Source organism: Oryx dammah, unplaced genomic scaffold (assembly GCF_014754425.2).
Source record: "Oryx dammah isolate SB20612 unplaced genomic scaffold, SCBI_Odam_1.1 HiC_scaffold_29, whole genome shotgun sequence".
In the NCBI taxonomy this organism is placed as follows: domain Eukaryota; kingdom Metazoa; phylum Chordata; class Mammalia; order Artiodactyla; family Bovidae; genus Oryx; species Oryx dammah.
Genome location: NW_024070213.1, coordinates 12652427 through 12757376, shown reverse-complemented (window position 1 = coordinate 12757376; position 104950 = coordinate 12652427). Strand labels below are relative to the sequence as shown.

The window sequence follows — 104950 nt, the reverse complement described above, 5'->3', positions numbered from 1 at the left end:
CTGTCTCCCCCTCCCCCTCTCTGTCTCCCCCTCCCCACTCTGTCTCCCCACCATCTCTCTGTCTCCCCTTCCCTCTCTGTCTTTATTCCATTTCACTTCCCAAATAGAAGGATATGTGACTGAGGCCACGAGAGGCACAGAATCAAGCAAGCGAGCGCCAAGCAATCTTCGTGGGGTCATTCCCTCCCATCCCCGACTAGGAACAACTTGAACCCCTGGGTGGCTGAGCCCCCCAGCAAGGGCAGAGGGTCCCAGGAAGGGAGGGGCCCGGGTCTCTCTGACACAGACCTTGCCCGTGGACTTGACACCCTTCCAGATGCAGAAGTAGCAGACGACCCAGGCGAGCAGGAGGCACAGAGCCAGCTCCCAGCGCAGGGCCCCCAGGTGCTGGATGCCCTCTGAGATCTTCAAGACCCGCCGCCTAGGGAGAGAGGGGTGAGCTGCCGGCCTCAGCTCCCTGGGCAGCAGAGCTGGGCCTCTCTCTCTGATCTGCAAAAGGCCCACTGGCTCTTTACTCTGAACCGTGAGGCTCACCTTTGTCCAGAGATGGGGATAGACAGACAGGGAGGCAAAGACAAACTGTCCCCGGGTAAGTTTATTCTGCCAGGCCGAGTGCAACTGAACCCAGAGAAGAGGATGCAAACATAGTCTCTCAGCTGGACTGTGAAGATGCTTTGATGTTAGGAATCACATCTTAGGTGAATGTCAGTATCTGGGGGGAGGAGCAGTAGAGGTAACTGACAAGGAGCTGGGGAGGAGGGTGGACACTTATGGGGGTGGCCCCGGGGGAAGAGAGGCGGGCCGGGCCTGAGAACAGTCCGGCATTAACCACAGATATGGGCAAAAAGGAAGAGCCACTTGGATGGTGGGGCCACCAAAGGAGGAAGCAGCAGTTCATTCCTTGCCGTCTGTGGAGTCACCACTGTTTGAACTCACCCCCGTGCCCTGGACAAACCATCCACACTGGATGAAGGGAGAAACGGCCTCACTTACTCCCAGAACTCAATGACGGGAGAGGTGGCATTCTCAGCCGTTGTGTTCAGAGAGCCATTGGTCCTCTGGAACTCCACGCAGCGCTCTGTGGGCGGCCAGGGGTCAGGGGAGCAAGAGAAAGATCACTGGCCAGTGTCACCAGAGAGTAGGGGGAACTTTAGGAGATTGGGAAGGAAGGCGTCTGGGCTGAAGTTATCTAAACAAAACAGTCTCACAATGAGACACGAAAGACATAATAACCTCATCAAACCCATGGCACCCTTTCCCACTTCTCCATGGCAGATGGGGTGGGGGGTGGGATGGGGGGGTGGGTGGCTGCTGCACATTCTAATTAAAGCAAGACCAGGCAGCATCAGCAAAGATGCTTTGCACACTGCTTCAAACAGACAAGTATTTCTGGGCCGCCGTCCTGGATGGGCTCACGACCTTTGAGGAAGTCAGGACACCATCCAGGAAAGTGGTGCAGTCAGGCTAAGAGCAGGGGTACAGGTCAGGAGGCTCTGGCTTGAACCCCACTCTCCACCCATCCCCACTCCCCGCCCCCGCAACCCCAGGTTATTTACCGAGAGGCTCTCTAAGCCTCAGTCCTTTCGGCTCTAAATGTACATGAGAAGAGCCGTGTGCAAGGCTGATAAGGGGATTAAGTGAAAATGAGACTCCAGGGAGCTCCATAAATAGTGGCTCTCAATTACCCCTCTATGCCTTCAGACTTTTCACAAAGTGTTCACACCCTTCTTTGCGTTTTATCAGGACAACAATCCTGCGAAATACTAAGATAGCATTTTCCCCACCATGCATGAGAAAGCGAATCTTCTCAGAGATGACTTGTCATCACCCATCTGTGAGGAAGTGAGGGCTGGGGTCCTGCTCAGCAAAGTGTGTTAAGTTCCACCTGCAGAGGATCTGGGAACTGAGGACTGCCCTGGGGGTCCAGTGGTTAAGAATCCCCCTTCCAGTGCAGGGGACTCCCCTGGGTGGGGAACTGGTCCCTAGTCAGGCTTCCCTGGTAACTCAGCTGCTAAAGAATCCACCTGCAATGCAGGAGATCCTGGTTTGATTCCTGGGTCAGGAAGATTCCCTGGAAAGGGATAGGCTACCCACTCCAGTATTCTTAGGGTTTCCTGGTGGCTCAGCTGGTAAAGAATCTGCCTGCAATGCAGGAGACCTGGATTCCATCCCTGGGTTGGGAAGATTCCCCTGGAGGAGGGCATGGCAACCTACTCCAGTATACTTGCCTAGAGAATCCCCATGGAAAGAGGAGACTGACAGGCTATACAGTCCATGGCGTCGCAAAGAGTTGGACATGACTGAGCGACTAAGCACATACAGCACAGGGAACTAAGATCCCACACGCCTAGGAGCAACTAAGCCTGTGGGCCACAACTAGAGAGCCCATGAGCAGCAGCAAAGACCCAACAGCCAAATATTAAAAAAAAAAAAAAAAAGGTGGGGGGGAGGGGAAGGGGAAATAAAGAGAGGAGAAGAAAAAACACAATAAAGAAAACATCCGAACAGAACAGATTTTTTAAAACTTGATTCATTCCACAAATATATTTTGAGAGCTCAGGATATAGCACACAGCACTAAGCGCAAACCAAACCAACAAAGAGAAAAAGCCGGGTGAATGCTAGGGCCTAGGGCCGGGACAGGCACTAGCAGACACATTGAGCAGAACCTAGTGGATCAATGACCCTCAGGGAGGGACATCCAGGATTGAAAGTAGTGGCACGGAGGTGGTGGCAGAGAGGAACAAAGGAAGGAAGGCCTGGAGAGACAGCACACAGTTTGGGGGCGAAGGGGGGCCTTGTGGCTGCTGGGTCAGAGAGTAACCAAGGACGTTCATCACCCCAGGCGGTTCTTCTAGACAGCACTACTCTAGGTAACTTTTAATTTTATCTTTAATTTAATGTTTACTTTCTATTCATTAGACTCAGGAGTTCTACGGCCTTATGGGCTCCTGTCTTAAAATGGAACCACAGGAGAGTTGCTATTATAAATGATAGAGATACTGTATAAAATGGCGTATCCCCTGGTTCAGTCCAGATGAACCGGGAGTTGAAAAGGCCTAAAATAACATCAGAAAGAAGACATGAGAAACAAATAAATGAAATAATATATACATATATATTATATATAATATATACATATATTGTATACAATATATACGTATATACAATATATGTATTGTATACAATATATACACATATCAAACTAACCATGCCTTAGATCACATAAAGGGCTAAACTGCACAAAATGAAGTCAGTTCTGTCTTCATAATACATGCATTTGTAATGTGTTTGATGGAACCCATGAATTTTTTACAAAGTCTGTAGGGCTTTTCTGGTGGCTCAGTGGATTGTGGGTTTGATCCCTGAGTCGGGATGATTCTGCATGCTGAAGAACAACTAGGCCTGTGTGTCACGACTACAGAGCCTGTGCTCCAGAGCCCGGAAGCCGAAACTACTGAGCCCAGGTGCTGCAGCTACCGAACCCTGTGTGCCTAGAGCCCGTGCTCCCCAGCAAGAGAAGCCACCGCAATGAGAAACCCAGGCACCGGAATTAGAGAGTAGCCACCGCTTACCACAACAAGAGAAAAGCGCTTGCAGCAGCAAAGACCCAGCACAAGCAAACAATAAGTAAGTAAAATTGCTTTTAAAAAAAAGGCCTGTGACATTTTCCCTGTGATGCTGGTGGATTCTCGCTCTTATCTTCGGTGTAAGACCTCCGTGATGTCCTTGGAAGATTTCTAGAGCATCCCAAGTACGGGGTCAGGTCCCAGGTCCCAGGGTAGAAGAACGATCCCTCTCCCCAGTCACCGCGGCCAAGCAGGAGGGGGTGACCTCACCCGTGTTCCAGTCGTGGCGGCAGCTCCCCCAGGGCAGGTCGACGGTAAAGCTGCTGAAGAGGTAGAAGAGGGCCCAGGCCAGGACTATGATGTAGTAGACATTGAGGAGGGTGGCGATCATCTGGGAGGCGTAGCCGATGCCTGGAGGGGGCGGGGAGGGCAGACGGGGCTGGGGCACCGGGCAGGTGTCTCACTCTCCTGCCCACCCCTGCTCGGGAGGGGGTTTGTGCTCCACTGGGAGTGTCCTGAGACGTGGGATTGGGGACCCGGGCTTCCTGCTCTCCTCCCCAGCCCTGCTGCCCTGCCCTGCTTCCCATGAACTCGCATCAGTCTCAGTGCTGAAACTTCACTGGTTCCAATCCCAAGTTATTTTACACACGTGTAAGGCTAACTCCGAGATTCCAACAGCTTATGTTCCCTGGAATTCATCTGATCTATTTCTGAAATATAAAAACATGTGCTAAGAGCAGGACGAGACAGTTCATGGAGGAGCAAGTGCACGTAGTGAAAGAACGTCCTCAAAATGCCCTCATGCTCCCTCATCCTAGGTGTGCAAACTGAAACAAGGAGGGGGTAACATTCTGCATCCGTAACACACCAAACATTTCTACAGATGCTGTCATTCGGTGAGTTCCAAACTTGTCCACATATTAGGAGAATTACCTGGAGATATTTTTTAAATTCCAAAGCCCAGTCTAGATGCCAGACCAATTTAATCACAACCTCTGGGGGTGGGGTACAGGCCTCAGGATGTTTTGAAGGTCCTGGGGTATTTCCAATGTTCCGACAAGTTTGGGAACTAGGGTCATAACTCAGAGCTGTTAAAGATATGGGAGAAAGTCCTTACTCAAGTTCAGTGACTCTGCGTCAGTATAACACTTTCATAAGCCAGATCAAGAGACATCAACTTGGTTGTCCATTTGATCCTATGATTCTGAACTTGGGAATTTATCCCAAAGAAATAATTTCAAAAAGAGGGGGGCTATTTCTACCAAGATACATGATAGCAGGGTATAACAATTTTATAAGTGATCAAAAATAAGCATAAATTTTGATATATGCATCTGATGAAAGTTTATGCAACTCAATGATTGCTGTGTAGAAAATGGAAAATAACACTAACTAAAACAGAAACACAAATAAGTAGGAAAAAATTCTTAAAAATAAAAACAAAAAAAGAAAAACGAAGAAAAAAACTGTATATTTCAAACTAATAGACACATAAATTTTAATATAGAGAAAGAAATAAATAGTGAAATAAATCTCTCCAAACTACAAACAACCCAAATGTTCTTCAATGGCTGAATGGTTAAATAAATCATAGTACCTTCATCCATGCCATGGAATACAGCTCAGTAATAAAAAGGAATGAACCACTGATACCAGGAGCTTCCCAGGTGGCACTAGTGGTAAAGAACCTGCCTGCCAATACAGAAGAGCTAAGAGACTCGGGTTTGATCCCTGGGTTGGGAAGAGCCCTTGGAGGAGGGCACGGCAACCCACTCCAGTATTCTTGCCTGGAGAATCCCATGGACAGAGGAGCCTGGAGGGGCTAGTCCATGGGGTCACAGAGTCGGAAACAACTGAAGTGACTTAGCGCGCGCGCACACACACACACACACACACACACACACACACACACATACACTTGATACCAGAGCAATCTGGGTTTATCTCCAGGGCATGATGCTGAGTGAAACGGTGGATCTCAAAAGTCACACACTGCATGACTCCATTTATATAGCGTTCCCCAACGACAGAATCACAGAGATAGAGAACAGATTGATTAGGTTAGGGATGAGGGCAGGGAGGGGGTAAAAGTGACTGTAAAGGGGCAGTGGAGTGGAGGTCTTTGTAGTCATGGAACAGTGGTGGTGGTCGCACACATCCACACAAGTGATACAATTATACACAATTACACAAACATACCCTCACACAAGCGAGTGCATGGAAACGGGTGAAACCTGAACAAAGTCTGTGGATGGTACCAATGCCCATTTCCAGGTTTTGACATTGTTCCATAGCTATATAAAATTTTTACAATGAAGAAAAACTGGCTGATGGGTACACGTGACACTCCTGGGCTACTTTTGCAACTTTCTGTGAACATATAATTATTTCAAAATGGAAATTTAAAGAAAATCCTAAAGAGAGAAGAATATTAAAATATAACACCCTAAGTAACTGCTGTGTCAAGATAGTAAAATTATTTATTTATTTATTTTGGCGGTGCCTTGAGGCTTGTGGGATCTTAGTTCCCCAACCAGGGACTGAACCCAGGCCCCCAGCAGTGTAAGTGTGGAGTCTACTTAATCACTGGACCACCAAGAAAGTCCAAAGATAGTAGAATTATTAATGGATTTTTTTTCTCATTAAAATTCTTTTTAGAGACTTCCTTGACTGTCCAGTGGTTAGGACTCTGTACTCTCACTGCCAAGGGCCTGGGCTCAATCCCCAGCTGGGGAACTAAAATGCCACAAGCTGCATGGCACAGCCAAAAACAAAATCCCCAAACTAAAAGCAAATTAAAAAACAAACAAAATCTCTTTTTAAATGCTTTCCATTGATTAAATATGTTTTTAAAAGCACAAAATTATTTGTATGTATTGCAAAATACATACAGGTACAGCTAAAATAGCTTTGCATTCTACTTATTAGCTAAAGCCTTTGTGCCACCTTCAACCCCATCTTCTCCTCCATCCTCTGCTGGGCTGAGTGACTAGTTCTGTCTTGGGCACACAAGTGGAGTTGTTCAGTTACTCAGTTGTGTCTGACTGTGACCCCATGAACAGCAGTACGCAAGGCTTCCCTGTCCTTCACTCTCTCCCTGAGCTTGCTCAAACTCATGCCCACTGAGTCACAAGTGTAAGGTTTAACATAAAGACCCAGGGGCTTATCTCCATTAGCACTGCTGCTGAACCCCCTAGTTCTTCCAAATGCAGTTTATAACCTGGTGCAGAGACTCTGGTGTCAGGCACGAGCGACTCACCCTCAAAGATGGGGCAGATTTTCCTCCAGGCTGTGATGCCCCCCTGACTGGTGTACTGGCCCAGCGCCGTCTCCAGGAGGAAGACAGGAATGCCGCAGGTAAAGAGGAAGATGAGGTAGGGGATGAAGAAGGCACCTGCAGGCGGGAGACAGGCTGTGTGTTCCTTGGCAGTGGCCTTCTTGTGGTCCAAGTCCAGCTCCTCCCACCTCCACTGCTCCTAAGGCGGGGGTCGGGGGGTGCTGTGAAGAACTGGGAACACTGGTCTAGATGTCTGGAACCAGGCAGAGGTCAAGTGTCACCAGGTTACTTAGGACTGGCCAGTCCCTTTCTTCACTCTGAAATTTCCGTCTATACTTACCAAGGTGTACTTCCCATCAACTTCAGTTATCGCCTAAAAAACACATAACCTGTGGCCATAGAAGGAGCTCCTGGAATCCCAGAAACCACGAGCATTCACAGAGCCCACAGTCCAGCATGTGTCGAAGAAATGATTGCTCTCGATGCCAGAGAGGGATTTTTAGCAGACTGCAGTCAGATTTCCTTTTAGTAATCCTTTCTGTTTTCACAGTCATTGGCTTAGACAAGTCTACTGACTCCAGAAACGCTGGCATTCTCTCCACCCTAGACCTCTATCTGCTGGCATCAGGGCAAGGAGTTCACAGGACAGAGTCCCAGGGAGCAGAGATGTGCACAGAGAGGGACTTCCCTGGTGGTCCAGCGGTCAAGAATCAGCCTGCCAGTGCAGGGGACTCAGGTTCAATCCCTCATCAGGGAACTATTATCTCTCATGCCTTGGGGGCATCTAAGCACACCACGACTAGAGGGCCTGAGCACTACAGTGAAGACCCAGCACAGACAAAAAAGAAAAAAAAAATGTGCATAGGGAGACCCAAATATCTGCAGAGGGTCCCCTACTAGCTTGCAGCTGAGTACTGGTCAGTACATATGTGTGAGGAAATCACCCAGGGAAGGGAAACTATCTCTCAAAAGGATTGAATCCAGTGGTGCTTATGCAGGGGACATTCCAAACGTTTAAGAAGAAATAATTCCAGTTCTATAGAAACTCTTCCAGAGAATGTAAAAGGAATTCTTTCCAACTGATTCTACAAAGCTAGCATTACCCTGATAAGAAAAGCAGGCAAAGACAAGAAAAGAAAACTATAGGTCAAACTTTGATGAACACAGATGCAAAATTCTAAAAAATTTTTAGCAAATCAGATCCAACAACATGTATTAATAAAAAGGATAATATGTTACATAGTGGGGTTTATCTCAGGAATACAAAATTAACATTCAAAAAATCAATCTGTGTATCATATTAATAAATTTAAAGACAAAAAACCATATAATCACTTCAACAAATCCAAGAAAGGCATTTGACAAAATCTAACAGCTATTTGTGATTTAAAAAAAAAAAAAAAACTCTCAGCAAATGATGAATAGAAGGAAACCCTCAATCTGAAAATAAGGCATTTACAAAACATCTGCAGATAATATCTACAAATAATGGTGAAACATTGCTTAACTTCTGAGATCAAGAACAAGACAAGGGTGTCTAGTCTTACTATTTCTTACCATTCCTATTAAATACTGTTTCCATCAGTATTGATTCTAGTCAAGGCAATAAGGCAAAAAAAAAAAAAAAAGGATGACAGCCTGTCTAGAATGCCCTCTGGGGTCTGAAGCAAATTCACAGAAGCAGAGTATAGACTGGTGATTACCAGGGTCTGAGGAAGGGGAAACAGGGAGGTATTGGGCAAAGGGTACAAAGTTTCTGTTACCTACAATGAATATGCCCTAGAGCTCTATTGTGACCACAGTGCCTGTAGTGAACAATATCTAATTGCTTTCTTAAAACTGTGCTGAGAAGGAGGAGGGGCTGCACCAGCTAACAGGACACACAAACTTCTGGAACACCTACCACCAGCAGCAGGAGAAGCTTCCTATATCTGCTTGATGGAACTACTCAGCTGGATTCCTGGACTTCTGCAAAGGCTCTCTCATCCACGGGTCTGAGTGTTCTCTGGGGGGCCATGCTGAAGGGCAGGAGCCAGGTAACAAGGCATTGCAGGTTCTGCTGCCAGGGATGAGCCTATATACCTATTCTTGCTCTGAGGAGATTGCTTCAACTTCTGTACACATCAGAATAGGTTAGACCTATGCTGTAGTACCTATTATTCTGCCAAATCTCAGTGGTTAGACAAAGCAAAGGTGTATTTCTTGAGTTGCTGGGAGTGGCTGAAGCAGTGAGGAAACTGAGGCACAGAGAAGTCAAGGAATTGGCTTGAGCTCATCTGAGTGACTTCTGACTTGAGCTTGCAGTGTGCTTTGAGAGATGCCCTACCAGATCACCTCACACTTTCGTCCCTTGGTACCACCCATTAGCAACCGTAGTGAAAGATCAAGCCCTGAGCCTTTGGAGTGGGAGCACTGACTCCAAGACCCAACCAGAGAACTAACCCTAGGGAGTATCAAATAGTGAAAACTCACACAAAGGAAGCCACTTGAACACAAGACCTGGCATCATCCAACCATCAGTAGCACCCTGTGCAGGATGCCTCATCTAAACAACAGACAAAACAAAACTACAGGTGTAATCATCAGCAGACAGGATTACCACCTCACCCAGCCTTGCCCATCAGAGGAAAAACAAACAAACAAAAGCTCAACACAAATCTCACCCTATAGGAAGCTAACACAAACCACTGGACCAACCTTAGGAGGGCAGAAACCAAAAGGAAGAGAGAATTCAACCTTGAAGCCTGGGAAAAGGAGACCTTAAGCACAATAAGTTAAAAAAAAATAATGAAAAGGCAGAGAAACACTACACAAATGAAGGAACAAACTAGAAACACAGAACTCCAAATAAATGGAGAGGAAATGGGCAAACTACCTGAAAAGAATTCAGAATAATGACAGCAAAGATGATCAAAAACCTTGAAAACAAAATGGAGAAAATGCAAGAATCAATCAACAAAGACCTAGAAGAATTAAAGAATAAACATACAAACAACACGATTACTGAAATTAAAAATACTCTGGAAGGAATCAATAGCAGAATATCTGAAGCAGAAGAAGGACTCTGAGCTGGAAGATAAAACGGTGGCAATAACTTCTGAAGAGCAGAATAAAGTCAAAAGGATGAAAAGAACTGAGGATAGTCTCAGACACCTCTGGGACAACATCAAACACACCAACATTCAAATTATAGGGGTCTCAGAAGAAGAAGAAGAGAAAAAGAAAGGATATGAGAAAATTTTTGAAGAGATTATAGTTGAAAGTTTTCCCAACATGGAAAAGGAAATAGTCAATGAAGTCCAAGAGGCACAAGGAGTCCCATACAGGATAAACCCAAGGAGAAACACACCAAGGCACATACTAATCAAACTAACAAAGATTAAACACAAAGAAAGAATATTAAAAGCAGCAAGGGAGAGGCAACAAGTGACATACAAGGGAAACTCCAAATGCTTAACAACTGATCTTTCAGCAGAAACTCTGCAGGCCAGAAGGGAATGGCAGGATATATTTAAAGTACTGAAAGGGAAAAATCTATAACCAAGATTACTGTACCTGGCAAGGATCTCATTCAAAACTGATGGAGAAATAGAAAGCTTTTCAGACAAGCAACAATTAAGAGGATTCAGTACCATCAAACCAGCTTTACAACAAATACTGAAAGAACTTATATAGTCAAGAAATACAACAGAAGAAAAAAGATCTACAAAATCAACCCCAAACAATTAAGAAAATGGCAATAGGAACATATATATCAATAATTACTTTAAATGTAAATGGATTAATGCTCCAACCAAAAGACACAGACTGGCTGAATGGATAAAAAAAAAAAAAAAGGCCCATATATATGCTGTCTACAAGAAACCCACTTCAGACCTAAAGACACATATAGACTGAAAGTAAGAGGATGGAAAAATATATTCCATGCAAATGAGAAGCAAAAGAAAGCTGGAGTAGCAATCCTCATATCAGACAAAATAGACCTTAAAATAAAGAAGATTACAAGAGATAAGGAAGGACACTACATAATGATCCAGGGATCAATCCAAGAGGAAGACATAACAATTGTAAATACCTATGCACCCAGCATAGGAGCACCTCAATACATAAGACAAACACTAACAGACATAAAAGGAGAAATTGACAGTAACACAATAATAGTAGGAGACTGACACCCCACTCATACCAAAGGACAGATCGTCAAAACAGAAAATTAATAAGGAAACACAAGTCTTAAATGATACATCAGATGAAATGGATCTCATTGATATCTTCAGGACATTCCATCCAAATGCAGAAGAATACACCTCCTTCTCAAGTGCACGTGGAACATTCTCCAGGATAGACCACATCTTGGGTCACAAATCAAACCTCAGTAAATTTAAGAAAATTGAAATCATATCAAGCATCTTCTCTGACCACAACACCATGAGACTAGATATCAATTAGAAGAAAAAACTGTAAGAAACACAAACACATGGAGATCAATCAACACGTTTCTAAATAACCAACAGGTTACTGAAGAAATCAAAAGGGAAATCAAAACATTTCTAGAAACAAATGACAATGAAAACACGACAACTCAAAACCTATGGGATGCAACAAAAGCAGTTCTAAGAGGAAAGATTATAGCAATACAATCCTATCTCAAGAAACAAGAAAAACATCAAATAGACAACCTAACTTTACACCTAAAACAACTGGAAAAAGAAGAACAAAAACCCCCCAAAATTAGTAGAAGGAAAGAAATCATAAAGATCCGAGCAGAAATAATTGAAAAATAAATGAAAGAAACAATAGTAAAAATTAATAAAACTAAAATCTGGTTCTTTGAGAAGATAAACAAAATTGACAAACCTCTAGCCAGACTCATCAAGAAAAAAGGAAGAATCAAATCAACAACATTAGAAATGAAAAAGAAGGGGTTACAACAGACAGTACAGAAATACAGAGTAATATTAGAGACTATCGTGAACAACTATATGGCAGTAAAATCAGTAACCTGGGAGAAATGGACAGATTCTTAGAAAAGTTCAGTCTTCCAAGACTGAACCGGGAAGAAATAGAAATTATGAACAACACAATTACAAACACTAAAATTGAAGCTGTGATCAAAAATCTCCCCCCAAAATCAAAAGCCCAGGGTCAAATGGCTTCACGGGAGAATTCTATCAAACATTTAGAGAAAAGCTAATGCCCATCCTTCTAAAACTCTTTCAAAAAATTGCAGAGGAAGGAACACTTCCAAACTCATTCTATGAGTCCACCATCACCCTGATACCAAAACCAGACAGACAAAAAAAGAAAACTATAGGCTAATATCACTGATGAACATAGATGCAAAATCTACAACAAAATTTTAGCAAACAGAATTCAGCAACACATCAAAAAGCTCATACCCCATGACCAAGTTGGGTTTATTCCAGGGATGCAAGGATTCTTCAGTATACACAAATCAATCAATGTGATATACCATATTAACAAATTGAAAGATAAAAACCATATGATAATCTCAATAGATGCAGAAAAAGCCATTGACAAAATTCAGCACCCATTTATGATTAAAACTTTTCCAAAAAAAATGGGCACAGAAGGGACCTACCTCAACATAGTAATGGCTGTATATGATAAGCCTACAGCGAACATTGTTCTCAATGGTGAAAAACTAAAAGCATCTCCCCTAAGATGAGGAACAAGACAAGGGTGTCCACTTTCACCACTGTTATTCAACATAGTTCTGGAAGTCCTAGCTACACCCATCAGAGAAGAAAAAGAAATAAAAGGAATCCAGATTGGAAAAGAAGTAAAGCTTTCACTGTTTGCAGATGACATGATACTGTACATAGAAAACCCTAAAGATAGTATCAAAAAATTAGAGCTAATCAGTGAATTTAGCAAAACTGTAGGATACAAAATCAATACACAGAAATCACTTGCATTTCTATATGCTAACAATGAAAAATCAGAGAGAGAAATTAAGGAATCAATCCCATTCACCATTGCAACAAAAAGAATTAAATGTCTAAGAATAAACCTACCTAAGGAGACACAAGAACTGTACACAGAAAATTATAAGACACTGGTGAAAGAAATCAAAGCCGAAATAAGCAGATGGAGAGAGAGTCCATGTTCCTGGGTAGGATAGTCCATGTTCCTTAAATATTGTGAAAATGACTACACTGCCAAATGCAATCTACAGATTCAATGCGATCCCTATCAAATTACCAATGGCATTTTTCACAGAACTAGAATAAAAAATTTCACAGTTCATATGGAAACACGAAAGACCCTGAAGAGCCAAAGCAGTCTTGAAAAAGAAGAATGGAAGTGGAGTAATAAACTTTCCTCTCTTCAGATTATACTACAAAGCTACAGTCATCAACACAGTACAGTACTGGCACAAAAACAGAAATATAGACCAATGGAACAAGATAGAAAACCCAGAAATAAACCCATGCACCTACGGGTACCTTATTTTTGACAAAGGAAGCAAGAATATACAGTGGGGCAAAGACAGCCTCTTCAATAAATGGTGCTGGGAAAACTGGACAGCTACATGTAAAAGAATGAAATTTGAACACTTTCTAACACCATACACAAAGCTAAACTCAAAATGGATTAAAGACCTAAATGTAAGACCAGAAACTATAAAACTCTTAGAGGAAAACATAGGCAGAACACTCGATGACATAAATCAAAGCAAGACCCTCTATGACCCACCTCCTAGAGTAACGGAAATAAAAACAAAAGTAAACAAGTGGGATCTGATTAAACTTAAAAGCTTTTGCACAGCAAAGGAAACTATAAGCAAGGTGAAAAGACAGCCCTCAGAATGGGAGAAAATAATAACAAATGAAACAACTGACAAAGGATTAATTTCCAAAATATACAAGCAGCTCATACAACTCAATGCCAGAAAAACGAACCCAATCAAAAAATGGTCATTATAAATTTAAATAATGAGGTAATGCTACACACCAATTAAAATTTAAAAAGACAGAGCAGGAATTTCCCTGGTGGTTCAGTGGTTAAGACTCCATGCTCCCAATGTAAGGACTGCAGTTCCATCTCTGATCAGGAAACTAAGATCCCACAAGCCTCACATGTGCGTGGAGAAGCCAAAAAAAGTAAAAGAAAAAAAAGACTAAGTATTGGTGAAGATGTGGAAAAGCTGACACCCGCATACACCGTTGGCAGGAATGTAAAATGGCACAACTGTTTTGGAAAAGCGTTTGGCAATTTCTTAAAAAGTAAAGGTGCATTACCATATAATCCTGTCATTCCACACTTAAGTGTTTACTCAAGGGAGGTGAAAGCATATGTTTATACAAAGACTTGTATACAAATGTTCTTAGCAGATTCATCTGTAATACCTAAAACCTGGAAAGAACCCAAATGTCCATAAACAGGAGAAGAGATAAATGGCAGTCCACCCATCTAATGGAATGGTGGTCTAGTCACTAATTTGTGTCCAACTCTTGCGACCCCATGGACTGTAGCCTGCCAGGCTCCTCTGTCCGTGGGATTCTCGAGGCAAGAATATGGAATGGGTAGCCATTCCCTTCTCCAGGGAATCTTCCTGACCCAGGAACTGAACCCAGATCTCCTGCATTGCAGGTGGATTCTTTACTGACTGAGCTACAATACTATCCAGCAATAACAAGAAAGGAACTACTGAGACATGAAAAAGATGGAAGAATCTCAAAGTAATTATGCTAAGTCAAAGAAGCCAAGTCATGATTCCATTTATAGACAAGTCTAAGAAATGCAAACTAGCATACAGGGACAGCATGGATAAAGAAAATGCTATACGTATAGTGGGGTATTATTCAGCCATAAGACAGAGGGAAATTCCATGCTTTGCTACCATGGATGGACCTTGAGTTATCATGCTAAGTGACATAAGTTATACAGAGAAAGTAAAGTAAATATATTGTGTGTTCTCACTTATATGTGGGATCTCAAAATAGATTCATCAAGGCAGAGAGTAGAATGGTGGTTGCCAGAGGCTGGGGGTGGGAGACATGGGGAGATACTCAAAGGGTACACAGTTCATTATAAGATGAACATTTCCTGGGGCTAGAACTGTACAGTGTGGGGACTACAGTGAATGATACTGTTTCATATACTAGAAAGTTCTTAAGAGCGTAGATCTTAAAAGCTATCACCACCAAGAAAAGGTAATGATATGAACGAGTGGAACTGTTAACTAACCCTATTGTGGTAATGATTTTGCAATATATACTTGTATCAAATCATAATGTTGTATGCCTTAAACTTACATATATTATGTATCAGAAATAAATCAGTAAAGCTGGAAATAGTTACATCTTTGAAAAACAGAGACCTCCCTGGTGGTCCACTGATTAAGACTTCACTTTCTAAAGCAGGAGATGCAGGTTCAATTCCTAATTAGAGAGTTAAGATTCCACATGCCTCTCAGCCCCCAAAAAACCAAAACATAAAAAAAATAAAACAGAAGCAATGTTGTAACAAATTCAATAAAGACTTTAAGAATGGTCTACATCAAAAATCTTTAAAAAACAAAATAGGTTTGTGGTTGCATTGAGATGGGGTTGCAGAAGTTGGGGGTGGGAGAAAGGGTCAGGAAGCAATTTGAGGGAGTGATGGATATATTCACAATCTTTTTTTTTTTATTTTAGTTTATATTTTGGCCATGCCATGCAGCATGTGGGATCTTAGTTCCCCAGCCAAGGATGAAACTTGTGCTCCCTGCAGTGGAAGCTTGGAGTCCTAACCACTGGATCACCTGCAAGTCCCCGTTAATTATCTTGATAGTGGTGACGGTCTCAAGGGTGTGTACCTATGGCAAAACTTATGTAGCTGTACACTTCAAATGTGTGCCATTTATTGTAAGCCAATTATACCATACTAAAATTGCTAAAACAAAAGTTGGTGGTGAGGAATCAACTCCTCCAGTTCTCTGCCTTCCAAGTCTCTTGGCGTGTAGTCCACGCGCATGATTCAAGCACTGAGGGAGACGCTTGGTGACTATAAGGGCAAAGAAAAATCATAAACAACTCAGGCAAGTAAGTACACAAATCAGTCCAAGGCTCACTGGGCAGGACGAGGGAATTAGGAAAGAGAGAATCCAGTAGCTGAAATGAACTGTCACTACTGAGAGTTAGAAACATCAAATAAAGAGAGCCAAGAGAGAGTGGGGGGCCAGGAGAGGAGTCGCCAAGCCCCTCCTCCCATCTCTATGCCACCTGCTCTTTCCCAATAAACCAAGCCAACGTTTAACTGCACCGGGCCTGGTGGTCGGTCTGTTCCCCTCCTCCTCTGCCTCCTTGAGCACCTGGGCAGCTGGCCGTAAGGGACAAAGTCCACACCCACCAGGCAGAGTCACTGGCCCCAAACTGGGGAGGGAGTTAGAGAAGGGATGGAGCCCAAGAGGGACCCGTGTGCCCACCACGGAGTCCTGGAGACACTGCCTGTTTCCTCACCCGAGCCGTAACCACCACCCCTGCAAGACATATCCAGTCCTGGAGAAGGAGAATGGAGTCATGGTTACCTGCTCCCCCAAAGCCCCCACTCAGTCTCCTCCCTCAATTTCCAAATGTCCTGGCATCATCCCCCATGGGATGCCAGAGACCACACACCCATCCTGGAAAAGCACCATTCTGCTAGACATCCGTCTCAGTAAGAGCGCATTCTGTGGCCTCACCTGTCATGTTCCAGGTGACAATTTTTTAAAAAATTTATTTATTTACTTGGCAACTCGGTCTTAGTTGCAGCTTGTGGGATCTATTTCCCTGACCAGGAATCAAACTCAGGCCCCCTGCACTGGGAGCTCAGAGTCTTAGCTCCTGAACCACCAGGGAAGTCCCTCCAGGTGACATTTTTTTTTTTAAGACAAACTGTTAAATGTTCCACATGAGTAACACAGCGGTGAGGATTCATGAATTATCACACGCTGTAATCAGCACTACTGAACCAATACTTGGCACTGAGTCACTAACTAAAAATGGTAACCAGTCGTCACATACTAATAACATAACCATGACTCTTGCATGAAGAAATGCGCTCCTTGTCTCTCTTTGCTCCTTAGTATCTACGGACATCCTCAGGGCACAATGGGACTGTCTAACACCCGTGGCAAAGGCGTCCTATGCGCTCTCTCTCCCTGATGTCTAGAGCTGGGGTTTGCTTGGCTGTGCCATCACCCCACAGCCATCCCTCTGAGATCCTGGTTTCTGAGTGGCCCAGCGGTGGCACATTCTGCTGTGGTCTCACTCGGGGTCTCCAGCCCCGGGCATCCTGGGTGTTGGGAAACTCAGAATGCTGGTAGCCCAGGGTCCAGGGAGCAGGAGAGGTTCCAGCTGAAGGCCCGGGTTCTGCAGCAACCAGGATCTGGGTATCCAGGTAGAGTCAGCAGTTATGTGAGAAAGAAGGACAGCAAAGAGACCTCAAGATTCTTAGCCTCGGAACTGGTCTGCTTCCGGCCTGAAGCCTCTGCCATCAGTTCTTAGCACCATAGACACAGAGATCGTGTTCAAGTGTAAGACTGGCCGCTCTGCTCAAACTCCTGCCCTGACTCCCCAGCCCTGGAGTGAAAGCCGAACCTCACAGTGGTTGACAAGCCCTGCATGACCCACCCCCTACAGTGACTCCCCTCCTTTGACTCCCCAGACACACCAGCAGCCGCCTTCTCTGAGGCCATTAAAACCTTTTGTTTCCTCTGCCCCAGGATGCACTCCCCACCTCCAATATGCCCAAGACTGGGTCTCACCCCTGACCCCAGAAGCTGTCACGCAAGTGTTCTCAGTGTGGCCGCCCCACCCTGCTCCAGTGATGCTCGGTGACTTCTGGTACGCTATGTCGTTTTCTTGTTTCCTAAGTTTACTGTCTGTCTTGCCCCACCCACACCCAGAATGAAAGCCCCACAAAAACAGGGAGGCGGTCTGTTCTGTTTTCGTTTTATCACCACAACTCAGAGTGGTTCCTAGCAGGTGGTGCGTTCTCAGTGTGTAACCACCGTTGGGAGACTTACATTGGTTGGCCTGATTCTCGAAAGTCATAGGGGCCAGGGGGTGGGGGCAAGTGCTCAGGGTGGACTGGCCACAATGCCTGGGCAAGGAGCGCACTTACCTAGAAGGCACCCCTTCTTTCCCCGTCTTCTGTTGGATGCTGATTTTATATATATATATATTTTTTAAGTTCTTGTGTCTTTTTTTTTTGGATGTGGACCATTTTTTAAGTGTTTATTGCATTTGTTACAATATTGCTTCTGTTTTGTGTTTTGGTTTCTTGACCATGAGGCATGTGGGATCTTGGCTCCCCAACCAGGGACTGAATCCACATCCTCTGCATTGAAAGCCCAAGTCCCAACCACCGGACTCGGTTTCTTCACACCGCTTTCTCAGCGTCTCTGGTTTTTAGCTACCGTGTTTCACTGTCGACATGTCCTCCATCATATTCTTAGCTCAGCCTTTCCCCTGCTCTGGGACTCACTTCTACTCTGATCTACCAAACCTCCAAGCTGGAAGGAACCAAAGACAGCACTTGCATTTTTAGTTTGGAACTGATGCTATGCTTTGGGGACGTCTTCCTCACTGAGCTCCCCAACCAGCAAACACTAGCAACGATAAGGTCCTCCCTTCCAAGCACAAAAGCGGCTATTTGCAGCTGTGAAGTTGGAGAAAGCACCCAGCAGAGGCAGGCTGATAGCACACGTGACCTTGAGGGGTTCACACCGCGACCCCAGCATCCTCAGAACCTGCTCAGAACCATTCTCGAATCCCCTGGGAGTCCCAGCCCTGATCTGAGGGCCACGAGTTTAAATAAAAACACTGAACTGGGAGGAGGGGATGAAACCTACCTAGGAGGCATCTGTCCTCCCCCTCCCCGCCCCTATCTCACGTGGGCAGTGAAGGGCCCTGTCACAAGGAGGTGTCTGGTCCCTTCCAGACCAAGGTGACGAGAAAAAGTGTGGGGTCTATGCTCTGAGGGGCCAAGGAGGGGTGAAGAGCACAGAAAGGGTGAGTCTGGGAACACCAGAAACCAGAAGAGCTGGCCTGTAGGTCCCCATCACGCCGGTAGAGGTGCCACCCGTGTGTCCACCCGCTGGCCCTGCGTGACTCAGGGCCTTCAGAGCAAAGCTGGGCATCAGCCTCCAGCCCCAGAGCCCCTCAGCGCACTTCCTCCAGCTGCCGTTGTCCATCAAGGAAAGAGAAGAGGAAGCCTGAGGCCTGGTGCCCCACTGGAGAAGAAGGGGTGGGAGGAAGGGCGATGGTGTCGGAATTTTGCAGATGGTCCCAGGACCCCAAAACAGCTCCTGGGGACCAGCGTGCTGGAGGAAGGGCCCTGCCCAGGGAGGAGGCAGCCACGTCCTACTTCCACGCCCCGGCTCCTTCCGTGAAGAATCAGGGGCTGTGGTCATGATCCCGGCCTGCATTTCCTTTTCTGAGACACAGCCACACACCCTCAGGCCACACAGACCTAAACAGGCCCCTGAAGCAGAGCTCAGGCGCAAACCTACTGGGGGACACCTCCCGTAGACAGGGTGACCCTGTGCTCCTGCCCTGGTCCCCTCTCCCCCTTCCTCAGCGCAGGGGTCCCCGCAGACCCCAGAATCCCTCCCCCACCTCTTCGTACCAGTCCTGCTAATTCCCAGGCCGACCTCTCGGTCCCATTCCAGAGCGGCTTGCAGAAAGCAGCTCACCTCCTAATCTTGCCGTGTGAGGAGCTAAGCTGGTCACCGGGTCCAGACACAGAGCCCCCAGGCCTGGCCTAGCTCCCCACCCCCTCTCCTCCCCAGACTAGCCGAATCTGACCACCCTAGGGCCCAAGGGTCTGAACAAGCTGTCGGAGGGTCCAGGGCTAGGTGGGGACCTCCTGCCTTCCCTAGAGATGCCGGCCGACCTAGCAAAGTCCTGCAGCTTCAGACTGCCTGCCAGAGAGTCTGGGGGAAGGAGAACACACCGGCCCACTCCCACCTGCTCTGGGAAAAATACAAATTAACCTCCGGTCCCCGGGCCAGTGCCCAGCTGCCACCATCCTGAGAGTATGAATGGGCTCAGGGCCTCTCTATATTCTCCTCCCTCCTGACCTCCCACCCCCACTCTGTGCTGTGGGCTTTCTCTCCCCAAAACCACTTTGACTGGGTTTACGCACGGGGAGGCTCCCACGCCCCCACCAAGGGTGAGTGTTGCATTAGGGTGCTCTAAAGTCCTCGTGGTCCATAACGTCCTACCCCTTCAGTCTTTCCCCGTGATCTGTCTTAGCATTTCCCTTCCTCCAGCCCAGACTGCAGCCCCAACCCGCCCCCAGAACCAGACCTGGGAGCCCAGTCCCGCTACGCTTTACCCACCGACGAGGAGACCTTCCAAACCCACTGCTCTTCCCAGAGGCCTTCAGCACCTGGGAAATCCCTCAGGGGCTCCCCAGAGACCTGGCAAGGGGGGGTTGCCTAAAAGAGAGTCCATGGTGGGAAAGTGACCCTCATTGCTAAGGGGGCAGTGGGATCACTGCAGGGCCTGAGAGGCAGGAAGGATCCAGAAAGGAACTGGAGTCCATGCTCCTCCACCCATACAAACATTTCAGTGGGAAAATAATAAAAGAAGAGTCACTGGGATCAAAGGTGATACGTGGTGCGGGCAGGGTGGGGCGGGGCGGGGGACAGGCATCTCGAGGTTGCAGAGACTCGAGGCCACGGGACAGCTGGGTGCCAACATCGCCCTCAGCACAGCCATGGATTCTGAGGCCCTTTGCCCACAACCTCCAGTCCTGACAACCACCTTGAGGGGCAGGAAGAACCGTCTCTGTTCTCAGTGCCCACCTGAGGTCCGAGGGCTTGCTCCAGGTCACAAGGAGTGAGTAGCAGAGCCAGAACCCAAACCCCCATCCATCTGGTCCCAGCCCACACCTGAGTTTCTCTGCTGCCACCATGGGCACCCAGGATGTCACCCCCATCTAAGAGCTTCTCCTGCAGGGTCCTGAGCGACTTCTAAGGGTTTTTCCAACTCCAGCATCCTCTGCATCTATGGAGCTCCCAAGAGTGCACTAGGTGCAGGAGATGGAGACAGCCTTGCGGGCGGGCGGGAAGGGTGCGGTGCCTCTCACCTCCCCGGTATTTGTAACAGAGGCAGGAAACCTCCATCCACTGCCCAGGCAGGAGGCGCCAGACGGGCACAGCTCTCCCCCACCACGCCCACCTCAAGTGAACTCACCTCCCCCGTTTTTGTAGCAGAGGTAGGGGAACCTCCAGACGTTACCCAACCCGATGATCTCCCCTGCCACGGACAGCAGGAACTCCATCTTGTTGCTCCACTGCCCTCGCTGCAGGGCACCATCCTCCGCCGCCTTTTCCACACCTGGGCACACTGGTTTGGTCTCTCCATTACTGGTGGTGCCCGAGACCCTGCTATCCATTCCCCCTGGAAGACAAGCAGGGCACTGTGCTACTGCTGGGGGCCGGGGGTGGGGGGCGGTGCCTAGAAAGAAAGCTTTCCCTTTCCCTTCCAGCAAATTCCCAAAGGAAAAGTGCCGGGGAGGAGAGTGACTCCTGCTGCTGTCTGCAGACCCGCACCCCCCCTTTGGCATGTCTGGTTGGTAAAGGCTGAGCGTATGTGTTCTCTTCCTGCTTCAGGAAGAAGGCACTGACTCTGAGGCACAGACATTGCACCCCTAGAAGGTGCTTCGGGTGGAGGCTTGTGGACATGGGGAGCCCACCTGCCCCGGGCTGTCTGAGTTCTCTCTGCCACTCTCCAACCAGCCTCATCTGCATAAGCATGTACCTCAGTCTCTCTATTCCGTATTCAAGGACAGTTGAAGGGATGGCATTTGTATGTATCCTTAAGCCACCGATTCTCCTTTGGGGAATTTACCCTATGGAGATAACTGTGACTCTGTGTAAACATTCAGCACTGAAGATGTTCATGCTTAAAACAATGAAAAATTAGAAAGCACATAAATGTTCAAATATGGTAACTGGGTTAATAAATTATGGCTCAGACAATGGACTACTATATAATCATTAAAAACTGTGCTGCAGAAGAAAGAAACAAAGAGGTGTTCACAAAATGTGAAGTGCAAACAGTTGTTACAAAATAGACCATGTGCCATGATGATGCTGGGAAAAATACCTTATAAAGTATTTGCATGCATGAAAATTAGGATATTCACCAAGATGTTTCTCTCTCAGCAGATGGGTTTTAGAGATATTTTCCTTACCTGTATTTTCTACATTTTCATCAAAAACATGTTTTATTTTATAAGAGGAATGTGAAAGTCAGATTTCTTAGATCCTTGCAAGAAGATGAGAAAGGTTGAGTAGAACCAGGGACCCTGAGTAAGATGAGCTGACCTTCCCAGGTCAGCCCTGCATCTCTCTCTGAGAGCAACATAAGAGGAAGACGACCCATGGGCTCCTTTTCTTTTCTGGTGATGCCAGCGCAGGACTCCGTTACCGCAGAGACGACAACATAAGATGAACGCAGAGCTACAGGCTATACCCTGCGTGCCCCTACTCTAGACTCGCACTGGGTTGAGGGTGAGATTGGACGTGGTCATGTTCAGAGAACAACTACTGTAGACCAGGCGCTTTACATGCCTTTATGTCATTCAGTCCACTTGGCCCCAGGATGTGATGGAGTTCCCTCTGCTTTGTAAGCAGGGAGCTGCCCATCAGAGAGGTTGGATGACATGTGTGCAGCCACGTAGCACAGCCAGGACCTGACCCCACAACGTCCTGCTCATTTAGCTACCTCCCTTGCTTACACTGGCTGGTGGGTTTAGCAGCGAGTCTAATGTAAGTATCTCATTGTATACAGCGGTCCCTTCTCTGCAGAAGTGGACACATGTGCTTCTTTCTACGCAACGCCCCCCTAGAAAAGTTCCTGGGAACAGAACTTTCTCACAAGAGCCCCATCTGGTCACAGAGCCTCCTGAAGCTCTGTCTCCCCAGTGGGGCTGCCCCGGGGGATCCAGAAAACCAGAGGGAGGTCAGGAATGTGCTGCTTATTTGATAAATGAGGGAACGGGCTCCAGAGACTGTGGGTTAAGAAGGAGAAACCCAAGTTGTTGGTCCCTAGAAGCTTCCCCAGTCCTTCTGAGATGGTCGCCTCTTATCTTGTGCAGGTTCTGGGCCCAATGGGAGTCTTCCAATGATTAAACACTACCCCCCTCACTTCTCTATCCCCCGCAGACCCCAGGAGAACAGAAGCCTACCCTAGGTCTCTTAGCCACGTTGATTAGCAGAGGCAGCATCGTGCGATTGAAGGGCAAGTCTGGATTCAAACCATAGCTCTGCGTCAGAGACCACCCAACTCCCAGGAAATGAATTCATCACGCTGAGCCTCTGTTTGCTTGTCTATAAAATGTCTCTTCACTTCATCTCCAGATTCCAGCTTTACTCTCCAAATGTAACTACTAACAACCGTGCAGTGAATATTTCTTCAGACTTTTCTATATGCAGATGTGTGTGTGTGTGTGTGTGTTGTGTGCGTGTGTATGTATTTGGGAAGTTTTTCTAACTGTCCAAAGTTTTATAATCTACACATCTTTATTCTAAATCACTGCCCATTCCAAGTCCTAAGCTGTGAAAGTGTAAGATAAATATGTGTTTAAGTTAATCTACACTTGACCAAAGAAACACCTACTCTTGATGGATTTATATAGGGGCATGACAGGATACGCTTAGCCATGAGGATTAAATGAAGAGATGTATATATACATATGTCTATTTCATATACATATATGTATATATATTTCATATATGTGTATATATATTCATACATATGTACACATATATATGTATACACACACACATATATATATGAAAGCACTTCATAGTATAACAGGCACTTGAATTTTTATTTTCTTTCAATCTTGTTTTATATTCTTTCAACTTTCAATCTTGTCTCAGAGCAGAGAGCCTTCATTTTCTTAGAAGTAAACCCAGATGTCTTCCCCTTTCATCTGGGGTCCTCTTTCTCCAAGTTACTTTGGTCCTTGAATCATCAGCCATCAAAGTTTCAGAAAGTCAAGAAAATAGCTAGTCTTTGTGTATCACACATAAATGTCATATTTTCTAGGAGAGGATCCCAAAACTGTAAGTCTTATGGATCCTACCCACCTGAAGTCTGACACCCAGAGAAAAAAAGAAAACAGCACCAACCTTAGTGTAGTTGCTGCCAGAGGTCCGGTCAGAGGGGAGAAGAATTATCTGGGGGAAGGGGAGGTGATGGCTATTTAAAGTGTGGTTCCCACTCCTCTGGCACTTGTAATTCTAAACTTGGCCCAGCCCACATTCCGCCCTTGTCCCCTCCCCTCAGCTCAAAGGCTCACCCTCGCTCACCCTTGAGTGCGAGCTGGTAGGCAGGACTCTCCCCCGGGTGACCTCAGGTCTCTGGAGAGGGATCCCGCCTTCTCTCTCTCTCTCATTCTGATTCAAGGGCTGCCATAAATCCACCAAGAGTAGGTGTTTCGTTGGTCAGGTGCTGTGTAGATTAACTTAAACGCATATTTATCTTACCATTTCACAATTTAGGACTTAGAATGGACAGTGATTTAGAATAAAGATGTGTAGATTATAGAACTTTGGACAGTTAGAAATACTTCCCAAACACACACATACACACTTATCTGCATACAGAAAAGTCTGAAGAAATATTTTCTGCATAGTTGTTAGTAGTTACATCTGGAGAGTAGGGTTGGGGTCAGGAGATATGAAGAGGCACTTTTCACTTCTGTTTTTTAAGCTTTAGTATTGCTTGAATTTCTAAACAATGTGCTAGAATTGATTTCTTTAAATAATTGTCTACACCATCACAGAAAAGGACGTGCCAAGGTTCACAGCAAAGCAAAGCCCTACCCAGCTCATGGTGCAGGAGCGGACTGATGGGGAGGAGACAGCAGAGGGTGGAGTCGGGAGCCCCAGCCCCACCGGGGACCAGGGAGACAAGCTGAGTGTGCCTGGGGCTGCTCCGGCTCCCGGCTCCGAGGCCAAGGTAGTCCAGGGTCTGGGTCCCCCTTCTGACCCTACCCAGGCTGCTGTGGGGAGCAAGATGTCCAAACTCTAAAAGTCCTGTTTTCTCATCTAGATAAAGAGGAGCATCCAGTGGATCTGGAGGTAGTTATACCAAGTGAAGTAAGTCAGACAGAAAGACAGACACAATAGGATATCACTTATCTGCAGAATCTGAAAGATGGTACAAATGAACTCATCTAAGGTAAAGAATCTGCCTGCAATGCAAGAGACACAGGAGATGCAGGTTTGATTCCTGGGTGGGGAAGATCCCCTGGAGAAGGAAATGGCAACCCACTCCAGGATTCTTGCCTGGGAAATCCCACGGACAGAAGAGTCTGGTGGGCTGTAGTCCCAAGGGGTGCAAAGAATGGGACACGAGTGAGCATGAGACAGACAGAAGACAGACAGGGACACCCCCAGATGTGGAATGCCTGAGACTCTGCACTCCCAGCGCAGGGGGCCCGAGTATGACCTTTGGTCAGGGAAGTAGATCCCACAGGCCGCAACTAAAGATCCCACACACCGCAACTAATATCCAGTGCAGCTGAATAAATAAATAAATATATTTTTTACAAAGACCAAAATAATCCCACAAATGGACTTATCTACAAAACAGAAACAAGCTCACAGACACAGAAAATAAACTTAAGTTACCAAAAGGGAAAGGGGAGGGGGAGGGATAAACTAAGAGACTGGGATTAGCAGATACCCACGGCTACATGTAAAGTAGATAACAAGATCCTACAGCACAGGGAATTCTATTCAGTACATTGTAATATCCTATAATGAAAAAGAATCTGAAAAAGAATATATATATATATATATATATATACCTATGTATAACTGAATCACTTTGCTGTACACTTTAAACACTGTAAATCAACTATACTTCAATAAAAATACATTTTTTTTAAAAGAGGAGAATATTCCTTACCTTGCAAGGTTGTGGGAGGTTCTAGGAGATCTGAGTACATGTAAAGGGCCTATAACACACAGCCAGCCCTTATTTACCCTTAAGGAAGTGTTCAAGGTCAGCAGGGACATGCCCTAGTGGGTGAGGCTGAAAGACCCCTGAGCAAAGTTGACTCCTGCTGGACAGAAGGGATAAATCAGGGGGTGTGAGGGATGCAAGGGGTGGGATTGTACAGCCATGCCGGAAACAAGCGTAAATCAGAGATGATGAGGTAGTGCCTATTCCTCTCATCCCCCACCCACCTCGAGGCCTTGGAAGCACATCACAAAAACTCCAGTGAGCCTCTCAGAGATGACTATTCTTATGTTTCTCCTGCCTCTTTCCTCTCCCCGCCTATCTGTCCATCTGACTGTGTAAGCAGTAGCCACAAGGTCCTCCCAGGGAGGCCGCAAGCTCATGCAAAAAGACCTGTCTTCATGAATTCCCATCCAGTAAGTCCCCTAACAAATGACCAAGCCTCCAGAACAGAGTCTATGAAACAAAGCAAACTCTGGAGGAGTACCCTGGAGGCCTGGGTCTCCATCAAACTGACTCTGGTCTTTTTAAACACCAACATGCTGTGAGCTAGTTTCCCCCAAATTTTTTGGTCTCTCCTTGGAATGAAAGAAGAGAAAATCAGTTTTAAAAGGAGCATGATTTGTTTCAGAAAGAACATTTCTGAGCAGCATCGGTTTCAACATTGGAATGGGTTGGCAAAGGAAGAGATGGGTTCTTCTCCTCTGTGAATTAATGGGCATAGTCATGTTTAACTGCAGGGGGGAGGGAACTTTTTGATTCCTGTTGAACTTTTTGATCTCTTTTCAAAGATCAAACTGAAAGGTAAGAAAGGAGCAAGCAGAATCAACGAAAAAAAATCACGGTTTGCTAAAACTGGAACAATTTGAGCAAGAAAATGAAAAACGATGGTACTGGATTATAACCCAAAGAATAAAATATAATCATGATTTCATACTAACAGAAATAAATAATCCACTAAACAAACAAATGGGGAAGGAAGGCCAGCTTTTCCAGACAGTGGAATTCCAATGATTAAATCCAGAAGGAAAGAGAGAAATAGAAAATCAGCTTTAGACAGTGAGATAATTTTTGTAGACAAGTGAAAGTTGCTCAGTCATGTCTGACTCTTTGTGACCCCATGGACTATATGGTCCATGAACAGGCCAGAATACTGGAGTGGGTAGCCTTTCCCTTCTCCAGGGGATCTTCCCAACCCAGGGATTGAACCCAGGTGTCCCAAATTGCAGGCAGATTCTTTACCAGCTGAGCCACATGGGACATCCAAGAATACTGGAGTGGGTAGCCTATCCCTTCTCCAGGAGATCTTCCCAACCCAGGAATCGAACTGGGGTCTTCTGCATTGCAGGCAGATTCTTTACCAATTGAGCTATCAGGGAAGTTTGTAGACAAGATCCCCCAGTAAATTAGTGGGAGCTACCAAGGTAACAAGACAACAATATTCACATCCTGGACTGCGTGAGACAGTTACTAAGGACACAACAGTTCTGTGGTTTTCTTGCCAAAACTGTTCTTCACTCATAAAAAAATGTAAGACAAATCCAAAGTGAGGGACATTGGGCCAAATAAGTGGCCACTCACTCTTCAAGAGTGTCCTGGATAGGGGATTAAGGGGAGATAATGATTCAGTGCAGGGTGGGTGATGGGTGGGGTCCTGGATGGGGTGAGGACAAAAGAGGGACGTTGATGTAAAAAGGCTTTGAGTTTAGTTCAATCATGTTCTACCAACGGTAACTTCCTGAGAAACGACACCATGGTTATGTGATTTGTGAACATGAGGGGAAGCCGGGTGATGGGTATATGGAGACTCTGTATTATTTTTGCAACATTTCTATGAGTCTGAAATTAATTTAAAATAAAACTTTTAAAAAAGATTATGATTTGCTCTCTCCCCCATCCTGGTTTCTCCAAACAAGAGAAAAATAGACAGGGCCCCTTCAGACATGCTATGTCATCACTGGCCAGCCAGCACCCACCAGGAGCACATGTGTGGTTCACTGGTCATGGTGGGAGGGAGATCACCCCCAACAATTGTCTGTGAGGGGCTATGGGGGCCCCTTGGTGTGTGTCCAGCATTATGATATTCATGGGAACAGAGAACACAAAGGTTTTTCCCCTTAAGGAGACACAAACTCCCATATCGGAAGCAGTTAGAGAACAACACAGGCAGGACTACGGGCTGAATCAAATCACAGAAGGTCAACCGAGAGGGAGGGCAGCTGAGAGCTGTGTGGAGGCGGTGGGGTGGGAGTGAGGTCTTGAGGGGCCAGGCGGGCAGGGGGCACAGAAAGGAAGGCCCGTGAGACCGCAGCAAGCAAGATGTCTTTAGGAGACGTGGACAAAGAGTTTTACTAGAGAGAGAACTGGGGTAGGTAGGGCCAGATCATCAGCTGCAATGTGAGAAATAGTGAAAGTGTTAGTCGCTCTGTCGTGTCTGACTCTTTGCGGCCCCATGGCCTGTAGCCCGCCAGGCTCCTCTGTCCATGGGATTCTCCAGGCAAGAATACCGGAGTGGGTAGCCATTGCCTTCTCCAGGGGATCTTTCCGACCAATTCAGGGATGGAACTCGGGTCTCCTGCATTGCAGGCAGATTCTTGACCATCTGAGCCACCAGGGAAGCTCCAATGTAAGGATCCCCAGGCATGTCGCAGCTCTGGGGGCTTTCAGGGCAAAGGGAAAGTGTCAGACGTGCAGTGCTTTTCGTGGAGGGCCTGCCGACAGGAGGACACCTAACGCAGGAGCAGAGTGTCCTCCCCTGGAAAGCGACGCCAGCGCTGACTGCCGCGGAATCCCCTGTTGAGCCATATCATTACAGAGGGGCTGTCGCTGTTTGTTCAGTCGCTCAGTCATGTCTGACTCTTTGCGACCTCCTGGACTGCAGCCCTACAGGCTTCTCTGTCCATGGGATTTCCCCGGCAAGAATCCTGGAGTGGGTGGCCATGCCCTCCCCCAGAGCTTACTGGCTACCTATGTTCAATACATCTTATATATAGCATACATATAAACTTACAGTCTGGGCCCAGACTAAGGAACTCCAACCTTGAAACCTGACTCTAACTCAGGCTCTGTCCTAAACACCCACAGAGCTGAGGGTCTGTTATCTGCTGCCATCATTTCCAGGGAAGAAGGTCAGATCACATGGCATCACTGACTGGATGGACACAAAATCGAGCAAGCTCTGGGAGATGGTGCTAGACAGGGAAGCCTGGTGTGCTGCACTCCATAGGGTCGTAAAGAGTCAGACATGACTTAGGGACCGAAAAAGAACAACAAACGGGTCCTCTCCTAAATCGTACAACCCTTAGCCCTTAAGGAGATTTACCTTCACCCTTAGTGTGTGTCCTCAGCCATGGGCTGGCCACGGAAACCACCCAGGAAATGTTAAAAAGTCACCAAGGCCCAACTCCCAACCCGAAGATTCAGCTGAATTGTCCTGGGGTATCTTGGACACTGAGGGTTTTTAGAGTTCCCCCTGAGTAACTCTCCTGGGCAGCCAAAGTCAGAAACCTCTGCAGCCTAAACCCTCAGGCTGCTGTTACCTTATTGCTTGTTCTGTCCTCGGGGAGGAGGTGTTACAGCTGGTCTTACATTTGAAACTCTATCTGAAAGCCATGCTCAGCTCTTTCCTCTCCAAGAGCAATAAGCACAAACCCTTTCATCTTTCCTCGGCATCCTCACTTCTGACCCCACCCACTGTTTCCTTTCTGGACGCCCTCCAGGCATGCAACAGCCCCGTCAGGCCAGAGCATCCGGAATGACCTCTTGACTCCCCCAACTCCGAGCCCTGCTGACCAGCTAGGTTGTGTTTGCTCCAGCCGTGGCTCTGAGCTGCTGACTCAGCTCTCGGTTTCCATCGATGAAGATTTTAACAGTTGAGGAGTTCTATGTTCGCGCCTGAAGACTAGCAGGCAGGAGCCTGAAGAAGTGACTGTTGGAACAGGGCATTGAGGCCTGCAAGGCGATGAGTGTGGAGGAAAAGGCAGAAAGGAAGGGCATAAATGGAAAATGAGGGACTTCCTAGGTGGTCCAGAGGCTAAGACTCTGAGCATGCAATGCAAGGTGCCCAGGTTCAATCCCTGGACAGGGAACTAGATCCCACATGCTTCAACTAAAGATTCCGCACACTGCAACTAAGACCTGGTGTGGCCAAATAAATACATATTTTTTAAAATGATAAAAAATAAAAAGAAAATGAGGCAAGAGCACATTTTGGTGTGATAAAAACAACGGATACCCTGAGAGACAGAATAGCAACATTCAGCCCTCAATCTGATGACCTTGGCCATCTATTCCATCTCTCTGGCCACCGTTTCTCATATGTGAAATAAGAGGATAAGACTGGGTCATCTCTTGGTTTCCTTCAGCTCTGACTCTTCCACAGCTGATCTCGATAGAGAAAAGAGATTGCCTGCTCCTTCTCCATCTACCTGACCTACCCAGAGTCTGTCTCCCAGCAACACCAGCCGATCCAAGAGTAACCATCCTCCCAGTTCTGAGGGGCAGGGAGTAAAGTCCAGATCTAGCACCACTGGAATGAACTTAAGACAGTGCGCTGCCCTCTCCTGAACACAGAAGACTCTCAGAGTACTTGGGCCACTCAGCAGACACTTGGAATACTTGAATGAGTTAAAAATATTTTTCTCAGCCCCACAGAAAGCCATCCGTGTTGGCAGCAATGGCCCCATGCCGGGAAATTTAACATATTTCTTCATTAGTCCTAACTGACCACCAGGAAGACCAGCCTCACCCCTGATGTATAGGTAAGAAACCAAGCTTCCGAGAGGAGTCCCAAAGATGTCAAACCTACTAAGATATACAGTTAGGATCTGAGCTCATGCCTCCCCGAGACCTGAGCTTTATCCAGCAGAGGCACATACACCGTTAGTAAAAGTTAATGAAGCTAACAAAGCCGAAGTCTTACAGCCCCTCCCTTCCGATGAAGTCGCTCAGTCGTGTCCGACTCTTTGTGACCCCGTGGACTGTAGCCCGCCAGACTCCTCTGTCCATGGGATTCTTCAGACAAGAATACTGGAGTGAGCTGCGGTTTCCTTCTCCAGGGGATCTTCCCGACCCAGGGATCGGACCCGCATCTCCTGCATTGGCAGGTGGGTTCTTTACCACCAGCACCACCAGGGAAGCCCCGTTTCAGTCTGAGGGCATTTTAAAGCTGTGCTGGCTTCTGCTCTGTGAATGATGCTGGTGCTTTAAGGAAACAACAGGATGTGGCTTTCCCTTGTGCCACTTGAACGCGGATTGCTCACTACTCATTCATGGTACTCATTTTTCTTTGTACCCGTGGGGTTCTTCCCGCATGACGGGTTTCCTTCCTGTCTCCCTGGGGCAGGCTGGCTGGAGGGGGTTTCAGCCTGTAGGAGCTCCACTCTGGTTCTCACAGCCAGCCTTCATTCTGCCCGAGATCCCGGCTGAGGACCCAGCCCTGTTCCTCCGGTCTTCGGGTTCACAGTCTGCTCTCTGGACCAGAGCCTGTGGATGCTGGGGATTGGACCTCAGCTGCTTTTATAACCTTGAAAGCAGTGTCTGTTGAGCCCATTGAAAGGAATGACTTGAAAAGAGAGGCTAAATAGAGAGCACATTTTATACCTCAGTGTCTGTAAGATGGGTCCAGAATTTTTCACGTTTCTGTCCAGCTTCTCTAACCCCATCAAAATATCCTAACACTACTTCTTATCTACTGTTCCTTCCTTCATATAGACCTTAGTTACCAGATCGCTCTCCTTCTTTAGAATGAAATCAATTTTCCCTCTTTCCTCCCCTCTCTGCAAACCTGAGAGAGTGCAGAGACAACTCTGGAAAAATACAGCTTAGCAAAGAAATACCTTGGAAACTGGGAATTTTGTGTAGACTCAGACCATCATGTTTCCCCTCCTACCCCCACCCCCGCCCACTCACCATTCCCCACAGCCTTGACACCTCTTGCACAACTGCAGCAATCTCACAAAGTGGAAAAATCTTTGCTTAGTAAACACTTATTTATTATACAATGGTAGCTTAATTCGTAATATTAGAATGAAAAAGATGGAACTTGGCTATTGACACATAATATTTCCCAGATACAATTTTCATGCAAAGATTAGCTATCTTTGAGGAATGGTTTAGATACCATCTATTAGGAGCAGAAGCATTGAAAAGCTGATGTTAGGAGGCCTGGAAATCTTAGGACCATGTAACTCTAAAACATGAGTTAGGAGACCTATCTATATAGAGATATCTAGTTTCTATCTATTTATCTAGATATCTATGTATATATTTTTGGCCACCTGATGCAAAGAGCTGACTCATTGGAAAACGCCCTAATGCTGGGAAAGGTTGAGAGCAAAGAGAGAAGGAGGGTGACATAGGATGCAATGGTTAGACAGTATTACCGACTCAATGGGCATGAATCTGAGCAAACTCCAGGAGATAGTGAAGGACAGGGGAGCCTGGCATGCTGCAGTCCATGGGGTTGCAAAGAGTCGGACACAACTTAGCAACTGAACAACAAAAATGTAGTTAGATAGTACATAGATAGATAGAGTAGGTGAATAGCCATAGAGCCTAGTGCAGGGGGATATTAAACATTTTCCAAGAAAGAAAAGCAACACAACATGCAGCTAGCCCTGATCCACTGAGGGGTGAACCCACCATGGGTAAGTGGATGTACAGGAAGGAACTGCCTTTCAGTATCAGAGACCTTACCACCTTAGAAAGGAATTATTATTTATTCATTTACAAATGTGGGATGAGATGCTTTAAAACTCTGAATTCTGCTTCCAGTCTCCTTTCTGACCTTATCCTTTCTCATATCAAGAAATCAATTTACTAAGCTGTCAACTTACCATTCCTAGAAACTAAATAGAAACTCTCAGGATGAAAGGGAAAGATGAAAGGAGAGTAATTTCCAAGATGAGAGAATCCTCTCATTTCCGTATCTCTGAATGGAGCTCGGGAATGGGAAGTAATAGGAATTTTTGCTGACAGTCTCCAGAAGCATGAGGCTACAGAAGTGAAAAAGAAAGATATACAGAGAGGAAACAAATTTGCAAAGACTCTTCATTACGTGTACTGTGAATCTTATGAATTACGAAATACTAGGAGGTGAGATTTCTTCATCCAGAATTGTGATTTAAAGATCAAAAGAATGCTCTGCCTAGACATTAAAAAGGATACGAACCATTTGGAGCGTGTTCAGCAGAGAACTACCAGGAGGGTCAAGGAACTCAGAACAGTAGAAATAGACTTGAAGAGATTTGGAGATTTCTGTTTCTCTAAGACGCAGGAAACTTTTGTTCTACTGAATGCCAGAGGGTAGTTATAATTATCTCAAATTGAGGAGGTCTAAGAAACATTTAGTCCAAGGGGAAAAGGTTACTGCTTTTCTTTTCATGTCATGAATATTCGAGAAGCAAAGCCACTATCCTCTTTCCAAATCTGACGTGAATAGAGTGAGTTCGTCAAGCTTCCCTTCTCGGGCACTATCATGTGAATTCGATCAGGATTTGACTCACAGGGACTATGAGGGGGACAGACAGAGCCTGGCGACCCCTGCCTCCTGGGGATCACGGCCTCTGTGACCTCCCTCTTTTGCTGCCTTTCAGGAAACAAGTGGCCCCGTTGGGAAGCGTGTGAGCCCAGGAGCTGAGGATGCAGCCAACAGGAGGACACTTAGCCCTCAGTCTGACAGCCCACACGAATTAAACACAACCGCCTAGTCTACTTGGAAGTGATCCTTCTCCAGCCAGCCTCTAACGGCATCTTGATGACAGTCAGTGAGATCCCCAAGCAGAGGACCAAGCAGAGCCTGGCCCTGACTCTCCCCACGGAAACTGTCAGATCATAGAGGTGCTGCTTTACACTGCGAAGTTTGTCATAATATTGCTACTGAGCAATAGAGCGCCAATGCAGTGGGTGCGTTACATGTACACACACACACACATATATGGCAGTAGAGGTTTGAGATAACCACATTTACACACATGAAGACACGCAGGGTAGATGCTTCAGTGCTTTCAGGAGTGAATGTGGGCTCTGTAAGACACATTTCTTGGCGAAATGTGGCCAAGAGAGGAATAATCTAAAGAAACTGGGCATTCCTCCTACCAATTACTTCAAGAAGAAACAAGAATTTAGTATAGAGAATAAAGCTATAAAAGCACAAAGCAAAATCATGGAGGTATTTTTATTATCTTGTTGAGGAGAGTCATTCCAGGCATGTCAGGAAAATCAGGAATTATAAAATTAAAGAGGTTACATTTATGGCATGAGATTTAATAATGTCTATAAAGAAAAATATAAATAAGGTTAAAAGACCAATGATAAGTGGTCAAAATTTTGCAATGCAAGACAAAGAAATAATATCCTCGATATACATGACTCTTACAAAATCACTAAGATTTCACTGAATGCAAAACTACATAGCCATTAACAATACAAATCTACATTTATTGTCATATATAAATGTTGATATTAAGTAAAAGAAGCAAATCAAAAAGCGCTATGTGGAGTATGACCTCATTTATGTGAAGGAGCACATATCCAGAGATAGCATACCTAAATAGATACAGAGAGCTGTCTGAAAGTAAATTTACTGAAGTCTATTTTGGTTTTTTTTTTGGATAAAATCTTAATGTGGTCATTTGGGCATTGAAGATGATTTTTATTTCTTCCTTCTAGTAGTTCTTAAGACAAACTGGCATGTATTATTTAAAAAAACAAAGATGTTTTTCTCCCCCAATTTTTGTAAATATTAGCCTGTTTATGAAGAAAAATCTGTATTTGGCAGAGAATTAGACAGCAAAACATAGGTGAAGAAACACCAGCGTGAAAGATTCTCAGAGGAAAATACATTTGTCTATGGGATGGACATCAACGCTCTGCCATCACTTCCGGAGACACCATCTCAGGGAGGAAGCTCTGAGAGGGGTTCTACCGCTGTTAATTCATGAACTACAAGGGGGAAAGCAGACTAGAGATATTTTTAAGTAGCCTGGGGAGAGAATGGAGGCAACTTTGAATTTGATACTACAAGGCATGTGCTTAGTCGTTCAGTTGTGTCCTGCTCTTTGTGACCCCATGGTCTGTAGCCCACCAGGCTCCTCTCTCCATGGGGATTCTGCAGGCAAGAATACTGGAGTGGGTTGCCATGACCTCTTTCAGAGGATCTTTTCAACCCAGGGATCGAAACCAGATCTCTCACACTGCAGGCGGATACTTTACCATATGAGCTACCAGGGAAGCCCGCTACAAGGTATAAAGGGAAAAAAAGAGGATGGTCCATCAATTTTCATTATCAAGTTAATGATATCAGTGATGGTTATGTGTGCTGGTGTGGGCACATTTTCACAACTGTGGAATTATGTAAAATATCCTTATTATACACAGTTCTAAAAATCACTGGTTCCTTTTCATGTGTTTAGAACTGTGATATTCAACCCTGGCTGCATTATTAAAAATTTCCTGGAAGCTTTTTTTTTTTTAATCCTAATGCTTGGGTCTAGAAAAGGCAAATCTGAACAAACCTGGTTTTCCCGACTGGGAGATCAAGTCCATGTCTCCTAAACTGGCAGGTGGATTCTTTACCCACTGAGCCACCCGGAAAGCCCCTACCCTGGGATACTCTGATCCAACTAGTCTGGAGTGAGCTCTCTAGATGATTCGAATGTGTCACCATGGCTGAGAAACACCAATTCAATTAGATGGAGCCACTTCACAGAATTGCTCTCAGGTTCTTTGAGATGGAGAGTATATTTGGGCCACCCTTGGTTTCCACTGTCCATCTCTAGCTCTACAATAGAACCTTGGCACAGTCACCGTGAACTCCACCTTGTTGGGGTGACTATACACTCGGTTCCACTTTTAGAATGGTAGGTTGAAAGCTAATTCATGCTTATTCATGAATTAGCTTATTCATGCTCTGAATACAGGCACTAAAGATGGGTGTGAAGTACGTTGGAGTTTGTTCAATTATACCCAGTGAGTTTGAATTTGAAGGCAAAGTCACAGCACATGGGAAAGAATTAATACTACATCAGAAGATGGAGGGTGAAGGTCGGGAAGTAGAAATGATGGCAGTCCTTAACTGTTGAAGGGCTACCAAGCAAAGGCAGTGGAACCAGCTTCATACCCTCAAAAGAGTCAGGATTGCTGTAGAAGGTCATAGGAGATGGATCTCAGTTCTCTGTAGGGAAGGTCTTTACAATAATCCCACTCCAGGCATTGCGTTCATCCTGGACATACAGAGACCCTGATGATGAAACAGTCTAACGGTTCTCCACCGCCAGCAGACATCCAAACCACTGGAGGCTCGTCCAAACGCAGGTCGTCGGCCCTGCTCCGAGTTTCTGACTCCGAAGGTCCAAGATGAGGTCCAAGGATCTGCCTTTCTAACAAAGTCCCAGGTAATACTGATGCTGGGGATCCGGGAACCACACTTTGAGAAGCTGTTATGTCTAAATGTCACCAGAGCTCTGTGAAAGGACATCGGAGTCAGATCAGGAGGAGAGGAGTGACCCAAAAGACTTCTCAGCAGAGATTCAGGGTGTGCTAGACGTTGAAGAAAGAGGAGGTGTGAAGGAGAAAGGGTTGATGAGGACAGGGCCGCCCAGACACAGGGGACAATATTGAGGGTGACTGTCCAGCTTCCCAGATGACGCTAGTGGTAAAGAAGCCGCCTGCTAATGCAGGAAATGCAAGAGACATGAGTTTGATCCCTGGGCCTGGAAGATCCCCTGGAGAAGGGCATGGCAACCCACTCCAGCACTCTTGCCTGGGAAATCCCATGGACAGAGGAGCCTGGCAGGCTACAGTCCTTGGGGTCACAAAGAAGTCGGACATGGCTAAAGCGACTGAGCACACACACACATCCAGGGAGGAACAGAGGCATGAAACTGCATCCGCTCAAGTTATTTATCGGACATTTACTCTACACAGGATGCCATTCTTGGTGCCAGAGAACAAAGTCCTTGCCCTGGCAGAATTTATGAACGATCATGTTGCATGCTACAAAGCCCCACGAGGGAGCAGCACAAAGGGGGGCTCTGAAGAGGCAGCACCTACGCTTGCATCTCAGAAATGAGAGCTGGGATAGCAAGGCAGAGACAGGAGCCCAACATGTTGAAGGAGACGAACGTCCAAGTGTGGGAAGCACAGGGACTGAGGGTGCATGGAGGCAGACACATTTAATAAACGCCGGCAGGTTCCTTAGGACAGTGAGGTCAACGTATCGGCTCTTTACAGACAGTTTGAAAACTGAAAAGTGTTCGTTGCTCAGTCATGTCCAACTCTTGTGGCTCCGTGGACTGTAGCCCGCCAGGCTCCTCTGTCCATGGGGATTCTCCAGGCAAGAATACTGGAGTGGGTTGCCATTCCCTTCTCCAGGGGATCTTCCCAACCCGGGGGTCGAACCAGGGTCTCCTGCCTTGCGAGCAGATTCTTTACCATCTGAGCCACAAGGCAAGTGGTTATTCTGGTAGAAATTTGGAAGATGAACTAGAGATCAGCCTAATGACCAGCATGGGAATCCAAGTAGAGTGGTGAGAGCTTCAAGTGATGCTGCCCGAGGGGAACAGAGGAGATGGAGACGAGTCTGAAGGGTTCAGTGACTGTCTCATCAGACACGGAAGCAAGCGGTCAGCAAGGATTTAGGATGGCACACAGAATTCTGGCTGTTCTTTTGGGAAGGGAATAGAGAAGCCGGCTTGGTGATGAGAAGGTGGTAAGTTCAGGTTTTGGAGTGATTAAAACAAACACAAGTGAAATCTTCCCAGTTTGATTAAAGAGTAAAACAAGCCTGGGCAGGTGAGACTGATATTGAAACAACTGAATTAAGCATTAGTCGGTGGGGGGCGGGGGGAGAAACGAGGGCATCCAAGGAGATACAGAAAGAGCCTCTGATGACACTGTCGGAGGGGTAAACAGAGAAGACTGATAGGGAGCAGCTGCAGAGAAAAACCAGTAGGAAAAAGCAGTGGCCAAGAAGCTGACGGAGGACTTGTTAAAAGGGAACGCACAGGTGTTCAGTGTCGGGTATGGAGTGACGTGTCCACTGCACTTGGCGACACAGTCACTAACGACTTCAGTGAGCATCCTCAGTGGAATGTGGAGAGTAAGGTCCAGATTGCAATCGACGGAGGAGGTATTTGAAAATGAAACAGAGGAAACAGATGGGGCTTGGCTGCAAAGGAAGGATGAAGAGAGCGGGGGAGGGAGGCAGGTTCAAGGGAGACCTCTGAGTTCACGTGCTGGAGGAGGAGGGGGTAACTGATGGAGTGAGGTCTCTAGGGAGGAAGGTGGGACGGTTCTCACCGACTGGCCCGTTTGCCTACACAGTCTTGTTGCCTGAGGACAGACACCTGTCCCAAGACAGATGCTGCTGGATGGACAAGTGACGGGAGCTGAGAGCTCTCTCATTGGCATTGGCTGTTATAGGATGGCCTCTGCCATGGGGAGAGAGGGGGTGGGGTGTGGACTGGGTGAGAGACCAACGGCTGCAGTGTCTTAAAGAGCAGAAAGGGCTGCTGCCCTGCTGTGTCAGCTCGTAGGGCGACTGATCAACAGCATGTGCTCAGCAGTATTCAGCAGAGATGACATCAGCTGGCCGAACTAAGCCAGGATGAAGCCCTGGAGGGCCAGAGAGATGGAGAAAAAACAGACCATAAAGCTTAATGCCAGGTAGAAAGGATGGCATGGTTCGGCCAGCAGACTGGATACTGCCAGGGCCTGGGTGGCCTGCTGCCTCAGCAGAGAGCTGCCCAGTAAGGAGAGGGCTGGGCCCATGCTTTGGGGAGGGAGGTGGATTTCTCACTAAGGCCAGGTACCCTTTCAGGGGGCTTCCAGGTGGCTCTGGAAGTAAAGAACCTACCTGCCAACACAGGAGACGTGGGTTTGACCCCTGGGTCGGGAAGATGCCCTGGAGAAGGAATGGCAACCCACTCCAGTATTCTTGCCTGGAAAGTCCCATGGACAGAGCCTGGTGGGCTACAGTCCATGGGGTCACGAAGAGTTGCACACGACTCAGTACAGCACAGGTACCAACTCAGGAGGGAGGGGTTAGGGTTAGGTCTGTTTAAATGTGTTTGATGCTCTCATCTTTCCGATTGGCACAGCGGGATATTGGCCTTAGGGAATAATTAGAAGTGGGTGACGATCTCTGCAAACTTTAGACCCAAATGAAGTGAAAACTGGCTGTGCTCTAATATGGATGTAGGGATCAAGACTTACATTCTCTAAACACAGGATATTCTCCCTCCTTAGGAATAGATATTTCTATACCTGAATAGATATTGCTATCAATCAGTGCGAAGTTAGACATGTCCAAAATTCCTTTAAGTTTTTGTAAAAAAAAAAAAAAAATCCTTAAAAATCGATTTGTCTTACCTCCCTCAAGGGGTGAGGTAACTCCATCTTTGTATCCACATGAACCCATACATAGCAGGAAATGTATTCAGAAAAGCCAAGTAACTAAGAGAAGGCAGCCCAAAGTGCTAACACTCAGATTAGTGCATTCCTCAATCTGACATTCTCTTATGTAATGCTAAAGCCCTCATCTGGGCTTTTGAAGTTTTTGCTTGTTGGTTTTGGTTGTGGGGGGCAGGAGAGTGGAAGAGGGTTTTTGTTTAAACTACAGAAGACTCTGAGTCCATCCCTATGTTCCTGGCAACTCACCAGAGTTCCTTACTACAAGCTGGAACCACCAACACATCTTTCAGGCTTCCTGTGGTGCCTTTCTTATTAACCCCCTTTGCATTAACAACATCATACATCCTGGCTCCAGGGATGATGTGAGAGAAAATCCTCACCTAGTAAAGAATTTTCATGGGACTTTGTTGGATGGAAATAGGAAATCTTTCTCCCTACTAAAAGCCCAGAGTAAAAACACACTTTAAAAAGCAAACAGGCAAGAAATCCTGAAAATCACTTAGTCACAGAATGCAGTCCTTGCGTGGGTTCTCTTGTGCCCTTGGGTCCCTGTATCACGTGAGACTTCCCAGTTAAAGATTAAGTACCCTGTGAAGAGGTTCCGGGTCTTCAGCACACTGGTATCAACCACAATGCCAACGCCCCACGAACTGAACCGGGAGGACTCCACACCTCTTTTTAAATGTCAGACTTACAAAGATTCATGTGTCTCTTGTCTTTCTTGGCAAAATTCTTTTCCAAGTTGATAGAACTAGACTTGCCTTCTTGCCACTAATTCTACTCCCCAACACATAGTCACACACTTTAAGGCCAATTTCACTGCAAGCAGAGCCTTTTTCATTGATCAGCCCCTTGCACCTACATGACCTGGTAACCTTGGCAAAGAGAAATCAAGCACTATTCTCTGAAGTAACTTAGCAGTTTGAACTAGTTTTAAGTACAAGGAGGCCAAAGGGAAAAGGACCTATTTCTTCATTATCCTTGCTATGACTGGCTGGCTGCAAAGGGGTACCCGGCTCGAGAATCAGTGGTGGGGAAATGTCTGCTGGTCATCACTGGAAACAAAGTTGAAATCGGCAGGAGTCACTTCTATTTCACACTTTCTGAAGACAACTATCAGGCTAATCACACCACTGGTGAAGTTATTTGAGGCCAGTTCTTTATTTTAGAGACAGCAAATGCACAGGTTAAATAAAAGTGGCTCTCAGGTCATCAATACAATAACCACAATTTAGCTTGGCTTGGTTACCCTTGAGAGTTGCCACCAATGTGAATGACAGAGCAGGGGGCCTGAGTTCACACACAAAGCTTTTATTTTTTTAGATGTAATGCAAATAACCATATGTCATTTTTTTTTTCAGAAAACAAAAATAAATGCAAAACATGCTCAAAAAACAAGAAATCAAGTTGTACTTTTCATAAGGCACCACCAAAAACCCTGGTAAAATAGAGTCCATATTATATTTAAGTGTCTCACTAACGGGTAAATAAATATGTAAGGGGATAGTCAATAGGTCTTGAGGTTTACAAAAGACATTCCTGTCTGGACATCTTGGAGTATTGCAAGAATAAGACTGAGCAGGGTGTGGCTATGAACACCTGTCACATCCTTTTCCAGTGCACGTCGTTCGGTCGTTGCATAGTGGTGACTGGATACAGTCTAGGCCGAGAGAAGACGCCAACCCCAGATACATTAATATCCATTCTTTCCTTCTCCTGCGGTAAATGCTAACTGCCATGGCACACCCATATCCAAAGTAAAGATAAGCTTTGATAATTTGAAAAAAAAAAGGGGGGGGGGATTTCAAAAGGAAAAAAGCAAACCAAATGCCTGTTTTTAAAAATTTATATTACTGCAAAAGTAACTTTTTACACACATATGAAAAGCTAGTTCATATATAAACCTTTACTGAACCCGGCTATGTGTGGGACTTCACCTTCGTTTTTCCACAATTTTCAAGTTCCATTTCAACTTTCCACTTTCTCTTTAGAGTGGCTCATCCACCCCTTGAAAGCAGGGCTTTCGCAGTTTTCCCTCTCACCCCCCCACGTAAAAGCACTGGCTGGTTCTCACATAAACGTACTACAGAATTGAGGTATCGACCAGTAGGGAGTTTCTCCTACAGCCACGGAATTGCATCAGAATTTAAAGATTAAGAGAAACAAACATATTTCTCAGACACACGTTGAAGATAAAGGTAAAGAAGAAAAGCACAGGTGAAACCGTTCTTGGCTCACGGGTCAGCCCTCCCTGGCGTTCTGATCATTAAAGTACATCACAGGCAACCACAGGTTTCAGGTTTGACATTTCAATTATCCTAAGGAAGACGTGCAGCAGCTGTCACTTCACAAAGCCCAGGTCTGAGTCAGAGAGAGCTGGGGACTGGCCGCCCGGTAAGGCCTCCATGGGGCTCTGCTGTGGTCACTACAGGCAGTGAGGCCAACACCACCCAAAGGGACCACGGGAGAGCTGTGGTCCCTTGTGCGAGGGGCCGAGGATCTACTCTTGGGCTACCGATTTTCACCTTCCCTTCTATAATCTTTGCCAAAATGCTTTATAGTGAACATAGTGAGAAATGCCTTTGAAAGAATTATTACAAGAAGAAAGTTAAAAGTATCAATGGGGAAGAATTGTGACTTAGAGGAGACAGGAAGGGTGAAGAAACATTTTAAATCAAATTTTAATTTGACATGCAGAATGGGTTTAAGCTGTAAATATGTATCTCCTCTAAGTGAAAAGTTTTATACTAGAGTATCAGCATTTCTTTAAACAGATGAATCTTAATCCATTAATTGCAAAATTACACATTTTATGTATTTTTCTTCTTTAAACTAATTTCACTCATCTGTTTTCAGCCTTGGTCTAAATGGTCAAAAGTCAGAGCAAACTCCTATGACTTTCAAATTAATACAGAAAATCCCACAGTATCAATTAAAGGATATATTTAGGTTTCAAAATGTCTGAAGATGAACAGGAAGCTATTCATGGTTAGGAGATTGCATTGCGACTTTCTCAGGTCAAACATGCAGGCAAATGCTGTACTGTGGACATAAATCATTTCCTAAACAGCCCTCTCTCCCCATCTCCCACTCTCCAAGAAGCAGAGCCCCTGAGCCATCTTTCTCAGCATCCTCATATGTTCCTCTGCTGACAGCTGAAGGGAAAAGAAGGTGTTTTATAAAGCATGTTCCAGGCAGCCATCACTGAAGACTGCAATCAATTTTTAACCCACAAGTGTCTGAAGGCTTTTACAGAGAAGACCAAAAGGCAAAAAAAAAAAAAAAAGATTGTGCTTTCTTCTATAATATAACCAGATGAAATTCTTAACCAAGTAATATCTTTATGTACATTACCAAAATGAAAACTTATGGAAATAGTTACCTTGTAATTTCCACTGAAATCTTAAATCATACATACACTTGAGATGAAACATTAAGATCCATGCACATCAACACAGATGAACTTCTTAACACTCAAGATTTTATGATACCAGGGGAAGAGGGACGAAAAGACTGGTAATAGGAACTACAGAGAAAGCATGTCCAGAAACTGAATTTTACAGGAAAGGGTTTTTTTTAGGAAGGTCTTTTGAGTTAAATCTCATACCCACTCAAACTGTGACTCGACAGTACATTTTGCTTCTAGTTACTAGAAGACATTTCTTTAAAAAGGGAGGACGAGAGTATTAGCTGTTCTCTGGGCCCATCTTGCTCCCCCCTTTAAAAGGAAAACTGATGGATTTATAAGCCAAACCACATATTTTCAACGCAAAATAAAGGGACACAGGATAGTGAAGATGAAACACCATTTTCAGCTTGTTTGGTGGGTCTTTTTTGTCCTTAAAGAAAAAAAAGAGTCCCCTTCTAATAAGAGCTTCCCTAACACCTCCACGAGGACAGAACACAACAGGAAGGAGGACGACACAGCACCGTCGTTTCAAACTTTCACAAACAGAACGGAACAGAACCAAACAGAACCACCACTGCAGATACAGCACGATCAGGGTCCCACACACAGGGACAAGCCCCAACACACAAAGGAAACAGAATTATCTATCTGGACAAAACAAGATGGACAATCTGGTCACGCGAGGCTGGAGAAGGAAGTGCTAACTCCATGTACTATAAGGAAAGCGTGGGACTCCTTTATAAAAAGCAAGAAGAGAAAGCAAGCCCCCAAATGGATTTCTGATGCTGAGACTCCGTCACAAGCTGCTGGTAATGGTAAATATATATATATATATTTATATATTCATATATGTATATTAAAAAAGGAAAAATAATCTATTTATAGAACAGTCAGTAGTCAGAGACATTTAGAAAAAAGTAAAAACAAGTCCTTTTTTTCTTTTTTTAAAAATGGATTACTAAAACAACTTCGTCACCAGAGGTACTCTATGCCCAACTCCTCGGAGGAAGCCATGGGGCTACGGGATAGTGCCCGTGGCCGGCCTCTGTCAACAACTGCCAGTCCTGGAACCAGACAGTGGGGCAGGGCTGCAAGGCAAAAAGCTGTTTTGCTGGTTTTGCTGGTGGCCATGCCTGAAGCCTGGTGGCACCTGGTACACTTGTCAATGAAGGTTTCCCCGAAAAGCATGCACCGCTAGCTCAGTGAAACATTCTGTCTCTGCTGCTGCAGAAGCCTGGATCCACGTACCTGCTCTTCTCTAAATGCAGACCCAAGGCAACAAGACTTCTCAAAGCCAAAAAAGGCTGCTTGCCTTTGGCAAGATTCTTCTTCCCAGAATCCAATCTAGTCAGATTTCTGAACTGGATGCTACTCTCCTCCCCTTAGGAAGATGGGGTGATCTGCCCCTCACTTGGGGTTTTCCTCTTGGTACACACAAGCACACGGAGCGGAGGTCTACAGGCCAGGCTCCCCTCCCACGGCCTCTAACAGGACTATGTTCGTCCTGGTCCTCTCCGAGCTGGACCTGCCAGGCATCAAACGCCAGGTCAGAGTGGAGGGAAGCTGGTCCTCTGACTCCTCCCACTGCCCTAACTAAGGAGATCCAAGCAGTCAGTACCTCCCAACAGTGCTGGCCGCGAACCTCTAACTAGTATCAACTGGCCCTAAAACACACCCTTACAAGCCCTGCGAGCACACCAACGCAATGATGCCAACCTGCCACCCTAGAGCTCCAGTGTCTGGCCTTAATGTGACAAAGGACCTCAGAGGAGACATGTACTGAAACCCCGGCTGCTGGACCAAGGCAGACACCCTTAGCACACGAGTGTAGACAGAGAACGCGGGTCCCACATCCATGCGCAGAGAAGTCGGCTGAGAGGACTTTCCCAGAAGGCCGTTCATCTTTGGAAGCAACATTCCGAGTGGACCTAAACCACTCTACTTGATGACTACGGTCTCAGTGTGGTCCGTTCCCCCCGTGTCCCAAACCAACCCAGCGTCTGCTAACTGGTCTCTTTAAGATCCTCCACTGGTAGTTTGTAGCTCATTATGAAGGAAGGGGGTGGCGCTGGCCCTGGGCTGTCTGGCCCCTGCTTCTTTGCACAGTTTGTACAGATGTAATCTTCACTTTCCGCCATTTCTGGAGAGACCCCCACACAAACTTGGTGAAACCACTCATCGCAGCCACCATCACACTGCACCCAGTCCACCTGTTGGAGACAAGATTGGGGATATTTAGGTTACACATGCAGGAAGCCTGGGATATAAGCAAACCAAAGAGCTGCCTTGGCTTAAATGATAGCAAATAACGGAGATGCCCAGAGATAGACAATGACTTCTTACGGAGTTATTTTTTAAAGAAAGAAGCTGGGAAGTTAATCCCCCCAAATTATTATTTTTTTTTCCCGTAATGTGTCCACAAAATAAGGCCTCTTAGGTACTCCATCACCTCATAAATACCTGGGGCTCCTTGCAAGGCAGAAACATGTTTGAGAAAATTTGACAAAAAAAGGAACTTCTAATAGAGCAGCCAAGTAGTTTTAGCTAATATTAACAACGTCTAGGCTCTAAGACAATGCAATTATCAATCAGGAAAGGCAGAATACAACAATGTGAAGGCAATCCTGTGTATTAGCTTTATTTCAAAGAGATAAGCCAAAGTACTAAGAGCATTAAATACCTTTTTAGAAAAGCAGTCACATAGGCCACTTTTAAAACTAATATTTTTTATTCTTCTCTTCTTCCGTTACAAATACAACTCCCTATAAAAAGTTAGCAAATATCAGAGGTCAAATCTTACAAATTAACCAATTAAAACAGTCAAAGACACAGGTCAATAGATCACTCTGGGGTTTAAAGTCTGAGTAACCGACAGGTCAGTGGCAGAGGCCTGGCAAGCTGTGACCCTTCAGAGAGGATGGTGACTATAGGAGGCCAGAAAGGGACTGTGGTTTGGTGGCGCTAAGCCTGGGGTAGACACTTAATGGTGAGGAGATCCTGGCTTTGTTATTTGGTAGTTAATTGGGGTGGTTTTTATGGCTATGCCATGGCACATTAGAACCTTTAAGATAGATAAAAGGGCTTCTTACTTTCCTCTATGCAAGATAAAAGTGGACCATCTCACTAACAATGTCAGAAGCCATGCACAACAATGAATTTTTCTAGAAACCAGAGCAAAGTGAGGAGAATGAAGGACCCACGAAATACTTCAGCACAGCTTGTGAGAAAGGACAGAAGGAAGGAGGAGTGGGCTAGGACATGAGTTTCAGGGAAAGTTGGCAGTTCTCAAAATCAGTGTCCATAGACTATAAAACTCATCAGAAGTGTGACAGTCATGTTAGTAGTTTCTGGGTTTTTAATAAAGGGTGGGAGAAATCATTTGTCAAAATTATCTTTTTGCTTTAGTTGTTCTTAAGAGTTCTCGCTCTCAAGGGGCCAATACTGTGAGCATAAAGATTACTGAATTCACTCCAAAGTCCAGAGTTCTGATGTATGAGCTGAGGCAAGTCATTCAATCTCCCTAAGGCTCCACGTCTCCCTCTGTAAAACGGAAACCAAGTCTTACTCACAGAATTATTTACAGCAAGGGGTCCTCAACCTCCAGGATCTAATGTCTGATGACTGGAGGTGGAGCTGCTGTAATAACAACAGAAATAAAGTGTACAATAAATGTAATGTGCTTGAATCACCCTGAAACTATCCACTGACTCCAGGCTATGGAAAAACTGCCTTCCATGAAATTGGTGCCTGGTGCCAAAAAGGCTGGGGACCACTAATTTAGGGGATCAAATGAAATAATGTTTTTGGCAAGGCACCTGGTCCCCAGGCTGGGACACTGGAGGCATTTCTAAAATTGTAGTCTCCCGGCTCCACTCATCCTTCTTCACACGAAACATTCTGCAAATAACTGCCTGCAGCATGGCTCATGCCAGAATCACCTACTGTGTGTAGCTGAGACCTAGCCCAAACCCACAGACTCAGAATCACCTTGGTGTTCAAACCGGAAGCCTGTATTGTGACCAGCTCCCAGATCATTCTCATATATTCTAAACTTGACCATCACTTTCACTGTGATACTGCTTTCTGCAGTTCAGAGTGACTTGTTTCCTCAAACGGATTTTGTTTTTGTTCTGTAATTGTTCGTGTGATATTTAGCTTCTGAAGTCTTAATTGGTCAAAGTGTTCCTACCGTGGCAAACTGCACTGAAGGTACAGAAAACGGAGATGACAACTCCGGTGCAACAGATAAAAAATAAAGATAGCACAAGCAGGTGAAGATTTATAACCTGACAGTGGGTGAACACAGAGTGAGTGTCTGGCTGTGTGACGCTGGCCAAGGGAACTGGGAGGACGAGCTATGGTCCTCTGGGCTGCTCAGACTGGAGGTGTCTAACCAGTCCAGTCCCCACAAGGTAAAAAAAGTTACAATTTATCATGATTTGCTGCCAAGGAAAGTTTCTTTTAAAATCAAATTCTGCACACGGCTCACTGGTTTCTGGTTTCCCAAAATCAAATCTGCTCTCTTTCAAATAAGGAAGACAGCATTTCCCCTTTTGAGAGTTTGGCCAGAGGTCCATTCCTATGCCCAGCTTCCCCATCATCCCAAAAAAGCATAGTAACTTTTCCTGAGACTTGATCCCAGCCCATACGTCAGACAACAATATGGCCTAATAATTAGCAGGGAAAAAACGGCCCTATGAGTATCTTTTGATCATGTTCCTTGACTAACAATCAAAATTATACTTTTGTCTGGAATGCTAACTGAATCCAGAGGATTCTGAACAGACTGTGGCAGCCTGAACACTCGAGAACAAAGAATCTGGTTAATTGCATAGTAAGTCCTAATAGTCATTTCCCCTTTCATTATTTCTAGGAAGCGTATTTGTCAAATCAAAAAAAGGAGTTCCTGAAAAACTTCACAGCTATGAGCTGTTCAAATATTAACCGATAAAGAGATTACCAGTTAAATGTGTGTTTAAAAGAGAAATATATTAAACAGGGAAAATTATGTTGGTTTCACATTTCTTGTTTTGCTAAACGGTTTCATATTTATGCTTAAGAAAAAATATTTTTCATGTTGTATTTTCTTCAATTCTTAGTGCATATTATTACACTGGGAAAAAAGAAAGCTGGTGATTTAGTGATACTCTTAGCTTAGTTACCCAACTGAACTCTTTGTATTTTTGGCATTCAATCTCTTTTGCACCAAACTTTCTTGCAAAAGCCAGATATGAAAATTAAAACAATTTACTTAATCAAGTACAACATATGCTTAGAATCCCCATGTATGTTTTTTGGTGCTCTCATCAATAAGTAACCAACCTTTTCAGTCTGCCTGAAATTAACTGGTTTCCCAAGACACAGGAATTTCGGTACTGAAAGTGACAGCTGGTCACCTTATCATAACATCACCATAGTTTGTGTGTGTGAGACTCACTCACTTAGGTAATCCAACCTTTGTTTATGCTAAAAGGAGATAAGAATGATAAAGGAACTGATAATGCAAATACTTTTGCCCATATGATTCTCCACAAAAATCTTTTAAAATTCAGAGTGGGAAACAAACAGTTGAAGTGAGAGATAGAAGTTTATAATCTCTCTTTATCTACTGTATTGGACATCTTAGGGAGATAGTAATGTTAAGAAAAAAGCCCCAGAAAGAAGGTAAAAAAGCTAAAGGGGGAAAAAGTCTATTTTCATAGTAAGATTAAATATTTATTTTAATGCAGAAAAATATTACTTATATACTACCCTGAAAAAACTTGCTCCTTCAAGTTAACTCTTGGTACCAGTAAGATTGAATGAAAGTGGCAGAGTTCAGGGAGAAAAAGAATCTGAACCTGAAAACTAATCTTTTGAAAATAGTTCATTATTTTTAAAAAAAATTAATTTCAACTTATAGTCAATTTGATAATGATGGAAGAGAGAGTTTGGGGCTTTTAAAACCTTTTACTTTATTCTGATAATATTTTTCTTTTTTCTTTCTAAAACATCTTTGAAATAGAGGCTAGATACATTTAAGTAATCCTTCAAAGTTTTCTCAATCTGCACATTTTTAGGTAAAAGTAACAGTAATTACTTGTTAGAAAAAAATGTACATTTACCTAAATATGAATGAACCCTAGAAGTTGTTTGTGTTTTTTTGCTACATAGTATTTAAAGAACAGACTTCTTTTAAAAACATTCTTTTCTTGGTATCCTTTTGTAGTGAAGATGTATATCATGTATTAATTTGTTTTCCTTAAAGAAACACTATACTTCAAATTGAGGAAGTTGTAAAATTATTTACAAAGTTTTTAAAGAAATACACAGGTAGTTAACATTGTGTCAGAACAAACTTGGAGGATTACAAAAACTGCAGAACAGTAGTGATGGGCAAAATGTTTACAATCTGAAATAATTCCCATTTGAAATTAAACACATTATAGAAATACATCATTTATAAGTTTCTTTTACATAGCTACTGACAGGGTGAGGCACACTTGCTCACCTGTGTGTTCAACAATCTTCTCTACTAATCTTCACAAATTTCTGTAGTAATCTGTACAAATCTTTGTATATTTTAAATAGACATTTTCTCGAAATATATGGCTAAATTTCCTTTTACTCCATCAAAATGGGGATGATAACTTTCCAGATTTTTTTTTTAATTTTGGCCACGCCACCCAGCTTGCAGGATCTTAGTTCTCCAGGGATGGAACCTGGGGCCCCTGCAGTGGAAATGTGGAGTCCTAACCACTGGACCACCAGGGAAATCCCTTTTCTAGATTTTCAAAAAATGCCTACGATGTTAAGAGCAAGTCTTAGGGCTTATATATTGATCACATTATTTTAAATAAGTAAAGCAGGACATGTTAATATATCAATTTTGCAGCAAAAGAGAGAAAACTCTCTGCAGTGTTATATGCTACAGAAAGAGAACAGAAACAATAGATGAACTGAACCGTGTTTTAAATGCTAAGCAGAGGAGAAGGGAGAGGGTATTAAGTGAGAAGGAGGGGGAAAAAAAGAGGAAGGTTATGACGGATATAAACACTGTAGAAAGGATGATGGTAAGCAAGCTAAAAAAAAAAAAAAAAACACACATCTTGCTGCCAATCCTACAACTGCTGAAAATTAGTTAAAGGAGAAAGAAAGGGGAGAAGGTTCTGCCAACACTAAGCTACTAATGTTTCAGGACCCAAAGAGAAACAGGTAACCTTTCATAGCCTCTTTAATAAAAAAATTCAGATGAGAATAAATTCAAATGAAAGATAAAAATAATACACAAACACATAATGTATCTACTAAGATGCTTTAAAAATGTTTACAACATAGAAAAATGCTTATTAAGTTAATAAAGAAAGATGCGAAAGCGGACAGTATGACATGATATGAAACAAAGCATACAGAAAAAGAACTGGAAGGAAGCACACTAAAATATTCCCAGTTGTTATTCTCGGAGAGCTGGACTACGGGGTATATATTTTACTACATACTCATTTTCCAAAAGTCAGAAAACCTTTAATAATTTAAACACGTCATGTAGTTCTGGACTGTTTTTGTACTTGCATCTCAATTACCGGAGGGGTAGGAATATTAGCGGAGCACCTGGTCTGGGAGCCAGGCTTCTCCTTGTGGTTTTGCCTCTAGCTCTATGACTTTGGTTACATCATTTATCCTCACTCAGTCCTGGTTACATCATTTGTAAAATGAAGAGGCTGGAGAAGGTGACCTCTTCAAGCTCTAACAGTATTTAGCCAAGGAGGGAATAGTGATGCAACTGTATTTATTCTGTTTATATATTCAAACTGAGGGGTTATTAAAATTCTAAAAGTCAAGTGGCATAAGGAGACAAAGGTAAAGCCATGAACTTACTAATAATCTTGATGGGAACATCAAAATAGATGCCTCCAGGCACTTAAAGAACTAGGATTTTTCATAAAGTCCATCCATTTTTCTCAGAAGTCTATAACATCAATATTGCCTTAAGAAAGATAATCATGTACTTACTAATATTTAAAGTTTAGGGCAAAAAAAAAGATAGTACCTTTAAGGGTCTTCATTATTTTCTGCAAGAGATTTTTGAAAATCATGTTCTATTTAGGAGCATATACATAGGCCTAAGTGTAGCTAAGACACAGACCAAAGGGAAGATTTAACCCAAGTTTTATGTCTTCACACAAATCTCCAGGCAACTTGCTTCCTGGGTCTTAGAACTCTGGCCTGGGACCTTTTAGGCCACTGTGGCTGACTGACAAGGTGCTCAGTCCTCTGAGGCACCCTATAGGGAGGGCACATGACTGCTCTGAGCTCTACTGTGGCCACACATGGGGTGTACTGCTCCTGGGTACCAACAGCTTCTCTCTGCTCATCTGGGATGTTTCGCTCTGTACACAAATTCTAAAACACATTCTTCTATTAAAATCTCATAACTGAAAAAGGTTCTAGAAACTATATTAAACATGTGATGGTGCAAGGCCAAATCCTGGGATCAAAACAGACCATCACTATGTCATAGCCTCGTGTGCCTGGCTGCTGCTCCGTGTCCCCGCACATACTCGCTGGGACGCAGAGAGACTCACCTTGTCCTTGCAGGGCCTCTGGCAGTTCTGTGCAGCACACACGGCGTTCTCATCATCCGACTCCTCCGCTCCAGACCAGTCGTACTTGGAGGGAATGTCCAGCACCTTCTTCTCTCTCTTCTTCTCGGTGCTCTCTTTCACAAGTTCAACTTTGGCTGCAGCGGCCTTCTCCTTCTTTTTCTTCCTCTCTTCTTCTCTCGCTAGCTTCTTGGCCAGTTTGTTCAGCTCCTTTGATTTTTCTGCACTTAATTTTAATTTTTTCTTTTTAGGCTTATCCATTTTCTTCAGCTCCTTGGACTTCTGCTTTCCTTCACCAAAAAGCTGCTCTACTTTTTCTAGCTTCCGTTTCCGTTTCTTCTCTGAAGAGTCCTTTCCTTTTATTTTTAATGGTTTCTCCTCCATGCTGTCATCCTTCAAAAATATAAAGAGAGAAACAATTTAAAAGCAAGACATTCAAAAACAGCTTTAGTCTCTTATATGAGGTATCATGAATATACAATTTCATAATGACAGGAAGAATATGAATTACCAAGGCTAGGGGGAAGGAAATGGGATTTATTATTTAACAGGTACTGAGTTTCTCTTTGGAGAAGGCAATGGCAACCCACTCCAGTACTCTTGCCTGGAAAATCCCATGGACGGAAGGAGCCTGGTAGGCTGCAGTCCATGGGGTCGCTAGGAGTCAGACACGACTGAGTGACTTCACTTTCACTTTTCACTTTTATGCACTAGAGAAGGAAATGGCAACCCATTCCAGTGTTCTTGCCTGGAGAATCCCAAGGATGGGGGAGCCTGGTGGGCTGCCATCTATGGGGTCGCACAGAGTCAGACATGACTGAAGTGACAGCAGCAGCAGCAGAGTTTCTCTTTGGAATAATTTAGAAGTTTTGGAAATGGACAGTGGTAACGGTTGTACAATATTATAAATGTGATTTTAAAACAACTGAATTATATATTTAATAAATTTTATATTGTATACATTATACAATAAATACTCTGATATTTTAAGAAGACAAATATAATATTCAAAGAAGGTAACAGTAAAAAATAATAGCAAGCCCTGAATAAAATATCTGACTTATTTTTAGCTTATTGGGGGCGGGGGGGAAAGGCCAAAAAATTGTCAGCATATTATTATACAGTCTGCAGCATCTGTCTGCAACTGAGACAAAAACATAGAAAGCTCAACATACTAAATGTATACTAAGTTACACAGTAACTCTTTTGGTCTGTATTTACCAGCATTAAAATTCTGAACAAGGGGTTAGGCAGAAAAAAGAAATACTAAAAATCATAAGCTTGATAATTACTTAAGAAATAACACTTTCTAAGATTCTGCAGGTAGAGGATGAGATGATTAGACAGCATCACTGACTCAAAGGACATGAATCTGAGCAAACTCCAGGAGACAAGGGAGGACAGAGGAGCCTGGTGTGCTGCAATCTATGAGTTCGCAAACAGTCGGACACGACTTAGTGACAGAGCATGGGAATCTGCAGAATCATAAAGAATACTGGGTCACAAGTGTCTCAAACCTATCATACCTTGAACAAGACATTTAACTTTTCAAAACTCTGTGTTTCCTTATATATAAAATCAAATAAGACAGTGGGTGTGAAGAAAAAGCTCTGCTAACTGGAAAACATTATCTAAATTAGGCACCTTCGATCTGACTTCCAAAGACAAACCTACAGTGTGCCAGCATACAACACTGTACCTTCCACTTCACAGAAACAGTCAAGGAAAAGAAAGATGATTCAGAACACAGGAATCAAATGCGAGTTAGAGCCTGGGTCCCTCCGCTTTTACTGCAAGTGTGACTTCAGGCGAGTTTCTGCATCTCTGACCCTTACCTTCTTCGTAGGGAGAAAGAGCTAAACACTTGCCTTGTCTGTCCTTTCCCCTCCTGCTCAGGACTATAGTATCACAGATAAAAAAAAATGGGTAAATTGTATAAAAATATATGAACTACGTAAAACCTCAATAAAGAAAACCATAAAGCAGAAATACTTTGGCTTGGTAAGACAGAAGGACAACCGGAGCACTATCCACCAGTCCTCCCCTCGAGGTGACCTGTGGAACCTCCAAGGAGCTGGGACACTCTAAGTGGTTTTAAACCATTGTGCAATAAGCTTCCAATCTGTACCTCCATGATGTGCAGGAATCTATCTTCAGAGGGTGGGTGTGTGGCTTGCAAAATCCGCCATATGTGCTGAGTCTCGTCCAGGGACACCTCCAGGAGGTCTCCCACCATCATGAGCTCCTCCAGCTGAGCTTTAGCTCCTGGCGACAACTCCAGCACTGGAGGCTCCAAGCTCCGGGGCACCAAAGGGCTCTTCCGAGGCTGTTTCCGTGGGGTGCTAGACCCTTTCCCCCAAAACAGAAGACAGAACAAAACATGAAAACTACTAAAAAAAGGAACGCTTTCAAAATAAATATTTAGAGGAATGGTCCCTCTTCCTCCAACACTTAATTTAGACGTTTGGATTCACTGTATCAGCATGAAAGTGAAATTTAAAAAAAAAAGCAGAACAAAAAAGTCCTAGAGTTCTAATGACACTCTAAAAAACTGGTTTAAGTGAAAACACAGGTTCCATATTGTTTATCTTGTGACTGGAGGGGAAAGGGAATGCTCTCTCCATTGCAGAAGATACCAAAAGATTAGACATATAACTGCCACATATATATAACCCATTATCTCCCTAATTAACAATAATAATATGCTGTTCCATAAAATCCTGAATTTTACTATGAAGATAGAGATATTCTCCATTTCCCAGAGGTGTGATCTAAAGCAGTATGACTGATTTTCACTGGGGACAAAGACTAGATAGTGAACACAACAGAAAAATTATTTACCAACAGATGAAGAACTAATAAAGCTTTTCAAAACCAGAATGAGTATTCTTCAAAAGTAGCAAGTTCCTCAACAACTAATTATAAACAAATAGAGGATAAATAACGACTGAACAGGGATTTGATAAAAGCGGGATCAGAAGGGGGGAGTCAACAATTCTACAGAAATTTTCTATCATTATGACCTAATGACAGAAAAATGCTATGAGAGACTGGATTTTCCAAAGTTGCATTTTTCCAGTTCTACTGCATTTCATAGTCAGGATTCATACTTGAGGAGAGACTGCCAGTGTGGTGTCAGACTTCTCTTCCCCACACTGCTCCCCGGTGTGGTAATACCTTGAGAGCAGCTCTTAGAAGCAGACGAGTATGCATGCTCTGCACAGAAGGAGGGTGCCGTCCACATGTGCGTGACCACTTCCTCAGACTTGATGGGGATCTCTTCATCACAGAAGAGGTTGGGCTCCAGGCTGCTGGAAGACTTCACGCTAGCTGTGTCCTGAAGAAGCAGCCAAGGGGGTGCTGAGAATTAGGAACACTTAACTTGTCCCATGACAATCTAAGCACAGGCTTTTAATACAACACAGTTGGGGGTGGGGAGTGGGGGTGGGAAACCTTAAATATCTGGTATTAAATAGGAAAGAAAATTTCCACTGGGGAAAAAACAATGATCACCAGTTTCAAGCCAAAAGTAAAGCTTGAGAGAAATCCACAGAGATAATAGATCTACAAGAAAGCTATGATATGAAGAATAACCTTTCTGCAGTCTACAACACATAAAGATTCCTGTAGCCATGAGTTAAGAAACTCTGACCATTTAAGAAAAAATAAAATGGACTTAGGAGGGGAATAAAGGTTCAGATGTGGTACCTTAAGGACACAGCTCATTCAATCTTCTCTAAAGGTTTTCAAATCCAGATGCTTACCAGTTGCTGCTTTTACTTATCAGCTAGCTGCCCTTACTTAAAAAGCCTGACTGACAGTGTTTAAGTTATAAATCCTGACAACTCCAAACAGGTCTCAGATGACTCTCCCCTGAAGTTAGGCTCCACAACCCACATATACAGCTTTAACGGTCATAGTGCAATCAGGAATACAGAAATCTCAGGTATTTTAACTAAGAGAATTTAATAAAGTGAACTGGCTAAACTGTACACTGAAGGCTTGAAAAAGCAAACAGAAACATCAAAGTAACACCAAGGTAACTACAAGAAAGAGCTGCCATCTCTAGGGCTTGAGGTAACAGAGACAAGGAGTGGGGTTACCACAGCCAGAAAGCTGGAGCCTGCAGAGCTGGCTATCTCTAACAGAACACAATGTGGCTGGCTTCTGGGTGAGAAGAAACAACTGGAACTGGAGCCAGCTGCCACTGCCAGGGGAAAAGACAGAACGAAAACAAGACTCCAAAACCAAACAAAACTGAAAACAGTAAACAAAGCAACAACAGAAAAACTGTAGTTCAATGACGGCAGGAATGGAGAATAAAACGGTAAGCATCGAGTCCTTTCTCACTACGCGGCCTTTTAATGTTCTCTAATGCCCTCTGCTGGCGGAGGGAGGCTGCAGGCAAAGGATAAACGTGCAAGGCATGGGTTGGCAAACCACAGCCTGTGGGCCAAACCCAGCTGCTGCCTGGTTCTTGTATGGAGTGTGAGCCAAGAACATTTTTAAATTTTTAAAGAGCTGTAAAAATAAACAAGAAGACATAACAGAGACCACATATGGCTTGCAAAGCCTAAAAATAATCTACTCTACATCATATATAATATGTGGTAGAGTACCACTATACATGTGGTACTTTACAGGGAAAGTTTACCAAACCCTGGGCTAGTCCCAGCCCCAGCACCACCAAGAAGAGTACACGGGGGAGCTTAGAAGACCAGAGACAACAGCTAAGGACTAATGCAACAGCTGACTGTAGGGTGCATAAGAGGAAGAGGTACTGTCATCAGAGACTATGCTTAATTAAAGAGGATACTTAAAAGGTTTCACAAAAAGACTCTGGAAGACAGTTACACTCACTGAGAATTTAGGAACAGCAGTTCACATAGGTCTTTTCTGTTCCAGAGAATCTAAGTCCTAAAAGGCCACAGGCAAGAGAGTACTTTAGTACTTGCCTACTGCCGTCCCCAGGTACTTCACCTCACTGACTGCAAGGGTCTTTTCTGACTTTGACTCCACTCATTTCATTGAAACTCAAGCAGTTAATTTTCTATTAAGCTTCGTAGAAATGAAACTGATCAGAAAATAATGGTTGAGAGATAGATAAAAATACATTTAAAAAATTACTTCCCTGGGACGACATATGAAATATAATACATAAAGATCAATTTAAATCCAACCATGTCAACAATTATATTAACTATAAAAGAAATAAACACCCCCAATTAAAAGACAGATTGTAATACTGCCTAAAAACCCAGAGTTAACCATATATTTTACAAATAGATACATATGCAGACTGACATACCAGAAGAACCCTACCACATGTGCTGTCTACAAAAGACGCCTTTTAAATATAAAGACACAGGAGGCTGGAGGTAAAACAACCGATAAACAGCAAGCTAAAGCAAATTATTCTTCCTAAGGGGAAAATTACCAGTCAGTCTCACTAATGGTAAATACATGAGGAGGAGGAATGGATTCTCAGTGAGCAATGTGTCTTATAACAGATCTGTCACTCCACCGTATCTGGCATCAGAAGGACTAAATTCTCAGACAAAATCTAATCTTCACCAAAGCTGAAGCCACTCAAGTATTAACAAGGGTAGAAAAGAAGAAAAATCAAAGAATCCAAGTGCTTAACTTGCCATTCTATAAATTAAGCAATTCCTGGAATTAAAAAAAAAAAACTTCCTAGGAGATAACAGCTACTTCTATTTTATACCCTCCTTTCTGATGTGTGATTCTACACATGTATGCATTTGGAAAATATAAACTGTACTATGGATGAACAGTCTAGTAAAGGTAAACAATATGGTTTAAAAGGAAATAATCATATGAACATCTGAAAAAAATGTTATCCCAGACACAATCATACAAACCTGTAACAGACTCTCAGACTTTGTTTCATTAAATGTATTATTTTCCTGACTAATGAGTTCTCAGAATTGCTGCTCAGAGTATTTTTTGTGGTGATCACATGGTATGACATGCAAAATGAAGTAATCAAGCAATACAATGCACAAACCATCTGCTTTAAACATTTAAATGCTATGTTAACTAAGATCAAATGACTGATTTTCATTTTCTTTCTAATTACCTACTCTTCTTCCTAAAGCAGCAGGGGTTCTTCATATAGTGAAGATATTAAAATTAAGCTATTTTAAGGATAAATTCACAGTCACAATCAGGGAAGATCATACAAAGTGAAAAATCACCAAGTCAACTGCAAGTAAGTTGGCAAGTAAGATTTTCATTACACAGTAAGTGCTTTCTCTATAGGAAAACACTCAAGAGCACTTGAAATTTTTTTAGTACAAAATTTTGGAGCACTGATTTTTTTAGTACAAAGATACCAATGTCAAGGTAAATCTGACCTTGAATTACCACAAGTCTTACCACCATTCTTCTACTCTCCTAAGTTGTCAATACACTGCTAACATTATAACATCCATAATCTTATTTTCTACCCTGCCAACACCCCCTTCTAAGAGAGTGCAAGCTAAGAGCCCATATATACTTTGCAAACAAAGGACTACTCCATACAACCATATCAAACCACATTTCTGATCCCTAGCCCTGGAATCATTTAATACTTGCGATGTTTTGTCTTCATAGGCTACTGATCTGCTTCCAAGCAAAGTCCATCATGTTAGACAATTCCAGAGTACTGGTTGATACCTAACGTGCTAGAAAGATAACCCAGGTACTGAAGGTCTCTAAGCCAAAACTGCAAACAGGCAATTTTAGTATTAGCTAACTAACCTATACGTGCTGTGGGCAGCATCCCTTTCCAGCTGCTTCTGGTCATTTTACCAGCTTCATACATAAACAGTCATTAACTTCACATAGCCATTAACTTCAAGGATAACAATGTGCTTCGAATCTCATTTTAAATGCGAATTCAAATTTCAACTTTTCCCAAGTCTTTAATTCATATGATTTTTTTAAAACTCCCTCATTAAAACATCCCCTGGATCCATTTTTATCTTGAGAAAAATATTTTCCAGCAGGTAATTTACAGGCATCTATGATGGACGGTTTACCTTTATATCCTGGGAGTTCTAATGCTGACGCTATTTGTACTCTTAGAATGAGCTTACGTATCTGATATACATGCTGAGAAGACAAAGGAAAAGAATGCACCCTAATTTTTTCACACACCAGACTATGAATTCCCTGGCTATAGGCATAGATGCTGAACATTATCTCCACAAAGAAGAATACAAAACACATCAACGGATTCACTGTGGGCTGGCAGGGTCTCTGTCCAGATCACGACATTACTCGACAAAAGATGAACGTCTTGGCCCTGACAAAAAACAACAATAAAAAGCGAAGAGGACCCAACACAGAACCCTGCCAAAACCTCCCCTTCACCCTAGTGTGCTGTCACTATCAAAACAATCATACTGAGGGCAAATCCTTTGTTATGTGACTATAACTCCACAAATTCAAGTCATGGGCCCAAGTATAACGCATCCCTGAATATGATGTTCTATCCAGCACCAACCAGATGAGAGATCAGAGAAAAAGACCCAAAGCACAGCTAGAACGGGATTCTTAAAACCTAACTATACAGACTTAAACAATCCAAAGGAAAGAACACTGAAATCAGCCATGAAACCTTTCAGCAACTTAAACACACAATTTTTCCAGCCCCTCTCTGGAAAATATATACAGGCTTTTTAAAAACATACCATCCTTTATTAAAAAATGTAGCTTTACCAATCTGTGTTTTTTTAGAGTACAGAAAAAATACCATCACCGTAAACTCAGGATAGATATGACTAGCTTTCTCTTCCACTTTCAGGCCTTGAACATCAGTGTTCAACAGCTTTTTAAACAAACCCAGTGATCAAGTGATCAAACCCCCCAGCCCATCCCTGTAATTACCTTCATATCATAGCCATAGGTCTCCCGAATATCTTCATCAGAATCTGTCTCTTCATCGTCATAGTCCGCCGTTTGTCGAGGGGAGGAAGACACACTGCTCGCCACCCGATTGAAAGCAGACTGCTGGAAACTAGGCAAGTGTCCCTAAACAACGAGCAACCGGAGATGAAGAGGCACCAAATACACAAGTGTTAATGCATGCCTGAGTCCATCAAATTGTAATGAAGCAACTTACTGTTACTTTCCTAATACTGGTAAGAGATTTGATTTACTGCTTACACACTGACAGATATTACCCCATGAAATAGGGAAAAAAAGAAAAAAGAAAATTCTCAACTTGCCTGCAAATCTGGGTTGGCTGCGGCTTTCTGGAGTTCTGCACTGATGATCTTTTCGGTTTTCTCCCGAGCTGCCTGCTCCACCATCCGCTGGCTCAACACGGACAGCTTGGCCAGGGCAGAAGACAGCTCGTCCGTGGCCAGGGCTTGCCGGGCCCTGTCCTGCCAGCTCATGGCACGTTCTGTCAAACACTGAAGGGCCTCCCCCTCAGGCAGCCGCACCGGCAACTTTTGAAGGGACACCAGGAGGGACAGAATCGTCTCCAGCCGCGGCCTTCGAGACCGCATGCAGAGAGGACAAAGGAATTTTACTTCCTTAGCCTGCCAGCTGGACCCCTTCTTCTGGGAACTCGATTTAGGAAGAGGAACACAGCTGTTGTGAAACCAGTCTTTGCAGAGCTCACATTGGAGCATAAACCCACTTGCTGTCTTACGGCAAATGCAAAACTTGACGTCCTCTATCCGGTCCACCATGCTCATCTTGGCAAGGTTGGCTGCCCTGAGGGAATGCATGGCTTCCAGCTCCTTCTGCTCCCGCTCTTTGAAAACCGCCACCTGGGTACGACAAACATTTAACTGAAGGGAGTCACTGCAAAATGTTCTCAAAATACCAAATCTTCAAGGGTAGGGACCATTTCCACATTGCAGACTCATGTTGACAAAGCACTGTCTTTTTTTGGCCACACCTTGTAGTATGTGGGATCTTAGTTCCTCAACAAGGGATTGAACCCACAGCACCTCCATTGGAAGCACAGTATCTTAACCACTGGACCACCAGGGAAGTCCCAAGCACTGTCCTTAAAAAAAAAAAAAAAGCTATCGTTTCCTAAAATTTGGGGCAGCCTGACAGTTTCTATGCAAATACTCATCTGTGAAATAAGCAAACTGCTGTCATATATGACAACGTCCAGCAGTCGAGTAGTTAATTTTTTCATAAGGGGCAGGAGAAAGATGGGTTCAAGCCACCCTGGTTATCAGGCCTGGCTCTTGTACTTAACAAGACTCCTGGATCCAGGTTTTCTGAATCTCAGTTTTCCAAAAAATGAGAATATTAGTAACTTCACTTTGCTGTTTTAAGGATTAAATAAGATAACATGCGACAGTGCCTAACTTGGCGCCTGGCACAAGATAAACATTTCATCGGTACTGACTCCCTACCTCCTTCTAATTCATTCTCTGGGGGAAGTTCAATACAAATCAATTTTATTTCTTTCTTGGAATTTCTAGCTTATGGAGAAGAGTAACAAAGGCTGATGACTAATTATAGTAAGGTTTTAGGTAACTCATTTCAAAAAAATATATAAAAACAAAACTTAATTATCATTAATATTATCAGGGCTTTTTCTTTTTAAACTCTGTTAGCTCTGAAACAATTTTGAGGCAATTTCCAGTGCTATTTGTCTGGCAAGACTGACTCACTAGGCAGGCTAACAAGAAATTATTTCCATCAGCCTCAAAACAGGATCATTTGCAGGCAGGAACGGCCATATGAAGTCACTTAGTGAATGTGTTTCCCCACTATTACATATTGCCCAAGCTCATTTTTATTTTCTACTTCCTCAGGCTCCTTGTAATCATAACATATCCCTCCTACTCTACAATAAAACCCATAATTTTAATTATCTACAAACACTTTTTTGCATACTCACTATATTACTGAATGCTACCGAGAGAGGCAAAGACTGCAAACAGCAGCTGCAGTCAGTCAGCTGGTACCATTCCTTTCAAGAGCACAACAGCATTAAGCACCATTAAACACTCTAAAATCCTAGCCTGGTAATCCCATTACTAAGAGTCAAGTGTAGGAAAACAACCTGAAAAAAGGAAAACGCTAAGTCCACTTTGCTATTATCCATAATACTGAATACCAAGTAACAACAAAAATGATCAGTATCAGAAATGTGTTCAGTAAATTATGGACAATTTGATGGACTACTGGACAACTATTAAAACAACAATAAAGAGGGATATGGAAAGGGCAATTTTAGGGTGAGAGAACAGTTTTTATCCACTTTGACTCCAAATATTAAAAAGGTGTGAAATATGTACAACCATGAAGTCAAAGATGTACTATACAAAAATAAAAAGTTAGGAACATAAAAAAGTGACTGCTTCACAGAATGCTGCATTCACCAAGCAAATTCAAGAAGCACTCTGGCTCTCACCACTGTGGCTGCATCTCTGGTTTCCTCCAGTCCCTCCTCCAGGTCACTCAGAGGCTCAAGGTCCAGATCCTTTTCTTTTTCTTTTTCTATCAGTTCTTTTACTTTTTTCCTTCTATTTTTTCCACTCCCATAAATACCAATGTCAGTCCGGGGACTAAGCACCTACAAAAATAAAACCAAACATTGAGCTCTGGTTTTAAAAAATCTCAAAATTGAAAATAAAAGTCACCATTTATTGACCACTCACATGTCCCAGACACATTCTTAGAAACTTCACATGCATTATTGAATTCAAACTTCCCAACAAGCCTCCGAAGTAGGTGATATTATCTCCACAAACAAGGGGAACAGCTTCAGAAAGGCAACAAGTTGCCCACAGACACAGCCTTAACACCAGGAATCCATCCTCAAACATGAAACAATCTTATTCCCAAGTCTATGCTCTTAACTGTGTTCAAACTGTTCAACGTGAAAAGGGTAATGAGCATTTACATTTGTGCTTCTCACTATTTACAACTACCAAGACATGGAAGAAACCTAAGTGTCCACTGACAAGAGGAATGGATCCAGATGGGGTGCGTATATACAATGCAATACTACTCAGCTGCAAAAAAAGAATGAAATATGCCATTTGCAGCAATATAGATGGACCAAGAAATGATTATACTAAGTGAAGTAAGTCAGAACAACAAATATCATATGATATCACTTACATGTGGAATCTAAAAAAAGAAATACATATGAACTTATTAATAAAACAGAAGCAGCTTCACAGACATAAAAAACAAACATGGTTACGAAAGGGAAAAGGTGGGGAGAGGGATAAATTAGAAGTTTGTGGTTAACAGATATACAATACCTAGATAAAAAATAGATAAACAAGGCCCTACTGTATAGCACAGGGAACTATATTCAATACCTTGTAATAACCTATAATGGAAAAGAATCTGAAAAAGAAAATATGTATGTATAACTGAACCGCTTTGCTGTACATGAGAAACTAATACAACACTGTAAATCAACTGTATTTCAAGGTAAAAAAAAAATTATTTTTTAATTTGTGCTTCTGAGAATAAGATCTTTTGGTGATAAGAGTCCACGATAACAACAGGGATAAGATGCAGGCTGACACAGTGTAAGGTGAACTGGAAGTAAGTCTGTTCAAGGTTCCAGATTACTAGCCAACATCTGATACCACCCAGTAGGAATGAACTTGTATAACCACGACCAGATAAACTGACAACCACCCTTACCTTAGGTAATGAGTCACCTACTTCTGGGGAGGGCACTGAAGGGCACGCACATGAAAACACACCACTCCTCACCTGTAGCAGCGTGTGGCTGGAATTCTTCTTGAGAAAGGTCCTCCCTGTCCGTTCTCTCCAGGCCCGAGCTGCTGCCACTTGAGACTCCACCTGGGGCAGCGCATCAAGACGCACGGGGATAGGGCGGCCTTTAGCAGATAAGCTCTCCAGCTGCTCCAAGTAAGCATAATTGCTGCCACTCTGGGAAAGAGAAGTACAGCCTTACATAATCTGTCATCTCTCATGGAGTCTGGCAATACACTATTAGTAGATCTTATAAAGAGTTTAGTGCTAACCTTTTCCATTAACTATTAGTCTTTAAACCTAATTGTATCTCTTAACAGTCTTCCAATGTCCTTTAAAAAATGTTTGTATAAATTCATGTTGTCAAAGGTTTTTTAAAATGAATTAACAAGGGACCCAGTAAGATGTAAAAACTAGTTCAAAGGACAATCTAAAAACAAACATACAAATGCAATTAGGAATGAGGAAAAGTAAAAGTGAAGTCGCTCAGTTGTGTCCAACTCTTCGTGACCCCACGGACTGCAGGCTACCAGGCTCCCCCATCCATGAGATTTTCCAGGCAAGAATACTGGAGTGGGTTACCATTTCCTTCTCCAGGGCATCTTCCCGACCCAGGGATCGAACCCAGGTCTCCCGCATTGTAGGCAGATACTTTACCATCTGAGCCACCATGAAAGTCAGGAATGTGGAAAGGAATTTGCTAATAGATGGAAACAGGCATTTAATATCATCCAGGTCAATGGAATCACCTTTTCTACAGTGTGGAGAATAATTTGTTCCTTAGAAATCTGTTTTCCTACAGACTAATTCAGTCACATTACTATCGTTTTTAAATAACTGACAGTTGTAATGAGCATGGTAGAAGAAAAGTCTAAGGCACACACTCAGAGAATCAAATAAACCCAGGTGGTTTGCTAAACAACATCCACTACTCCACTGAAAGGACATGGTAGTCTCTTCTGCCTGTTTCAAAGTCTTTCAAAATTTTTCCAACTACTATAGAGCAGTATCTTAGTTCTGACAACTTTCTCCATTTACAGACAAGAGCAGATATTCTACTAATTAACAATGTGTCAGTATTTCCACTTAATGAATATAATCAGTTTTTAAACTCAAGAGTGCTTTAAATTTACTGACATTAAATAATTAAGTCATTACAGGAAATGGGAAGAGTTAGTCAGTAATCCATCCCAGGGTCCTGGCAAGAACATCAGAGTATCAGGTTGGCAGCCCACAGATGACAATCCAGAGTGATCCCTCAGATGGTACGACTCTCCAAGCTGACATACAGAACACCTTCTGGCTAGGCCAGGACACAGCCTCCTCCAGCCTGTGTACCCTGAAGGACAGCAGAAAATGTCCACCATTTCAGAGCCCCCAAGTCCATCCTCCCACCAAAGGGAAGAAACAGTCCTCGGAAAACCACAGCAGCTACCTCTACTTGCCAGCTCAGTTCTTCAATCATAAACAGCCAACTAAAGATTATCAGTCATCTGATAATTGCCTGAAACTGGTCAAAGATGAAACACAGGGGAGTACTGATGAAAACAAGTAATTTTAAAGCACAGAACAGAACAGAGTAGCAACTAAGCAGGTCCCAGAAAAACTCAACTGAAAAGAAAGCAAAACAGAAGTCATTAGACCATGACACCTCCTCTTTCTAAGGGCAGCAGCTGTTTAGTGGGAGAGCTGGTTTCCTTTCTTTCAGTCCAATCCTACAACATACTCACCACTGTAAACGCTGCAGTGCATGGTCTCTGCAGACCATTCAGAAGGAACCTTATGTATTCAGGCATACTTTCATCTCCAGCACTTAGTTCACTGTTTTGAGTTACGTATGTGTAATACATGTCTTTTCAACTAGAATGTGCCACTTTGAGGTCCGGGGTTGTATCTTTACACCCTTCTCTCCCATTCCTACTCCCAAACATCCAGATGAGTCCCCAAGAGTATTGTGGGGTTCAGTAAATGTCAGTTTCATTTTCTTTTCCTGCTACTTGTTTCAAAAGTAATTAGAGGACAGTGGGTGGGGGCTAAATTAGGAGTTTGGGATTAACATATACCCACTCCTGTACTTTCCTGGTGGTGCAGTGGGTTAAGAATCTGGCTGCCAATGCAGGGGACGTGGGTTCAATCCCTGGTCTGGGAGGATTCCACATGCCTGTGCACCACAACTACTGAGTCCACACACCCTAGAGTCCTTGCTCTGCAACAAGAGAAGCCACTGCAATGAAAAGCCCAAGCACAGCAGAAAGAGCAGCCCCCGCTTGCTGCAACTAGAGAAAGCCCGTGCAAAGCAACAAAGACCCATGACAGCAAAAAATAAACAAATTTTTAAAAAGTACACACTATATACATAAAATAGGTAAATAAGGGCCTACTGTATAGCACAGGGAACTATACTCTATCTTGTAGCAATCTGTAATAGAAAAGAATCTGAAAAATATTATATATATATTAAAAAAACTGAACCACTTTGCTGTACACTTAAAATAAGCACAACACTGTAAATTAATTATACTTCTATTTTTAAAAAAGTAACTCATGTACATGGCAAGAGAGTCAAATACAGCAGGAAATAAACTCCCTACTGCTAAGCATTAATTAAATGGCTAATTCTGTCATCTCTCACAGCAAGAAGTCAATAGAAACAAGTAATGTTTAAATAGGTAATACATATTTAAAAATAAAAATCAGATGAAAGAACAAGTGAATTTCAAGTACACAATTATTTCAGTACAGAATTAAAGGCTTCAAGGATTCAAGTGTGAGATGGCATTCCCTGAACGGTAGACAACTCAAGAGGTTCTTTACCTGAATAGCTTCCACTTTAGTTGTCCATTCTCGGGCCTTCTGTAAGGCTTCTTTCAGGGACAACACATTGGGCAGAAAGGCTGGAATGCTCTTAGCTTCATTCACGATGCTTTCTAAACTCGCCACACTGTGCCGAGGCCTTGATAAACATAAAAGCAGGGAGGATGCATGAGGATAAGTCAAACTACTACCAACACTTAAATAACACAACATGTAAAAGAACTTTCATACATGTGACTTAATTCTCACCATAAGCCTATGAGAGAGGCAAACACCTATTACCTTCATTTCCATTTTACAGGTAAGTTTAACTCAAGATCAATTACTTCCTCAAAGTCATTTAATGCAGTAAATGGCACACATGAAGCACTGACTCAGAATCAGTGTCAGATCCCGTGCTCTTTCCCACACTAAACTACCTGTGTATCAGTTTCTATAGGATCTGAAACTGTCAGAGATGCATAAGAGACAGCAATGTAGGAAGCAGTGGTCTAGAAATCCACTGATGTTGACATTTAATTCAACTATAAGCACTAAACACCTTGCTACACAAAGATGACTGAAATACAGACCTTATCCTAAGAAATATACTTGTACTAAGAACAAATGATTGTGGGTTCATTACTAGGGAAATAGTGATTAATCTGACCTGGGAGAGCTGAGAAGGGTTCTGAACTAGGCCTTAAATAAGTGTGATTTGGTCGTGTAAAGGATGAAAGGAAAAACATCAGGAATTTAATGAACAAAGATGTGGAGAAAACCTGAAGATGTTAAAACCAAGTTTAAGATAAGGGATAGTGAGAACGGGAGGCGGGATGGGAGTAACAGCAAGAAGGAGGGGAATCTGGCAGATAAGAAAGATGCAGATTAAGAGGTCTTCAGGGCTGTGAATTAAGGTCTATGTGAGCAATGGGAAACTACTGAGAGTGGGAACAGTTTGAGCACCCATGATCCCTACTATATGCCAAGCACTGGGCCATGTCCTTGGGACGATTAATGCATAAGATGATCTAGTCCTTGCCTTCATAAAACCTTTTAATCTTGGGGGAGGTGATTATCAATAAAACGTTACAATACACCATAATTACAATAATAAAGGAAAAGAAAGATGCTGTCAGAATATACAGTAGGGGGGACTTGGTTGACTTGGCAGTAAGGAAGGCTTCCTAGAAGTGACTTCTAAGCTGGCTTCTCCTTTTTGAATAGGAACTAGTCAGGAACGCCAGGACCAGGCCAGCGGACGGGTGGTGGAGGTACACCAACGTAGGTGGACGGGGGGAAAGGTGTTCCCCAGGGTTGGTGTGTGTGGGGGGTCATTATGTCTGGAACACAGAACACAAGAAAAAGAATGGCAAGGGGTCATGGTAGGTATTTAAGCAAGGGCCTAGATTACAAAAACTCAGGTTGAGGAAGTCTCAACTTCACCCTAGGGGGATTGGGAAACAGTGATGGGCTTTAAGCAGCGAAGTCAAACTGTCACTTCTGCACTTTAGGAAAATACTAATTTCACTGTGAAGAATGGATGACAGAGGGTTGAGATTATAGACAGAACCTGGTGCTGTGTGCTAAGTCAGCTGTAACAACAGCCCAAAGAAAAAGAATCAAAGAGAAAAACACCAAAGAAACAGCATCAGCAGGATTCGGGAGCTGAGTCTGAGGGGAAGGAAATGGGAGGGCAAGGGCCAACACTAATTTCCAGAGTTCTGGCTTGTTCAAATGAGTTAAAGAGGGTTTAATTCAAAGAAAACAGGAACAAAGGACGAGAACACAGGAAGCAGTGGATGAAGGTTATTTTGAATACGGGGAGTCTGAGGCACTTACAGGACATCCTCTGGAATTACTTAACAAGCAGATGATAACTACAGGTAAAAAAACAAACTTGTGTTCTAGATGAGGATTTGGAGTTAGTCTGCACAAAGATGGTAAATGGAGACAAGAAGTGAGATGAAATTTCCAAGGAAGGGTACAAAGTGAGCAGAAAAGCGGCCTAGGTCAGAATTCTGGGGAAAGCACTCTAAAAGAGGCAGAGAGGCCAAAACCAGGAGGATGATTATCTGGAAAGGAGCAGTCAGCAGCCAACCAGTGCTTAGGATGCAGAATGTTAAGGGTGCATTTCAGAAGAGCTTTGACAGGAGCTGGAAAACTGACTCCCTCAGTCCTCTCTACCAACTTCATTTTCTTCATGACACTAATTTGCTGAAACTCTGGGAAGATCTCCTGGACAAGGAAATGGCAACCCACTCCAGTATGCTTGCCTGGAGAATCCCATGGGAAGAGAAGCCTGGCAGGCTACATACAGTCCATGGGATCGCAAAGAGTCGGACAGGAGTGAATGACTAACACTTTCACTTTTCATTCACTGTTGGCCAATTTTAGAACAGACTTTCCTATCAAATGAATCGAAAATAAGTGACTGGCAAAGTAATTAAGCACACGGAAACTTTGGAATGAAGTAGAAAATGCTTTAAATTTGAGCTGTATTATTTAACAACTATGTGATCTCTGTAAGCATCCCAATTTCCTCATCCTCACAAAGGAAATTATATTAATATTAATCTTTGGTGAAAAAATACTTTCATACAGAACATGGAAGTCAAACTGACAGACGCCTGACTTCAATCTCACAAGTCTATTGGGTGCCGATGCTAACGCCTCTCATTCTCCTGCCTAACTCTCATCTCTCTCTACTTCCCCGCGTGAATCCCCTGCTGGGGTAAAATAAACACCACTCAGCTTCTGTCACCTGGGCACACACTGACACATTCCTTAAGCTGATCTTAGGACATGTCTCTTACCTCCCCTCCCATTTCAATCCCACTCATTCTTCAAGGCTTGACTTCCATTCTCCTCTTTCTCTCAAGCGTCTCTTCTAATTCTCTAAGCTACACTGACCTTTCCCCCTCTGATTCTAGCATTTTTCTGTTCCTCTCAGTTAACAACATACTGTAGCAGAGCTTTGTATTTCTTAGCTCCTAACTAGAGTAGCAGTAACGGTGAGGCTGTAAACAAAACACTGCTTTGTAACACTTACTAAAGTACTTAACAAAGGACTCTGCACACAGTGTGCTCACAAGATTTGAAACTGTCCATATACAGACCCATTTGATAACCTAGTGAGCACTTGGGGAAGGCACAAGACATTCAGCTCAACAGACCTTTATGTTCCTCCCCACTCTCTACTTTCCAACCTACATCTTAAAGAGGGGACAGTCACCAATAGATGTGTTCACCTTGCCTGTAGGCAGACCTTGGCCTTCTCTTCCCATCGCTCAGAGACTGTGAGGAGCTCCTGAAGCTCGGCCATCGCTTTCTCCACAGCATGGTGGGGTGCCAAGCCGACCCCAGAGTCTATCAACTTTTTCATGACATCCAAGGTGACCTGCTGAGGGTCCGACAGCGTCAGTCTTACTTCATCCAACCAGCGAGCTTGCTGAAGCTCTTGCTTTAGTCGAGCTAACTCCGGGAGCTCCACATACAGACTGGAGCCCATATCGATCAACATCTGGAGTTTGGACGAGTCTGGGGTCTCGTCCATCATGGCCTCCTGAGCACGCTCATGAAACTCCTCCACGTCATCAAGCAAATTCTGAAAAGGTCAAAGGAATAAAGAACAAACTTAGAAGATACAAAATGAGTATGGAATACGTATGGTTCTGGCAAACTACCAAATTCTAGACTATTTAATAATCTCACTATCATAGCACCAAACAGACATATGATAAAGACATAAATATGCTTCTCTGTAATTACTTACACACCCCTTTTCAATATGATTAAGTCACTTTATTTTTTGGGGCTCCAAAATCACTGCAGATGGTACCTGCAGCCTTGAAACTGAAAAATGCTTACTCCTTGGAAGGAAAGTTATGACCAACAGAGAGTATATTAAACAGCAGAGACATTACTTTGCCAACAAAGGTCCGTTCAGTCAAGGCTACGGTTTTTCCAGTAGTCATGTATGGATGTGAGAGTTGGCCTATAAAAAAAGAATGGATGCTTTTGAACCGTGATGTTGGAGAAGACTCTTGAGAGTCCCTTGGACTGCAAGGAGATCCAACCAGTCCATCTTAAGGAAATCAGTCCTGAATATTCATTGGAAGCTCTGATGTTGAAGCAGAAACTCCAATACTTTGGCCACATGATGCGAAGAGCTGACTCATTTGAAAAGACCCTGATGCCAGGAAAGACTGAAGCCAGGAGGAGAAGGGGACGACAGAGGATGAGATGGTTGGACGGCATCACCAACTCAATGGACATGAGTTTGAGTAAACCCTGGGAGTTGGTGATGGAGAGGGAGGCCTGGCGTGCTGCTGTCCATGGGGTCGTAAAGAATCAGTCATGACTGAGCAACTGAACTGGTCACTCAAAAATATTTCATGACTGCTGAGTTAGGTACAGGGACTAGTCTAGGCACACCGCATTAAACAAAAAATACAACATCCTTGTCTTCAAGGAACACATATTTTAATGTAAGTGGCCAGACACTGAAGACGTGAATTTAATGCTTCAGTTAGTTTTCAGTGCTATGAAAGTAGAACAGGGCAATTCAATACAAAAGTCATCAGAGGTGATGAGGTGGCAGGGAGGAGCATATTACTTCACAACGATGATCACAATCAAAACTACAATGAGGTACAGGAGGAACACTAGTTCAGGAAGGGCAAATAATAACTGCAAAAGCTTTTAAAGAGGAATGAGCTTGTGTCTTGGTCCAAAGTGGATGATGGATAGCAAAGTGGATACAGAAGATAAGTGGTTAAGGAATAAGCAGAGGTCAGATTACACAGTGCCATGTAGATTAATTACAATCACTTCGCATTTTACTCTGATGGCTTTGAGGAACCACGAGAGGATCTTAACCATGGGGAAAGTAATATGACTTGATTTCTATTTTACATAATCACTCTGGTTACTGCATGAAAAATGAACTGTTGGGAACAAGAGGATAAGAAGAGAGACCAGTTAAGGAGCTGCTGCAGTAATCTAAGGGACAGAGTCCCACAGTTTAGGGCATAATTTAAGTGATGGAGATGATGACTAGCAGTCGACTCTGGAAGACATTTTAGAGGCAATATAACAGCACTAGTTTTGAAACTGAATGTGGTAAATAAGGCGAATAAGGCAATTAAGGATTTTGATTCATCTAATCTAAAATGCCGTTCAGCCCACCACAGGCAAATAGAGTGGCTACAACTGGATGGACGAGTCTGCAGCAAAGAAGAAAGGCGGTCAGAGCTGGGCATCAACTGGATACAGGTGATATTTAATGTCACCGAGAAGACATCAGGACCTCGAGAAGAAAGGGCCAAGACTCCCAATATACTCCAAACACAGAAGCCAAGCTGAGGAGAAAACGAACAGCCTCCCTAAAGAGGAAGGAACTGTGAATCGTGAGGTAAGCACAGTGTTGTGTCAGATGTTTAGAAAAGAAAATCTCTCAGGAAGGAAAGCATGATCAATAATCAGAACACTCCTACAGCACGGGGTTCAGACAATACAACTGACGTTGATTTCACTGTCAATAACCTTGACAGAAACCATTTTAGTTACCCAGCTCTGGCCAAATCACAAAAAGACACCACAACTTATCAAAAGTTAACTATGCAGATTAATGTATCTGAGAGACACTTCTGAGATTTTACATATTCATTAAGCCATGATGGCCCTGGTAATTTCAGAGCCCTGCATTTTCAAAAGTTCACAGGCTAATAATTCACTGATACATTGATTCCTTTAACTAATTTTTTCCATTCAATTACATCTACGTTAAATGGAGGTTCTGGCCTAAAAGTAACAGAGAAAAAAAAGTATTTCTAAACTAGCCTTAGTTCCAGAATTTTAAAGGAGGAATTAAAGACTAAGAATGAAACCAAGAGAGTTCTTACTACCTACTTAAAAACCTTAAACAGCAGCACTTATTTGAGAAAAGAAACATACACAACAAAAAAACGAATCAAGACACACTATTCTTTTTACCCCAAAAAAAACGCGATACTCCACCTTTACTTGTCGAGCTTGGCTGATGACGCACGGAAGACTGAAGAGCTGCTGGACAAAGGCCTTCAACTCTTCAACCGTCAGTTTGGTCCGCGTCCTCCCACCGTCTGGGCTCTGCCTGGTGTCATACAATGTTGAGACATAAGTAAGAAAATTCAGTCACTCCAGCATTAAGGGGGTTTCTAGTCTCTTCAGAATTCTAACCCAAGAAATCCCAAAATACAAGTGTCTGAGGGATTTCACTTTCAAATGAGATTCTTAGCTCTTCAGTTAATGGCTCAAAGATTCAACTCTCTAAATTACAGTTCTTCCAACCTTACAAGTATTAAACATTTCAAACATTTAATAAATTCCCACAGTAAAATGTTAAGTTCACTGATAAAACTAAATCCTCCATCTCAGGAAACTTAAGATGTAGAACAAAGGCCTTTAACCCAGCTTAGGAGATAATAAACCCTGTGAAACTGACTCCAGATTACGTCTGTACATATACTTTTCTAAGAAAAGGGTCTCTAAGCTTTGGCCAGATTCTCCAAGGTGGGGAGGCGGGGGTAAGAGACCCAGTGACAGGTGCGAAGTCCTGACTGATGATTGGTCTCTCATAAAACAAAAGATTAAAAAATGTACCAAGTAATTAAAAACCCAATGTGAACTGCTATAGAAAAAACTATTCAGACACAAAGAATGTGTTAGGATGAAACACTGCCACAGAAAATGAAACGTGAATTATGTGAAATCCAAGGCATATACTGCCATGCTCCCTAACAGCCTCCCCTGCACCCAGGTCACTCTCTGCTGCCACCTGCCTTCAGCCTGCAGTATCATCTATTTACAAACACTATTACACACCTACTGTGTGCCAGGCATGCTTCAAAGCACAGCAATGAGAAGGATGAAAATCCCACATTCTACTCTAGCATTATCTTCCAGTGGGGTAGGAAAAGGAGGAGGAGATAAGGCAGTAAGTAGATTCGTCTACCAGGAGAAAAACAAAGGAGGAAGGAAGAATAAAAAGGCTGCAGTTTTACAAGGTTGTCCGAGAAGGCCTCTCCAAGAATATGATGTCTAAAAAAGACTTGGAAGAAGCAAGGGAGTAAGCCAGCTGGGTATCCGGGAACATAGCCCCAAGGAGGGCCAAGAGCAAACACGCAGGCCCTAAGCAGAGGACACAGTGAGGGGGAAGGGCAGGGGGAGCAACGGGGAGGGGGAAGGGCAGGGGGAGCATGGGGAGGGGGAAGGGCAGGGGCAGCACAGTGATGATGACGAGCAGGGGAGGTAGTGCAGGCAGAGTAAGAGAAGCGCACAGCAGGAGACAAGGCTGGGGCATTACTTGCGGAGGGTAACACAGCCTCACAGACAATTAAGACTCTGTCATTACTCTGGTCAAAACAAAACAGAAAACCACTAGAGAAATTCTTCTCAGTCTTACCTGTGTTTCTGCTTCTTGCTCAGAAGCAGCTGAGCCACAGAGGCACACGTCTCAGCTTCTTTTACAGCATCCTTAAGTTTTCGAAAGAGATCATTCTCTGGGTATTTCCTATCCTCAGCATCCTCCAGCATTACTCGTAACTCAATCAAATCTGTAAAAACAAAGAGAGCCATATACTATCACCACAGAAAATAAAAAGCCAATCACCAACCAATTAGCAAAAACACTACAGCTGTTAAAATCCCGCCAATACAACTGAAGCTTATGCCGGGTGGCTTGTTCCTAATTCTGAGAATTTCTCAGTTCAGTTCAGTCACTCAGTCGTGTCTGACTCTTTGCGACTTCATGGACTGCAGCACACCAGGCCTCTCTGTCCATCACGAACTCCCGGAGTTTACTCAAACTCATGTCCATTGAGTTGGTGATGTCATCCAACCATCTCATCCTCTGTCATCCACTTCTTCTCCTGCCTTCAATCTTTCCCACCATCAGGGTCTTTTCAGATGAGTCAGCTCTTTGCATCACGTGGCCAAAGCACTGGAGTTTCAGCTTCAGCATTTGTCCTTCAAATGAATATTCAGGACTGATTTCCTTTAGGATGCACTAATTGGATCTCCTTGTAGTCCAAGGGACTCTCAAGAGTCTTCTCCAACACCACAGTTCAAAAGCATCAATTCTTTCTTTATAGTCCAACTCTCACATCCATACACGACTACTGGAAAAACCGTAGCCTTGACTAGACGACCTTTTTGGCAAGGTAATGTCTCTGCTTTTTAATATGCTGTCTAGGTTGGTCATAGCTTTTCTTCCAAGGAGCAAGCATCTTTTAATTTCATGGCGGCAGTCACCATCTGCAATTTGATTTTGGAGCCCAAAAGCATAAAGTCTGTCACTATTTCCCCATCTACTTGCCATGAAGTGATGGGACCAGATGCCATGATCTTAGTTTTCTGAACGATCTGATCTTAGTTTTCATGATCTTAGTTTTTAAGCCAACATTTTCACTCTCTTTTTACTTTCATCAAAAGGCTCTTTAGTTCTTTGCTTTTTGCCGTAAGTGTGGTGTCATCTGCCTATCTGCGGTTATTGATGTTTCTCCGAGCAATCCTGATTCTAGCTTGTGCTTCATCTAGTCCAGTGTTTCTCATGATGTACTCTGCATGTAAGTTAAATAAGCAGGGTGACAATATACAGCCTTGAAGTACTCTTTTCCCGATCTGGAACCAGTCTGTTGTTCCACGTCCAGTTTTAACTGTTGCTTCTTGACCTGTACACAGATTTCTCAGGAGGCAGGTCAGGTGGTCTGGTATTCCCAGCTCTAAGAATTTTCCACAGTTTGTTGTGATCCACACAGTAAAAGGCTTTGGCACAGTCAATGAAACTGAAGTAGATGTTTTTCCGGAACTCTTTTTTGATGACCCAATTGATGTTGGCATTTTGATCTCTGGTTCCTCTGCCTTTTCTAAATCCAGCTTGAACATCTGGAAGTTCTCAGTTCACATCCTGTTGAAGCCTGGCTTGGAGAAAATTGAGCATTACTTTACTAGTGTGTGAACTGAGCATTACTTTACTAGATGAGTGCAACTGTGCTGTAGTTTGGGCATTCTTTGGCATTGCCTTTCTTTGGGATTGGAATGAAAACTGACCTTTTCAAGACCTGTGGCCACTGCTGAGTTTTCCAAATGTGCTGGCATATTGAGTGCAGCACTTTCAACAGCATCATCTTTTAGGATTCGAAATAGCTCAACTGGAATTCCATCACCTCCACTAGCTTTGTTCGTAGTGATGCTTCCTAAGGCCCACTTCATTTCGCATTCCAGGATGTCTGGCTCTAGGTGAGTGACCACACCATTGTGATTATCTGGGTTGTGAAAATCTTTTTTGTATGGTTCTTCTGTGTATTTTTGCCACCTATTAATATCTTCTGCTTCTGTCAGGTCCATACCATTTGTGTCCTTTATTGCGCCCATCTTTGCATGAAATGTTCCCTTGGTAACTCTAATTTTCTTGAAAAAAGAATTGCTCAGTAAGCCATTAATGTGAGTCTACTTGTAACAATGGTTCCCCAGAATATATGATACATCTGCTGTTAGCAATCTGTCTCATTTTATATCAACTTTATCACTTAACGAAAGATTCTCAAACAGGAAATTAAGTCTATAGTCAACCAACCCATTGGTCTCAAATCTCTTATGAAGCCTAGGACTTTTCCTTAATGGAGGAAAAACACATGAAACAAAACAAGATCTCTTTCAAAGTGAAAACCATTTCAGTGTCCGCTTAAAAAAGGAAGAAACTTAACCTTTCTTGTGACTGAAGTTGGCAGATAATGCTTCTGTAACACGACTGACCCACGTGTCATAGGACTGTGCCCTGACCTTCACACCATAGAGCAGAGAAGGGAGGTCCTCAAGTGGGTAGCGATATCTAAAAAGAAGATCACATACAAAAATAAAAACTTTCAAAACCCAACAATAATTTGAAAATAAATTAACATTGAAACAGAATCACCTTAAGGGAAGTACAATGGCCAGGTACACATAAAGAGAAAAACCTAAGCAGCTCACAGAGTTTTAATTCAGAAAAAGACAAGGAATGTGTCACATCAACTTGATAAAGCAACTCATTTTATTCAGTAAGTTTAGGGCCAACTTTAATGGGCTGATCCTCAAGAAAGGAGGCGGATGGGTTAAGAGGTAACCAGAACAAACACAAGGAAGGGCATTACGAACAAGAGTATTAACAATTTTTAAAAAGACTGTAATGGAAGCCTTACAAGAAACGTCTGGATACCTAAGACATTTTTTCTGCATGGGGCAGGGGCACAGATCAGTCGGATGGTAGAGACACACGAGCCGTTCAGGATTACAGGAGCATGTGAGAGCAGAGAGGAAACAGGTGGTCCTGCAGGCTGAACACTGTCGCTCATCATCAGGCACAAGCTCAAACACCTCTTCCTCCGACATCAGGACACCCTGAAATACAACTGATGTCACCTGATCAAGTCTTTCCAGTCTTTCAAGCATCAGAGAACTTAAAGTTGTTAATTTTTTTACTACTCTGACGACATAAACACAGGACATACGATGGCACATCCTCAAAATATTTTCTAAAAACATTGCTAATTTTTTATGAACAAGACTAAACCTTAGTATCTAAGAATGCACATGTGACTGAAAAACTTCTTAAAATGCAGGAAATGCTTACTACAAAGAGGTTAAAAGTCATTTGTTGAAGGAAGGACAGGAAGCAGTAATTGGGAGGTACTTTGAAGATGGCCGATAAGGGTTTCCTTGGGCACAGTAAGCCAAGACTTTTTTATTTGCTAGTATTATTTTTCTAACATATTTTGCCCTAAAAACCTTTTTTAATATACAATTTTGAAAGATTATACCCTATAGTTATTGCAAAATACTGGCTAGCTGATAAAGTTCTATTTCTTGACCATATGGTGATGACAACAAAGGTTGCCACAGAATAATTCATGAAGTTCTATATGTTTTATGTGGTTTTGTTTTCTATTTAACGTAAGAAAAAGACAAATCAAAAAGTACTGTCCCCAGGGACAATATACCCTTGAACTAAAAATTTTAATAGTCTGAAAATAACAGATAGGTACAAACACATGCAAGGATAAAGAGATGTAAAATTACTTAAAACTATGAAAATCAAAGTATAATCTATTTCAACAAGGCATCAAGAATAAGCTAACCTTTTGCATATAAACAACAAAGCCCTATTATATACATCACAGAAAACCATATTCAATATCCTATGATAAACTATAATGGAAAAGAACATTAAAAATGTATATGTGACTGAATTACTCTGCTGTACAGCAGAAATTAAAACACTGTAAATCAACTTGACTTTAATTTAAAAAAATATTAAAACTGGAAAAAAGAAAGCTTATCAAATTCGGTATGCCACTTTAAGAAAGGGCACCTGAAGTGCATTTTACAAAGGCTTCCATTTGATAAATAAGGGGGTCCCCTTTACAGTTTCTACTTACCTGAGCATGGTGTTTACAAACAACTCCACTTTGAGAGCAATCTTCTTTTTTTTCTCCACTTAAACAAGGTAGTGATCTAATAGTTTATTCACTGGCAGACACAACCCAATTCTTTCAATATTTTCTTCTTATCTAGGTATCTCCTGGCTGAACTCTCCTATCTTTTCATTTTCTCATAGAAGCACTTCGTATTTTCTTTAAAAATTACTTTAATACAAAAATGGTTCCAAAATGCATTGCAGGTGTTTCTTATGTTAACAGCTGGCAAACAGGGAATGCTAATACATCATCTGACTACAGCACCTGGCTGCTTTAAGAAATTCTACACCTCTTCCCAAAGCATACTCCAAGGACCACTAACTCTAGAAGGTATTCCACAAAAAACCAAGGAAACTTAGGGGGAGATAAATGCTATGCATCATACCTCTTCCAACTGGAAATTAACAAATACCAGCACATTAAAGGATCAAGTAAGTTTTATAGTAAAGAATTCCACTAAGGGACCTCCATAGTGATCTAGTGGTTAAGAATCCGCCTACCAATACAGGAACACGGATTCAATCCCTGGTCCGGGAACTAAGATCCCACAAGGAATCGTGTATCATGGGAAATAAAGTGGGCTATACAGAGAAGGAGGGAGCATGGTACACAGCCAGTGAGGCTAGCTACATAGGGAGGGTTAGGGAAAATGGGCTAAGACAGGCTGAAAACATATATTTAGTTTCCATTTCAATATGATGTTTAGTTTATCTGAAGCATTCAAAATCCCAACACTGGGTTATTCAGTGCTTCTTATATTCATGATAAACTTAGATTGGAGGGAAAGACAGATTGATTAACTTGGACAATCTGCAATCACCAGAAACACAACTTTTGTTTAATTACAAAGCTGAGAGAACTTGATTTTTCTCACCTAAAGAAACACTATACCTAGGAAAATTTTAAAAATAAATATATACCTAAGAAATTCTACCTGACAGGATTGCATTTTTAAAAATCTGGAGATGCTGACATCAAGATTCCTAAAACTTCAACTTAAACCAAAATGGAAGAAACAAAGATATGAAATCTCCAAACTAGCCATTTCAGTGTTCAACTTCTAGAGGGACTGAAGATGAAAATGGATTCTTTCCACCACAGGTTCAATTTTTAGTGTTTTCCATGAGCAGTGTAATCAGCAAACTCACCATCTGCATCACAGATTCTCTTAACCGTGTCTCCTCCTCAGTCAGGAGCGTCAACTCCTTGCACACCATGGCAGCCAACCCCACGTCTAAGCATTCCGGATCTGCCGCCATCTTGAAGATGAGCTCCTCATGTGAGAAGACACAATGGCGCCTCAGCCGGCGGTAGTGACTCACACACTGACGTCCAATGGGCAACTGAAAACAAGACAAGTTTCTCAAATTAAAGTACTTGCTTATAACATATTCCAGAACAGAACCACTGCTTACCCCAGATCCTCTTTTTTTCTTATAAACAACACAGAACAAGAACGTCCATTTGAATGTAACAGGTAACTATAAATATTAAAACTTTATCGCCCAGCAAGAATTTCACAAAGGCCTTCCCAAAGAAAATCCCCCTAATTCATGATGCTGAGCTTCTAGCCTAAGTGGCTGATTTCCAATCATTACGCAGTTATGCACCTCAAGCATGAGTTTCTTGACACATAAATTAGGCAGAACTCTTTTATACCTGTCACATGGGACTGATCTTAGAGGAAAAGGAAAAAAATTACCAAGCTATAAAGATATAATTGGACATATTCAACATTGATGTTTCCAAAAAACAAAACAAAAAAACCAGATGCTACTACAAAGGAGGGAAAATGGAAGGGAAGGGAAGGAAAAAGCACTAGTTCACATGGACTATTTTTTTATAAGGACCAAAGCAAAGTCCTTATTTTTTATAAGGACTATTTAGATGTTAGCATCTAGAAATTATTTTTAAAACTACCAGCCTGGCCTAGAAAAAATCCAAAGTGCAATCATGAGATTATGTACTTTAATTTTCCTACACGAAATAAATTTCTAAATGATCACTTTTCATAAGCCAACAGATACACTGTCTAAGATAACTTCTAAAAAATCTAACACGCTTTAAATAAAACTGATACTAGCTACACTACACAAACTCTTTCTCTCTCTCCAATTTCTTTCCTTTACTCAAGTGGAAAAACTTGGATGGCTAAAGTTTTTGTTTGTATCTGAAAACCGTAACATCACAGAAAAAATAAAGTCAACCTCTAAGAACCTTTTGGAGCTCGCCTCCATTTTGAGGAAGCAGAGGGGAATCACAGGAATCAGAGTGCCAGAGCACAGTACTATCTCCGAATCCAACACTATTTCCCCACTCTTCCAAAGAAACAATCTTTCCCAAGAAAATACATGTTGAGCTTATGTAGCAAAAAAAAACCATGTTGAGCTTATGTTCGGCATTTATCTTGTCTACCAACAATATACAATTCTTTTTAAATTCTCAGGTATGTAAACATTTCTCAGCCTTAAAGCAAGAGTAAGAAGAAAAACAAAACCATAGGACTTGCAGTTTTTAATTATCACAAGTAAGGAAGCCACATAAAACAGAACTGATTGTGCACTGTAGCTTATAAAAATTTGCACCATCACTTTATTCCAGATATAAAGCTGCTTTTACTTTTCAATTATATCACACTCTTCTCCTAAGGAGTATCAAGGGCTTTCACATATATTACCTCACTTGTCTGAGGTCATTAAGTTTATCTTAGCATTTTTACATAGTAGGTAAAAAAGAATTTAGGACCAGAGAAATTAAAAGTTGCCCAAGATTAGACAGCAGTAATAATGAGCATGTTAGAGGTAGAATCATTTCCAACTCATCTCTGAATCACCTACATTTCCACACTGTATCTACCTGGCCAAGGAACAAGTAGATCATAAACACTTAATAAACGTAAGCTGAGTTTTCCAAAATATAGTGCAAGTCCAAGACAAAGTCTTAAGCTCTGTTTTGCCCTTGCTACTTTCTAATATGTAAGAAGTTTAGAATGACTAGGCCGAGTAGGATTGTTCATTATTCAATTTCATTCATTAGCCAAGGAAACAAATGACTAATTAGTCCTCCAGGCTCCTCTGTCCATGGGATTTTGCAGGCAAGAAAACTGGAGTGGGTAGCCATTTCCTTCTCCATGGCATCTTCCCAACCCAGGGATTGAACCTGGGTCTCCTCCACTGCAGGCAGATTCTTTACTAAGCCACCGGGGAAGCCCAATTATGAAGTTTAACAAACTAAGGTGCCCATAGAAAATGTAAGATCCAATATTACTAAAAAAAAAAAAAAAAAAAATCCCCAAAATGTCAGGAGAGGTGACAAACAACAGAATAATCTCATTAAAGGAAAAATAAAGTCAAATAGTGTATTACAAAGTTTACAGTTTTATGTCCCCAACAAGATGTAAAAGCTACTAATTACTTTTTTATATCTACTTCATTTACAAGCAAAATAGCAATCAATGGCAACATCATCTATACAAAAGTGTAGCCCATAAAGATCTCAGTATCATGGCTACCCTTTAAAATAATCTTTTTAAAAAGAATATAGAAAACATAAAATGCCAAGAAGAATAAAATCAACTAATTATCTATCAGAAGGAAAATAATAAAGGGATATTTTAAGATAAAAATCAGAACTAGCTATTTGATATGGTACAATTAATTCCCAAAGATCTGGTCACCTTTATAAAATCCAAAAAGTGCTCAGAGAAACCAGAGACTAGAGGAATTATGTTCACTCAGAGAAGATTCAGAAAACATCAACTGCTCATTTAAAATTCAAACAGAACAAGATAGTAACGAATGAAAAGAACTATAAAACCTTCCAAATAAAAACTACCTGGAACTTTCTAAATTGCAGCAGACATCCCAATCCCTACTGAATACTCATAAACCTCCCCTCCCAGCTAAGCAAACACAGCAATTACAATGCATCTCCAGGGGTGTTAGTAGACGTACAACAGCCACTTGCTATAGAACAGACCCAGTCAGCAGTGCAGAAGTTCACGGCCTCGGCGAAGTTGTAGCCTTGGTTAAACCCGGAGTGATAGGCCCGAGGGAACGTCACCACAAACTCGCCAGCACACTGATTGGTCCTGTACACCTAAACGCAAATCAGAAACAGGATACGAAAGCAGAAGAAAACAAAATGAAAACAACAGAAAAGGGAGACATTTCACCAGTTTCAGAAGAGCTTTTTAAACTTGACAACAATAAACTATTAAGCTACACATACCAAAAAATAACATCACGGTTGAAAAAGCTGTCAGTTTCACCTTCTTATAATATTATGTCACTGATAAATTAAAATAATTCATGACAAGAATTCACAGCCCAAGGAAATTTTCAAGGAGAAAACATTCCTCTCACTGAGCTACTACTAGTTTCCTAATTTGATGACATTTTTACAATTAAGTTTTCTTTTATTCCTTTTATTCCTATGGTGTACACAGTGGGAAAGGATGAATTTCACTGTTTTTGCATGATTTTTTGGGGGGAAACTAACTGATTAGCTCCTATGTCATACGGAGAGATCCTCAAATCAGTTTTCCTGAATCTCTTGGTTTTATGATAATAATATGTCTTTTGAAAAGTCCAAGATTCTCTACAAATTAACTCTTTAAAGACAAGGTAACATTATCATCACCCAATCTCCTTTCTCATTAAGGTTATGATAACTATTTGACTACATGCAGCAAACACTGAATTTATACTTTATCAAATATTAGTACAATTTAAAAGTAATAATCATTTTCAAAACTAAATTTAAAAGTAGAAAAGGTGTTCATTGTGTATTTGTACTTCATTATCTCATACAAAAAAAGGCTATAAAATCTTTATATGAAAGATGGAAATATGAGCTCCACAGAGATAAGGATCAGTTATTAGAACTACCACTTAAAGACACTGCTACTTTGATTAAATGGGGATAATAAAGAAAATAAGATGTTTACTAAAACCAAGATATACTGAAAACAAGGTTATTCTGACAGGCTGCTGTACATAAGGTATGATTCACATTTCATAACAACCCATTCTTAATGAAATAAATGTTGTTCCCTTCGGAGTATAAATTCTAATTTGGCTAGAAGAGGACACGATTTTATTCCCCATTATAAAACCAAGCATACATTATGATATACGTTAACTTTAAAATACTGAAGGGAGATGCAAAAAGACTCACCGGTACCCCATGCTCCATCAACACGTTGGGGTTCATGATGGTGACTAACTGATGCAGGAGGTCAGGCTGGGACTCAAACAGCTCAGGGGCCAGCTCCCTCATCACCTCCTCCAGCTGCTCTGCAGCATGAGACGGCACGCCATACCATGTCTTTGGCTCTCCCCTAGCAAAGAAGTAACTGTTTATCCAGGCAGAGCACGGTGCCCATGAGGCCAGGTCTCAGACTCAAATCCACTAAACTGTAATTAACTTTGTCTTGCTCTGTGGCCATAGATTATGGATCTTGAATCCTACCAACCATTTCAAAAATCTGTGCTACTATTCACAACAGGAGGTAAGGCAAGAGTATACGGACAGGTGGGTACGTAGTTTTCACTACGGAAAGGCAAGTCGAATGAACTCTTTAAGGTCGAGCAGTAAACAGCATCTTCAAACAGGAAAGATGCTACAGGAAAAGCAACTATTGTACCAAAGGATACTGACATACTGCCTGATTCACAGGTTGACTGGACATTCCAATTATCCCCATCATCATCAAAGTAAAAGTCAATGCCCTATAGAATATGTCTGTACAACTTCATGGAGTTCAACATTACTATCCAAGGAAATAAGCCAAGGAGAGACATTGCTAAAATCCCGAATAATACTTATGAATCTTACAAATTGTTGAAATCCTGAGTTCTATCTATGAATCTTAAGGACCAAACACTTGGCATCAGTAATACATCAGACTTCAGTGGACTAGAGTTTACTTATAATACTAATTGAAGTTCAAGGAAATTGATTTAATTAGTCATGCAATCTACAGAATAACTTAAATCGTAATACAACCCACCGTGCTGTCTCTAATAGAAACTTACAGCAATGACTGAAAATGTTCTGTATCTATGCTAGCCAATACCAGGGTCACCAGTCACAAGTGACAATTAAGCACTTAAAATGTGGTTAATGCAAATGATGAAGTAAACTTTTAATTTTAAACAACCACACGTGGCTGGAAGTTATCATATTGCAAAGCACAGGGATGAAAGAAAGAAAACCATTAGTTTGCACAGTCTGACCTGAGCAGTATCTTTCAAATGGAAAGAAAAATACCATTTGGTTAAGATTGGAATACTGGACAAGGAACTGGGTAAGTAAATACAAACAAAAACCAACAAAAAACCTTAATGAATACACATGTGACATAGGCATTTAATTTCAAATACTGAAGGTTAGTCAGATCTTGACTATATAAACTTTAAGTATCATGCCTTGTATATCAAAAGTTAAATCAAATAAATGTTCCCTGTACACTGACTACTAAGAATCATCTGGTCTAAAACCCGGGGCTTGGCTGCACACACGTGAAGAGTGGAAGTGTCAGAGACGCTGTACCCTGAGACCCCACCTTATATACCTACTTTGGGTAGAACACACTTTAAAGTCAGTTCTCCCCAACACATCACCTAATATTATCACACCTTTAGAAAGGTCACCAAGTGTGCGTGCTGTTAACAAAGACTGTGCATACCAGTGCAGGTAGTTGATGGAATAGCTCCAGTGATCTTCAATGTGCCAGCAAAAGGAGGAGAAGCACATCCCCACATAGAGCCACGGCACCTTCATGCCAGAGATGTCCACGTTGATATGTGCCAGAACAGACTGCTCTAGCACAGGCATGTTATTCAAGTTCCAACCAGAAACAGCGTATTCCTACAGAAGGAGAACAGTGTAGATGAGAGCAGAAATGACAAGAGCCCAACAGATATCTCAAGAGAGTCTTTAAAAACAAAAGTAAAAATTGTGTTAAGTCACAATCATCTAGTCCACAGAATCTGTGCTCCTTGCTCTCTACGTGTAACTCATATTTCTAAATATTTAATCCTATCTCCTAAGTGACATTTACATTTCCCTTTAATTATTCCAGCTATCTCTGGCTTACTCTACGCATATAAGGCTTATTACTACTTCCCACCCACCCCCACAGCTTACCAGTAAAATACTGAGATTCATTTTAATAGGTTGATATTGTATTTCTACTTTATCCCTGGTAGCATAACTTACCAAAATGTTTATCGATATATTTATGGTGCCAAGATACTGTGAGGACAAAATGGAATAGGGTACAGAATCCTGAATCTGTGGCAACAGTGAAGACCAAGATGGTGCAGAAAGTCAGCACCCCCAACCCCAACCATGTGCTCAGTAACATCCAATTCTTTGTGACCCCGTGGACTGTAGCCCACTAGGCTCCTTTGTCCATGGGATTTTACAGGCAAGAATCCTGGGTAATCACACTACAAACACATCTATTAACAACAACAAAAAATTTTTTTTGTTTCACCAAAGAGTTCAAGAGAAAAAAGAAATTGTAATTTCCAAAAAACAAAGAAAGCACAGCCAGAATGAAAAAGGAAAGGTGCTGAGTTTTCAGAGGTTTCTAACTGGATATAAGCTCTGGACATGAGCTTCAAACACCAACTTCTGAAGCCATTATGTGGCAGAGACTTAAAATGCTATCATCCTTGTGGCAAACAGTTCTCAAAGGGGCCTAAGGAACCCAAGTGGAGTATAAGGAATCCAGGAGACCCACAAAATCGAACTACTTTCATAACAACGCTATCTGCCTTTTTTCACTGTCGTTCTTGCAGGAGTGTAGTTGCGTTTTCAGAGGATATGTGATGTGATACTACAGAAGTCTGAATGCAGAAACAAGAGAATCCAACTACCTTCTATTAGAAGGCTGGTAATGGCTGAACCCAGATGCCAGGGAGGAAGGGAGAGAAATTCATTATTATGTTAACTTTTAACATAATATGTGAAAGTTTCTATAATACAGAGATTAAAACCCTCAAAGTAAAAGGGTTAAATAACCAGTGACAAAGCTGAAGAGAGAATCTGTGAATGAGATAATCTATGAACATTTCCCTAATGTGATTATCTTAACCTGTGCTCTACTATGACAGGAGGGAAAAAACCAATAATAAGGCTAAAATAAGAAGACAGCCGAAAGACACAGCTTTTGATCATAAATAAAAATGAAAATCCCACTCAGCACATGTTAAGTAGTCAGATATTTCTGACTGGACAAGTTGGCATGATAAAGAATGAGACTGTACCATGAATAAACTGGGTCAGTGATACTGTAGGGAGTTACAATGGACTGGTCAGGGCAAGACGGGACTCAAACAAGGCAAGCCAGGGTTGGAACAATGTGAGCATGCACATTCCCATTCCTGTTTCAGAACATGATTTGTAGGCATGATGCTTACCTGCTCACAGAGACATACTACATAGGGAAGGATACAACAAGAGAAGATGAAACAGGGTCTTCCGTCTAACTAGAGACCTGGGTACGAAGGAGACTTCTAATCATGAAGAACTTTTGGAATGGTGATGTGGGGAGGTTGGGCAGTTCCCTCCACAGAAAACAAGGATAGAACTGAACATGATTATCAGAACAATCATTTCAAGAAACCAGAATGCAATCAAAGCCAAAAAATTGAGAAGTATTTAGTCTTAAGAAACTAAAAGAAGGCTAAATAAAGACACTCTCACATAAGCAAAGACAAGAATTCACTGCTAGCAGACCTACTACAAATAGGAACAGTCCAGGAGGCTCAAATAAAAAGTATTCTGGACCCCCAGGAATGAGAGAGTACCAGAAAGGGTGTATATGCGTAATGATGTAAAAAAGACTGTCAAATTCTTTTTTCTGAATTTTTTAAAGACCATAAGATGGTTTAAAGCAATACTATACTGCCATGTTGGTGTATTATACGATATGCAGATACAACACACAATACACAAAAGAGAAAAGCAAATGAAAAGACAGTTTCCAAGTTTCTAATTTACCAGAAGTCAATATTGAAATGAAGTAGAATGTGATCAGTTAAAGACAGACACTGTTGATGAAGCTGTTTTTTTTTTAAAGCTGTATACTATAATTCTTAGAAAACCACTAAATAACTCAAAATATGTATCTCCCCCCAAAAAATTTCAGGCCAATTAAAATGGTATGATGAATACCTCTTGAACACCAAAAGAAGGCGATGAGAGAGAGAGAGAGAGGAGCAAAAACACAGGAGACAGAGAAAGCAGCAAGACGGCAGATATAAACCAACCACATTAAGTTTAAATGGACTGAACACTCCAACTAAAGTCAACCTTCACACTAGATTTTTAAAAAGCAAGATTCAAGCACATGCTGCCTATAAGAGTTCACACTAGATTTTTAAAAAGCAAGATTCAAGCATATGCTGCCTATAAGAGACACAGGCCAGATTCCAAAATACAAACAGCTTCAAGGTGAAACAATGGAAAGAGATATACTATGCCAATGGTAACAAGAGACCTAGAGGGGCCATATTTTAAACTATGTATCCTTCTCCACTATGTACCTTTTTTTTTCTTACCATGTGTAGGAAAACAGGAAATAGAATTCTCAACTGTTGCCAAATATAAAGGAAAAGAAAGTGACAAAGATCAAAGTAAGAGAAAAAGAAATAAATGATCATCTTACTTCAGCTTTACTTTTAAAGATCATCTGTTATAATTTAAATGCATATTTGAAAACCTACCTGCCCCGATGTTGAAGGAAACCTAACTGTGGACCTACCGGTGAAATGTATTTTTTTTCTAAAGTCATTATCTACATTTCCAAACAGAGAGAGCTACGCAAAATCTTTTAACTGGAGTTAAGTTTTAAACTAACTAAACTGGTTTTAAAATGAAAAGTTAAATGATTTTTAAAGTTACTTTGAATTTATTGTTTTCAAAACGGAAGATTATTTGTAATGTCCAAATTCTACATATTTAGTGTTTTAAATGAATGTGGTCCCTAGGATTAAAGAAAGGCCATTTTCTACTAGCAAAGGCTGAGTTGGCCACAGGTAAGAAGTATGGACACTACTACATGCTCTGCACCTCTTCTTCCGGCAGCATCTTTCTGCGGCCATCCTTCACAGGAAATCCGCTCCCAAAGTCTTTTGAGGAAATGTCAGCTCCATACTCTACAATAACGTCTTCTTCAATGCTGCTCACCAGCCGCCAGAATTCCTTTTCTACCAGTTCTGTGGGGACCATCTACACATGGAAAACAGAGACAACAGATTACAAGTTCAATACAATCATAACCCACTATAATATAACACACAGGTCAACTGAACAAAACCCATGAAAAAACAGAAGCCCTCTCAATCCTCAGAGTTGAAAAGACTGCATGCAGTCTTAGCTTTTCTGATTGAGAATGGGGAAAAGCTAAAGACGACTTAGATGAAAAACACAATGAAAACAAACAAAAAAAAACACCACACAAAAAAACACAATGAACTTGAACTGCTTTCTTCTGCAAGCTGCTTTCCAACTAAGAAGGATAAAGATGACCCAGGACACAATGAAGAAAAAGGAAATACAAAAATCAAGGCTGAATTTTAATAGCTTTAGAAAATTATTTTATGGCGATTTTTTAAAGCCCAAGAAGCCCCAGAAAAAGAAGCAAACCTCCTAGTACAAATAGCTAAATAAAAGCAGCAACTGCCACATCTTCCATGCTTGTGTGAAAAGGACTGTGCCCAGAGGGTCCACAAACAAGGGAAAGACAGAAGTCAATTTCTCAACAGGAGAGTGCACACTGCCACAAGAGAAAGTTGAAGAAACAGAAGCAGACCCCAGGCCCCTGATCCTCAGATCTGGTGTTCTATCATCTTTTTTATGCTGATTCTGTTTTACACAAAATAACGGAAGCTTTTAAAAAGCAAAACAAAAGCTTTGGACTCAGACAAATCTTTCATACTTCCCCAAAGTGACCTAAATACTCACATGGACCGGCATATTGAAATAGTCAGACTTAAAATTATCTGCCATCTCTCCAAAGCTCTGAAGTGTATACTCTCGTACGGCTTGTTCAAATCCAAAAGCTTCTCTAGGTTTATTACATTCCTGGGAAGAAAAAAATATCTAAGATTAACTTTACTGACACTGAAGAACGTATAAGGCTCTCAGGTATGACCTTCTTTGATCATTTTCCAAGGTGAACCAAATCCAGTCAACTCTAGACCACAAAACAGGTATTAATTACTTTCAGTGTGGAACCAGGCAATAATGTTCTGAAACCTCAATTGCATTTTCATGCCTTCCAGAGGAAGGTGGTCATGAGACAGCTTCAGGCTTGGAGATGGCATTAAGCTCTGGCATCAAGACACACACCTGGAGGGCTACCAACCTGGAATCAAGCCCAGAGATGTCTATCATCCTTGGTGGAAAAAACAAACGTTCAGGGAGGGAGGAAAGGTAATGGAGAAAGGGACAGTCACCGGGTTGCTAGGACACCCAGAGAGAAGAATGTTTTTTTTTTCTACTATCATGACCAATTTCTTAACACAGACTTAGAATGGAACTGCTTCTGAATCACCTAATGTTGAAAATAATAAAAAATAACTAAAAGATAATAAACATATGCTTTCAATGTATCTAAATACACCCAGCCAACTGTTTCCCTTCAACATTCTATCATATTTTGTTAAAATAAACACACCAGGCATTTCATGACAGTGACATTACTATAATCTTTCAATAACAAATTTAGTACAATCAAGCCACAGTTTAAACAAGTTAACAGTTTATGTGGCAGCATGAAAACTGGATGCATAGATCCTAAGTTCTAGAGCTTCATATCTGAGTTTTAGTTTTTTTTTTTAATTAAAGAAAAAACAAATAACCTACGGATTTTCTCCACTTTTATTGTTTTCCCGGAATATGAATAGTCTAGCAAAAGTCTCATTCATCTGTAGCAAAAGAGTTATCAAACCACAGTCAGAAAAAAACACTTAAAAAAACAGAACTGTTACATTTCCAGTCACTGTCACTCTTTTAAAAAGCCTAGCAATTTCAAGCTCTGAAAAACAAAGACAGAGGAGAAGCAGCTTCATGGGAAGTGCTGACTGTACACTCTATGCATGTTTTTCTTCCTTTCAAAAGGTAAGGTTGGGTGTGTACCTCGGCCACACACTTAGGACACCTCCAGTCGCCCTTGGGCACGTCAGGCAGTGGGGGAATTAAACAGAACGTATGGTAGCTGTCATCACACCCGTCACACAGCAGCAGCTTATCTTCATTGTTTCCCCGACCACAAAACATACAAACATATAGATCAACCTGTTAACAACAAAATAAAGTAACATGAAAGTTTATTAATAAGTTTATTAAAAAGCAGTATTAAATCTTTACCAGGAATGCCTTAATTGAAACAAAATACTGTACACTAAAAAATGAATGTAAGTCCTGAATGCTTATTTTAAATAACAGTATATAAACAGCTTTGCAAAACTTCCTGAATTTCCTCAGAGCTTCTACAAGCAAGTTAATAAAAGTGTAACAAGTTATCGGAGTACAGGACCACTACAAATCTAGGGTACTTGAATGTCAATTTCTATAAATAAAATAAACCATGTCACTCTTCCTACACACAAATGCTCTTCACTGGTAGAGGGCTGAGGACCGAGCACTAATACAGCCAAGGGTTGACAGAGTCATCCTCTCGCTCACTCATTCACTAGGTATATGACTCAGGAACCGTCTGTGTGTATGCCACAAAGCAAGGTTAATGTGATATACACCAAAGCTGAAGCTTCAGATGCACTAAGTCTTCTGACTAAGTGAACTAACTAAACGACATACCAGACACAGCAAGGTAAAAAAAGCAAAACTAAAATAAAAAGAAATCCTTTCCCTCCTAACACATCTCAGAACACTTACAAAGTTAACAGAGAGAGTTCCTTTCCGTTGTCTCATTTGCATGTTAAATGCGTCTGACCTGTTGGTAACTTTTCGTCTTCGGGAGACCTCATCTTGAAATAAAAATAATTATATAATAATAGTAAAAACTAATGTTGAGAGCTTACCATGGACCAGACACTATTTTAAATTATTTAAATTAGTTCAAATCTCACAACACTATGAGGCAGATAAATTATTATCCCCCAGTGAAGATAAAGAATATGAAGAACAGAGAAGTTAGGTAACCTGCCCAAATTCACAAAGCGAGTCAGTAGCAGATTTGGGATTCTAGTCCAGGCAATTGAGCTGCAGAGAGTTTAAGTACTAATTCTGTATTGCCCACTTGTAGAACTTATCAGGAACTAATTTGAGACTAGTATTAAGATCACTGCCAGCCAATACAATTACAAACATAAAAATGATAAGGTGCTTAATTTTTAAAAGAGTAATAGTAAACACTGTAATATATTAAGCAAGTCTGATCATACTGAATATTTGGTGATAGAACAATATTATCTGATCAACCAGAGTTCAGTCCAGAATTGGAATCATGACTTAAGTCATATCATAAAATGCATAAAAATCAATATGACTTGTGATCACAGTATTCCATTAAATTGTTATACAGTAAAAACACATCCAACACAATCTTCATCAACTTGAGTCTTAAAATTGACATGTACTTATCTCTGAGTTAGCAATGTTACTCACATGCTAATTCTAATAGGCTAAGCTGGGAGCACCAGCCATTATTCAAATAGATTACTTAAATGAAGTGGTGTAATATACATCAAGGCAATTATAGAAAAATATAATTAGAATCTAAATTATTAGCTCTCCCTAGTATATTCTGATTCTAAAGGTCAGAGAGACTCCTCTATTTCTTTTTAAATTTAAAAATAGCAAGCTTTAGATCACCAGGAAAGAATCATTAATTTCACCATTCTCTTATAAATTAGCCTTTAGAAACAATAATTTGTGTCAAGTGGGAGGAGGAAATGGAGGAGGAAATTTTCTCCCAAAATAGTATAAAAATTTAACATACTATGGCTTCTCACACCTTAAGATTATCTGCCATTAAAAAGGTGATTTGTCTGGGAATCATGCTGCAAGTCTACAATACAATCCTTAGAAAACCCCACAGCAGACTACGATTCAAGCACAATCTGCATCTGTTATAACCACACTACTGCACCTTAATACTTTCCGTGACCAAGTAACAGATTTACCTTCCTTTTCTTTTACTCCCATTGCCAAGCCCACAACCTTAGGCCCAGCCCCAAAAATCCGAAGTTTCTTCAGTTCCGTATTTCTATTCACTTCTCCAGATTCTGACTAAAAAAATAAATAAAAGTCACATTAGTCTAGTTTTGTGATGCATTAATTTACTTTCTTACCTAAGAAAAGTTTCAAGAGCCAGTTAAAAATAAAGGAAATTTTTAATTCTCTCTTAATAGGCTTCCTGCCTTATCCCTGATCCAGGAACTAAGATTACCCCCAAAACAGAAACAAAACAAAACTTGAAGTAGACCACAAAGAAACGGGAATACGAAAGTGGGAGAGGAGCAGACAAAAAGAAATTATGGGCATTTTTTTTTTGATGCTTTCATTAGGCTTTAAAATTATTCTAGGTCACAAGAACACTATAGAAATTACATTGGAATGATTCAGACACAAGAAAATTATATTCTGGTTTTTAAAGGAAGGATGTGTGAAAAATAGTCTCTCCTTCCTACTCTTTTCTACTCTTCCTCCTCTTCTCGCTTACAGTAACCAGGAAAATAAAATGTACTAGAAATCATCAGCATGTCTATGAAATTGGCCCAGTATCCAGAGTCACTCTGATTTGCCATCTCTGTCAAAGTTGTTCAATATTAACAAAAAACTCTCTAAATCAAATCAGACCAAATTTTACAATTTCCTCCTTATTCATCTCAAAAATAAATAAAAAATGTCTTTCAAGAACAGTATGTGAATGACCTCCCCAAACCAGGCATGTGTTTTGCACAGTCAATGAGGTAAAATTCCTGTCAAAACGGCCCACAGAAATTGACACCTGAGACTTGACGCGTCTTGTTCTCTTCGGCAGAATGTTCATTCTTGTTCCCGGTTCTGGCGAAGTTTGGACGTCAGTGCTAAGAACCTCAGGCTCCACTTTTTCCTTAAGGTCTAAATTAGGCATTTGTACACCCTAAAGAATTAAGAGCACAGGAAGAGGGAAGATTCACTGATAAGAAATCAGGTTTGAGAATCAGGAGAAAAATAACAAATTTCTAATATATCCCTAAAACTATTAACACATGAAACCAGATGACAATTTTCCCGCCAAATTGATTTATAGATTCAAGACAATCCTTATCAAAATCCTAGCAAGCTTTTGCCACAGAAATGGAGTAGATTCTAAAATTTATGTGGAAATGCAAATATTTTGGAAATTTTGAAAAAAGAACCAAGCTGGAGAACTTATACTACTACCAGATACCTAAACTTACTATAAAGCTATGGTACTCAAGATAGCACAGTATTGTTGTTAGGATAAAACATACAGATCAAAGAACAAAATGGACTAGAAATAAACCTATATATTTATAGTCAACTGATTTTCAACAAAAGTGCCAAGGTTAATCACCTTGGTAAGGTAAATCACCTTGGCAAGGTAAATGGGGAAAAGGCCATGTTTTAAAGAAATGCTGCTGCAACTATTGGATATTCCTATACTTCAATGCCCCCAAAACAAACTTATAGCTTTACCTAAGACTATACACAAAAAATAATCCAAAATGGGTCACAGACCTAAACATAAAAACTAAAACTATAAAACTTCTAAATGAAAACAAACTTTTGGCCTTAGGTTAAGAGAAGATTTCTTAGCTATGATAACAGCACAATCCATAAAAGAGGCAGAAAATCGAACCACAGACTAGAAGAAAATACTTATATGAAATCATACATCTGATAAAGGACTTATATCCAGAATATTTAGCAAAATTTTAAAACAAGTATAAGATGGCAAACAATCCAATAAAAAAAAGATTTGTGCAGACACTTCATCAAGATATACAAATGGCTAATACGCACATGGAAAGATGCACAACACCATTAGTCATTAGGGAAATAAAATTAAAACCACAATGAGATACCACTACACACCCACTAGAATGGCTGTAAGCAAAAAAACTGACAATACCAAGTGTTGGCAAAGATGTGGAGAAACTGGAAGCCTCTACATTACTGGTGGGAATGCAAGATGGTTCAGCCACTTTGGAAAACAGTTTGGCAGTTTCTTAAAAAGTTAAACACAAACTTACCATATAACCCAGCAATTCCACTCCTAGGTATCTACCCAAGAGAAATGAAAACATATGTCCACACAAAGACTAGTACATGAATATTCACAGCATTATTCATAATAGCCATAAACTGGAAACATCGAAATGTCCATCAACTGATAAATGAATAAACAAATGTGGTATAACCATACAACAGAATATTATTCAGCCATAAAAATGAATGAAGTACTGATACTAAAATACAGATAAACCTTAAGAATCATTAGGCTCAGTGAAAGAAACCATACACAAAATCACCCTGTATGATTCCATCTATGTGAAATTTCTAGAAAAGGTAAAACTACAGAATCAGAAAGCAGATTAGGAGTTGTCCAGGTTTGAGGGTAGAAGCAAGAACCAACTATAAACAAACACAAAGAAATCTTCTGGGCTAATGGAAGTGTCCTAAAACCGGATGGTGATAACAGCTGCATAAATTTATAATTTATCACAGCTTACTGACTGTGTACCTACAATGGGTAAATTCTGTAGTAAGTAAATCCTACCTCAATCAAGTTGTTAAAAAAAAACACATGAATCCAAGTGGAGAAATTTTTTTTTAAAGCTTAAGTCTTGCATAAGTGTAAACATCTTATGTAAGTAAGAAGACATTCTTCACTCCCATTAGCCTTTATCTTGTAAACAATCAAAAACAGTTGTGATTTTTTAAACTTGCTCCCCCAAATTTTGCCACCTGGAGAAACCACAAGCAACTGCTAGCTAACCTGTTAGAATAAACAGTCTAAAGTGTGTTTCTATATCTGGCAGACACTGGATTTATTCACGCCTAAGAAAAGTGATGCATCTCACCATAAGGCTGACCCCTGACTGGAAAAGCTCATAGGGGTAAAGAATTCTTTCGTAATGTGACTTCAAAAGGGATCCAGTTCCTTTTCCTGGCAGATATCCCAAGCGGCTACCCACTTTAGACCATTTCTTCTCTTTGGTGACCATTTCAAAACCACCTTTGCTGGCGACAATCTGAAACGAAAGTAAAAATTATTTAGGGAAAGAGAAAGATTCATGTATTTTGACTCGACATCTTGTCTGCTAAATGGAAAAATTATTCTGGGCCTCGATTTGCTTTCAAGAAATATGTGACTAAATTGAAACTCATTGATATTTAAAATATGAAAGAGAGATGAAGATTTTGGGAAGTTTTAAACACTATTATTCATTATTGTGCCTACCTTCAATGAACCAAGCATTCAAAAACATTCAATGAATTTATACATTTCACATAATGCACCATGGGAATTCTAAACACATGTATGTACTCTATATCCACAAGGAATTCAAAGTACAAATAAAAGTTAAGAACAGACCAAGTATAGTCATAAGAATGTTACATAATACAAAATGAACATAAATACTGATATTAGAAAATAAAGCAACTTAAGAGAATTTTTTTAAACTGTCAAGCAAACAGTGGATTCAGAGGATATTTTCAAAAAGAGGACATCATTTTTAAAAGAGAAGTTTTACAAGAAAGATTATCAAGAAATGATAAAGAAAGTTCAACTGCAGTAGCTTTACCACAGCATAGGTATTAAGGTAGCAAGTGATGGGAGAAACTGGCCAATTTTTGCTGAATGCTCATATCAAACCGGGCTTCCCTGGCAGCTCAGTAGGTAAAGAATCTGCCTGCAATGCAGGAGACCTGGCTTCAATCCCTGGATTGGGAAGATCCCTTGGAGAATGGAACGGCTACCCATTCCAATATTCTGGCCTGGAGAATTCCATGGACCGTATAGTCCACAGGGTCGCAAAGAGTCGGACACAACTGAGTGACTTTCACATCAAACGAGGAGCAGTACAGAATAGACCTGTACCAAGGACTCCATCTTCCAGAAGCTGATACTGTACACCTCTCACACTTCTAAAACGTAAGCAGTTTTCAGTTTCATTGATGAAAGAATAAAGAAGGCTGTGATGAAGTTATCTGAATTGAAAAAATTTTCCTCTTTGAGTGTACACTATCGTATTCTACTACACCAAACAGCTAAAAGAGAAAAACAATTACCATAGGATCCAGCAATTACACACATCTAGCGGTATACCCAAAAGAAACAGTACTCGAATACCAGTGTTCACAGGAGCATCACTCACACACCCAAATACCCATCAAGAGTTGAGCAGACAAACAAAATGTGGTAAAGACATGCATGGAATATTATTCAGCCTTAAAAATTAATGAAACTCTGATACATGTGACAACATGGTTGAACTCTAAAAACATACAAACACAAGAAGATGAATATTGTGTGATCCAATTTAAATGATAACCATACACAAGCAAATTTGTAGAAAGAAAGAGGTTTCACCAGGTGCGAAAGAGTGGGGAAAGTTCTGGAAATGGATAGTAGCAACAGGCTGTACAACACTTTGAAAATACATAATGCCATAAAATTGTACACTTATAAACAATCCTGCATTTTACCTTTTTTTTTTTTTTTCAAAGACTAAGAGCATGGACTCTGGACCCAGATTGCCTGAGTTCACACCTCAGCTCTGCTAACAGCTGTAGGACCTTGGGTAAGTTACATAATTTGCATCTCAGATATCTACTATTAAAATAGTAATAATAGCAGTACCTCTACCTCATTATGAGGCTGCTATGAAGACAAATGAAATAAAACATGAAAAGCACCAAGATAAAGTCAGAGCTGTATCAGTGCTGGCTGTATTACAAATGTGTGGCAAATTGGGGGTGGAGGAGAGGTGTACAGACTATAAGTAAGGATGCATCTTCTGCTCTCATGCTTAGCACTTTATTATAGCAAAGATGAAACCACAGCCCAGGCAAAATGCTTCTCTAGTGAAGTATCTGAAAGTATGGAAGTAATGAAGAAGTTCACGTGCACAAGAGTAAAACCCATCTCCAATTCTTTAGCTTTTTTTTTCAGTCATACCCTCAGAGAAGCTCTGTCTGTAGATAAGAGTCAACCAGGGAAAAATTAAGTAGAGAAAAAACTTTGATTTCTCAAATTCTGTAGTGTAGAGGAAGACACACCAAGGGTGCTGTGGATAGAGGGCTGTTTGGACGCAAATGGGTGATAAGAAGGTCTTTTATTCACAACTCCCAGGGTCTCTATACTGTCAGCTCTGTTGCAGGGGCTGGAGCTACAGCTGTGAATAAAATAAAGACCTCTGCCCTGCTGGAGCTTATATCCTAGTGGGAGATTAAATGTCAATTTTGAAATGACAAAGCCTGTGGAAAAAACCTGAGAGTAGTTTAAAGGGCCCCCCAGTAGGAGAAAGAGGGTAAATTGAAGCATTGAACAGTCACAAACGCCTCATCATAAAGGTAAGAGGTGAGCAAAGGAGAGGAAAGCAGTGACCCAAGCTGATACACTAGAAACAGCAAGAATGAAGGCACACGTGAGAAGCCTGCAGAGCAGACTGAGAAACAATAAGGAAATCAGTGAGGCTGAAGCAAGTGGGGAGAAGCAGTAGAGAGAGGAAAGAGAAGCCTTCTCAGTAACGTGTGTTACCCAACACAATTACCACCATTACGTAACAAGCTGCTCTGTATTCTAAGCACTTCCAGTTAAATTTCCATCAGTAACGATAGAGCTCCACGGATCCAGTCATGCTTCTCACCCAGGTCTGCCGATTTCTGACGGCGGCATGAAGAGGGTGTTGACAAGAGTAAGACAGAACTGACTCACAAAGAAATCAAAGCCACGACTTGGGCTTCATGTTCGCAATACTCCAACAATCTAAGCAGGCCTAATACCTTAATACTTGCATTTCTGCAGTTGAGAGATTCAGAGATTATCATGCATAATTTCATTTACTCCAAACATTTGCCATGCAAGGCATCACACCACTGTCATTAGAAAACATCACATGACCCCATGCCCTAAAGAGAGATACACGGCAAGCACTTAAATTGAACACAAAGAATACAAACTTTTAATAAAACTTAACAAAACAGTAATGTCAATCAATGCCAAAATTTCAATCCAATGAAAAACAAAGTCCAGTTAGCTGGGGACAATTTTAACAGACAAAAAGCAGCAGCAGTATTCAACTTAAAAGCTCCTTCTCAAAGCTCCACTAAAAAGTTGAGGGACAAAAAAGCATGCTCCCAAGAGGGCAAGAAGACAGAGGGAAAAGCAGATGTCTCAGTGACACTCCAGCAAGCAGAAACAACAAACAAAAAAGACCCAAGCTCCCAGGGTCTCTACAACAAGCAACAGAAGACAGCCAAAGAGCAGCAACATGGAACCTGGAAAGGCTTAAGAAATGGAAGCATCAGTATCTTTAAAATTAAAAAGAACAATGTGGACTGAAAGCCTGTATAAAAGCAGTCAGGCCTCCCCCAGTCAGCACAGCCAGGCAGCCATTCCTCTTCAATCCCAGCAGAAGACTAGAGATCTACCCTCAGGAGAGTCTGAAAGAAGGGACTCGAACCTAAGAAAGAAACAGGTAAGTAAACTAGACAATCAGTCTAACAGTCTCACAACCAACTAATGGCAGTTCAAAAAGAGAAACAAGATAAATGGAAGAAATTAGCAAAGAATTAACACAAGAAAAGTTACAAAAACTCAAGGATGGGAGTTCAGATTAGAAAGATTATCAAGCACAATAAACATATGCAATGAAAATTAACATGTACCAGTGCATATCACTGTGAATTCTCAAAGTACTGGAAATAAAGATCAGACCTTGTATCTTAGAAAAAGTCACATACAAAGGAACAAGAATTAACATGGCATCGTTCTTCTCAATAACAACACTAGAAGCCAGATTATGGAGTACAGCTTTCAAAATACAGTTTTGAAGTAAAATGATTGACAATTTAGACTGCTAAACCCACCAAACTACCAATGAAGTTTAAAAGTAGAACATTTCTAGACAAGCAAAAAATTTACATTTCATTTACTTTCTTGCCATCAGACTAGCAGAAGAAATGTTTCACCAAAATAGGAATAAACAGTAACAAGAAGACCTAAAACAAGGAGAAAGGCAAATGGAATTCCCAGAATGATGATAGTGAAAGTTCTAAGCTGGCCGCTGACCTTAAAAAAAAAACCATCAGTCTGGATTGGAGCGGGAAAGAGAACTCCAGAGGAGTAACTCCAAGAAGGAAATAAAACTGACAGGTTTTCTGCTGGATGAAACCATACTGAGAGATTTTATACTTCTGGAAAGGTCTGAAAATAAATCTTTGATACTCAAAGAGAAAACTTACAAAATAAAAAAAGGCAAGGGGACCATTAACTCCAAGGAAAACAAAAATTGGTTCAAGGAAACAATCATAGCATGCTATTAAGCACAAGGACAAATAAATTTATGCAGTCACAGCAGTAATTTTAAAATTATCTAACTACATTATAAAGGACCAGGGCACTTGAAGTACATAAGGATTTAATTTTTATACCCACTGCCCATCTCTAATAGTAAAAAATCAGTATGCATATTTAAAACTAAGACAATGAAGAAACAGCATGATCATGTTATTTGGAAATATGGAGATCAAAATCAGAAACAGCTAAAAGAACTGAAAGTGATTAGCTCAAAGGAGCTGTAATAGGAGTGGAGAGATGGAGAAGTGAGAATGTTAGTTTTTACTTTAAGCCTTTTTAAAAATGTATTACTTTAACAAAAATTTCTCTTAAAAATGACTAGAATGTTCCGTGTTGCACTGATTATAAACTGTAATTGTTTATGTAAAATTCCACTGAATTATAGTCATTCCAAATAATACTTTTTACAATCAAAAATAATAACCAGTGAGAAAGACAAAGTGACTTAATCAAAACAGGAAACAATCACACTGACAACTCAGGAGACTGAAAACAATCACACTGACGACGACTCAGGAGACTGAAAACCTGCTTCCCATTAAAAAACAGTGGGAATCAAAGTGTGTTAAAATTATGCCTAAAATAACACAAATTCAAGAGATGTTCATCAGCTGTAAGCCAAAGATGATTTTTTTTCCCAAAGTAAAGGGCATACCGAACAACCTAAAAATATCAGAACTCTCAGTCTTCTGTGCAGTTTTCAGCCTGTGCCTCTTCTAGAAAGTAAAACGTCCTGTTAATGAGACATTCACCCAGGGGCAGAGGGCAGAGCAATGGTCACCTTTGGAGAGAAGTACTGACTGGGAGGGAGAGGAAGAAGCTACAGAAGTGCTGTGAACACTCGCTGTCTTATCAGGGTGGTGCTGACACGAGTATACACTCATCTAGAAAAGATCAACCCAGCTGGACATTTAGGACTTGTGCATCACATTTTACCTCAAGCCTCAATTTAAAGGAAAAAGTTCATGTGGTAAGAAGTAGCAATCTCACTATGATATTTAAAGAAGAAAAGTATTATAAACTACAAACAAGACAACTACAAATCAAGATGTCTGCCTTTCAGCTTTAAATCTTAGATTTATAAGCATTTTCAAAGGTTAAGAGGGAAGAGACTTCCATGGGACCTTAAAGATGAAATTCCAATAAACTCCAGGACAATCAAACTTATCACAAGATATTTGCTAATTAAGACATACTTCATAAGCAGTAGCCCCTCCTCTATGGTCAATCAAATCCTACCTAGAAAGCAATGTTTTCCATCAAGTATATCTGAAATTCTAATTTCACAAATTTTCTAGCTTCTGTTCTAGTATTTTAACCAACTACAAGCCTCACCTTGCTCAAAGCGTACAGATCCAGGATTTTTCTCTCCACCACAGGGATCTTGAGAGTAGATCCCTGAAGTTCCCAAAATTTTGCTAGTTGATCCAAGAAGTCCAATCTCACTCTGGTCATCGCCTAAGATTAATAAAATAAAAGAGTCAAAAATAGGAACTAAGTTATGGTTGAAAAAATGAGTTTTACTTAACAAAGGTACTCATCTCTCAAAAGAAATTCAGACTTTTCATCACTGCTTAGGTAAACCTTATAGGTAAAAAAAAAAAAAAAAAAAAGATGCAAACTTTACTAAGTCAAAAAGTTAATTTATGTGAAAGGTTATCATCTAAACAAAGCAATTTTTTGTAAAAGTTAACTTTAAGCTAATCAGAAATTTTAATAAATCAAATTATTCTGTTTCTAAGCATTCTATGCCTGACATTTCACCTGTAGATAATATGCACACTTCAGGGACACCAACTCTCTACCTCACTGACATTAAGACTCTTCATCAAGTATCTTATGGCACCCCACTCCAGTACTCTTGCCTGGAGAATCCCATGGAAGGAGGAGCCTGGTAGGCTACAGTCCATGGGGTCGCAGAGTCTGACACGACTGAGCGACTTCACTTTCACAGGAAAACAACAGGTATTAAAAAAAAAAAAATCAATGTTTTATGAGCATCATAGAAAAAAAAAAACAGCATAACACATTAAGCCTTAATCATCTTTAAGATATCTCTTGTATTCTAGAACAGTTTTTATCCACATTGAAGCATCCTTGACAATCTAGCAAGTGGAAGGAACAACTATAAACAAATTTCAAATTGGAAAGTTAAGACAGATCAGTAGTATTTAAAGAAAGATCTTAATAAATCAGATTAAGAGTCCTAGAAAAGTTCTGTCAGAGGGGGTAAAAAAAAAACCCTCTGAAACTAGGTTTTAATAGAATAATTTTTAAAACTATTTCCCAAGACTACAGGATATAGAATCTTCCAACACTAACAACAACAAAAAAATTTAGCAGAATAATAAGCACTGAAGAAAGCAGATAGTTCCCCACAATCCCAGTTAAGTAGAAAAAACTGTAACAACTATAAACAACTTTTTTAAAAATCAGAAGCTTCCTTCCATTCAGTCACAATTCACATTAACTCTGAGCCTCGGTTCATGAGTTTCTCAAAGGTCTCCACCTGAAATCCTGACATGAAGAAATCGGGAGACAAAACAGTGATAAGACAACACTCACCTCAAGCTCATTCAAGCGCTGGACTCTGGGAGTAAAACGGAAGCTTTTGACTTCACATGCAAATGGAGGCTGCCAATCCTAAATGGGGGGGGCGAAATTCACTACATTGGTTAAACAGCAAGGAATTCATTCTCTTAATACATGGGATGAGTTGCCACAAATCATGATGACAACACACCAACTTACTAGTCTTCACTAGTGAGAGAACTTTTAGATAATTTATTACTATCTCCAATTACTTACCTGGAACTTTCTAATACTAAAATTATCTTATCTATTTCCTCCTCAAATCTCCCACTTCCATTATTTATACTGCAAATTATGCTTTCCCCAACTGCTCAACTGGAATGCAATCAGCTCATCTCAATACAGCATTGAATAACCATCCAAGTTTATCAAATTAAAAAGAAAATAGAATTTGAAAGAAATGAAAAGAGTAAAATCAAAGACCAAAAGATAACGTTTTAAAAGTACTTATGTAATTAGACAATGTGTTTTTTCATTCATGTGGAATGTGACACAGCACTTTAAAGTCTACGTTATATAAACGTTCTCTTCAAAGCCCAGCTTCTGGGCAACCAAATTTTTTTAAAAAAATGAAAATTAAAAAAAAGTAAGCAAACCCACAAAACAAGGACAATTTCCAGATTGGAGACGTGGTATAACTAAAATGAGATAGCACATTTCAAGTAGAGTTCTAGAGACCATAGTTTTGACTTGGTCTAAATAACACTAAATCTACTTTAAAATGTTAAAAGAAGTTTTTAAAAAATTATCTTATATAAATAAGGTAAAAAATTATCTTAAGTTATCTTGGAAACTAAAGAAATCCACCAATACTGAAATTAAATTCTGCTTTTAAACATTTATTTTCAGTAACAATAATGTGACACAAAGGTATATTATTTCAATTTTTTTTAAGTAACAAAAAGTAGTCAATTTTTTTTTTTAACCAAAAGGAACCTTGAATAGAATTTCTAATTCATTAAGACAACAGAGTAAATGAACATACGGTTCAGGAAAAGCTTCAGTGCTTAAGGTTTTGTCACTGAAGTAATCATGAAAAACAAAGGATAAAGTGAAAATAAATTTTTCATAAAAGTGAAGTTCTGGGAGGATGGCAATACACATACCATCCTTCATCACAGCAGTTACTTGTTTATCTTTTGCTTTGGAGTGATGGTCAATAATCTTAACCAAACTGACTGAGCACAAGAGAAGTAGCTTGTCTGGGTTTTAGAATCAAACTGAGTGATCCAGATAGAAAAATTTACTTTGCCCAAGATCACACATCTGATAAGTTATTTAACTTATCCAGACTCTCTTCATCTGTAAAATGAGACCTTATTTACTTAGGAGGGCTTCAAAGGCTATTAAAAAAAAACCTGTAAGTGCTATATTAGCTGCTCCTCCTCCCTCAGGCTAACCTCTTTTTATTCACTGCGCAGCACGCTTCTGTGGTAGTAAAAGCCGAAGCTTTTAAAAATACAACGTGTAAAAGGACAAAATTTTAATTACTAGGAGACAAAACGTACAGCAAGGAATCACTTTAAGAAGCACTCGGGCATGGCTCACAGACATTCACGAGCACTGAGAGTACCTGCTAGAAATGCAAATTCTAGAACTTCCATATCCAGAAACTGGTTCTAGACTGGGCATGGGGCCTAGATATCTGCATTTTAACAAACATTCGGGTGCTCCTGGGGCAAGTGGATCAGAAACACCCGTTGGAAAGCACTGGACCTAACGGGCAGGGTGGTGGGGGGGGAAAACACACCTTCTGACCTTGACCAAATCCTCAACCTCTTGGGGCAGAGCCCCACAAAACAAGGCACAGTATCAGCTTTCCTCACCGGAAAGACTGAGGATCGTAACCAACCTATGGGCAAACCCAGCTATCTGCCAATAGTTGCGACTCTTTGTATCTTTTAAGATTTCAACGTTTTCTTCCACCTCCGCTATGGATCACTTCTTTCTAAACCTCCGAATTTTTACAATAAACGCTGCGCCTTCTCTTCCCCCGGGAAGACTTTTCTCATTGCAGCTGTCATCAGTCTGGGGTTCTTGTTTGGTGATACCACCCCAAGGGCCTAAGAGCTCAGATTACCACTTAGGAAGAAACCTTAGCCTGAGATGAGGCCTGCGAACATTTAATCAATTAAGCATCAACAAGGCTAGGAGAAAGCAGCAGCCGTCGGAACCACAGCTTTTCCTATCGTACAGAAACAAGTGTACAATACACACACACACACCCGCGGGTCGGGCTGTCGCGTCACAACACTTCCATCACCTTACAGGCCAACGAAAGGCCGAAAGCCTTTGTTACCCTTGCCCACAACCCAAGACGGGAAGGAGAGTATCAGTTCCCAAGTTCTGGGCGGAGGGGCCCCGGGGACATCCCTCTCTCGTCTTCGGACCAGCCGACATTAAAACCCCAAAGAAACCAAAACGGAAACAGAGAAACTCAGGGTCCAGGTGTCGAGAGACCAGGGCGAGCGAACGTGAAAGCACAGCGGACCGGAAGGCCGCGCTGAGGCGGTCGGGACTCCGGTACCTTGGGAGGTCGGATTTTGCAGATGCCGGTTTTCTCCGCCATGGGCCGGATGCGGCCGATGAAGCTGAGCGGATCTGTGAACTCCTCCCAGTTGGGCTCAAACACCGGGCACTCCGGGGGCGGCACGAACTCCGCCGCGTAGCCCCCCGGCCCCACGCCCGCCATGGCGGCACCGGGGTCCGCGGGGCGGGCGGAGAAGGGCTGGGCTGGGGCCCCACCGGTCGTGCTCAAGTCCCCTGACAGGGGCCGAAGCTCATCTTCTCAGAAGAGACCCGCTCCACACTCTCAAACCGACCCCGCTTCCTCTGGCGTTTGTTATTGTTTCCTTCAGGATTTTTTCCCCTCTCCCGTCGACGTTCGCCGGAAGTGAGCGTGCGGCCAAATCCCTCCGCCGCCAGAAAACAGAATTCCTCCGCAACGACGCTCTCCTGAGCGACCTTCCTTCCCCTTCCCTCTCCCGGTAGCTCGGCTCGCTCCTGAGTTCCCTGTGTGTCGAAGTTCCGCGCTGTCCACGACTCCCGGCGGCACAGCCCCGCGGCCCCTCCTACTGCGCAGTAGGGGAGCGGCCGGCCTCACGGGGCGCTCTTCCGGCGCGGAGGACGCGTAATGCGCCGGGGACAGAGGTTCTGCTTCCGGCAAGTTGAGCTGGGCCCTTCTTTGTGTACGCACGGACTGGAACACAAGCTGTCTGTCTTCGGCCGGCTGCCTGTTTCAACTTCCGTGTCCACCTGTTTCTAGATAACTACGCTTTCCAGCGTCTATTTTTTTAGTCCTTTCATTGTTACTGTCCCTTTCTCATCCCACTCGGTCACTTTTAATCCGCCCCATCTCCATGGCAACAGTTTCAGGTTCAGCCGTCCCAGCATATCTCTCACCGGCCGGCCCTCGCCACCATCCAGGAATTTATTTTCGTCCACAGAGAAGCAACGGCTGTTGACTTTGGTTTTCGAATCATTGACAACCCCCACAGCTTCTCAACAGCAATCGCTCTCTGGCAGCCGTGC

The 104950-nt window shown here is 42.0% G+C and overlaps 2 protein-coding genes across 5 annotated transcripts in view; both read right to left on the bottom strand.

Moving 5' to 3' along the window:
* The window catches only part of SLC6A13 (solute carrier family 6 member 13), a 38805-nt gene extending 14744 nt beyond the window's left edge, over positions 1-24061 (bottom strand). For all 4 annotated transcript variants that reach the window (XR_005719757.1, XM_040233714.1, XM_040233715.1 and 1 more), the window contains exons 1-6: positions 23986-24061; positions 21038-21244; positions 6828-6962; positions 3839-3979; positions 994-1078; positions 289-421 (exon numbers count right to left, since the gene is read on the bottom strand). Coding sequence is in view for 3 of the 4 variants with exons in the window: in XM_040233714.1 (XP_040089648.1) it covers positions 289-421; positions 994-1078; positions 3839-3979; positions 6828-6962; positions 21038-21239 (696 nt within the window). In the remaining variant the exon portion in view is untranslated. The remainder of the gene's footprint in view (positions 1-288; positions 422-993; positions 1079-3838; positions 3980-6827; positions 6963-21037; positions 21245-23985) is intronic.
* An 18169-nt stretch (positions 24062-42230) lies between these two features.
* KDM5A (lysine demethylase 5A) lies at positions 42231-104667 on the bottom strand. The gene is made up of 28 exons (XM_040233702.1): positions 103947-104667; positions 101393-101470; positions 100163-100285; positions 94323-94493; positions 92240-92374; positions 91413-91518; positions 90163-90254; positions 89404-89562; positions 88228-88347; positions 87334-87492; positions 83939-84120; positions 82426-82588; positions 81226-81345; positions 78396-78590; positions 75990-76171; positions 75499-75623; positions 73197-73347; positions 71771-71885; positions 69001-69356; positions 65771-65909; positions 62954-63133; positions 61629-61790; positions 59467-60018; positions 59126-59269; positions 54407-54566; positions 53358-53578; positions 51212-51622; positions 42231-44857 (listed from the first exon to the last, which is right to left on the bottom strand). The coding sequence occupies exons 1-28, from the start codon at positions 104109-104111 to the stop codon at positions 44651-44653; spliced, it is 5073 nt and encodes a 1690-aa protein (XP_040089636.1). The 5' UTR covers positions 104112-104667; the 3' UTR covers positions 42231-44650.
* Between the last annotated feature and the right edge of the window lie 283 nt (positions 104668-104950).

Bases quoted from the DNA above. Each gene is read 5' to 3' on its own strand.
- KDM5A (XM_040233702.1), bottom strand. From the start codon at position 104,111: ATGGCGGGCGTGGGGCCGGGGGGCTACGCGGCGGAGTTCGTGCCGCCC. The intron at 101,471-103,946 runs GTACCGGAGTCC...CCCCCCATTTAG, and splicing joins GCAAAATCCGACCTCCCAAG to GATTGGCAGCCTCCATTTGC. The intron at 69,357-71,770 runs GTGGAGTATCGC...TGACCTTTTCAG, and splicing joins GCCAAGCTCGACAAGTAAAG to AATTTGCTTGATGACGTGGA.